The sequence below is a fragment of the Hyla sarda genome, chromosome 4 (genome assembly GCF_029499605.1).
Source record: "Hyla sarda isolate aHylSar1 chromosome 4, aHylSar1.hap1, whole genome shotgun sequence".
NCBI lineage: Eukaryota > Metazoa > Chordata > Amphibia > Anura > Hylidae > Hyla > Hyla sarda.
In genome coordinates, this window is record NC_079192.1 from 398,950,396 (window position 1) to 399,094,574 (window position 144,179).

Sequence of the window (144,179 nt, forward strand, 5' to 3'; positions counted from 1 at the left end):
ACCTTAACTTCAGAAGCTCATAAATACTGAAGGGATTAAGATTTTTTAATAGAAGTAATTTACAAATCTGTTTAACTTTCTGGAGCCAGTTGATATATACAAAAAAGTTTTTTTCCTGGAATACCCCTTTAAACAGATTTGTAAATTACTTCTATTAAAAAAAATCTCAATCCTTCCAATAATTATCAGCTGCTGAAGTTGAGTTGTTCTTTTCTGTCTGACCACAGTGCTCTCTGCTGACTCTGCCTGTCTCGGGAACTGCACAGAGTAGAAGAGGTTTGCTATGAGGATTTGCTTCTACTCTGGACAATTCCCGAGACAGGTGCCATCAGAGAGCACTTAGACAGAAAAGAACAACTCAACTTCAGCAGCTCATAAGTACTGAAAGGATTAAGATTTTTTAATAGAAGTAATTTACAAATCTGTTTACCTTTCTGGAGCCAATATATATATATATATATATATATATATATATATATTATATGTTTTTTCCTGGATAACCCCTTTAATATAGATATAATTGTGTAGTAAAAAAAAAAAAAAGATGTGTCAGGAGACCATAAGTGACCATGAACAAAGAATTTTGGCTTTTATGTTCCAGACATAGAACATTTTGTACAGTTTCTAGCCTTTTTTTGCTGTGTTAGGCCGCCCTTAATAGTGCCTATAGTTCACAACTTGGAAAGGGGAAAGTGCAGAAGTGGACAGTACATGTGCCAAAATGCTACCCCCCTTGATGTCCAGTAAGCAAACCAGCTGCACCCCTTGTCTACAACAATCAGTGATATTCATAATTACCAAAGCTGACATTTTTTATGCTATAATTGGACATTTTAGGCCTCACATATAAAAAATGTTGCCGACGAAGAGCAGAGGTGTTACGAAACAGATTAAAGGTGTCATGTTTGCATTGTGGGTTAAAATAATTGATCTCTTCAAAGGACGGTGGATAAAATATTGAAGGTACCAGATATAGACCTATATTAATATAAAAAAAGTCAGCAAAGTGTGTGAAGAACGGGGATGAATACATTATGTACGTAATCGATATACCTCTACTAGTGTACTAATATGTGATGTTCTGGGAGCAAATGTACTAATGCTTATTGAGTAGATGGATGACGTGCATGATATGATTGACAGGACATGGGGGAGGGGGGGGGGGTAACCAATATAACAATCTACATTCACATTTCCAGATTCTAGGGCAAACATTGGTCAACCAACAACTTGATGACAACATTGGTGGTTTGGATAAAAGACATCACAAAAACAATGAAAAAACTTAACGTAAGGCTTAACATATTAGTGTTTGCCTTTACGAATTTATTGAAGTTTGATACCTCAGGCCAGAAAGGTCCCCAGCCCAGTCCTCAAGGCCTACTAACAGGCCAGCATTTCAATTCCCCCCCTGTCCTCTTCCAGTGTAGTAAATGGAAAAAACCTGGAATGTTGGTGCTCTTTGAGGACTTGATTGGGGACCACTGCCTTAGACCATTGGTCCCTGACGTGTGGGTCATTATGAGTGTTAGGGAACTCCAACCATACCCTAACACCACAGGCCACAAATCGTAGACTGCTGCCAGTATTAAAGGGGCACTCTGGTGGAAAACTTTTTTTTTTATCAACTGGTGCCAGAAAGTTAAACAGATTTGTAAGTTAGGCAAAAGAATATGGATACCGCTCTCACCAGCGCTGGACACCTCTCACACCTGTGCAGCGGACTGCCGGCACCGCCTCCGGCAACTCCTTATGCTAGAAAAGAACTCCGTACGGCACCAAAGTATGGGGTAAAAGGCTTGTCTTTATTTATTCCACAGCAGGATACATACAGATCAAGATGTCTGACGCGTTTCGCCCTTTACAGGGCTTAATCGTAGACTGATGTCTACGATTAAGCCCTGTAAAGGGCGAAACGCGTCAGCCATCTTGATCTGTATGTATCCTGCTGTGGAATAAATAAAGACAAGCCTTTTACCCCATACTTTGGTGCCAGACGGAGTTCTTTTCTAGATTTGTAAGTTACTTCTATAAAAAAAATATTAATCCTTCCAGTACTTATTAGCTGCTGAATACTACAGAGGAAATTATTTTCTTTTTCGAACACAATGCTCTCTGCTGACATCTCTGTCCATTTTAAGAACTGCCCAGAGCAGCATATGTTTGCTATTGGGGATTTTCTCCCACTCTGGACAGTTCCTAAAATGGACAGAAATGTCAGCAGAGAGCACTGTGGTCATGATGTCAGTAGAGAGCTCTGTGTTCCAAAAAGGAAAACATTTCCTCTGTAGTATTCAGCAGCTAATAAATACTGGAAGGATTAAGATTTTTTAATAGAAGTAATTTAGAAATCTGTTGAACTTTCTGGCACCAGTTGATTTAAAATAAAAAATAAAAAGTTTTCCACCAGAGTACCCCTTTAAGAAAATAATTACTCAATATATCAGATAATATTTTTAGATATCTTTGTTTTAGTTTTCCCAACATTTATTGGGTGGTCCTCATATAGACATAGCTGGCTTGGCTGCACCATCCAGGAGAATATTCTGGAAATAATTTACAACAACTGAAGGGGAGAGAGCTTATATTTTATCACATTCATTTACTATTTCTTGTTTTTTTTTTTGTTTTTTTGCTTCTTACTGGCCCATATTCATTCAGTGCATCTTGGTGTATATTTTGCTTGACATATAAGCCGGTTATAGAAGTTGTGTATGACCAACATGCATTTATATTTTAGTGTCTTTAGTAACAAAACTATATACACAGTAAGGCTTGGTTCATACAGGGTTAGGATCAGATCCCATCAGAGCAATGTAAGAAATCCTTTATAAAAGTTTTGGTTTTTTTCGGCCCCTGATGGGGAGATAAAACACATGGTAAATTTCTCTTAGCTGATGGTTGTTTGCAAAGTTGTTAAATCAACTTTTACTTTCAAGCCCAAGAGTAACTGAGGCAGAGCTAAGCTGCAGCATGCACACCTCCTTCCTCCCCCTCCCTTATATGATTGATGTACAGGGTTCGGCTTCCAGCACTGAGCCTTGTGCATCAGTTATGCAGAGGAAGAGTGGGGGAGGAAGAAGGCATGCATGCAGTAGCTCAGCACTGCTTCTATGACTCTTGAGCTTAAATAATACAAGAGAACACAGGGTGCGCTCCCCTGGATGGAACCTGGTAAATGAGGTGATGGAAAGCCAAATCAAAATGCACTCACCTGTGTGCGTTGTGCGGTACTGGCTGCTGCAGCTCCCAGCGTCCAAGCGCAAATATGAGTTAGAGGAGATCCAAGAAAAGGGAGACAGATCGTGCTGCCACAAAACTTAAGTATAAAGGTAAGTAATTTATTGCACAAATAGGGATCTACGCAACACGTTTCAAAGCCACTCCGGCTTTTTCGTCAGGCGAGCCTGACGAAAAAGCCTGAGCGGCTTTGAAACGCGTTGCCTGGATCCCTATTTGTGCAATAAATTACTTACCTTTATACTTAAGTTTTGTGGCAGCTCTATCTATCTCCCTTTTTTGGGATCTCCTCTAACTCATTCTTGAGCTTAAATGTAAAACTTGATTATTTTAACTTTACAGCCATCTGCTAAGATACAGGCATCACTTGTTTCATCTTCTTTTCATCTGTCTGCCTATGTCTGAAGCTCTAAGCATGATTCATATAATGTTCTGGTCACTGAGTTGTATATATTGGTTTAAAGGGTTTTCTTTGCTCCAAGACCAAAGCCACTTCCTCCAGGCTCTATATTGTCCAGTAAAGTTCCCCATGATGTCCCTATACGTTCTGTAGCCAATCACTGACCTCAAAATTTACATGCACCTGCACCGCTGAAGCCAGTATTTGGCCGCAGTTGGCCATGCTGAGTATATGGAGATGCCATTTGGCAATCTGAAGTGCCTGTGGATCAAGACTTGATGCTAATGGAGTCGTTTTTTTCCCATGCTCTTGCCTGCCCTCGAACAATGTGGTCAAAGAGAACTCCTTTTAGGTGGCTGTCAACCGTCTGCTATGATACCCTCATACACAAACATTTTTAGTTCAGCCAAATGCGCAGGTATCTTCAATAGGAGGAGGAGAGTAAGCTGTTGCCAAACATCTTTGGCAGTGGCTTTTAACCTATGCAAAATGACCTGGCATGTTAAAATTTAACCTACCTGATGCTTTTTTGCTCAACAATTAACATAGTACATGAACACCTATTGCACATTAGATTGCCGCATCATGTTGCCAAATTGGCAGGTTCAGCAGATTTTAGTTTAATGTGTATGGCCACCTTTATTGTGATTGTTTCCATATAATCCATACTAGTAGTGCAAAAACTGTCCATCATCCAGTCTCTGTACATATTAGAAAAAAGTCGTCCAAACCACTGATTTTGGCAGGACTTGACGAACATCTTATATGTATGAGGGCCTCCCAAATCTCATGCTACAGATAATCAGGGTAGAGAAGGATGAGGCATGTTGGATTTCAACTGCCCCATCCTTTTGGTCTTTGAGAGATAATCTACCACGAGATGGATCTGGCCATGAGTTACGTGTCCTCTCCCGTGGCTGAGCCAAACATTCATGTGTATGGAGGGATTAGGAGATATAGCTGTTTGGCCGACAGCCATCATGCGTGTGGTCAGCATTACATTATCATCATCCGACAGTAGGGTAAAAAGTGGGCCATATGGGTCTAAAGTGCTCAATTTGGCACACAGGATGTTCACAACATTTTGGATAATGCTTTATACAATATACAACAAAAATAATCATGTTTAGCAGGTTAACATGCTAAATGTTCAGTGTTGTATTTTTGTGTTCTATTAGTAGACATGCCAACTGAAGACTAAGGGCATATTCACACAGCTAAGTGCTGTATGTTTCCCCCCCGTCAACATTTTCCGCAAATACCATACAGTGTCAGCATCTGAAACCCTGCTTCCATAATCTTAATGGTAGGCAGAGAACTGCAGAGAAAAGAAGTAAAATGTCACTTATTTTCGGAAGCTCCCATTGACTGCTCCATCCCCCTCCACACACGTACTGCCCGCGGATCAGAGAGGGCTGTGGCGCAGATCTGCACATGGGTGTTAGTTATGCCCATGTGCGCAGGCCCTTAGAGGCTGCCATTCTCTTATAGCAAACATGTTTACAGCAGTTGTTTGGAGCTCCTAGGACCCAGTGCAAGATTTCTAATGCCCCCAACCATGACGTGCCATTTGGAGTACTGGTATAACACAAGGCCAGACACCACCTATAATTATGCCCTATCTATTGTTCCCACCCACAATCCACTTTGTCTTGATGAGGGTATTAAGATATAGGGCTAGAAGAAACATATATGGTATATTGTGTCTTCTCACAAACAGACTGTTGAACCATGATCTTTTTTGCTGTATACTTTACTGTATTTTTGCAAACAATTTACGGAAAGATGCAGAAACATCGATCAAAACTAGATACAGTTTAGGATTAAACCATGGTAAGGGGTTCTAATATAACCGATATTTGTTTCAGGCTTCTCAGGTGAATTGCTATAAGTGCCTTCTGAACACTTTAGTATGGACATATGTGAAGATGAAGACGTGTTACTGAAATAAAGGACAGATACCTCTCACCCGTCCTTCAGAAGTCCTTAGGCACCTGCCTTGTTGGACTGGCTGTGTCTCATTGCCACTATGGCACTATGTCTATTGTAAATAAATACAGAACGGTGGTCGACCAATGAAACTACAGCGTAGAACAAGGTTAGAACGGAAATCAATGACCGTCTGGAACTGGCACCACACAAAGTCAAATCAATGGAAATTATTAACATAGAAAAGGCACCAGTTGGCCCCACATAGTGCTCTACAGTATCAATAAATTCTCTTTTGCTACAAGAAACTTTTTTTTGTCCTCGGTACACATCCATTGTTCTCCAAATCTGTGCCCAATGTATTAATCCCCCTTTCGCAGAATCTCAGGAAAAAGTCTTCAAAGTTCCAACGTTCCCAAGCCGCAGTCTTCATTTAGCCCACCCCGTGCTAGCTTCTCCATTTATGTAGGCAAAGCCGGGAAAATGCTGCATGTGGTCATAGTCAGAGTTACGTCTTGTAGCCAGAGATGTGTACATGTCAGTAGAGCTTCCGTATCTGGTAGAGTGCATGGTTGGACTAGAATAACAAGAGTTGCTGGAGGCTACATCTTGCCATCGTGGGGTCACCTGGCTTGGATGGAGTCTTGGAGTACTGGTCATGAGGCAAGGTTCCATCCGTGTCTGGCTGTTGAATGGGTACTGCAATAAAATAAGAGAGAAAAATTAAATTATATGTGGCCATAGACCTGTATGACATGCTGGCAACACGATCATCTAGTTATAAAAAGGATCAGGGCTTTTGCACACTTTTTGAACATGGATTCTATTGTAGATTCTACAGAAATCTGCCTCCAAAGGCTGTCCGGGAATGCTGGGATTTTTTATTTTTTTCGTATTTTATACACATTTTGTTTATTTACATTTCTAAGGGCTACGCTTCTTGCAGACCGGATCTGGATCTCCATAGCCTCATCATAATCCGTGAGCATTGTGAATATGTCACTTGTCTCGGGTGTAAGAGGCCTTAGTCCTCATCGAATTGTGGAAAATAGACAATGTTTTATTTTTCCAGCTTCTCGGGCCACAGCTGCGAAAGTCAGAAGTTTAAAGGACAAGAAACTATGGTCTAAAAATAACACTAAATAATAGTAACTTGTGGCGTATAATAAATGCTATTATGACTGGAAGATGGAAAGTTTTGTCACCGTTGGGTCAACTAATTGAAAATGACTCATTACTTTTCTTGTCGTCTGGCCTCACTGAAGAGACCATTGAAAGACAATGTTTTAAGACCGTGTCACTGGCATGCGTCTGACCAACTCTCCAGTGAACTCTCCATTCAGCCCTTACAAGCCATGCCATCTGCACAGATGTTGGCATGTTGCTGCCTCGGTCACCTCTCACACTGTGCATCCGGTTTCATAAGGCGATATTTAGGCTCTGTGTTCCCAGTGGTCTTTGTTGACCATGAAGGCGATACTTGTGCTATTCTCGACAGGAAATTTCCATTTTTTCTGGTGCAACAAGCTCTAAGCTAGCAAACATTGTTAACCCCTTACTGTGAGCGGAATGTGAGCCAGTGTCAATAGGCTTATAGAAAGAGTTCGCTATGGTTATCCCACCAACCCAGTTACAAAACATTCAGTCAATGATTCCCAAAACATGTCACTTTTTCTGGTCCAGTGGGGTCTGTGCACAAGCAGCTGCACTGCACTAGATTTACCTTTGCCTGGTTACCCCTTTAAGGCATTTATATCCTTAAAGAGTATTCCCAAGGCAAAAAAAAAAAAATGTTTACTGCCAGAAAGTTATACAGATTTGTAAATTAATTCTATTTAAAAAACTTAATCCTTCCAGTACTTATCAGCTGCTGTATGAAGTTGTGTATTTCTTTCCAATCTGACCACAGTGCTCTCTGCTGACACCTCTGTCCATGTCAGGAAGTGACCAGAGCATGCTGGACAGTTCCTGACAGGGATAGAGGTTGCAGCAGAGAACACTGTGGAAAGAACTGCACAATTTTATCCAATATATACAGCAGCTAATAAGTACTAGAAAGCTTAAGATTTTAAATAGAAGTAATTTATAAATCTGTATGACTTTCTGGCAACTTTCTGGGTTGATTAGATTTTTTTCCCCTCTGGAGTACCCCTTTAATAACAGGAAAAGATCACAACACAGGTGTCAACCTGCACCAGGGATAGGGACACTAACTGCATATGTCGTTCCCCCCCCCAAAAGCATATCTCGTGCCACAGGGGGAAAGCTAGCAGTGTTACCACTGCAACCGAAGTTATTTTGGCACAGCATATTTTTATACATTTATACTGCAAAAATACTTATTTTTAAAGGTTCATTGTGTTTAAAAGTCAAACTTTGTGTGATTACACTGCGCATGTACCAACAACAAAACATAATAATATTTCAGCTTTGCCGTGTGGACTGGGACAAATTAGCAGGGGGTTTAATGACAAGATGCTTTAAAGTGCACCTGTCACCTGTTTTGTGGTAGTAAAACTTCTGACAGCCCTAAATAGCCACAATAAAGTGCATACATACCTGTGTTCTCGTTCATGCACTTTGCATGACCGAGAAAACACCATTTTAATGTCATGTTGATATTAATACTATGTCCAGTACTGGTACCAACCTGAGAGGGGCTTCTGTGATATGCTGTATAATGAAGTGGTGTGGTAATCCCAGATTCATGTGGTAGAGATGTATATTGGGATGCTATGGGATGTGGACTCTGGTTGCTGTAGGTTCCATAATTATAACTTCCTGTGTATCTGGAAATAAAATGTTAAAATAATGATTTATATCATAAATTATATGAGAGGCTTTTTTTTTTGTCATCAGTTTTCACATTCTGCTTACCCGTGCTCCTCCCGGTGTGGATAGACAGGTATCCTGTGCGTGACAGATGCGGGCATGTGGGGACTTCTCATACAGGGTAACTGCTGGGTATTCTCTCCTGGTCCATTGGCAGCTGTGGTGACAGTATAGGTCAGTGACCATGTGTATGACTGCATTGCACCTGTAAAAATGTAAGTAACGTTAACCATTCGAAGTAAGCAGGGGCGGGTCTAACTCTTTTGGTGCCCAAAGCAGGGGTTTCAGAATGGTGGTGTTCAGTATGATAGCTGTTAGAGGGACAATTGATCATTAAATAGTAACCTGCGTATCCTCTTTCTCAACAAGGAGATATAGTATTACTTAGCAGATGAATGGCTTTAGGAAAAGGGTTTTACCAGATAACATAAATAGGTCTAAATTGATCGGTAAATTGATAAAAAGGTCTAAATATCCACCATGTACATTCTTTGGTTTTACCCACTTGCCCTTGGTTACGACTAGGGATGTCCTGATACCATATTTTTAAGACCGAGTAAGAATATCAATTTTTTTTCCACATACAGATACCAATTACCCATTCTTTTTTAATCATAATTAGGATATGTCCCCAGTAGTAGTAGAAGCCTGCAGTAGTCAAGTAAGGAATCCTCCCTATTAGGTAGAAGCCCCCAGTAGTTTGGTAGGTAGAGAACTACCTCCTTTTAGGTAGAAGCCCCCAGAAGATAGTTTAGTAGGAAATCCTTCCTATTAGGTAGAAGCCCTCAGTAGGTGGGTAGGTAGGGAACCATCTCCTTTTAGATAGAAGCCCCCAGCAGTTAGGTAGTCAGGTATGTATGGAAGCTCTTATTAGGTAGATGCCCGCATTAAGTAGTTTTCTCCAATAAGTTCCCTCCAAAAGAAAATAATAAAAATTCCACTCACCTTCCCTCCTGCACTGAGACCTCTACTCCATTCTGTTAGTGGTGCAGGACCTTCTCCTTTGCTCTATTATCCAGAGTGGTGCAGGACCTGCCACACCATAAAATGACCTCATCGTGCTCAAACAATGAAGAGGCCTCAGCACAGGAATGGAAGAGAGGGATTTTTATTATTTTTAGGGTCTACAAGTATTGGGATGGATATCGGGGACATGTGCATGAGTACAAGTACACGTGCAATTGTCTGGTATTGTGTCAATACCAATGACACAATAGGGGATCCACTGAGAGGGTCAGGCATGCTCAGTTGAACTGCATATTGCTCTTAGTCTCTACTGTGTAGACAAGCAAGGAGGATTGTGGGAAAGTGTGTGCTCTGTTGACTCACGGGCAGACTTGGAAACTCTGAGCAGCAGGGAACAACATGGTTGGCTGGCACTGGCGGGGGATCGGCAACAGCTTAGTACATCTTATTTTTCCCTTTTCCCCCCACCCTTTAAAGTTTTAATTATAATACCCCTTTAACCAAGTCCATGGTCTACAGCGAGAGGGTCTTACACAGTACGACGTGATGCAACCTCATATTGCCAAAGTGCATGCAGTAAATATCAAATACAGCTACCGTATATACTCGAGTATAAGCCGACCCGAATATAAGCCGAGGCCCCTAATTTAACCCCCAAAAACCCAGGAAAAGTTATTGGCTCGACTATAAGCCTAGGGTGGGAAATACATCATCCCGCCCATGTCATCAACCCCCCCCTGTCATCATCCAGACCCCCGTCATTAACACCCCCATCATCATGACCCTGTCGTCATCACCCCCACCATCATCACCCTGTCATCATCACCCCGTCATCATCCCCCTCGTCATCATCCCCCTCGTCATCATCCCCCACCTTCATCATCACCGCCTTTCAATCCCTTCACCATCATACAGACCCCCCTTTAGTTATCTACTCACCTCCCCTCGGTGGGAAGGAAGGGTGAGCTGGTCCAGGGCCATCTATGCTGCAGGCACAGTCCGGTGTGGAGGGTTAATCGTTCCGGGCTGTCCATTTTCACCGGGAGGCCCTCTTCTCCCCTCCGGGTCGGCCCCGGCCTAGTGACGTTGCCTTGACGACGACACATAGGGACGTTCATGCGCAGAGACATCACGGACGTCTGCTGCTCACGGACATCCCTGTGCGTCGTCGTCAAGGCAACGTCACTAGGCCGGGGCCAGCCTGGAGCAGAGAAGAGGGCCTCCCGGTGAAGATGGACAGCCCGGAACGACGAACCCTCCTCGCCGGACGGTCCCTGCAGCATAGATGGCCCGGACCAGCTCACCCTTCCTTCCCACCGAGGGGAGGTGAGTAGAAAACTAAAGGGGGGTCTGGATGATGACGTAGGCCGCAGTGGTCTTCAACCTGCGGACCTCCAGATGTTTCAAAACTACAACTCCTAGCATGCCCGGACAGCCATCGGCTGTCCGGGCATGCTGGGAGTTGTAGTTTTGCAACATCTGGAGGTTCGCAGGTTGAAGACCACTGAGAAGGGATTGACAGGCGGAGAGTTCACTCGAGTATAAGCCGAGGGGGGCATTTTCAGCACGAAAAATCGTGCTGAAAAACTCGGCTTATACTGGAGTATATACGGTACATTATGACTCTATGGGGATCTAAAATAGTTGACTTTTTTTTGTGATCACAATATCAGCACTAAAAATGACTTATGAGTACATATGAGGCCCAATAATAGCAAAATCGCACAGCAGACATATGCAAAGTAAGATGATAGAGGACAGTTCATGCATGTTCTCATCCTGATTTTCTCCTTTTGTTAGCCTCCTGCGTATGGCTGGTACAAATGATGTGAATACTATATCACTGATCCTACTCTTATTATTTTGTATTTTGGTTAATTGTTAATTGCAAAAAATAAAATATTAAATATATATTTTTTCTTTAAGTCAATGCATGTGGCCATGTTGTAGGGATCCATAACATGGCACATATAGATTGTTATGGATCCATACTTTGTCTTTTTTTTTTCATATAGTAGATCGTGAATATACATTATTTATTTATAGTTACTTATATCTGTAATTTTTAATCTTGCAATTTTTGCGCTCGTTTTGTCCGCACAATGTAAAAATGACTGAGTAGTATCGGGCCACAGTTGAGCATCCACAGTATCAAGTGAAGACTATTGTTCCCTTCAGGAAGGATTTTGCTGTGCAGACCACCCAGCTAGTTTGCTCATTAGTATTTACTTATGTAAATGAGTGGCCAAAAAATGGCAAATGCCTCAAACAATGGGGGCAATAAGAGCAATCATTTGCATTCCTTTAAATACTTATGTATATACAGCCAACCAGAACAATCAGTGACACCGAAGCGCATGATGGATTTCTAATAAACACTTTGGAGGGGGGGGGGGGGGGTGCGGATTGGGTAATGATCGCCACTACTTTCTAATCACAGCTGAAGAAGCCCACAGTTCAACTAGTATGTTCTCTGGAGTTAAGTGAAAGATAATGTAAATCCAAACATGCATTTTTTTTGCACAGATTTAAAAAAAAAAAAAAAAAAAAAAAAAACACTTAATTATGGTAAAAAAACAAACAAAACTAAATTAAAAGGAAAACTTTTTCTTTTATGGTTCTACTTTTCTTCTACACTAGAATACACTAGAATATTTTGGTTTTAGTTGGACAATATCTATCTATGCAATCTCTCTTCTATCTATCTACCTATGTATCTACCTCATATCAATCTATCTATTGTATATCTCCTCCATCTATATATCTATCTCATATCTATCTTTCTATCTATCTATCTCATATCTATCTCATATCTATCTATCTCATATCTATCTATATATCTAAGGAGAAGTATTGCTGCAGCACACAGTAGTAAACTTATAGTGTTTTATTCCATCCAACAAGCAATGTTTCAGCCGCCCGTGCGGCCTTTTTCAAGCTTGAAAAAGGCCGCACGGCCGGCTGAAACGTTGCTTGTTGGATGGAATAAAACACTTTGAGTTTACTACTGTGTGCTGCAGCAATACTTCTCCTTGGGCTTACTGTGGGCCTTGACCAGGCCTTAATGGACTGCGTGCACCTACTTACCTGCGAATACTGAGGTGCTGCTCCACTTGGACATTTTTTCTGTATCTATATCTATCTATCTCATATCTATCTATTTATCTCATATCTATCTATCTATCTATCTCATATCTATCTATCTTATATCGATCTATCTCATATCTATCTATCTATCTCATATCTATCTATCTATCTCATATCTATCTATCTTATATCTATCTATCTATATATCTCATATCTATCTATCTATCTCATATCTATCTCATATCTATCTATCTATCTCATATCTATCTATCTATCTATCTGTCTATCTATCTGTCTCATATTTATCTATCTATCTCATATCTATCTATCTATCTTATATCTATCTATCTATCTCATATCTATCTATCTCATATCTATCTATCTATCTCATATCTATCTATCTTATATCTATCTATCTATCTGTCTCATATTTATATATCTATATACTTCTCTTTGGTGGATTCATCTTAACAGGGAGTGATTTCAGTGTGCACCATGTAATGCTCTATTTCCCCTGCGGTGGCGCTGTATAAATGTGCTGTGCAACTGTTGATCCATGTTTACAGTTGTGGTCAATAGGTCTTCTACATGGTGTATCACCCTCTATTACTTTCTTAATTAACTCTAACAAAAATAATCAATTACTACTATGTGCAGTTTAAGGGGCAGTTCCATAAAATTGACCCTTTGGTGGACTCTGTTTGTCCACGTATTACATGGTTGGCCCCTCTCCTGCGGCTTGTTGGCACGTGTTCCATGCACTGTCTATATGAATGTTGGAGATACCCAAGTACAGCACTTGTGTATCTCCGGATTTCCCATAGAGAATGCAGGTCGACATGCCACTCCAAGGAAAGACAAAGCTTATTTTTATCTTCGCAATCAATTTTTAATTTTTCACAACTATAGAGTTTTATGCCTTTTAATGTATTTGTTGCTTTGGTGTCCATATCTTACAAATTGCAATGTACACTAGCTCTGAGCTGGAGATGATTCTGTCTACAGCATAAGAAATTTTTGGGCCCTCCTCCTCCACTACGCTTTAAGCACCTTTTTAAAATATGCCAGATATAGCACAAAAATACAAAAAAACAAAAAAAAAATCACTTTTGTACGTCACTTTTCTTTTCTTTCTAGAGAAGTTAAAGGGGTACTCCTTTGCTCAGCATTTGGAACAAATTGATCGGAATGCTGGAGCCTGCGTCGGGAGCTCGTGATGTCATAGCCCCGCCCCTCATGACGTCACGTCCCACCCCCTCAATTCAAGTCTATGGAAGGGGGCGTGACAGCCGTCACGCCCCCTTCCATAGACTTGCATTGAGGGGGCAGGGCGTGACATCATGAGGGGGCGAGGCTATGATGTCACGAGCTCCCAGCGCCGGTTCCAGCGTTCGGAACAGTTTGTTCCAAATGCTGAGCAAAGGAGTACCCCTTTAAGGTATTCCCAACTATGACTGTAGAATCAGACTACACAAGATTTGTTTGTAGTCTGTCACCATGGAAATGCATAAGAATTGTGTAAACAAAACAGTATAAGTCACAACCTATCTGCCGAATCTTGATCTCTAAATCCCTGTTTCCACCTGTTTTAGGTCAGAGTTTGAAATAGCTTGAAGGCAATAGATCTTTATATGTTTTTTTTTTTTTTTTTTTACTGTAATCAATCTCTCCAAAATGTATATACTTGTAATCTTTGTGCAATAATCAATATTCTAATCATGTTGATATTTTGCATCCTCAGTTTTAAATTTTAGATATAGTATTATATTAGAATATTATCTAATTATTTTTGTTATTTTGCCTCCAGATGTACGCCCTTTTTTTTATTTTTAGTTAGATTATTACATTAGAATATTATCTCATTATTATTGTTATTTTTATATATATTATATCTGTTACTTTTATATAGATCTACTTGCTTTTATTCCATACTCCCACACAGTGTACACAGCTTTAGCCCCTTTCAAAATCCATTAAGGTACTTAAATACAGATCGTAGATTGAAAGGTTTAACTTTGTCCTTTCAGGTCAGGCCCGGCCTCTTTGCAGTGTTTTTTTTTATTTTTTATAATGTTTGACTGTAGGTCACCACTTCTGAGTCCTTAAACATTTCACTGGAGGGTAAACTTGCCGGGAGTACCCAAACAAATAGCTCCCGAGTGTGAGAATGGCCTAGTGTTTTAGGCCGTAAAGTAAAGGCTCCATTGGAAGCCAGCAAGATAGATGAGCTGAATAGAAGCTGTGCGCATTTGTAATGGGCAACAATGTCCCATCATAAGTTGTAGGCCGGGCATTGACCAGAAAGGCATACATCACAGCTCTATAAACAGCCAACTTAACAATACAGACATCCGTGGAATGTAAAGCAGAATCCTTTTGCCCAAGGGAAAGGATCGGGACAATAAAGGTGGCCTCATACTGGTGAATAGGGGGTTTACATAGTAAATTGTAAAACGTTTAAACTGCATCACTTTACCAGAATCTTACCAGTTGTTCTGGGATTATAGTTATGTTCGCTCAAAGTTTTTATTTTTTTATGTTTGTTAAAGGAAGTGCAGCATTGAGGAATCCCATTGATTTTAATAGAACAGATTGCATAATGAATGACCCCTTTGTCATCCACTTGTATTCAATCCTCTGGAAAATTTCTGTCTTAAAAAAAACAACTGAAGGGTGAAGCCAAATATTTATAGATTGCGACCACATCAAGTCCATAGGGATCACTTGATGCTCTGGAACCACTATGCAAAATTTGTAACAATTATATTGCATTATTCGGTCTCCTCCTATGCCCTCTGGGGCTCCATGGCTGCGTGCTACCTTTACACCCTCTATAGTTACGCCCCTTATGGTGACCTCACTTTCTGTGGCAGCTATATCATGATTTGTCAAGTTTTAAAGTCAGAATATATGTGGGCTCTGAGGGCACACTGGGCATTGATCATGTGTCCATTGGCGGTACATGGCGATTAGGGGAGAAGATGCCTTTATGATCAATGTATTTAGCCACCAACATAAGGTAAGTATTCATCGGTGTCAGTCTTCATCATGATCCCACCAGTCATATGGCTGATTCCATTCAGATAGATCCTCTCATCCAGTGGTCTTTTCCACCATAATCCCAGTAACTCTCAGTAATTTCAAAGTTTCCATTGGAATTGTTGGGTTTTCCATGTAATACATGGTGGCCAAGCTCTTGTAGCAGCTCTCCACTCTGGCTAATAGATGATGGGTTTCCCCTTCATAATCTCTAAATTCTCTAATAGGGTACTTAGAATATTATTTCAACCAGACAACCCCAGTCAACAGCTCTCTCTAGATCCCCCCCGTATACTTCACTTGGCTTGGCCATGCATGCATTCTAAATAGGGAGAAGGGAGAACATAGTTGGTAGACTCGTCTGGCTGTGGCTTATCTCCCAGACAACAAAAGGTTTGGACAATTTAAATCCAACATGCCCAATCCTTCTCTGCTCTCGGGGAAGAGTTGGGAACCACCATTCCCATAGATGGTCATCCAGTCCTGGTGAAATTGATTCCTGACTCTCCCTGCTGGCAGATGTCTGGGAAGAGTGGGGAACCACCATACATATTAGATATTTGGCCAGTCCCACCAACATTCACTGGTTTGGCTAACACTTATCTAGTGTACATGACCATTTGTCATTCTAGTCATAATAAACAAGGAAAAATCACCATACTATAGCGCAGTAAACAATGCAATTGTCTGATGAGTGTCCTACCTGTTGTTACCACCAACGCGCTACTGTCTGGAGAATGGTTGCTCACAGGAGATATTGCAGATGGGAGATCAACGGAGGTCGAAGATGTGTTTGGTGAAAATGGAATTGGAGATGGTGTGGAAATTGCAGGTTCTGCCAGTATAATTTCTTCTGTGTCCTCTGATTAAAAAAAAAAAAAATATATATATATATATATCATTTTTTTCTTCCTAAGATAATTGGCACATATGTACATAGCGGCAAGGTAGAGGAAGCCATCTTGTTTGTAAGTAGTCAAGATAATTATTTGGATCACTAGGCCACAAGACATTACAGGTGGACTACTAGGCCTAATGTGTATCTGTTGTGTAGCTCTCTTTTAGTAGTCATTTGGTAACCAACTTACCACTATGAGCTTCTCCTTTCATTTCCCTCATAAGCTCATTGGCCCGTTCCTGGCAGTGCAACGACTCCAACAAATACAACACATAGTCATCAAACATCAAGTGAATGAGGTGAAAGGAACCTGGGTAAAGGAAGAAAATGGCATATTAAACGTTTACATATCACAAAGCCAATCTCAGTGACCTTCATATTTTAGAGACAGTGTAAAGTGTCATATCATAAAATGTTAATAGTAAAAAAAATAAAACTTTAAAGGTATGTATTTGTTATACTGTATATCGCACTACATAGTATTAGGTCCTATTAGCATTTATCGCCCAATACATGACTAACCGAGAAGCATAGCTATAGCATATGCAGAAGTATTAGTAACACTCCAAGTACAACTTTCACTCCGAATTTTACACAAAATGTAGAATATCAAACATACCAAAACTTGGTGCACTATGTAGTGTCATGTCCCGAATGACTCTTGTGCCAAAACAAGACCAGATTAAGAGGAACTGCTGTGCCACCCTCTTTAATGAGCCTGTTTTTTTCGATGCTACCTGAAATGTAAGACAAGAATTACATCACAAAGGTAACGTTTTTACCACTATAATTTACCATTAGTACCAAGTATTTTTTGTATAAAAGCATCTAAATTACAAAGATATACAGATATTCATTTATTGCAATATTTACAGTTCCTAAACAGAACTGTGTCTCCATGGTAACAGACTACAAATAAACCCTGTGTAGTCTGAACATCCAGTCACGCTCCATTCTTTTGGCTTCTTATTAAAATACATTTGGTAGATTAAGAAGAAGTAAAAAGCAGATTAGAGAGAGAGTAAGGCTAGGTTCATGTGACGGAATATTTGACTGGAAACCTCCACCAATCATTGCAATAAACGAAGGAGAATCATGCTACACTCCACATCTCACATCTTAACACGACTTCCCTATAGACTTATAATTAAGATTGCTGAGATCTACTGCGTGCTTCTCCCAAATCACTCTAATAATTGAGGGGTCTCAGCACTGAGACCTTAACCGACCATATATGTCCCTAATGATGTAATCAGTCTTCTTAAGAAACCATCTTGTACTTACGGAGAGGTCATTTTTTTAGTACAGAGAGATCATGGCATTGTATTTTCACCCATACATCTGTTCTTTTAGAGAGGGCTATTATAGAAATAGAACTGTATAGATCATTTGTACAGTCCTATAACATAAATATACTACATTATAATTGGCATGCATAAACTTACCTTTACAACACATCTGTCCACCATGGAATCCAGCCAATCGATGTAGGATTCAATTGGCGACTGTTCTTCCAATAAGTGGTCAAACTCCTGATATACTGCAGAACCAAAGATTTAGGGTCACAGTTTTACACTTAGTCATTTCATATAAACAGTTTATTTCCTGATGTATCAAAAAAGACTGTATAGAGACGATGGGACACTAACATACAAAATAGGCCCTCCCCCTGGACTTGTGTCAGGTTCCTAATCCAACCAACCCATAGTGCAGAGACAATGATGTCTAAAGTATTATTATGTGTTGTTTTTACAGTATGATTCTACACAAAAAGTTGAGAAACTTTGCAAATACTTTCATGTGTGTATGTTGAGCATTTTGTTGTTTTCTCTAAGCCTATGCAAAGTAACTTTCAAAATGTTCCTGGTTTCCTTGGATACAGACTACAGATGAGTTTCTCTGCTGTCAGACATGACCCTAGGACTCCTTCACACACTATTTGTGCCGCTAATTTTTAACGCTTGCATTTTGAGAGTGTTTTTTTAAACGGATTTTTGGTGTTTTGTTTTTTTTTTGTTTGTTATAAAACTAGATTTTTATTTTATTTTTATTTTTTTTCAAAAACATGCTATACCCAGTAAGGGTTGCATTTTGGGGAAACATTTTACATTTTATTATTTCCTATGCTAGTACACATTACACAGTAACTAACCTTTTTCATCATACATTTTAGATGGATGTTGATCTAGCCCATGATGTGGAAAGGATCCTGTCCAATCGTCTAATGTGTATGAGGGTATGCCTACTATGCTACATTACAACATGCGTGATGCTTTGGAGATAAATTGCCATGAGGACAGAAAAGTCTGGTGGGGGACAGAGGGATCTGGAGTGCGACAGATAAGTCTAGAGGGTGACAGAGGGATCTGAAGGAGCCCGGAGGGGACAGAGTAGTCTGGAGTTTGCAGAGAGGTCTGAAAGAGTCCGGAGGGGACAGAAAAGTCTGGAGTTTACAGAGGGGTCTGGAGGGGAACAGGGGTCAGCAGTGGACAGAGGGGTTTGGAGGAGTCTGAAGGAAGACAAATGGGTCAGGAGTGGACAGAGGGGTCTAGAGGAGTCCGGAGAGGGACAGAGGGATCAAGAGTAAACACAGGGGTCTAGAGAAATGTGGAGGGGGACAGATGGGTCAGAAGTGTACAGAGGGGTCTGTAGGAGTCCGGAAAGAAACAAAAGGGTCAAGAGTGGACAGAAGGGTCTGGAGAAATCGGTAGAGGAACAGAAGTATTTGGAGAATTCAGAGGGGTCAGGAGGGGATAGAGTAGTCTGGAAGAATCCAGAGGGGGGAAGAGAGGTCAGGATGGCAAAGGGGTTTGGACAAGTCGGAGGAACAGAGGAGTCTGTGGGGTTTAGAAGAGTCAGAAGGAGTTAGAGGGGCCAGGAAGAAATAGAGGAGTCTGGAGGACAACAGAGGGGCCTAGAAGTGATAGACCATACACCTTAGACAGATGGTTACTACCCTGTATGCCGTAGATATTTATAATAGAGGTATTCATAATACGAATACCTCTATTATAAATCACTTGTACAATATACAGTACCATAAAATACTTCAATGACACCACTGCACTCTGTATCTCTTACACTGAATAATAAGTTTTCTGTGCTCATCTCTGTAATCTTCTATAGTATAAAGACTTTGTTTGGTAATGCTATTAAGGTCAACATTCCTCCAGTCTTCCAGCATCTGAAATGTGATATCGGCGCTGTGTATCACCGTCCTGGAGGCCTGAAAAATATTACATTAAATGATGAGAATATTATATAAATAGTGTAAGGGGGTCATGTAAAATATAACACACATTGTATAGTATAAGGCCTATATCATGTGGATTCTGAGCCGTGTGTAAAATAGGCCTTTAATAGATGCAGAATTAACTAATATTTGAAGCAAAAATATTAAAACATTAACTTTTTTTTATTATTGATGTGGTTGCAACTAAGTCAATGCCAGTTCCAATGCACCATGATGAACAAGAGAAAAAAAGCCATTGTAGGTTTAGTAAATAGTAACAGACGGGGGCATTGATGGGGGAAGCTGGAATGTTCTTACATTGACTATAAGGCTGGGCTTGCAATAGTTTTTTTGGTTTTAATTTTACAATGTGTAAACCCAGCCTAATGGGACGATAAAGCTTTGTACAACTGTTGATTTCAATAAATGTCATGTAATTCTTCATCTCTCCTGTGGCGGTGCTGTAGGGAAACTAAACATTAGTTGCAGGTTCTTCCAGAGATTACAGCTGATCATTGGGGCAGCTGAGAGACAATCTTTTCTGGTAAAAACTCTTTAACTTGGCACCAAACTTGGGGTCTCCTAGACCTTTTTTCTTTTGTATTACAGTAAGGGGAAATATAGAAAAATACTTACTTGGCATAAGTGGTTTAATGATGTCTGTCGCCGAAGAATTTGGGAAAATCTTTTTGACACTATGAGAAAAAAAATGCTCATTAAAATATTTTATTTCAAAAGTCAGACTGTACTAATCCAGTTCAGCTGAATTATGGAAGATGTGATGAGAATAGAAACTTTTTTTAAAAATATAATAGAAAGGTATTATTTCTATTTCTAAATCAACCTGCTATCTATCTATCTATCATCTCATATCTATCTATTTATTTATTTATGTATCTCATGTCTATCTATCTCTCTATCGTTTTATCTCATATTTATCTATCTATCTATATTTTTATCTTCTATCTATCTATCTATCCATCCTTCCATCCATCCATTTATCTGCACACAGCATATAGGCCTGTTTCTAGTATAATTAATAAACCCTTATTAATTGAAATAAATGCAAAATATATACTATACATTTATTAAAACTTAGTAATTCAGCTTTTTGCAGTTGTTTTTGTCATCTGAATCTTCCCGTATTCCTATAGGAGTATTATGCGGGGGGATTATCTCAGGTACGACATCCTCCCGATTCTTGTTATTGATCGGCAGCTAATCCCTTCTCTTAATGACTTGATGATGCTGAACAGTTTTCCTTAATAGAGAAAGCGTCTCGGCTTTGAAATGAGGAAGGATTTATGTGCAGGTGAAGGACTTCATCCGCCGCCGGATCCTGGAGCACAGTCAGAAAGGGCTGAGCGCCTGCTGAGCCCCGGTCATCTGATAACGTGCGCCTGCACACAGTCATAATAATCTGCCGCTTTTACTCCCAGTATAGATTAAGAGCCTTTTTAACGTGGAGGAAAATCGTATTACTGAAGCCATTGAATGGAAGGGGCCCTAATGAAGGACACTACACATTCATAAAGCCCTCTAAAAAATATTAATTAAGCCGCCACCTACCCAAACATTATGGGAATATTGGAAGATTAAGCGCATTCAATAGACAACATAATCAGGATTATTTAGTAGGGTGAAAGAGAGGGAAGCAGCTGCCAAATGTCATCTACATGGTTAAAAATCTGTATGAAAGAAGAGTGTTCAGCTCTTCTGCCATGGCTCTGTAAGTCAGGGGTGTATGTATGGAGAAGAGGATGTGTTTAAAAAAAAAAAAAATCAAATAATGCCACCACATAGTGACTGAATAATATCACTATATCAATACTAAATAAAAAACACTTTAAACAGATCAATATTCCAATACAAAAGGTAAATACCATCTGTAAGTGATTACAGTGCAGTTACATCTAGTGACCACTGGTGAATTCTTCTCTGATTTAAATGATTCACTTTCATGCTGCAGACAGCCATGGTGCACACAGATCAATATTACCATATACAGTGACCATATATTGGTAAATACCAGTTCTACCAGCTCAGCAGACCATTTAAGTAATTACAGTGCAGTTTTCTGTTATTTTTTTCTAATATTCTTTTTTTTCTGCTATTCTAGCTATATATTCCCCTAGGAAATCTGATGACAAATATGACTGTCATAAGTGCCTACTGAGGTTATTCCAAAATAGCAATCTACCTGGTCACCTGGTCATGCAGCAATAGTGAAAAGTGGTCTATATATCTGCACTACTGGGGGGGGGGAGCTATTTTCTAACCATATTTAGTCAGTTTGAACAAAAAAACAAACAAGAAAATGCTGCGTGTAAATCAAGGCTAACGGAATTTTTACAGAAAAGAAGAATTTATTGGGGATTTTGTTATTTCAAGGGAAATATTTACAGTGGGGCAAAAAAGCATTTAGTCAGCCACCAATTGTGCACGTTCTCCCACTTAAAAAGACGAGAGAGGCCTGTAATTTCCATCATAGGTATACCTCAACTATGAGAGACATAATGAGAAAAAAAAATCCATAAAATCACATTGTCTGATTTTAAAATTGCTAATTTATATTTATTTGCAAATTATGGTGGTAAATAAGTATTTGGTCACCTACAAACAAGCAAGATTTCTGGCTCACAGACCTGTAACTTCTTATTTAAGAGTCTCCTCTGTCCTCCACTTGTTACATGTATTCATGGCTCCTGTTTGAACTTGTTATCAGTATAAAAGACACCTGTCCACAACCTCAAACAGTCACACTCCAAACTCCACTATGGCCGAGACCAAGGAGCTGTCGAAGGACACCAGAAACAAAATTGTAGACCTGCACCAGGCTGGGAAGACTGAATCTGCAATAGGCAAGCAGCTTGGTGTGAAGAAATCAACTATGGGAGGAATTATTAGACAAGTACGCCTGATCCGTGTAAAGGAAAGAATGAATGGGACCATGTATCATGGGATTTTGAGTGAAAACCTCCTTCCATCAGCAAGGGCATTGAAGATGAAACGTGGCTGGGTCTTTCAGCACGACAATGATCCCAAAAACACCGCCCGAGAAAAACAGGAATGGCTTCGTAAGAAGCATTTCAAGGTCCTGGAGTGGCCTAGCCAGTCTCCAGATCTCAACCCCATAGAAAATCTTTGGAGGGAGTTGAAAGTCTGTGTTGCCCAGCGACAGCCCAAAAACATCACTGCTCTAGAGGAGATCTGCATGGAGGAATGGGCCAAAATACCAGCAACAGTGTGTGAAAACCTTGTGAAGACTTACAGAAAATGTTTGACCTCTGTCATTGCCAAGAAAGGATATATAACAAAGTATTCAGATGAACTTTTATTATTGACCAAATACTTATTTTCCACCATCATTTGCAAATACATTCTTTAAAAATCAGACAATGTGATTTTATGGATTATGTCTCTCATAGTTGAGGTATACCTATGATGAAAATTACAGGCCTCTCTAATCTTTTTAAGTGGGAGAACTTGCACAATTGGGGGCTGACTAAATCCCTTTTTACCCCACTGTAGTTTACGTTATACTCTATTACACACTTAACACAAAAGATCACAAACAGAATCAATACCTACGCTCAAATTTGATATTTCGTAAATTCTCAGGAAGGTCGTGAAGAGCAACCTTCAGCCATTCGTCCAGTTGTTTTGCAAATTTTCGGATAACTTGCGTTAAACTTGAAGAAGTAAAACAAAAAAAAAATGGTTACTATTGTCATCATATATAGAGGAAGTTCAAATGTGGAAAGTAGGCCTCATACAATGCCAGGGTTTCCATGACCTGACTTATAAAGGGAGCAGGTTCACTTAATGTGCTCCCAAATTTTAGGGTGAACAATTACTGATTAGAAATAGGTTCTCATAGGATTTACTTGGATAAAGGTAAACACTGTGCCTCTTGGTTTGATTGGCTGGGGGTATGTCTTACTCTAAAGGTGCCCATACACGTAAGAGTGAGAGAAGGATCAGGCATGTCAGATTTCTGAAGGACCCCCATACATATTAGAGAAAAGTTGGCCAAACCCAACAATGTCAGTGGTAGGATCAGGCATGTTGAATTTCAAATGATTGATCTTTTTGTTGTCGGGGAGATAAGCCACCGCCAATCGAGCAGAGCATTCATGTGCATAGAGGGGTTGGCCAAACCAAACAATCCCAGTGGGACCACTCAATTGTCTAAAGTGTATAGTGGCCTGCCAATTGCTTGATGAGGCTAGTCCATCCACCCGTAGCTGTGGATAGTATGATTATGGTGAGTAATTTGTATGTAAATGTCAAAGCCAATCTGTGTACCACTAGGCAAACCAAAAGGACCTAAGACCCCAAATGATGGGTAGGTGAGGAAAACCTATGGTGCAGGCTCTAATAGGAGATCACCCAGGATGAACAAAATGAGGTGTTTCATGGAGAGGTTTTACTGTTATAAGGTGAAAACAGGGTCTATAGTTGCCCCAAATGATAAATGGGAGCACCCCAGGAGCGGGATAAGGGCAATGCTAGGATAATGTCATGTTTTTCATAATGACTGCTGGACCCGATGGACGCCTAATTGGTGATTTCTCTTATATTGGCGAGAAAAGAATTAGGCATGTTGCATTTCTAATGGCCGATCCTTTTGTTCTCCGGGAGATAAGCCACCGCCAGATGACCAGGTTATTCATGTGTATAGAGGGTTTGGCCAAACCAAACAATTTCAGTGAGACCACCAAATTGTCTAAAGTGTATAGAGTGTTCTATTCAGCCGCAGGATATTTATGGCACAAGATGATAGACATAGACACCACACCAACCTGTCAGGCAATGCTTGTAGTACGGTTGGCATCAAGACACCAGAGATTGCTTTATACAGTATGGAATCACACACTCCAACTATGTTGACCACTGTAGATGAGCCTAGGACTGGCAGCATGTGGGGGGGCATGCCTTGCCAAAAGTGCAGAAGAAAACTTTGAACCTGTAAAAATAAAGATGATGATATGGTGGGTGAATGCGATACATCACAACTGTGCACATGAATTGTAGCAACATTTATTTCCACCGTACCTCGTCAAAGTTGGCTCGTATTACAGTGTCCAGAATCCTTTGGCAGTGCGTTCGATACATCATTATAAATGTTGAGATCTGAAGTCCATGTAAAAGAAGTAAACATTTGTCATCAAAGTGATTGGCTTTCAGCCTTACATAAGAAGGGTGCCCTATAGCATATAACTCAATGGGCCTCCAATTATGGTGCCAACTAGGAAACAATTAGTGCTTATGGCTTTGATGCCACCATGAGCACCACCATCCCAGTTGTGCTGACACTTATCTACTACTACCCAGGTCCTGTTTATTTCTCCTTCATGCCCCTTATATGATTCTTGGGCCCCATCTCCTTTCTATGAATCTAACAATGCAGTTCCCCTTCGGAGGGGAGTCCTGCACAGGACAACAGGACTGGGACCCCCAAACACAAGGGTCATGATGTGGAATGTACCCCCTTGATCCTGGGTCTGCTTTGTGTTGGGGGTTTTTCTCCCCTCTCTTGCCATTTCTAGTGATAGATCTAGATGAATAGACAAGAGGCTCGGGGGAACTAATTTGGCTTTATAGATACCTTTTCTTCTGGGATGCTGGCTGGCAGATTTAGATCTTTGACATTTGGGAATTCAGGCAGTAATGTTCCAAGCTTGGATCGTGGTGAATACGCCACTGTCTGTTTGGTGACTTCTTTTTTCCCTGTCTCATTCACCCACGCTGCTCCTTTTTTGGAGTACATAACGTCATAGTACTGGGAGCTTTCTTTGACAGCAATGCCATAATAATGATACCTAAGGGAAAACAAGGTCATTGCATCTTATAATATTCATTAGAGGTTTCTTTAAGAGGGCAGCACAAGTAGGTGCAGCACAATGGCATTAAACCTGCACATTTTTTAGGTATGAAAGTAGAAAATTTTGACTGCTTTATTACAGATATATCACCACTCTGGTTCACAGGATGTGTCTGGTATTGCAACTCTGCTTCCCCTGTACACAGAATAGGGGATAAGTGTCAGATGGCGTAGGGTACAAGTGCGCTACCACCACTCTCTACCATCTGATCTGTAAAATGGCACCAGACTCTTTCCACTGAGCCCTCTGTCCCCCACCTTCCAAGAGGAGCTGCAGTCTCAGCCTTGATGGCCCGCTCAGCCAATCACTGACTAAAGCGGGACACCTCTGTGGCCCGTGATTGACTAAGCGTCCGGTCACTGCCTAGACAATTTCCTCTTAGAATGTGGGGGACCGGAGCTCTTAGCGTCAAGAATCTTGCACCATTCTGGAGAATCCGGGGGTCCCAGTCGGTGAGACCCCCCTCCCCCACGGTCAGATACTTATCCCCTAGCTTGTGAATTGGGGATACATTTAAAAAATCTGGATAAGCCCTTTAACTTGAATGGAGCTAAGCACTATGGCTCATGGACAAGTGTGGCACTGTATATTGAAAAAAGCAAATACATTTCTGGGACCCCCCTGATCACAAGAATGGGGATCCTGTGTGTTCCATTTGAATGTAGCCATGTTCACACGAGTATTCTGTCTAGGCAACTGACTGAGATAACCGAATATTGGCCCTCATTTACTAAGCTAAAACCTACTAGTTTTTGCCGGTTTATTTGGCGCACAGTGTCTGCGGCATGTCTGTGCCCAACTGTGCCAGTGTGTGCCAGGAAAATCCGACAAACCCGACATTGCACTGTGAAAAAAACAAAAAGGGGCGTGGTCTGCTGCAAAGGGGAGTGGTCTGTCTGAAAAGGGGCGTGGTTTTACAACCTGACCTATTTACTATTGAAATCACTGAAAATCATGTGAATAAATAGCTGGAAATTTTCACCTAGAAATAGTTGGTCAGAAAATGTTCCCGACTTGTAAATCTATGAATCCCCATAGTAAATAGAGAGGAATCCTGCAAGTCGGAAACAACATCTCACACTAATAAAAACCCAACACTCTTAGTAAATGAGGCCCATTGTGTTTAGCTATCTCTATCCATTCCATAGACAGTAAATAGAGTAGTCGGTGTTTGGGTGACTGCTGCTCCATTCAAACAGGAGACTCCGGACCCCCGTTTTTGTGTTCAGAGGGGGTTCCTTTGGTTTGACCCCCAGACAACATACATTTATCACCTATCCTCTTGAGTGGGGCGCCAACAAGCTACTCAGCCTTGGCCAGGGTATATAGATACAAGACTAGGATATTTAGGTTAAAAAGATAAATGACTAAAATGTTTCCCCAAGTGAACGAAATACCAACTATTCCTTTGGTCTGGAAAAGCCCCATGGGGTAGCAGCCATATTGTTTACCACCCAGTTTTGGAGAAAAAAAACAAAAAAACAAAACAAAACAAATATAACTGAAACAGAAAAACAGCAGAAATAACCCAACGTTACTAACGCACCATCACTCAAAGATTGAAAACATCTTGAAACAAGTAATAATAGTATTATTATAATAATAAATAGTTTTAGTTTAGTTTTTATGTCCACGGAGATGTAAATGACCGAATTGTGTGAAATGCCCTTTGACTTGGGGTCGAACACAAAGCCCCTTTTCTGGACTGACTTTGTACTCACTTTGATTGTCCCCTGGTCCCGAGTCTCCTTGTGGTTAATTGTGGGAACTGCTGTCTAATTATCTGCAAGAAATAAAATATATTACCGCAGGAACAGGAACGGGTTCAAGGTCACAACCTTTTGTTCAATGCCAAACCTAAAAAGCTTTGCTTCCAAAAATAAGTAAAAGATACAAAAAATGCACACCATTTTATTTGACTCTAATGTATATATCTTATGTGTGATTACATTTAGTAATTCCCAACAGCAGATTATTTCTACTTGATAACCCCAGAGAATGTTATAATGTCCAAGGATGAGATTCAGGTCTTTGACATGGAGGCCATAACCTCTTCTAGGTCTTTTAGTTTTTCCTGGGAGTTTTCCACAGAATTTGTTGTCCCCTGGCCTCTTCCTCCCTCCCCTCTTCCTTCTTTTTACCCTTTTTTATTTCCTTCTTGACATTTTGTTTAGTATTTTAGTTTTTTTACAATACCCATACATTGTCAGCCTACAACAATTATTTCCCCATTCCTCCATACACATGCAAGATTGGATCAGTCGAGAGGGCACCAAACACATTAAAGGGTTACTCCAGCGGAAAACTTTTTTTTTTAAATCAACTGGTGCCAAAAATGTAAACAGATTTGTAAATTACTTCTATTAACAATCTTAATCCTTCCAGTACTTCTTAGCTGCTGTATAATACAGAGGAAATTCTTTTCTTTTTGGATTTCTTTTCTGTCTGTGCACAGTGCTCTCTGCTGGCACCTCTGTCCATGTCAGGAACTGTCCAGAGCAGAGAAAATCCCCAGAGGAAATATATGCTGCTCTGGACAGTTCCTAAAATGGACAGAGGTGTCAGCCGAGAGCACTGTGGACAGACAGAAAAGAAATCCAAAAAGAAAAGAATTTCCTCTGTATTATAGAATTTACTCTATAGCATACAGCAGCTAATAAGTACTGGAAGGATTAAGATTTATTTTTTATAAGAAGTAATTTACAAATCTGTTTAACTTTTTGGCACCAGTTGATTTAAAAAAAATTCCTCTGGAGTACGCCTTTAACCCCTTAAGGACCGGGTTTTTTTTCCGTTTTTGCATTTTCGTTTTTTGCTCCTTGCCTTTAAAAAATCATAACTCTTTCAATTTTGCACCTAAAAATCCATATGATGGCTTATTTTTTGCGCCACCAATTCTACTTTGTAATGGCGTCAGTCATTTTGCCCAAAAATCTACGGTGAAACGGAAAAAAAATCATTGTGCGACAAAATTGAAAAAAACCCGCCGTTTTGTAACTTTTGGGGGCTTCCGTTTCTACGTAGTACATTTTTCGGTAAAAATGACACCTTATCTTTATTCTGTAGGTCCATGCGATTAAAATGATACCCTACTTATATAGGTTGGATTTTGTCGGACTTCTGGAAAAAATCATAACTACATGCAGGAAAATTAATACGTTTAAAATTGTCATCTTCTGACCCCTATAACTTTTTTATTTTTCCGTGTATGGGGCGGTATGAGGGCTCATTTTTTTGCGCCGTGATCTGAAGTTTTTAACGGTACCATTTTTGCATTGATAGGACTTATTGATCTCTTTTTATTCATTTTTAAATGATATAAAAAGTGACCAAAAATGCACTGTTTTGGACTTTGGAATTTTTTTGCGCGCACGCCATTGACCGAGCGGTTTAATTAATGATATATTTTTATAATTCGGACATTTCCGCACGCGGTGATACCATATATGTTTATTTTTATTTTTATTTACACTGTGTTTTTTTTTTATTGGAAAAGGGGGGTGATTCAAACTTTTAATAGGGGAGGAGTTAAATGATCTTTATTCACTTTTTTTTTTCACTTTTTTTTTGCAGTGTTATAGGTCCCATAGGGACCTATAACACTGCACACACTGATCTTCATCATTGATCACTGGTTTCTCATAAGAAACCAGTGATCAACGATTCTGCCGCATGACTGCTCATGCCTGGATCTCAGGCACTGAGCAGTCATTCGGCGATTGGACAGCGAGGAGGCAGGTAGGGGCCCTCCCGCTGTCCTGTCAGCTGTTCGGGATGGCGCGATCCCCGTGGTGTACCCAACGCTCCTGACGTCTTCTTCCACGGGATCCACGCTCTCCGTCGCCGTCATCACGTCGCTACGCACTCCGCTCCTATAGGATGACGGGACGGCGTGCGCGACGACGTGATGACGTCGAAGGAGAGCGCCGACCATGCAGGGGATCCCGGCACGGAGCAGACACCGAGGAGGCAGGTAAGGTCCCTCCCGGTGTCCTGTAAGCTGTTCGGGACGTCGCGATTTCACCCCGGCGGTTCCGAACAGCCCGACTGAGCAGCCGGGTTAGTGTCACTTTCGCTTCAGACGCGGCTTTGACCGCCGCGTCTGAAGGGTTAATACAGGGCATCACTGCAATCGGTGATGTCCTGTATTAGCCGCGGGTCCCGGCCGTTGATGGCCGCAGGGACCGACCCGATAGGGGTGTATTCACCGTATAAGACGCACCAACTCCCCCCCCCCCCCCCCCCCAGTTTTGGGGAAGAAAAAGTGCGTCTTATACGGCGAAAAATACGGTACATGAAAAAAATTTATCAACAGGCTGGAAGCAGTTGATAAATTAGTCGCACATAAGCAAAAAAAATTGTAAGAAAAAAATAACTAAAAAAAGGAATACATAAGCAAACATTGATAAATGTCCCCCATAGGGCCCATTTGGTTATGGTTGGATGTGAAACCATGGAGGCGTAAGACAGCCCAGCTAAGTTGGACACCACAACACCTATATGGTCAATACAAAATAATACAAGAACCCTTCTCCCTACAATTACTACAATAGTAATAAAAAGTGAAGTACTTATGGTGCCATAGTCCATCACCAGTAGGAGGGTCCTATTTTGAGTCACCATTTTTTAAAATCTTTTTAGGACCTTAGCTACAAAATCTACTTGTATCCTTACAAGTATACTACAAGATTTTTGGCTTATTTATATTTTGACAATTTAGCAGCTTTCCTAGGCTGGATAAGATATGTCTGTAACCACGATCATCCGTTCTAGGAACTTAAACACAAGTCTACAATCACTCTTCATTGGCCTCCATTGACATCATAGTCCTTTACAGACTATATAAAGATCCACGAAGAAGTGACAGGTCAACGAAATTCAGGAAACAATTCCCTTTAAAATTTAGCAAAATTTGGAGCTTACAAAAAATTGTCAAAATACAGTGAAACCTCTCCAAAAGGTCATCTCCCGGGGGAGATCACCCCCTTGTCCTTCTTGTCTAGACCTTGTCAATACTTGTGACCCATTTTTTGGTTTCACCATAGATTATGCATTCTGGTCATCTTCTTTATAAACAAAAAAAAAGACCACCCACCTAGAAGACCACTTTTTTTTCTTGTGCAGTTTTGGTTGGTCATCTCAAAGAGTTTTTAATGTAATTTGGAGACTCGGCAAAGATTACCAACTATAAGACTTCTTTTGTTACATTTTTTTCTTTTGGTGATACCTTCAAGTAAATGGTCTATACTTTTTTAACAAGTGTCCGATACACCAAAACATTTAACCAACCAGAACCTCTCTCAATTGAATTTAGTTTTAGCCCTTGACACGATGAAGGTGTCTGTACTACTCTGTAGGGTTAAAATCTGTGTATTATCCCAAAGAACAGACCCTTTCTGAACATCTTTTAGGGTCTTACATTTTCTCTATAGAAATAGTTGGCCTGAAGATCACTGGTAAAATGATGTTTTCCTGATTTCGGTCATGTAAAGTGTGAATACATAAACCTAATGCCGAAGGAAAAAAAAAAAAAACTTTATTGCACAACATTTGTGTATTTGCCAAACAGATGGCCGCGGACGCATTCAGCTGTTAATATCAGCACAGAAAGGAGGTGTAAACTTGATGAATTTCCAAGATGTTTCTCTATCCATTGTATCCGAGGGTTTATTTTATTAAAAGCCATTCAGGGGTAGAATGTATCACCTTAAGATCACAGGTTTCCAATAGCTTTACCCTTATTTACACATCTGCCCTAAGCCTTAGCGTTTCTGGATTCCCTTCTCGTTGGTTTTATTTTTTGGAGCAGAACTTCAGCAAACGTTACCGAAATTTTTTTTTTTTTTTAAGAAAAGAGAGAAACTTTGTGAAGAGGCGCAGAACCTTGATAAATGAGCAGACTGGCCGGGCAGTTGTCTTTCTGCTATTTTTTGTATAGACTCAATGAAGCTTGCCATAAGAACACCCCATGCTGTTCCAGCTACTGATCTAACATTCCTCGACTCAATGGCCAAATTCATTTAACCCTTTCCGAAGGGGTTGATGGAGGAAAATCCCTATGGGGGGGTGTTCAGTCATGGAGCGTAGGGGTTAAGCCATTGAAGGCCAGTTAAAGGCAGCACAGAATAGGAAAAGCAAGTGTTTGTAACACGGAAAGTGAAAGTTTTTGCTTTCTTGGGTGCTAAACTTTGCAGCGTGTTAAAGATGAAGACAAAGGGAGCTTTGTTTCCTATTGAAGGGACGACGTCCTTGGCCCAACATTTTCTTTCTTATATTATTAGACATTGAATTTTGACACGGATGAAATTTTTTTACTAAATGCTATTTTTTGTACAATTTGGTATGTTTAGTTCATTTACTTGGCAAACTATTTATTTGATTGCTCACAGACACAGAAGTCGGCACTCCAACCCAATGTAAACTGAAAAATCGAATGCAGTGGAGATAGCGGCAGCAAAAACCCAAATGCGGGGCGCGTATTCAAGAGGTACAGTTCAGATAAATCCAATGGAAAAGAAGAGAAATCGCACTCACTGCTCCGGTATGGACAAAAGCCGGTTTATTTCACATATTCATGGACAAGGTGCAAACATGGACATGACATGGATTCTTTGAGTAGATGGGTGACAGCTGTTGCGTGTGCGCACAAGCACGCTTCCTCAGACCCTGGGTCTGAGGAAGCGTGCTTATGCGCACGCGCAACAACTGTCACCCATCTACTGAAAGAAGCCATGTCATGTCCATGTTTGCACCTTGTCCATGAATATGTGAAATAAACCGGCATTTGTCCATACCGGAGCGGTGAGTGCGATTTCTTTTCTTTTCCATTGGATTTACTCGGCAAACTACTCATACGGTAAAAAGCAATAATTTTTAACCAATGTCTACAACAGAAATATGCCCAGATTCCTTTGGCCCACATAAGAGATGACTGGGATCTAGAATCTTATTGATTGGTACCTGCAACGTCCCCTATCCAGGCTTCAACATATCTCCCAATAACCTAAAACCATCAAGATGTAATTTTTAAAAGACTGAAAATTTCTTGGGGGAAATAAAATCTGCTTTCTAGAACCCTGTTTCTAATGCTGAGAGTAACACAGTCATGCTGCCAAATCTGCATGTTTTACACGCAAACGGCATAGGCCGCCATTTTAATGAATCATCTTTTTTCCAGAGTAACACAGTAACATACTTTAGTTTGTATGCCTGAAAAATGATGTATGAAGTTCCACAAGTTCAGACCATTATGCCGCAACATTCCCTAACTCCAAATCTGAATATATCCCAGGATCAATGACCCTTCTTCAGAATCCAGTAACTAGAAATACTTTCAAGGCACTTTCCAGACTCTTTTATTGAGTTCACAATGACCACTTCCTCTGGCAGAGAATTCCATAGTTTTACTGCTTTTACAGTAAAGAACCCCCTTCTATATTGAATTATTAACCTTCTTTCTTGTAGACGTTGAGCATGTTCCTTTGTTGTTATTACAGTTTTAAAGTGTCCATACACCGTTGACAAAAGTTGGCCAAACCCTTTGACTTTGTGGTGGCCTCCTGACTCTCCATCGAGAGATACTGGTGGAGAGAAGCATCTGGTGTGTTTGATTTCTATCTCCCTGACCGTATTGTTCTGGAAGAGATAAGCCTCACCAGAGCTGTCTGTCCTGCCCCTCCCCTCGGTCATGCCGAATGTTCATATGGGGGGATCAGGAGAGATAACAGCTGAATGAACATTCAGTCAACAGTTATTGAAAATGTATGCCCACCTTTAGGTATAAGTAAAACACAGGAAAGACCCTTTATATTGATTTTAGGTATATTTATACATAGTTATTAGGTCGCCCCTCAGCCGTCTTTTTACTAAACTAAATAATCGTAATTAGAATCCTATGATCCATCCATTAGACATGCAAGGACAAGGACTATTTTATGTTGAACCAATCAGGAACAAATTTCTAATCAGTGAAACTCTGTAAATGATTTGTACGTGTGCGGGATTTATTAATACTTTAAACTTCCAAAAATATTAATTTATTCCTTAAAATTAACATAAGCATTGATTCCTCCAATATATCGAGGAGACAGGTATACATTTTAAGGGGAATTGGGGATAAATATTGTTGGGAATTTTGCTGCAAATTCGCTGCAAATCTACAATGATTCTACAACCAAATCTGAATGTGTTACACGCAAATGTTGTCTCTGATTTGGCAGATTTTATACAGGACATTGCTGTGAAAATCTGCAACTTTTCTGCACAAGAACGAGCACACTGCTCATTCTTGTGGTGCCAAAATTATGGCAGATTTGCATCAAAGAAACCAGAACACAAATCTGCTTAATCTGGACTGGGCCTAAGAATTTCCGACAAGCAGCGCACACGGCATAGCCCGCCATTTTCATGAGCATCGGCTTTCTATGTATAATCTGTGTCTAAGGAAGCTCTGTATGTGTAATACTGAAACATAACACTGTGGACTGTAAAACTTTAAAAAAAAATAACCCTACTTGAAAAATATTTACAAGGGTCAGAGTTCTAACTTTACTTACAGCCTAATAATCCTGGGCATAGTTAAAGGGGTACTCCGGTGGAAAACAATAATTTTTTTAATCAACTGGGGCCAGAACATTAAACAGATTTGTAAATTACTTAAATTTAAAAATCTTAATCCTTCCAGTACTTATCAGCTGCTGTATACTACAGAGGAAGTTCTTTTCTTTTTGAATTTCCTTTCTGTCTGTCCACAGTGCTCTCTGCTGAGTACCCCTTTAAACACTTCAATTGTAAATCTGGTAAGTAACAAGCCTACCTTGCCAAAACTGGCGGCGTTCACCGGTTGTGTGTCATTTTTCTCACAGAAGTCCAAGTAATGCATATAGAGGGCACTTCGGGGGATGCAGACACCCTCTGCAATTTCATAGTTTTCTTCCAACCTTCATAGAAATGGAAAATCCACATAAGAAAATATATTGGGAATGTTTTTAAAGAATTCTGGGTATTCCAGCCCCATACAAACTGTGAGAAAACAAATAAAAAATAAAGCATACTCACCTGCTCCAATCCCCCAACCCCCCCCGCTATCATTACAAAATCTCAGCCCACGCCGCTGGTTCCAGTGACCTGACAAACCTACAGGAACTGTCCATTCAGTCAATCAGTGGCCAAGGTGGGTCGTCGTTGTGGTCGGTGATTGGCTTAGCGAGCAGTTCCTGTGGGGTCGACCTGTCATATGGTCCAGGAAGCAGCAGTATGAGGCAGGAACCAGGAGCTGTCGGAAAGGCAGCAATGGGCAATCATGGCAGGTGATTACGCTCTCTTTTTTAGGTGTATATGATGTATACATGTATGTACAGTATGTAAGGTGCACATGTGTATAATGCAGGGGTGTATGCAAGGGGGCTGTTTAAAGGTTTTAACCGCCCCTCCCTTGAGCCCCAGTCAACTTCAATGGGATTCTCAGGACGCCCATACTGTTATATACTGCGGTAGATGTGGGAGAGCAGTGCTTTTAACTGTAAGCTTATCCTAATATGATTACCACTATATGGCCAGTGTATTGGGAAGGGTTATTGCTCTGTGACATCCCCCACCACCACCACCACCACCACCACCACCACCAATGTCCCTGGAGGTTATATCAATACTGGAGCATTATCAGTCCCATATGATAGAAACAGCAAAAGGGTTATATCCAGCTCACCCTTGGGATTGCGCTCGGACTGGACTAGTCTACTTAGCACATAGAAAGAAGAGAATGTCCAGCGCCAGACTCGTGCAAGGAACTTCTTTATTAGGTTGCCATGGGAAACGACAGGAACTGAAGTAATGTGATGCGTTTCGGCCCACAGGGCCTTAGGCATGACTAAGGCCCTGTGGGCCGAAACGCATCACATTGCTTGAGTTCCTGTCGTTTCCCATGGCAACCTAATAAAGAAGTTCCTTGCACGAGTCTGGCGCTGGACATTCTCTTCTTTCTAGTCACATATGATGTAATGTTTTTGGGGGTGATATCAGTACTAGAGCATTATAAGAGGGGCGGCTGATATCAGTCACATATGATGTAATGTCTCTGGGGGTTATATCAGTGCTGGAGTATTATAAGAGAAGCAGCTAATATCAGTCACCTGTGGGGTGTTGTACACCTAGCAAAGTCTATGATATCATGGTAGCTTTGTGGATCTGGCACAGGATTCCCTTGCTTTATTTGGTCCAGGCACTTAGTTATGGAACTGGAATACTGGAAGTCAAACTGGTAGCTTATAGCATTGACATATGACTTAATGGAATCGGTAAGCCATGGGTGGTGCTACTATGGAGCCAATGGAGGTTCCTCTCCTTTTTCCTTAAAAGGGTATTCCGGGCAAAAACATTTTATCCCTTATCCAAAGGATAGGGGATAAGATGTCTGATCGTGGGGGGCCGGCTGCTGAGACCCTCCGCGATCTCCCTGCAGCACCCGCATTCTATGCGGGTGCTGAATCTCCAGTTTTGGAAACCTCCGGGTTTCCAGGACTGGGGATGTGACGTCACGCCACGCCCTCTCCATTCATGTCTATGGGAGGGGGCGTGACGGTCGTCACGCCCCCTCCCATAGACATGAATGGAGGGGGCGTGACGTCACGTCCCCAGTCCCGGAAACCCGGAGGTTTCCGAAACTAGAGACGCAGTCTCCGCATAGAATGTGAGTGCTGCAGGGAGATCATGGGGGGTCTCAGCAGCGGGCCCCCCGGATAAAATGTTTTTGCCCGGAATACCCCTTTAAGGTGAATTTGTCTTTCCATTTCCAATGTAAGTGACCAATGGCCATACCTTTCTTCTTTCCGAGGAACGTATGTGGAGAACAAAGAGGAAATGGCTATTGTGATGGAGCACCAGGAAGACATGGGGGGTGTAATGTTGGAACGTTAGGGGAGCTAGAATATGAGCGCATCTTCCTCCATTCAATATTCTCACGACTGCTCCTCTTCCTCTTTCATTCACTCATTAGGCTGAGATACAAAACACTATTGTACCTGGATTTTTAATGATCACAAACATAAACCCCCAACTCTATTTTCTCGCTTTTATCCATACAATACAATAAGAGGTATGATTGAACGTTACCAAACCTATTCTCCTTCTATGTATACCGTCTCTCTATATTTCTCTCATCTGCCTCGGAAGAACTTCAATTATTCTTTGAAGACAGGAATTTTAATTGACCTAAACTTTAACAGTTTTTCTTATATATACTGATGGGCGGTTGCTAAGTGCGGAGCGGCGAACGTGTTTGGTATGTGCGTATAATTAGATTTAATAGAGACAAGGAGAAGTGATGTCATAGTTCACAGTTTGGGAGATAATAAAGAGACGGTATTTGTTGGTGAACATCTCAACGCTGCCAAAATTTTGGGCATCAATCACATGAGAGTTGGCATGGAAGATGTCTAGATTGACTCTACCGTAAATCCAGTCTTATTTGCATTTGGAAAGGTTATATATGACAAATACTGATGCTTTACATAAATTAAGAAAAAACATAAAAAGCATAAAAAAGTCTAAATACCATTGTAGAGTGGCCGGGGTGGAGTGCGGTTTGGATGCCCTGTTTTCCTTTTCTTCATCTGCTAGAAAATATTAGACAGATACAACAAAATTAACATTTCCATACAGTAATATATATAATAAAAATGGTTACTGACACTTGTTATTATTAGTAGTAGCGGTAGTTTTTTTGTTTTTTTCTTATAAGCTACCTGACCAATACGATTTCTATCTTTCCTCATTCCCCCACCCAGCTCCATCTATCCGCTCTTCTCACATGTACAACATCGGTGCACGCTAATAACCAATAAAGAATTGGTGTCACCTATCAAGACCTGGCGAGTGCTTCATTCCTACTTACCTCTATGTTGTAGTACAATTTCTATCTTTCTTTTCGACTTTAGTCAACAGGGTGACTTTGTTACATAATTTGTGCTGACTCGATTCTGTGCAAGCCCCATTTGTGCAATTTTTTTGACTATTTAGTATTTTAATGTCACTTTTATCACTTTAAAACACAGACAGACAAAATTTGGTAAAAAAAAATTTGGTTAAAATTATGGTGAAAATCTGCACCAGTTCGTAACAGCTGTACATTTCAACTACCGTACTGGCACAATAACAGCCCCAAATATGGCAAATCTAATAAACGGAGTAAACCTTACTTTAGAGGGTTTATATTTAGACTTATTTATCACCCAATTGATTTGTATTCCACTTTGCAACCAACTTTATTTTCGAGCCAGTATTGGGGCACATTCACATTACAGAATGTAGCCCGGGCAGACATTCCATGCACAGCAGGCTCCACTAGACCGCTCGGACATGCAAGCGGATCGGCTGAAAGAATGAAGAGTATTCTGCTGTGTGCACCAAGGTGCAGCAAAATTACACTGGAGACAATGAAATTTCGAAATTCCCAGTGGATGGTCCTTGGTCATCTGGTCATTGAGTTTGCCTATTCCTACCTTTTTAACTCTTCTCTATGTCTACTGTATATACTCGAGTATAAGCAGAGTTTTCCAGCACGATTTTTCGTGCTGAAAATGCCCCCCTCGGCTTATACTCGAGTGAACTCTCCACCTGTCAATCCCTTCATCAGTGGTCTTCAACCTGCGGACCTCAAGATGTTGCAAAAGTACAACTAGTTTTGAAACCTCTGGAGGTCCGCAGGTTGAAGACCACTGCAGCCATCTTCGTCATCATCCAGCCCCCCCCCCCCCCCTTTTATTTTGTACTCACCTCGCCTCGGTGGGAAGGAAGGGTGAGCTAGTCCGGGCCATCTATGCTGCATGGACCATCCGGTGGGGATGGTTAGTCGTTGCGGGCTGTCCATTTTCACCGGGGGGGCTCTTCTCCGCGCTTCGGACCCGGCCCCGGAGTAGTGACGTTGCCTTTACAACGACGGACAGGGACGTTCATGCGTCGTCGTCAAGGCAATGTCACTAGTCAAGGCCCGAAGCGCGGAGAAGAGGCCCCCCCCGGTGAAAATGGACAGCCCGGAATGACTAACCATCCCCACCGGACGGTCCCTGCAGCATAGATGGCCCGGACCAGTTCACCCTAACTTACCGCCGAGGGGAGGTGAGTACAAAACAAAAGGGGGGGGGGGATGATGATGAAGACCGCAGTGGTCTTCAACCTGCGGACCTCCAGAGGTTTCAAAACTACAACACCCAGCATGCCCGGACAGCCGATGGCTGTCCGGGCATGCTGGGAGTTGTAATTTTGCAACATCTGGAGGTCCGCAGGTTGAAGACCACTGATGAAGGGATTGACAGGCGCTGATGATGAAGAGGGGGATGATGACGGGGGTCTGGATGATGACATGGGGGGATGATGTATTTTCCACCCTAGGCTTATAGTCGAGTCAATAACTTTTCCTGGGTTTTTGGGGTAAAATTAGGGGCCTCGGCTTATATTCGGGTCGGCTTATACTCGAGTATATACGGTATATCTCTTTTGTGCCATACAGAGCCCAATTTCAATGTCTAGGACACAAATCTCCATTCAATAAAGACAAAGCTTCCCACAAAAGGTCCAAGACCATGCAGATATTTTACTGACTGTATGGCCAGTTTCATATGGGAGTAATATGGGCCCAACAGAAGGTCTGATCACCTGGACTATCAGAATCATTGAGACCCATTGCTCAGATTTGCACATGTAGTATGGGTACAGAAATGCCCTCATATTATGCATGTGTAAAACTGGGCCGCATTTACCTGTCCGTGGTTGAGAAACGCCGCTTTATAAAAATCGTACAAGAAATACTTACTTTCTTCATTAGAAACGTTGCCCAGGGATGTGTGACTTGAATACCGCTTGTTTTCGCTTTCACTGAGACAACGTTCAATCCAACTTTCTGGAAAAACAAATAAAGCATGAATTACTTTGTTCTGTATGGATTCTTCTATTGTTATATTTATATTTCTGAATTTTGTGCCAGCAACGAGGCCAACCCCAGAGCAATATACGGGGGTTCTGCCTAAGGACCCTGGTCAAATAAGGGGTCTGCTTATTCTTCTCTTACTCCACTTTCTTTCCAGGTAGTCCCAATATCAGTGTCCCACAGGCTTACAGGACACACAGGCTTCTATAAAGGCCACAGGGGTTGCTGTTTATAAGAACCCCACAAAGACTTCCACTAAATCCTGAGAAAACTGACTAGTTTTCTCAGGACTTAGTGTATCCCACAGACAAGGCCTCCCTAAAGACGGCAGCCGTAGACATCTTTACTTCCTATATGTGAATTAATGTCTTGGGTCTTGAGCTTGTGGTGGCCCAGTATGGGATGGTGTTCCCCGTACCTCTCCTGCCCTGTCAGGCAGTGTCCCTTCATGTCCCCCGGGCCCCCCTCCAGTGTTACCCACAGTGTACATATTTTATAAGTGTAATGTTTCTTTAATTGTTATACCATGTGATTGTTACCCAGGAGGCACTAGTGACCAGGTGACCCCCCCCAAGTGACCTATGGGCTCCTTGCACAGTCCCCTATATAACCAGGGGACAGGCTGCAATCTGTCTCTTAGCTCATTGCTATTCCTGCTGAGGTCCAGTGCAGTCGTCTGTGTGTGTGTCCGGAGCATTGGAGGCCTCAAGCCAAAATTCTGCACCCACAAGTCAGCTCAAGTAAGCTACAGTCATCGTCTAGTCAATCGCAAGTCAGTCATCAGTCAAGTCAATTGTCTAGTCACTGTGGCCTGCATTAAAGTGTCTCTACCTACTGCAAGTCCCAGCAAGCCTGAGAGGTCCCCCAGTGTCACTGGTCACCTCCTTGGGATTCTGGCTGTACTGCATAGACTGTGTCACCTGTCTACCCTCAGTAAAGCTGCCGTTTGTCCGTAATTTGGCATCGGTTTCTTCATTGCCCCCATGCCTAGCCCAGGACCAGAGGTATTACTTTCAGGTGGTTAAGGCTAAACCATGCCCTGGCGTCACATTAAGAAGGGGTTAATAACATCTGCCCCTTGGGTTATAACATCTACCCTGCATTGCACCCCACTGGCATCACAAGCCCAACACCTAAAGGTGAGCACACACCCTTATTTTATTAGTTCATATATGCAAGGTGGTCTTACACTAGAGAGTTATTTTTTCTTTTATGTTTGTGTGGTGGCCCAGTACAGGAGTTGTCTTCCTGTATACCTGTCCGTCCTGTGTGGCGGCTTCCCTTTCAGTGTTCTCCTTGGTCCACATCCCTGTTATGGACTCTAAAGTGTTAAAAGTTCTTATGTTATATGCTGGTTAATCTTTTGATGTGTCTGTCTCTTTAAATATTGTTTCTAAGGCCTCTGTAAACAAGGAAGGTGCAAGTGAACAGGTGACTTGTTGGTGACCTATGGGATTCCTCCAAATTGCTCTCATATATACTTGGGAGGAGCTAGCCTAGTCAGTCTTACAGTGAAGTGAAGACCTGAGAAGTTGTCTGGTGTTCCTGAAGGAGACCAAGGCCCAATCAAGCAGCTACTACCAGTAACGCCAGCAGGTGAAAGTCAAAGCCTGGCGGTAAGCACGAATACAGGGGACCAGTCTAGTCAAGATAGTCAAGTCTTTCAAGTCACTCAAGTCAGCGTGGGTTGCATAATTCAGTCCAAATCCACTTCAAGTCCCAGCGAGCCAACAAGCTCCTTAAAGTTCACTGAGCATCTCCTTGGGCCTAAGCTGAGCTGTAAAGACTTTAACATCCTGTCTGCCTCAGTAAAGTGTCGTTGTTCCGTAACCTTGCATCGGTGTGCTTATTTACCCCTTCATCTGGCCCATGAACCAGCGGCCATACCTCGGGTGGTGTAGAGGATAACCACGCCCTGGTGTCACGAACACTTAGGGTTAATAACATCTGCCCTTCCAACACCCTCACCACATTTGCTCTGCAGCTACAAGGTACACCTTCCCTAAGTAGCTAACCGGATGACCTTCAGCGACACAACTTGGACCTTGCTGCAGCCCACCACTCTGGCCATTTCTAAACTGAGGGTCACTGACAGGTGTCGATCGAATGCTGCCGTAATTGCCCACTGGCCCCTGTTTTGCTTATCACGCACAGGTAGGTTTAGCGTTAGGTCCCGCGCCATTTGAGAAACCTTGGCGTTGGTGTGCAGGCTCTGGTGTGTCCTTCATACAAGGATATACTGTCTCAATTTTAACATCAGTGTTGAGGGATTAGCCAATGTCATTGTATACATCCACCACAGTAGTGCACCCATATTCCTGTATTGTATTATTCTAATTGTTACACATCCACACCGTTTATCTGGAGTAGGATTCTATTGTGGCACTTGTAGTCCGCTGCAGGCATCCTCCATTGTATGCATTTTTATGCTGGGGATCGCCCCTAGCAACGGAGTACAAGGGCAGGATCTGCTCCCCCAGTATAAATGCACAACCGCATTTGGGGTTGAGCACCTCCAGCCATTTGAGAGCACGTTTTTTGTTGTTTGTCACTGACAGGTGTCCCTTGTCACTTGACCATCCTTAGTGAGCAAGTCCAGGCCTTCCTTTCCTGACAGGCCACAGCAGGTTCTCCAGGCACCTCATGTGGTTCAACCACACACACTCCTTCAGTCCCCAAAGCCCTAAACTGTTTGGACGCCAAAGAAGCATGGTGGCACTACAGCATACCACGCTTCACCATGCTTTAGTAGGGATCTTCAGTTGTCTGTAGCATCTTCCGGAATAGAATAATATAGCTATCTAAGCGGACTATGCTATTCTGCCCACCGAAACGAAAAATCCAGAGGAAATAGAAAAAAATTGATGCAACCGAAACATTACAGAATCGTTAGAGTTTTGTTTTTTTTTCTAGAAAAAAAATAATGGTTCGGAATAACACAAATGTGAAAATAAGGCTTTATCCTGTCTCATTATGGATTATACCATGTGACATAATGCATTCAGTGATGCATTCACAATCCGGCCATGCGATCAGAAGGACATGTATGCCGCAGACACTGAAGCAGCAGGGAGGATATGAAGGCACGCATTAGCTTGGGATAATGGCAAGATAAGTTAAGCTAAGTCATTCTCAAAGTTAGACAGTGTAATGTCTAAGTGTAAGCCTAACAATAGGCCGTAGATGGCCGGGGGGAGTTGTAGACCAATGGACTGGGAGTTGTAGACCAATGGACTGACTTGTCGAACAGTTGATGAAATGTATTGCTCTTTTTTTAAGAAAAATGCAAAAATATCAACTTTTCAAACCAGTGATAACACAACAGGCAATGTGCTGCCCTTATAACGCCCAATCAGCATGCGCTGAGCCCCTCAGTCAGCGCCAAAGCCGATAATGCCTAATACATAGATTATCTGAGAAAGTATCCTTTGAACTCACTAGGAAACTAACATCCCCACAATCATCCAGGAAACCATTACAAATGCTATTCAAAAGGCTCAAACCCAACAATCTCAGTTTTCTTATAGCCACTGCAGTTTTTAGAAACCAAAAAGATTGAGCACCATGTTAAACACTTAGTGCATCTGTCCCCCCATGAGACGACACCCCCCAAAATCTGCTCCCTTCAATTTAGGATGGGTTTACACCTGCAGTGGCTGCCATAAGAAATACTATACATTTTGTTTGATAAAATACTAAAAAACTTGCCAGAAACCCAATAGACCCCACTTAAAGGGGTACTCCGCCCCTAGACATCTTATCCCCTATTGAAAGGATAGGGGATAAGATGTCAGATCGCCGGGGTCCCGCCGCTGGGGACCCCTGGGATCTCGGCTGCAGCACCCACCTGTTGCGGCTTCCGGCAGCGCTGGAGGCTCTCATCCTAACGCCTCACGACTACGGTGACGGGAGATTGTGACGTCATGACTCCGCCCCCGTGTGACATCATGCCCCGCCCCCTCAATGCAAGTCTATGGGAGGGGGCGTGACGGATGTCACGCCCCCTCCCATAGACTTGCATTGAGGGGCGGGGCGTGACGTCACACGGGGCGGAGTCATGGTGTCACGATCTCCCGTCACCGTGGTCGGGAGCCAAAGCCTCCAGCGCTGACGGAAGCCGCAACTGGTGGGTGCTACAGCCGAGATCCCAGGGGTCCCCAGCGGCGGGACACCCGCGATCTGACATCTTATGCCCTATCCTTTGGATAGGGGATAAGATGTCTAGTTGCAGAGTACCCATTTAAATGGGTACTCCAGTGAAATTTTTTTTTTTTTAAATCAACTTATACCATAAAGTTATACAAATTTGTAAATTACTTCAATTTAAAAATCTTAATCCTCCCAGTACTTATCAGCTTCCGTATGCTCCACAGGAAGTAATTTTCTTTTTGAATTTCTTTTCTGTCGGACCACAGTGCTCTCTGCCGATGCATAGATAAAGAAAGGAAACATAGATCAGCTCACCGAGACCTGATGTATCAACGAGCACTTGGATAATGTGGTCCGGAAGCACGGGTGCGGGGAACCGTTATTCCCCGCTAGGAGAAGACAGATGAAAAAGGAAAAAAGAAAAAATCCAGCTCCCAAGAAATTCAAAATTAAAACTTAACGTTCACTTGATACAAGGTTAAAAAGTCATTCCAATGATGGAAAGTGACATGTCACTCACAAAATCAGGTGTGAAACGCCGACTCGTTTCGAGCATAGGCTCTTATTCATGGCAATGATACCACCGGACTGAGGGGTTTAAATACACAGGTACAAATGAAACCGACCCAAATTCAGATACGCCCATTGGCATCTCAAGCCGGAACTGACGTTGTGCCCTTTCAGACTTCAGGTACGATTCACAGGTGCAGCATAATGGTGACGGACTCACACCCTGCCTCGCGTTCGTCGTCGTAATTGCCGGAGGCCGAATGCGTGATTAGATATATTCATTAAACTATGTGTAAACAATGTGAAAGGAAACCGAATATGTAGTCTAAATACGCCAAAAAAAAACAAAACATGACATCCAAATAACAGACAAACCTAAGAAATGCGCGTGTCACAAACAAGCAAAAAACGAACAAAACCAAAACCGTAGAATACAACAAATAGAATACAACTTTTGAATATTCAGTTCTTTTCATAATGAGATATGCATATTGCTTGCATCAAATGATTCGTACCTATTACGGGAGGACAGATGGAATTTTTCGGTAAACAGTCCTGCGACAGATATATTCAGGTATGTACAATACTGTACCGCCAATACGTGCAAAAAATAACTGGCAATATAAAATGTAATCCCAGAAAAAAGTGCACGACCATTATGTCTATAGGCGACACATCACGTGGAGAATAAACTAGATCTCAATAAATATATCTGTAGACTTGTACTAGATATTCCACAACAAATATATACTTTATAGCGTATATGATAGCCGAAAGCCGTATAACCGCTGGCTGACGCGTGGTGTGAACAACGTCTTAAACCTCGACACATACCGTATTTTTCGCCATATTAGACACTCCGCCATATAGGACGCACCCAATTTTAAAGGAGGAAAATCTAGAAAAAAAAAGATTCTGAACCAAATACAATGTAAAGTATAGGACAGTGATCTTCAACCTGCGGACCTCCAGATGTTGCAAAACTACAACTCCCAGCATGCCCGGACAGCCGGAGTCCGGAGCGGCGGGGACACATGAGTACTACCTCCTATACCAGTGGTCTTCAACCTGCGGACCTCCAGATGTTGCAAAACTACAACTCCCAGCATGCCCGGACAGCCGTTGGCTGTCCGGGCATGCTGGGAGTTGTAGTTTTGCAACATCTGGAGGTCCGCAGGTTGAAGACCACTGGTATAGGAGGTAATACTCACACGTGTCCCCGCCGCTCCGGACCCGTCACCGCTGCCCTGGATGTCGCCCTCCATCTCTATCGCCGCGTCCGCGTGGTGTCCCTGTCTCTCCGGAACGTCTCTGCTGCCCGGGATCCTCGCTCTCCGTCGCCACCATCACGTCGCTACGCACGCCGCTCCTATTGGATGACGGGACGGTGTGCGCGATGACGTGATGACGACGAAGGAGAGCGCCGGCCATGCAGGGGATCCCGGCACGGAGCAGACACCGAGGAGGCAGGTAAGGTCCCTCCCGGTGTCCTGTAACCTGTTCGGGACGCTGCGATTTCATCGCGGCGGTCCAGAACAGTCCGACTGAGAAGACGGGTTAGTGTCACTTTCGCTTCAGACGCGGCGGTCAGCTTTGATCACCGTGTCTGAAGGGTTAATACAGGGCATCACCGCGATCGGTGACGTCCTGTATTAACCGCGGGTCCCGGCCGTTGATGGTCGCAGGGACCGCCGCGATAGGACAGGGTTTTAATGTGTATTTGCCGTATAAGACGCACGAACTTTTCCCCCCCAGTTTTGGGGAAGAAAAAGTGCGTCTTATACGGCGAAAAATACGGTAAATGTTAAGTATATTGCCAGCTTGATAAGGCTGTTTTCACACCACGTTTTCAGGCTACCGTTTGACTCCTGTCGGCTCATTTATGCCCCTTATCTGGTTCGAAAATGAGCCGACCAGAGTCAAACGGTGACTCCAGTCGGCTCATTAAAGTCAATGGATTTCAGCTCCGGCCCGGCTGTGGTACGGGAGCGCACGGTTTCCCCTCCCCCAGCCGGATCAGGCAGCCGTAGGCTGAAAACGTGGTGTGAAAGCACCATAACATATGAAAAACACAAGCAAGTAAAAAGCAAGAAATAAGTATTGAAAAAAATGTTTAGCCGAATCATATAAACAAAGCAATATAAATATATAACTTAAAGGGGTACTCCGGTGGAAAACTTATTATTTTTTTTTTTTTTTATGAACTGGTGCCAGAAAGTTAAACAGATTTGTAAATTACTTCTATTAAAAAAATCTTAATCCTTCCAGTAATTATTAGCTGCTGTATACTACAGAGGAAATTCTTTTCTTTTTGGAACACAGAGCTCTCTGCTGACATCACGAGCACAGTGCTCTCTGCTGACATCTCTGTCCATTTTAGGAACTGTCCAGAGCAGCATATGTTTGCTATGGGAATTTTCTCCTACTCTGGGCAGTTTTTAAAAATGGACAGAGATGTCAGCAGAGAGCACTGTGCTTGTGATGTCAGCAGAGAGCTCTGTGTTCCAAAAAGAAAAGAATTTCCTCTGTAATATTCAGCAGCTCATAAGTACTGGAAGGATTAAGATTTTTTAATAGAAGTAATTTACAAATCTGTTAAACCCCTTCCCGCTATAGGACGTATGCATACGTCCCAGCACCCGACACGTTCGCGCACCGGGACGTATGCATACGTCCTAGCGATCTCCGGCACTGCCGCAGGCAGCACAGAAGATCGGCGGCGGGACCTGGCTGTCAATCACAGCCGGAGTCCCGCCACAGCTGCCGGAGCCACGATCGCGCCGGCCCCGGCAGCATTAACCCTGTAGATGCCGTGATCAATCCTGAGTGCGCTCCCCCTGTTCACCAACGGCGTCACTGTGATACGATCGTGAGTCGCCATTGGTTGCTATGGCAGCAGGAGCTAAGATCATGACCTATGTCTGCTATGGAAGCCTGTGAGATCCAGCCAGAGGCTGTCGTGTGTGCAGCTGATCGGGTCAGACTGTGCTGCAGTACAAATGGATTGCAGCATAGTATAACCTGTAAAAAGTGTAAAAGATAAAACAAAAAGTTCTTCAATAAAAGTAAAAAAATAATAAAAAATTGCCACTTTCCCAATAAAAGCCCTGTATTATCACCAAAAAAGATCAAAAACACAAATCATATACATAATAGGTATTGCCACATCCGTAATGACGTGTACTATAAAACTATAATGTAAATTATCCCGCACGGTGAACGCCGTAAAAAAAAAAAACCCATAAAAAAGCACAAAATTCTCCAATTTTTGTACAAAAGGCAGTGTAGAAAAGATCAAAAGGTAGCATGTATTGCAAAAATGATAACAATAAAAAGTACAGTTCATCCCACAAAAAATAAGCCCTTACTCAATGGCGTCGGACGAAAAATAAAAAAGTTACGGCTGTTGGAAAATGAATGGCAGAAAAAGAATTTTGCTCAGAAAAGAAAAAAGAAGATAGAAAGCGATACAAAATGGGTATCTGTTACGCCGAGCGCTCCGGGTCCCCGCTCCTCCCCGGAGCGCTCGCTACACTTCCCTCACTGCAGCGCCCCGGTCGGTTCCACGGACCCGGGGCGCTGCGTTACCACCTCCGGCCGGGATGCGATTCGCGATGCGGGTAGCGCCCGCTCGCGATGCGCACCCCGGCTCCCGTACCTGACTCGCTCCCCGTCAGTTCTGTCCCGGCGCGCGCGGCCCCGCTCCCTAGGGCGCGCGCGCGCCGGGTCTTTGCGATTTAAAGGGCCACTGCACCGCTGATTGGTGCAGTGGTTCCAATTAGTGTTTACACCTGTGCACTTCCCTATATCACCTCACTTCCCCTTCACTCCCTCGCCGGATCTTGTTGCCCTAGTGCCAGTGAAAGCGTTCCTTGTGTGTTCCTTGCCTGTGATTCCAGACCTTCTGCTGTTGCCCCTGACTACGATCCTTGCTGCCTGCCCCGACCTTCTGCTACGTCCGACCTTGCTTCTGTCTACTCCCTTGTACCGCGCCTTTCTTCAGCAGCCAGAGAGGTTGAGCCGTTGCTAGGGGATACGACCTGGTCACTACCGCCGCAGCAAGACCATCCCGCTTTGCGGCGGGCTCTGGTGAAAACCAGTAGTGACTTAGAACCGATCCTCTAGCACGGTCCACGCCAATCCCTCTCTGGCACAGAGGATCCACCACCTGCCAGCCGGCATCGTGACAGTAGATCCGGCCATGGATCCCGCTGAAGTTCCTCTGCCAGTTGTCGCTGACCTCACCACGGTGGTCGCCCAGCAGTCACAACAGATTGCGCAACAAGGCCAACAGCTGTCTCAACTGACTGTTATGCTACAACAGTTACTACCACAGCTCCAGCAATCATCTCCTCCGCCAGCTCCTGTACCTCCTCCGCAGCGAGTGGCCGCTTCTGGAATACGACTATCCTTGCCGGATAAATTTGATGGGGACTCTAAGTTTTGCCGTGGCTTTCTTTCCCAATGTTCATTACACTTGGAGATGATGTCGGACCAGTTCCCCACCGAAAGGTCTAAAGTGGCTTTCGTAGTCAGCCTGCTGTCTGGAAAAGCCCTGGCTTGGGCCACACCGCTCTGGGACCGCAATGACCCCGTCACTGCCTCTGTACACTCCTTCTTCTTGGAAATTCGAAGTGTCTTTGAGGAACCTGCCCGAGCCTCTTCTGCTGAGACTGCCCTGTTGAACCTGGTCCAGGGTAATTCTTCCGTTGGCGAGTATGCCGTACAGTTCCGTACCCTTGCTTCAGAATTATCCTGGAATAATGAGGCACTCTGCGCGACCTTTAAAAAAGGCCTATCCAGCAACATTAAAGATGTTCTGGCCGCACGAGAAATCCCTGCTAACCTACATGAACTCATCCATCTTGCCACTCGCATTGACATGCGTTTTTCCGAACGGCGTCAGGAGCTCCGCCAGGATATGGACTCTGTTCGCACGAGGCGTTTCTTCTCCCCGGCTCCTCTCTCCTCTGGTCCCCTGCAACCTGTTCCTGTGCCTCCCGCCGTGGAGGCTATGCAGGTCGACCGGTCTCGCCTGACACCCCAAGAGAGGACACGACGCCGCATGGAGAATCTCTGCCTGTACTGTGCTAGTACCGAACACTTCCTGAGGGATTGTCCTATCCGTCCTCCCCGCCTGGAAAGACGTCCGCTGACTCCGCACAAAGGTGAGACAGTCCTTGATGTCTACTCTGCTTCTCCACGTCTTACTGTGCCTGTGCGGATGTCTGCCTCTGCCTTCTCCTTCTCTGCTGTGGCCTTCTTGGACTCTGGATCTGCAGGAAATTTTATCTTGGCCTCTCTCGTCAACAGGTTCAACATCCCGGTGACCAGTCTCGCCAGACCCCTCTACATTAATTGTGTAAACAATGAAAGATTGGACTGTACTATACGTTTCCGCACGGAGCCCCTTCTAATGTGCATCGGATCTCATCATGAGAGGATTGAACTGTTGGTCCTCCCCAATTGCACTTCTGAAATCCTTCTTGGACTTCCCTGGCTTCAACTCCATTCCCCAATCCTGGATTGGTCCACTGGGGAGATCAAGAGTTGGGGGCCCTCTTGTTCCAAGGACTGCTTAAAACCGGTTCCCAGTAAACCTTGCCGTGTCCCTGTGCTTCCTCATGTAACCGGTCTCCCTAAGGCCTATATGGACTTTGCGGACGTTTTTTGCAAAAAACAAGCTGAGACTCTACCTCCTCACAGGCCTTATGATTGTCCCATTGACCTCCTCCCGGGCACTACTCCACCCCGGGGCCGAATCTATCCTCTGTCCGTCCCAGAGACTCTTGCCATGTCTGAATACGTCCAAGAAAATTTAAAAAAGGGCTTTATCCGTAAATCCTCCTCTCCTGCCGGAGCCGGATTTTTCTTTGTGTCCAAAAAAGATGGCTCTCTACGTCCTTGCATTGACTACCGCGGTCTTAATAAAATCACGGTTAAGAACCGCTACCCCCTACCCCTCATCTCTGAACTCTTTGATCGTCTCCAAGGTGCCCATATTTTTACCAAACTGGACTTAAGAGGTGCTTATAATCTCATCCGCATCAGAGAGGGGGATGAATGGAAAACGGCATTTAACACCAGAGATGGACACTTTGAGTATCTGGTCATGCCCTTTGGTCTATGCAACGCCCCTGCCGTCTTCCAAGACTTTGTTAATGAAATTTTTCGTGATCTCCTATACTCCTGTGTTGTTGTATATCTGGACGATATCCTGATTTTTTCTGCCAATCTTGAAGAACACCGCCAGCATGTCCGTATGGTTCTTCAGAGACTTCGTGATAATCAACTCTATGCCAAAATAGAGAAATGTCTGTTTGAATGCCAATCTCTTCCTTTTCTAGGATACTTGGTCTCTGGCCAGGGACTACAAATGGACCCAGATAAACTCTCTGCCGTCTTAGATTGGCCACGCCCCTCCGGACTCCGTGCCATCCAACGTTTTTTGGGGTTCGCCAATTATTACAGGCAATTTATTCCACATTTTTCTACCATTGTGGCTCCTATTGTGGCTTTAACAAAAAAAAATGCCGATCCCAAGTCTTGGCCTCCTCAAGCGGAAGACGCCTTTAAACGACTCAAGTCTGCCTTTTCTTCGGCTCCCGTGCTCTCCAGACCTGACCCATCTAAACCCTTCCTATTGGAGGTTGATGCCTCCTCAGTGGGAGCTGGAGCTGTCCTTCTACAAAAAAACTCTTCCGGGCATGCTGTTACTTGTGGTTTTTTTTCCAGGACCTTCTCTCCGGCGGAGAGGAACTACTCCATCGGGGATCGAGAGCTTCTAGCCATTAAATTAGCACTTGAGGAATGGAGGCATCTGCTGGAGGGATCAAGATTTCCAGTTATTATTTACACCGATCACAAGAACCTCTCCTACCTCCAGTCTGCCCAACGGCTGAATCCTCGTCAGGCCAGGTGGTCTCTGTTCTTTGCCCGATTTAATTTTGAAATTCACTTTCGGCCTGCTGATAAGAACATTAGGGCCGATGCTCTCTCTCGTTCCTCAGATGCCTCTGAAATTGAACTCTCTCCTCAACACATCATTCCTCCTGACTGCCTGATTTCCACTTCTCCAGCCTCCATCAGGCAAACCCCTCCAGGAAAGACCTTTGTTTCTCCACGCCAACGCCTTGGGATCCTCAAATGGGGTCACTCCTCCCATCTCGCAGGTCATGCGGGCATTAAGAAATCTGTGCAACTCATCTCTCGCTTCTATTGGTGGCCGACTCTAGAGACTGATGTGGTGGACTTTGTGCGAGCCTGCACTATCTGTGCCCGGGATAAGACTCCTCGCCAGAAGCCCGCTGGTTTTCTTCATCCTCTACCTGTCCCCGAACAACCTTGGTCTCTGATTGGTATGGATTTTATTACTGACTTACCCCCATCCCATGGCAACACTGTTATTTGGGTGGTCGTTGATCGATTCTCCAAAATGGCACATTTCATCCCTCTTCCTGGTCTTCCTTCAGCGCCTCAGTTGGCTAAACAATTTTTTGTACACATTTTTCGTCTTCACGGGTTGCCTACACAGATCGTCTCGGATAGAGGCGTCCAATTTGTGTCTAAATTCTGGAGGGCTCTCTGTAAACAACTCAAGATTAAATTAAATTTTTCTTCTGCATACCATCCTCAATCCAATGGACAAGTAGAGAGAATTAACCAGATCTTGGGTGACTATTTACGACACTTTGTTTCCTCCCGCCAGGATGACTGGGCAGATCTTCTACCTTGGGCCGAATTCTCGTATAATTTCAGAATCTCTGAATCTTCCTCCAAATCTCCGTTTTTCGTGGTGTACGGCCGTCACCCTCTTCCCCCCCTCCCTACCCCCTTGCCCTCTGGTCTGCCCGCTGTGGATGAAATTTCTCGTGATCTTTCCACCATATGGAAAGAGACCCAAAATTCTCTCTTACAGGCTTCTTCTCGCATGAAGAGATTCGCAGATAAGAAAAGAAGAGCTCCTCCCATTTTTTCCCCTGGAGACAAGGTATGGCTCTCCGCTAAATATGTCCGTTTCCGTGTCCCGAGCTATAAGTTGGGACCACGCTATCTTGGTCCTTTTAAAGTTTTGTGTCAAATTAATCCTGTCTCTTACAAACTTCTTCTTCCTCCTTCTCTTCGTATCCCTAATGCCTTTCACGTCTCTCTTCTTAAACCTCTCATCCTCAACCGTTTTTCTCCTAAATCTGTTCCTCCCACTCCTGTTTCCGGCTCCTCGGACATCTTCTCTGTCAAAGAGATCTTAGCCTCAAAAAAGGTCAGAGGAAAAACTTTTTTTTTAGTGGATTGGGAGGGTTGTGGTCCAGAAGAGAGGTCCTGGGAACCTGAGGACAATATCCTGGACAAAAGTCTGATCCTCAGGTTCTCAGGCCCCAAGAAGAGGGGGAGACCCAAGGGGGGGGGTACTGTTACGCCGAGCGCTCCGGGTCCCCGCTCCTCCCCGGAGCGCTCGCTACACTTCCCTCACTGCAGCGCCCCGGTCGGTTCCACGGACCCGGGGCGCTGCGTTACCACCTCCGGCCGGGATGCGATTCGCGATGCGGGTAGCGCCCGCTCGCGATGCGCACCCCGGCTCCCGTACCTGACTCGCTCCCCGTCAGTTCTGTCCCGGCGCGCGCGGCCCCGCTCCCTAGGGCGCGCGCGCGCCGGGTCTTTGCGATTTAAAGGGCCACTGCACCGCTGATTGGTGCAGTGGTTCCAATTAGTGTTTACACCTGTGCACTTCCCTATATCACCTCACTTCCCCTTCACTCCCTCGCCGGATCTTGTTGCCCTAGTGCCAGTGAAAGCGTTCCTTGTGTGTTCCTTGCCTGTGATTCCAGACCTTCTGCTGTTGCCCCTGACTACGATCCTTGCTGCCTGCCCCGACCTTCTGCTACGTCCGACCTTGCTTCTGTCTACTCCCTTGTACCGCGCCTTTCTTCAGCAGCCAGAGAGGTTGAGCCGTTGCTAGGGGATACGACCTGGTCACTACCGCCGCAGCAAGACCATCCCGCTTTGCGGCGGGCTCTGGTGAAAACCAGTAGTGACTTAGAACCGATCCTCTAGCACGGTCCACGCCAATCCCTCTCTGGCACAGAGGATCCACCACCTGCCAGCCGGCATCGTGACAGTATCGCCATATAAAATGTACTGACCCACAGAATAAATGTAACATCACTTTTACCGCACAGTGTACACCATAAACAAAATTTTCCAGTTTTTCACAATATTTTGGAGTTTTTCACAAAAAATGCTGCATGTGTCAACAAAAATGCACCACAACAAAATGTACAATATGTCACACAAAAAAACAATCTCAGAATCGGTCCGCTCAGTAAAAGCCTTCTAAAGTTATTACCATTTAAAGAGACACAGGTACAGGAGATCCCGGGGGGACCCCCCTCGCGATCTGAAACTTATCCCCTATCCTTAGGATAGGGGATACGTTTTTCACCACTGGATATCTCCTTTAAAGGGGTACTCCGCCCCTAGACATCTTATCCCCTATCGAAAGGAAAGGGGATAAGATGTCAGGGATCTCAGCTGCAGCACCCACCTGTAACTGCTTCCGGCAGCGCTGGAGGCTCTCATCCTAACGTCTCACGACCACGGTGACGGGAGATCTTGACATCACGCCCCCTCCCATAGACTTGCATTGAGGGGCAGGGTGTGACGTCACACGGGGGGGCGGAGTCGTGATGTCACGATCTCCCGTCACCGTGGTTGGGAGCTGAAGCCTCCAGCGTTTCTGGTAGCCGCAACAAGTGAGTGCTGCAGCTGAGATCCCAGGGGTCCCCAGCGGCGTGACCCCCCGCGATCTGACATCTTATCCCCTATCCTTTGGATAGGGGATAAGATGTCTAGGGGCGGAGTACCCCTTTAAGGTAAAAAATGGGTCCATCCTTAAGGGGTTATCTTTCTGGCACCAGTTGATTAAAAAAATAATAATAATAATAATAATTTCCATTGGAGGACCCCTATGTGACACCGTTATATGAAATAACATTTGCTTTTTCTTCCTTATCTTTTGTTTACTGTTCATTATATACGTGCAGTTGGGGAATATGACAAGTGTGTGTGTGGATTTAAGTTATATATTTATATTGCTTTGTTTATATGATTCGGCTAAGCATTTATTCAATACTTATTTCTTTTATGCTTTTTACTTTCTTGCGTTTTTCATATGTTATCAAGCTGGCAAGATACATGACATTTATGCGTCGAGGCTTAAGACGTTCTTCCCACCACGCGTCAGCCGGCGGTTATACGGCTTTCGGCTATCATATACGCTATAAAGCAGTGGTCTTCAACCTGCGGACCTCCAGATGTTTCAAAACTACAACTCCGTTGGCTGTCCGGGCATGCTGGGAGTTGTAGTTTTGCAACATCTGGAGGCCCGCAGGTTGAAGACCACTGCTATAAAGTATATATTTGTTGTGGAATATCTAGTACAAGTCTACAGATATATTTCTCGAGATCTAGTTTATTCTCCACGTGATGTGTCGCCTATAGACATAATGGTCGTGCACTTATATTCTGGGATTACGTTTTATATCGTTAGTTATTTGTTGCACAAATTGGCGGTATTGTACATACCTGAATATATCTCTCGCAGGACTGTCTACTGAAAAATTCCATCTGTCCTCCCGTAATAGGTACGAATCATCTGATACAAGCAATATGCATATCTCATTATGGCTGTCACGCCCCCTCCCATAGACATGAATGGAGGGGGCGTGGCGTGACGTCATGTCCCCAGTCCCGGAAACCCGGAGGTTTCCGAAACTGGAGATTCAGCACCCGCATAGAATGCGGGTGCTACAGGGAGATCACGGGGGGTCTCAGCAGCGGGCCCCTATTGATCAGACATCTTATCCCCTATCCAGTCAGAAAACCAGATACGAGTCCTAAATGAGCCGACTGGAGTCAAACGGTGACTCTGGTCGGCTAATTAAAGTCAAAGGATTTCAGCGCCGGTCTGGCTGGGGTACGGGAGCGCACGGTTCTCCCCTCCCCCGGCCGTAGGCTGAAAACGTGGTGTGAACGCACCCTAACATATGAAAAACGCAAGAAAGTAAAAAGCATATAAGAAAAAAGTATTGAATAAATGCTTAGCCAAATCATATAAAGGTGGTGTCCCGGTACCATATGGTATACCGTACCTTGTATGGTGGTCTCCAAAGTCAGAGTTACTTCGTTCCGGTATTGTCCTCCTGGTGGGATAGCCCCTAGTCACCTCTTCCTTCTTCAATTTTGTGATGTTTGTATATGTATTAAATTGTGTATTTAATTGTGTATATAGTGTCGCAGGACCTTAAGTCATGTGACTAATGTTAATTCTCTTAGGGTATGTTGAAGGACCTTCCTAGGTCACGTGTGTGGTCACATGTCTAGACCATAATTCCTTGTAAAGTGAATGACAGATGGTATGGACCAATGAGCTCAAGGCCAGCCCCTGCCCATATAAGGGAGCTGCCAGCCAATCCTCGCTCTCTTGGGTTCCGGACTAGCAGAGAGTAGAGTTCCGTGCAACTTTCAAAGACAAGACCAGGCCGAAGCCTGATAATACTAAACCATGAGTTATAATACAACTCCCCGCTAAAGTCGGCGTGACTGCTGGACCTAAATTCAACCCCCTAAATCCAGCGGTGATCTTGTGATCAGACATCTTATCCCCAAAAGTTTTTGCCCGGAATACCCCTTTAAGTCGCACACGGTTAAGGATAAAGTACATTTTCTAAATATACTTAAGTTACATTTCTATAAGATGTGTCTCGTTGTCTGGAACTTTTCTAGAAAGCGAGAAGGACTGATACAGTGGAAAGATGTAATGTGATCTAAGAATCTAATAAACACCACCACAACTGTATAGATGACAATAGACATATTATGAGGGTTTTACGTTCCAACTAATGAGAGATTTGTCGGAAACCGACCTGTGGCGCTGATTTTAAAGAGTCTCTGTCGTGTGTTATGAGTTACAGGTATTCAGCGCGGCGCGCACAGCTCTTGCTCTCGACTGCTTGATTGACAGGCAGAGAGCGAAGCGCTTCGCAGAGCTGAGGTCCCACCTGCATTTCCGTACATTTGCCGCTGCAGGACCAGAGAAGAGGACTGCAAGCAGGACCTGAAGGAGGACACATGGTGGACGAACATTTAGGAGTTAATTTAAAGGAATACTGCAGCCTTAGACACTTAGACCCCCCGCGGTCTCTATAAGTTATATATTTATATTGCTTTGTTTATGTGGTAAGCTTGTGGGGGTATAGGGTATATGGGGTGTAGCTGTGCAGTGATGAAAGGGTGCTGGTTTAACCCTTAACTGTCGTGATGCCAGGGTGAGGGCTCATCTGTATAGACTTGTCCTATCGCCACCTGTCCCAAGAGCGATAGGGAGGAATAATAAATGAATGCCCACAACGGGAGGTTTCAGAAAACTCTCGGAACTTTTACTGCAGGTTTTATGCAGAATCAAACAGGAACAGTCTTTGTACAATCAGATTCTATTAGGATCCTGACAGTTGGTTGGGACCTTGTGAGTTTTAAGCTCAGGAGATTGAGATGCGCTGTTCCACTGGATTTAGGGGATTGAGTTTAGGTCCAGCAGTCACACGGACTTTAGCAGGGAGTTGTATTATATAACTCATGGTTTAGTATTTTCAGGCTTCGGCCCGGTCTTGTCTTTGAAAGTTGCACGGAACTCTACTCTCTGCTAGTCCGGAACCCAAGAGAGCGAGGATTGGCTGGCAGCTCCCTTATATGGGCAGGGGCTGGCGTTGAGCTCATTGGTCCATAACATCTGTCAGTCACTTTACACAAGGGATTATGGTCTAAACAGGTGACCACACACGTGACCTAGGAAGGTCCTTCAACATACCCTAAGAGAATTAACATTAGTCACATGACTTAAGGTCCTGCGACACTATATACACAATTAAATACACAATTTAATACATATACAAACATCACAAAATTGAAGAAGGAAGAGGTGACTAGGGGCTGTCCCACCAGGAGGACAATACCGGAACGAAGTAACTCTGACTTTGGAGACCACCATACAAGGTACGGTATACCATATGGTACCGGGACACCACCTTTATATGATTTGGCTAAGCATTTATTCAATACTTTTTTCTTATATGCTTTTTACTTTCTTGCGTTTTTCATATGTTAGGGTGCGTTCCCACCACGTTTTCAGCCTACGGCCGGGGGAGGGGAGAACCGTGCGCTCCCGTACCCCAGCCAGACCGGCGCTGAAATCCTTTGACTTTAATTAGCCGACCAGTGTCACCGTTTGACTCCAGTCGGCTCATTTAGGACTCGTATCTGGTTTTCTGACTGGACCTCCCATACCAGGACCCAGCATTGCTGCGGCTCTGTGCGGCTAATGCGCATGTCGTCGAACTCACTGCACTCCATACAGCACTATGAGAGAGGTGGGGATGCACGAACACTGCATCTCCCACTCTCTAATGGAGATACATGGAGGGGGTGTGTCTGCCACGGCCTCATTCTGAGGCTAACACGCCTCTGCGCGGCAGAGACGGGGCCCCGTACAGGAGAACGCGGGGGGTCCCAGCGTTCGAACCCTTAGGGGATAAGTATAGAAATAAAAAAACACAGGATGCGCTCCGTAGTGTGATACCTTCAGGTAAGACAATACCGCAAAATGTGAACTGCGTTTACCGAAGTGAGTTGTACTCTATCCAAGTACAACTATGGAATATAGCTTAGTAATGATGGGTCTCTGCAGCCACTCCACGCCAACAGGGTAATTTTAAAATAAAATGTCCTCCAACACCAGCAGAGTAAATCAAGCGCTGAGACCAGGATAAAAGTAAGGGAGATTTATTTTTATTTCCCACAATGCAAAGTGTTTCACGGAAGTTCCGCTTCTTCAGGCATGCCGAAACGCGTTGCATTGTGGGAAATAAATATCCCTTACTTTTATCCTGGTCTCAGCACTTGATTTACTCTGCTGGTGTTGGAGGGCATTTTATTTTATCATTAGGGGATACAGTGGGGATCAAAAGTTTGGGCACCCCAGGTAAAAAATGTTATTAATGTGCATAAAGAAGCCAAGGAAAGATGGAAAAATCTCCAAAAGGCATCAAATTACAGATTAGACATTCTTATAATATGTCAACAAAAGTTAGATTTTATTTCCATCATTTACACTTTTAAAATAACAGAAAACAAAAAAATGGCGTCTGTAAAAGTTTGGGCAGCCTGCAGAGTTAATATCTTGTACTGCCCCCTTTGGCAATCTTTCAATTCTTGTTTGAGGTATCTTTGCCCATTCTTCCTTACAAAAGTCTTCCAGTTCTTTGAGATTTCTGGGCTGTCTGTCACGCACTGCTCTTTTAAGGTCTATCCATAGATTTTCAATTATGTTGAGGTCAAGAGATTGTGAAGGCCATGGCAAAACCTTCAGTTTACGCCTCTTGATGTAATCCCCCGTGGATTTCGAGGTGTGTTTAGGATCATTATCCATTTGTAGAAGCTATCCTCTATTTAACTTCAACTTTTTCACAGATGGCACCAAGTTAGCATCCAAAATTTGCTGAAATTTTATTGAATCCATTTTTCCTTCTGCTCGTGAGATGTTCCCTGTGCCACTGGCTGCAATACAACCCCAAAGCATGATTGATCCACCCCCATACTTAACAGTTGGACAGAGGTTCTTTTCATTAAATTCTGTTCCTCTTCTTCTCCAAACGTACCTTTGCTCATTCCGGCCAAAAAGTTCAATTTTAACCTCATCGGTCCACAGAACTTGTTTCCAAAATGCATCAGGCTTGTCTATATGTTCATTTGCAAAGTTCAAACGCTGATTGTTGTGGTGAGGACGTAGAAGAGGTTTTCTTCTGATGACTCTTCCATGAAGACCATATTTGTACAAGTATCTCTTTATAGTGGAATAGTGTACCACAACTCCAGTGTCTGCCAGATCTTTCTCGAGGGATTGTGCAGTCAAACGTGGGTTTTGAATTGTTTTTCTCACAATCCTGCGAGCTGTTCTGTCTGATATTTTCTTGGTCTTCCAGATCTTGCTTTAACTTCCACTGTTCCTGATAACTGCCATTTCTTAATTACATTCCGAACAGAGGATATTGACATCTGAAAACATTTTGCTATCTTCTTATAGCCTTCTCCAGCTTTGTGAGTGTCAACTATTTTCAGCTTCAGATTTCTAGACAACTGCTTAAAAGAACCCATGGTGCTGATTGTTGGGACAAGGTCAGATGAGTCTGGGCATTTAAAACCTTTGAGATTGACATCACCTGGTCTTCCCAGATGATGATTGAGAACAATCCATGACACACCTGCAGGTCTCAGCTTTGCAAAGGGGGCAGTACAAGATATTAACTCTGCAGGGTGCCCAAACTTTTGCAGACACCATTTTTTAGTTTTCTGTTATTTTGAAAGTGTAAATGATGGAAATAAAATCTAACTTTTGTTGACATATTATAAGAATGTCTAATCTGTAATTTGATGCCTTTTGGAGATCTTTCCTTGGCTTTTTTATGCACATTAATAACATTTTTTACCTGGGGTGCCCAAACAAGTTAAAGGGGTACTCTGGTGGAAAACATTATTTATATTTATTTTTAATCAACTGGTGCCACAAAGTTAAAAAGATTTGTTAATTACTTCTGTTTAAGAATCTTAACCCTTCCAGTACTTATCAGCTGCTGTATGCTCCACAGGAAGTTCTTTTCTTTTTGAATTTCCTTTCTGTCTGTCCACAGTGCTCTCTGCTGACACCTCTGTCCATGTCAGGAACTGTCCAGAGTAGGAGAGGTTTCCTATGGGGAATTGTTCCTGCTCTGGACAGTTCCTGACATGGACAGAGGTGTCAGCAGAGAGCACTGTGATCAGACAGAAAGGAAATTCAAAAAGAAAAGAACTTTCTCTGGAGCATACAGCAGCTGATATGTACTGGAAGGATTAAGATTTTTTTTTTATATAGCAGTGATTTACAAATCTTTTTAACTTTCTAAAAATACCCCTTTAGTGACAGGTACACTTTAAATACCCTTTTAATGACAGGTACCCAATTGCTATGTTAGATCGGTGTCCGAGTTTTTTCCGCAGAATTGCCACATTGACTTCAAAGGGGGAGACAAAAATCTGCAATGATTTTGCAGGTGTAGCAGACTTTGTTGCGGATCTGAAGTATATTTAGTTTTCCACTGTGCATATAGGAGCAGGGATGCCTGTGTATCCCCCGACTCCCCGCTTCTGCACAGTACTGAATAGCGATGGACAGAGAACTGTATGCAGTGCCGCTCGCCACTAGACAGAAGGAGGAGGGAATATGCAGCAATTCCACACCAAAATCTTCAGTATTTTCAGGTTTTGCAGATTTTGCTACGAATATGCAGCAAAATCCGCAACTGCCGATTGAAAATACATTTACTTTTTTAACCTATAAAAGGTACTCTACACCGGACTCCCCGCTTCTGCACCATACTGCATGGCAATGGATTGAGAACTGTGTGCAGGGCCGGACTGGCCCACCGGGATACTGGGAAAATTCCCGGTAGGCCACTCACCCTGGGGCCGGCAGTGGCCGGCCTGTGCTCAGTCCCCGACCTGACCCGTTCTTATAAATCGGAGCGCGGTTGGGCCGCCCATGCACACTTGGGGGCCTGATACTAGTATCAGGAGCTTGTATGCAGCCAGGGCCGCCATTAGGGCGGTACAGCCATTACTCCACTAAGGGGCCCAGGCCCCCGCTGCACCCCCTGCAGATGCCGCAGCACAGAAGCAGGGGATCGCTGTATACACAGCGGTCTCCTGCTTCCATGGCCGGTCCAGGACACATTGAACTATAAGCGCGTCTGTATAGTTCAATGCGGCGCTGGGGCTCGGCTGATTGACAGAGCGAAGAGCCATTGGCTCCTCGCCCTGTGTGCATTACCGCTCACTACTTGACAGGAGGACGCAGCAGCAGGTCTGCACAAAAATTTTCAGCATTTCCACCACGTATTGTCGTAGCCTAAAATTACATTTTAAGATGTAAGCAAATAAATAGTCTATGAAAAAAATCCAATATATTGTGTTATGCCTAGTAAAAGGGCTAAATAGGCATTGAATACCTTTGTCATGCTCAACCCATTAGGTCGGTGTTTCTCAACCAGCGTGCCTCCAGCTGTTGCAAAACTACAACTCCCAGTTGTAGTTTTGCAACATTCGGAGTCACCCTAGTTTTCAGACCCTTCACTAGGTCCTGTACTAGGCACAAGCTATCTATTTATAGCCATAATAAACAAAAGAAAATAATAGTAATAGTAGAGAGCGAGGAAGAGGGGTCGTTTAGAAATGGAATTTTCGGGATGGAACATGCGCTGTACTGTGTTTGTATATCAATGACCGGGATCCTCTCAGGTCACCAGATTCAGGCGCGTGAAGAAACATTCTCACAAAACCCAAGTAGGTGAGCAAATGGCTACACGAAAACGTTGAGAGGTTGTCTACCCGGAGACAATGAACTGAATCTGAAGGTTGAGTACCGGTTAATGCGTTCACTATGGAGAAGAGGGCGAGTAATGGGGCAGAATTACTGGTCGGAAAAGAGAAGGCATCAAGTGGAACTCGTATAATTGTGCGTCGATGGAGGACAAGGAAAATACAGCAGGGAACAAGTAAAAAGAATGTAAAAGAGCAACACAACAGAGGTATGCCTAACGTCAATTTTTCGGTGGATTGCTGCTTGGTTCACCAATAGGTATAGAAAGCCTAAATCCTGGGAAAAAAAAGCGTGGAAATTCACCCAAGATTTCCTCCTGCTAATGAGAAAAGTGTTCCTGCTGGGGAAAAGTGCAGGAACTCCATTCCCATGGGCTCCTGCAGGACTTGAGCCCAGGCTACATGTCATGGAGGCATTTAAAGGGGTATTCCAGGAAAAAAATATGTTTTTTTTTGTTTTTTATATCAACTGGCTCCAGAAAGTTAAACAGATTTGTAAATTATTTCTATTAAAAAATCTTCATCCTTTCAGTACTTATGAGCTTCTGAAGTTGAGTTGTTCTTTTCTTTCTAAGTGCTCTCTGATGACACGTGTCTCGGGAACCTCCCAGTTTCGAAGCAAATCCCCATAGCAAACCTCTTCTACTCTGTGCAGTTCCCGAGACAAGCAGAGATGTCAGCAGAGAGCACTGTTGCCAGACAAAAATCTTAATCCTTTCAATAATTATCAGCTGCTGAAGTTGAGTGGTTGTTGTTTTCTGTCTGGCAATAGTGCTCTCTGCCGACACCTCTGCCTGTCTCGGGAACTGCACAGAGTAGAAGAGGTTTGCTATGGGGATTTGCTTCTACTCTGGACGGTTCCCGAGACACGTGTCCTCAGAGAGCACTTAGACAGAAAAGAACAACTCAACTTCAGCAGCTCATAAGTACTGAAGGGATTAAGATTATTTTAATAGAAGTAATTTACAAATCTGTTTAACTTTCTGGAGCCAGTTGATATATAAAAAAAAAAAAAAAGTTTTTTCCTGGATAACCCCTTTAAGGCTTTTTATCGGTGAAAATCTATGGGCTGAGGCCATAGAGCCGTGAACATTACAATGAAAACTCGACTTTTTCCCCACTTACAGTATAAGACTTTGTACTGTATTCTTTCAACTTAAAACGGCCTCAGATTACAATATTTTCAGTCTTTTCTGGTCCATTGTAACTTGAACCCAGACTCAACATACAATGTACAGACAGTCCAGATCTGTGAGACATGTCAATGGCTGGAAGAACTGACCAATCAGAATGGGCATTCACTGGTAAAACCCCTGTATTACTGAAGTGCATGCACTGACTGGTGTCTGGTAGCGCCCTCTACAGTACAGGGAGGTATTACATGTTCTGTACTCTTTACCTATATTACTGAAGTACATGCACTGACTGGTGTCTGGTAGCGCCCCCTACAGTACAGGGAGATATTACATGTTCTGTACTCTTTACCTGTACCAGGGTTAGCTGCTCCTTTGGACACCAGGTAGGGGCGGCTCCATGTTACTTTTTTAGGACATTGTGTACTGTACAGGATTACTTAAATATGTAAGGATTTGCTTTATCTGTATTGGTTATCTACTTATTTTTCTTTAAAGCGTATCCATCAGATCCAACAAAAAAAGGTTTTTTAATATATCATTCAGTACCTACTCCTGACCATGTACATCTAATTTTTATGTGTCTAGCACCTTTTTTTATTTTTTTATTACACTTTTAATTTAGCTCACTAGTCTGAATTCCTCTCAAAGGGAGGGGGCGTGGCCTCACTGTGAAGGTCTCCGCCCCCTCCCTCAGTATGCTGTCTGCTCACATCTCCCCTAGCATTAGCAAAACTACAACTCCCAAATTGTCCTCACTGACAGTATCAGGACACAAGCTGACAGTGGGAGGATTTTTCCCTGCGTTCACAGCTGTCAATCAAGGAAGTGTGTCCATGACATAGGATATGACTCATGGACACAGCAGGACTAGTATGTGTCCAAGCAGGCAGGGGGACTGGCTTCCTCTGTATGAAATACTGAATTTCAAAATTTTCTAATGAAAGCAGTTGCAAAACCTATTGGTTATACATGCTTTACAACATATCAAAAGTTTTTGTATCTGACAGTGCCCATTTCATTCTCACTTTTTCCTATTTTTGGGTGACATTTTGGGGGCTTCAGAACCAATTACCAGGTTTCCTTAGAGTTCTGGTCTCAACATACAATGGTTTCAACATACAATGGTCGTCCTGGAACCAATTAATATTGTAACTTAAGGGATCGCTGTACATGTTTACCGTTGTTCTGTATTGTTATGTCATGTTTGTATTGTGTTACTTTTGTGCCCCCAGAGTCTGTGCACCTATGCTGCAGTTGTGTAAGGCTTGCCGCATGCAACAGTGGCACCATACCCTCTGAGAAGCTGGCATGAAACAAGGCTTGCAGGTGGAGTTGTCAAGTCAGCAAGGGTTAAAAGAGAGAACCCTGGTACAAAGATTTTTATTAAAGTTTTTCAAATATTTTTTTTCTCGTTCAAAGATTTTAATAAAGTTTCAAAAACTTTAATAAAATCTTTCAACAGGAAACACAACTAGGCACAATGTTCAGTGACGCAACGGTAATAGCAACGTTAGTCTCAGGATAATGTTGACGTGACACAAACCCTCAAACAAAAAGTGCTCAAAAGTAGGATTTTAGGCGCTGTTGAAAGAGACTAAAGAGGTGCATGTGGTGACAGAAGGAGACCTGCCCCGAAAATATATGGGGAGGAGGCCTGTGCCTAAGCCAAGGAGGAAGTTGGTGGTGTGAGGGAAGTGTGTAATGTAGAGCCTGAGAGAAGAAGAAAAAAGAAACAAGTCTACCATGTGCCTGGATGATGGATCAATACATTGCATGAGTACCCTGCTCCTGTAAGTGGAACTGTGATGTCCCAGTATGGGATATAGTCCTGTACAGTACTTAGGCCCTGTAAGGTTGAGTCCCTCTGTGTCCTAGGGACCCTCCTGCAGCGTCTCCCCCATAGGAATATATATTACGTATAGTGTTATGTATAAAGGACCTTTAAGGACCTTTGAGATAGTCACATGATAATGTGTTCACATGATGTGTTTGTTACCCAGAGAGCACCAGCTAACCAGGTGACCTACAGCTTGACCTATGGGCTTCTGGCTCAGCCCCCCTTTATAAGAGGAGGAGCCATTACAATCTCTCTCTTATCACTCCTGCTGAGATACAGTAAAGACCGGACGTCTCAGGGTCAGTGTCCAGCACATCTGGAGGCCTCAAGCCTAAATTACAGCCACAAGCCAGTAAGTCAAGTCATCTCTGTCTGCTGTCACTACCTACAGTCAAGTCAAGTCTATAGTCAAGTCTATTATAGTCAGCGTGGCTGTTCTAAAGTCTGTCAAAGTCACTACAAGTCCCAGCAAGCTGCGAGGCCCTTCTGTGTTACTGGTCACCTATCTGGGATCCTGGCCTAGCTGTAAAGACTATTACCATCGGTCTACCTCATTAAAGCTACCGTTAACCCTATCCTGGTCTTGGATTATTATTGCCCTATTGCCCTGCCTAACCTTGGGATAGCGGTACTACCGTTCGGGTGGCTACCGGGAAATCCTCGCCCTGGTGTCACAAACATTTAGGGGTGAATAACACCTTTCCCCTGGGCTACATCATTAGCCCCATACACCTTCACACCCCAAGACATCATAGAACTATGGGAAAGAACGCAATTTACTTGTGGGCTGAGGGAAATGTGTGACGTAGAGTCTGAGAGAAGTTATGCGGGAGAGAAGAAAGACGAAAGGAGTCTACCTGGAAACCAAGACATTAGAAGTCTACCCTCCTCCTGCCGGCTGAGAAGGTGCAAGTGGTACTGTGTAAAGGAACACGTTGGGGGCATTTATCATTGTCTTTAGAGCTGTTTTTTTTGTGTAGATTTGTCTCTATTTAGGCGCAAACGCCTCAGGCTATTTTTTGCGCCTTTTCGATTAACACTTTTTTTTTAAGTGTGTACAGACCAGCTGTTGGGGTTAGTCTTATGCAGTGGTAATGAATTTATCAACCGAGACTTTTTTGTGAAAAGGCGAAAAAATAAAATAAAATAAAAGGCGCAAATCCACTGAAAAGTGTCTAAACTGCAACAGCCCAGACTTAGCGTAGCTATTTGGTGTATGTGAAGAGTGAAATTTCAGAAAATGTGTATCCTCCACAAAATGTATCAAATGCTCTGCAAACATTTATAAAATTTGGCGGAGTCACGCAAAAAAAAACACGCAAAAAAAAAAAAATAAATAAATAAAATTTACTAAATCACACATATCTTAGTAAATGTCCCCCAGAGTTCTTAAAGGGGGACTCATGATACAGTGGCCGGAATAGCTTGACTTCATGGCCCCGCCCCCTCATGATGTCATGCTCCGCCCCCTCAATGCAAGCCTATGAGAGGGGGAGTGGCATCCATCATGCCCCCTCCCATAGAATTGCATTGAGGGGGGCGGAGCGTGACGTCACGAGGGGGCGGAGCCGTGATGTTACGATACTCCGGCCACTGTATCCTGAGTCATCACGCACGGAGCAAACTTAGCTGCAGGAGAGATTGCGGGGGTCCCCAGGGGCGGGTCCCCTGCGATCAGACATCTTATTCTTTATCCTTTGGATTGGGGATAACATGTCTAGGGGCGGAGTCCTCCTTTAATGATAAGTTCAAGTTCATGGGGAGTTTTTGTATTACTGTTTTTTTCTGGTTGCAAGTAAGTGCACGGCGTTCACCTTGTCAAAAAGGAGAGAATCCTGGGAAGAACAACAAGACGGTCACGAGGACCCATTAAGCCACTGGGCAATCCAGACATGTCTGGTACATCCCCATGGGTAACACATAGGTGTGGTAGGCTTTGGCAGGAGTTAGTTCCAGAGAGACCCATAGTGGCCCAAAAGGCTCAGGTAAGGGCCAACAGCCACCTGGGATGCAAGCTGGCCATTTGGGGGACTTATGCCCCAGAAAAGGGACCACTTTAAGAATTTTTTAGCGTTGGTGTTCCTAAACCATTTAAGTGCCACCATGTTTGAGCATCAGTCACAAGGAGTATCTTATCCCCAAAGGATAGGGGATAAGATGTCTGATCGCTCAGGTACTGCTGCTGGGGGCCCCCGCGATCTCCCGCAGCACCCAGCATTCTAATAAAAAGCCAGTGGTTGTGGCATCAAGGCTATGTGACGCCACGCCCCCCTCCATTCATGTCTATGGGAAGGGGCATGTCTGCCGACACGCCCCTTCCCATAGACATGAATGGAGGGGCGTGGCTGTGACATCGCGATCACGGCATCCGGCTCCAAGCGTTCTGAACAAAATGTTCAGAACGCTGGAGCACCGGAGTACCCCTTTAATAGGTTTATGAGGTTTACTGCATATAATACTCAAGTGAGAAATGATCCTATTCCAACAATACAGACCAGTTCTATAAAAATGCTGGAGGGCCCACATCTCTGCTTCTGCTCATTCTGGGTTTAGGAGTCCAATGGGTGGTCCTAATCACCCACTGGACTCCTAAGCCTGAATGAGCAGAGTATTATATCAACAAACTACAAGTTATAGTCATTTTTCCCCACAAAACTACATATATATATATATACACACTCAGTTCCTGATCAATAGCATGATGCCAGATGATTGCATTGTATTTTTAATGCTATGTGTTCCCTTTAAGCTGGCCATACACCTTTAATAATGTGCGGAAGTCAGCCATCTCTCCCCTCTTCATGGGAACGCTCGGCTCAGTTGGGTATTAATGTGTTCTGAATGGAGTGAGGGGGGATCCTTCGGCTGTCCGGACATGCTGGGAGTTGTAGTTTTGCAACAGCTGGAGGCGCACTGGTTGGAAGATACTGCTTTAAAGGGGTTATCCAGGAAAAAACTTTTTTTTTATATATCACCTGGCTCCAGAAAGTTAAACAGATTTGTAAATGACTTCTATTAAAAAATCGTAATCCTTTCAGTACTTATGAGCTTCTGAAGTAAAGGTTGTTCTTTTCTGTCCAAGTGCTCTCTGATGACACGTGTCTCGGGAAACGCCCAGTTTAGAAGCAAATCCCCATAGCAAACCTCTTCTAAACTGGGCAGTTTCCGAGACAGGTGTCATCAGAGAGCACTTGGACAGAAAAGAACAACCTTAACTTCAGAAGCTCATAAGTACTGAAAGGATTAAGATTTTTTTAATAGAAGTAATTTACAAATCTGTAACTTTCTGGAGCCAGTTGATATATATATAAAAAAAATTTTTTTTCCTGGAATACCCCTTTAATACAGTGTACTTAGACAGAAAACAACAACTCAACTTCAGCAGCTCATAAGTACTGAAAGGATTAAGATTTTTTAATAGAAGTAATTTACAAATCTGTAACCTTCTGGAGCCAGTTGATATATATAAAAGTTTTTTCCTGGAATACCCCTTTAATACAGTGTACTTAGACAGAAAAGAACAACTCAACTTCAGCAGCTCATAAGTACTGAAAGGATTAAATTTTTTAATAGAAGTAATTTACAAATCTGCTTAACTTTCTGGAGCCAGTATATATATATATATATATATATATATATATATATATATATATATATAATAGCTTATTCCTGGCTAACCCTTTTAACCTATGACCCCAGTGCTGGAAGAATACATATACACAGGTATAATCTCCATCAGACTTCACATAAGACTTTTGCCAAGAATAGAACCAAACCATAAGGTCGTATCAGTCCATTCATTCCATACGTAGCTGTATACAAGATCTGCTGCATTGTAGACCTCTATACACCAGCGTCTCGTAAAATACCAATACCCATACGGTTTCAATGAGTGCATATAAAATTAACATAAAAAGTAATAAAATGCAGGACTGGAATCAAAGGAATTCTGGGCAATTACAAGATAACAAAGAAAACACTGAAGGGAGGTGATGGGGGAGGAGATGAACTGCCAACAAGGGGGTCACGCAGGGAAGAGGGTGGTCCGATGGGACTAGAACCTCCAGAATGACCACAATAGACACAAAATCCCCTTCAAATTGTTAAATAAGGACTTAAACGTCAGGTCAGACGAGGTAGAAGGAAAAGAAAGAAACCTTCATATAGACACATTGTAGATGACTTCTTAGTAGTAAAGGGTATGTTTATTTAAAGGGGTATTCCAGGAATACTGGGTCCAGAATGTTAAAGAGATTTGTAAATTACTTCTATAAAAAAAAAACTTAATCCTTTCAATAATTATCAGCTGCTGAAGTTGAGTTGTTGTTTTCTGTCTGGCAACAGTGCTCTCTGCTGACATCTCTGCTTGTCTCGGAAACTGCACAGAGTCGAAGATGTTTGCTATAGGACTTTGCTTCGAAACTGGGCGGTTCCCGAGACACGTGTCATCAGAGAGCACTTAGACAGAAAAGAACAACTCAACTTCAGAAGCTCATAAGTACTGAAAGGATGAAGATTTTTTAATAGAAGTAATTTACAAATCTGTTTAACTTTCTGGAGCCAGTTGATATATATATATATAAAAAAAAGTTTTTCCTGGAAAACCCCTTTAATTTGTGGTCTATAGGACCATCATGTCGGACTTACCTCCTGTAGGTTGGTACCACCCACTGAAGTTTTAAGAGGTTTGAGTTTTTTTTTTTTTTAAATCAAAAACAGCGCCACTCAGGTCCACTGGTCATGTCCTGTATTGCAGCGCAGCCTTGTAAACAGGGCTAAGATGCAATACCAGACATGGCCAATAGTAGAATTTAATTATTCAATCATTATTTTTAACTTTATAAATAAAAGAAATATATATATATATATATATATATATATAAAATATATATATATATATATATGGTGTCCCATCACCAAAGGCTGTCCATACATATATATATATATATATATATAAATATATATATATATTCAGACCTGCAGCTCGGGTGTTGGGCCCACTGAGAGACTTCTTGCCACATTAATTATGTTTTGCACTTTACTAATAATTAATATATTTTTATAGTTATTTTTTTTAATTTTTTTAATTTAATTTTATAGTTTTATTTTATTTTATAGTTATGCTTATGTATGTTATAAACTGTTCCGAACACTGGAGTCGGGAGCTCGTGACGTCAAAGCCCTGCCCCTTCATGATGTCATGCCCCGCCCCCTCAATGTAAGTCTATAGGAGGGGGCGTAGCAGCTGCCACGCCCTCTCCCATAGACTTGCATTGAGGGGGCGTGGCGTGACATCACGAACTCGACGGCGCCAGCTCCAGCGTTCAGAACTGTTTGTTCCAAACGCTGAACAGCGGAGTACCCCTTTGAGAGCAGTGTAAACCCCATGTGACCCTGCCTGCCAATGGGAACCCCTAAATTCTAGCCCATATAGTGTCGTGGGGGAGGAGTTGCCCCAGATATGTCTGAGCAGCAGTGCGGTAAAGGTGTAAGGTGTGTTGTGTGCCCTGAGGGAAGGCCCAGATCAAATCTACTTCATCCAGTCATTCTGCAAGGATCACCCGCACGGTGGAAGTTCATGCCCTGGCGGAGGAAGCTACAAGATCTTGACAGAACCTTAACTACCAGGATCAATCATCTATTCTCTCAAGTCAGCATCAATTTATTGGGTGAAAGCACCACAAGTCCCAGCAAGGCAACAGGGCTCCCAAGGGATTACACTGCATCCTCTCTACTCTGCACCATACTGTCTGTATAATACCATCTGCACCCTTCTCAGTAAAGACAGTTATCCATAACATGACATCGGTGTGTTCATTTACTCCCTGTGCCTGGCCCAGGAGAAGCTGTCTCCAACCTCGGACCGTGTATAGGATAACGGTGCCCTGGTGTCACGAAGTGATAAGGTATTTCCTACTCCACCTGTGGCACCACGTCTATTGTTATATATTCATTTACTCCCTGTGCCTGGCCCAGGAGAAGCTGTCTCCAACCTCGGACCGTGTATAGGATAACGGTGCCCTGGCGTCACGAAGTGATAAGGTATTTCCTACTCCACCTGTGGCACCACGTCTATTCTTACATATTCATTTACTCCCTGTGCCTGGCCCAGGAGAAGCTGTCTCCAACCTCGCACCATGTATAGGATAACGGTGCCCTGGCGTCACGAAGTGATAAGGTATTTCCTACTCCACCTGTGGTACCATGTCTATTCTTATATATATATATATATTTACTTTATACATAGGACTTAATCTATCATGATGGTTAATAGCATATATGTGTAAGGATAATGAAGAAAAAGTCATGAGACAGGTGCATTATAAATTTAACTTATATATACAAGCAACGTTTCCGGACAGGACTAGCGCTTGCATTCCTAAATTGCAGGCGGGACCTGGACTTGTCACTTTAAAGCAGTGTTTCGGGACCAGTGTGCCTCCAGCTGTTGCCAAATTACAACTCCCAGCATGCCTCCGGCTGTTCGGGCATGCTGGGAGTTGTAGTTTGGCAACAGCTGGAGGCACACTGGTTGGAGAACACTGGTATAGGCGAATTCTCCTAATGTATATTACCAATGTATGCAAGTATTGTGAAATACATCAGAACAGCTTTAAAGGGGTGTTCCAGGAAAAAACTTTTTTATATATATCAACTGGCTCCAGAAAGTTAAACAGATTTGTAAATTACTTCTATTAGAAAATCTTAATCCTTTCAGTACTTATGAGCTTCTGAAGTTAAGGTTGTTCTTTTCTGTCTAAGTGCTCTCTGATGACACATGTCTCGGGAAACACCCAGTTTAGAAGAGGTTTGCTATGGGGATTTGCTTCTAAACTGGGCGGTTCCCGAGACACGTGTCATCAGAGAGCACTTAGACAGAAAAGAACAACCTTAACTTCAAAAGCTCATATGTACTGAAAGGATTAAGATTTTTTAATAGAAGTAATTTACAAATCTGTTTAACTTTCTGGAGCCAGTTGATATATAGAAAAAAAGTTTTTTTTCCTGGAATACCCCTTTAAAATCTAACCCCTATGGGGGAGATTTATGTGTCGGTGTGAGGTAGAAATCATTTAAACCCTGTCAGTGTTTTCTATTTTTTGAATGTCTGTGCAAAATTTATCTTTACGCGAAATTGTGTATATATATATATATATATATATATATATATATATATATATATATATAAATAAATAAAGTTTTTTCCTGGATAACCCCATAATGCGCCCAGTGGAGCATGCTACAAGTTTGGGTGTCATATTATGGCTACATAAATCGAAAGCTGTATGGGGCCATGTAACGCTAGTGTATGGTAAGGCTTTGAGCCAGTGCTTCCCAACTGGGGTGCCTCCAGCTGTTGCTAAACTACAACTCCCAGCTTGCCCGGACAGCCAAAGGCTGTCCGGGCATGCTGGGAGTTGTAGTTTTGCAACAGCTGGAGGCACCCTGGTTGGGAAGCACTGCTTTAAGCAGTAGCTATTCCAGGTGCGGCCTATAAATATTGGTCAATCCCAAATGGCTAGCCGCTAGCACTTGCAATAAACAAACAATTCGGAGTTGGATCGGGACTTGCCACTTAAAAGCCTCACCTGCATGCAATTCACAGGTCCTTCTCTTTGTCAGGAGGACCTGACGAAGAGGGGTGTCATCCCCTCGAAACGCGTTTTCTGCATTTACTGGCAATAAAGCCCATTTTCTTTACTATTTTCCTGTCCGGCCTTAGGTAACTTATTACCGTCGCCTTCCACCACTACCGCATCTGTTTCCGCTCCTGCACAAGGATCGCCAAATCTTCTATCTGTAATTCAGGTTTACAAGCACTAGATGGGGCCAGTAGCACTGTGTGTAAGGGCCCAATGCACATGGTAATAAGTGGTGAACATACCAATATCGTCTAGTGTATTAGGGCCAGTGATCAGCCTTGTTTGTTGGCTGATCGGGTTTCGGCCTATTAAAAAATTCATCAGCCGCACATCTCCCCGTGAAATAGGGGTTGTGTGGCTGATGGTTAATAAATGAAAAGGGCGTCTAGGTCATTCTGTCCTTCCGACTAAAAGCTCAAGCCTTGTAATAAGGTCTGGAATTGGCGGGCGTGGATTTATGCGATCGGCACACCTTTACAGATGGTCTCGGGCCATTTAATTAAGCCCCAACAGTACCCTAAAGGTGAGCAATGGAGCATTAAAGGGGTATTCCAGGAAAAAAACTTTTTTTTTTTTTTTATCAATGGGCTCCAGAAAGTTAAACAGATTTCTAAATTACTTCTATAAAAAAATCTTAATCCTTCCAATAATTATCAGTTGCTGAAGTTGAGTTGTTCTTTTCTGTCTGACAACAGTGCTCTCTGCTGACACCTCTGTCTGTCTTGGGTACTGCACAGAGTAGAAAAGGTATGCTATGGGGATTTGCTTCTACTCTGGACAGTTCCCGAGACACGTGTCATCAGAGAGCACTTAAACAGAAAAGAACAACTCAACTTCAGAAGCTCATAAGTACTGAAAGGATTAAGATTTTTTTTAATAGAAGTAATTTACAAATCGGTTTAAAGGGGTATTCCAGGCAAAACCTTTTATATATATATATATATATATATATATATATATATATATATATATATATATATATATATCAACTGGCTCTGGAAAGTTAAACATATTTGTAAATTACTTCTATTAAAAAATCTTAATCCTTCCAATAGTTATTAGCTTCTGAAGTTTTCTGTCTAACTGCTCAATGATGATGTCACATCCCGGGAGCTGTGCATGATGGGAGAATATCCCCATAGGAACTGCACAGCTCCCAGGAGTCATCAGAGAGCAGTTAGACAGAAAACATCAACTCAACTTCAGAAGCTAATAACTATTGGAAGGATTAAGATTTTTTAATAGAAGTAATTTACAAATCTGTTTAACTTTCCAGAGCCAGTTGATATATAAAAAAAAGTTTTGGCCTGGAATACCCCTTTAACTTTCTGGAGCCAGTTGATTTATATATATATATATATATATATTTATATATATATATATATAAAGTTTTTTCCTGGATAACCCCTTTAACTTTCTGGAGCCAGTTGATTATATATATATATATATTTATATATATATATAAAGTTTTTTCCTGGATAACCCCTTTAAGGGTACAAAGATCTACATGATTGGAGAGGAACTACTGCTATGTCACCAATCTGTCCAGTACAGGTGGAGTAAGTCTTTGGGGGGCATTGGAATAGAACAGAGAAAAATCCAAATTCTGGACTGGCTGGGACCCCCGCGATCTCTGCTGCGGCACCCAGTCATCCGGTGCATCCAGTCATTCTCTGTGCCGGATGTCTAACGATACATTGCCAGAGGCTCGTGACGCCATGGCCATGCCCCCTCGTGACGTCACAACCATGCCCGCCTCCCATAGACTTGCATTGAGGGGGCGTAGCATGACATCACGAACCTCCGGCGCTACAGCCGGCGTTCTTACCAAAATATATCACAGTATAGGTTCACGTTGTCACCTAACCTGAACTTATACATCACACGTATTCCATCCATATAGAGAGGAGCTGTTATCACAATGGCCCTTCTATAACCACTTACCAACCTTTCTCTGTTTATTCTGTTTATTCCAATGAGGTAACTGGAAAAACCTGGAATGTTGGTGGCTTTGGGGACTAAGTTGCTTAGTAAGTAAGGTTGGGGACCACAGACTTGAAAAATACATAGATGGCAAATGTATCCAGGTCACAGTAGTAAGAAAAGCCCGAGTGGGGAACATGATCGCCTGTTATCTGCTCTCCCGCAGCTTGTTTAAGGGGTATTTCGGCTTTATACATCTTATCCCCTATCCTTTGGATAGGGGAAAAGATGTATGATCGCAGGGGTCCCGCCGCTGGGGACCCCCGCGATCTCGGTGCAGCCCCTGGCTGCACCGAGATCGCGGGGGTCCCCAGCGGCGGGACCTCTGCGATCATACATCACCGGAATGCCCCTTTAAAGGGGTACTCCTCTGGAAAACATTATTTTTTTAAGTCAACTGGTGCCAGAAAGGTAAACAGATTTGTAAATTTCTTCTATTTAAAAATGTTAATCCTTCCAGTACTTATCAGCTGCTATATGTTGCAGAGGAAGTTCTTTCCTTTTTGAATTTCCTTTCTGCCTGACCACAGTGCTCTCTGCTGACACCTCTGTCCATTTTAGGAACTGTGCAGAGCAGGAGAGGTTTACCATGGGGATTTGCTCCTACTCTGGACAGTTCCCAAAATGGACAGAGGTGTCAGCAGAGAGCACTGTGGTCAGACAGAAAGGAAATTCAAAAAGAAAAGAACTTGCTGCGCAACAGATTTTTAAATAGAAGTAATTTACAAATTTGTTTAACTTTCTGGTACCAGTTGATTTAAAAAAAAATGTTTTCCAGTGGAGTACCCCTTTAACTTATGGTACTGGTCTCCTCATCTAGGAAAAAGAGACCTGGGCTCGGATGCAACTGTACCCTCGGCAACCCCTAGTTATGCCCGTCAACCGAACAAGCTTTTGTCTAAGGGCTAAAGTATATGGGCAACTTTTTTATTTTATTTATTTATTTTAAATCAACTGGTGCCTGAAAATTAAACAGATTTTTAAATTACTTCTATTAAAAAATCTTAATAATTCCAGTACTTATTAGCTGCTGAACACTACAGAGGAAATTGTTTTCTTTTTGGAACACAGAGCTCTCTGCTGACAAGAACTGTCCAGAGTAGGAGAAAATCCCCATAGAAAACATATGCTGCTCTGGACAGTTCCTAAAATGGACAGAGATGTCAGCAGAGAGCACTGTGGTCGTGATGTCAGCAGAGAGCTCTGTGTTCCAAAAAGAAAATAATTTCCTCTGTAGTTTTCAGCAGCTATAAGTACTGGAAGGATTAAGATTTTTAAAAGAAGTCATTTACAAATCTGTTACTTTCTGGCACCAATTGATTTAAAAAAAAAAAAGTTTTCCACCGGAGTACCCCTTTAAATTCAGGGCCAGCTCTAGTCAATAGAAACAGTGTCAAAGAAAGTACAATTCCTATCTATAGAGAACGACATAGGAGGGAATTTATCAAAACCTGTCCAGAGGAAAAGGTGCTGAGTTGTCCATAGCAACCAATCAGATCGCTGCTTTCATTTTCCATAGGCCTTTTCAAAAATGAAAGTAGCGATCTGATTGGTTGCTATGGGCATCTCAGCAACTTTTCCTCTGGGCGGATTTTGATGAATCTCCCCAATTGTGCACGGAAAAACATTAGAAGAACATCTCTTGCCCTGGAAAATCCTGCATTACATTGACCGCCCTCTGATTCCAGTCAGAGCTGTGTAATGCTTCATTTTCTCTGTGGTCAGTGACTGATTTTTGGTAAGGAGATCCTAGGGGGAGCCATTTTCACCGATGTTCATTTCCAATGAGTTCCCTTATTTAGAAAACTCAACATCTAGAATTGATATTGAAAAAGTTTACTGTCTAATCTTTTGATAATGTGAACTAATACGCTCATCATTTATCTATCTATCTACATGAAGAAAAATAGCAGCACTCCAGGTTCATATAGAAAAGGTGTAAGGCTTTATTCACCACACATCAGAGTGAGGTTTCGGCCGTCTCACACGGCCATTGGCTTGACAATGGGCTTAACAATGGCCGTGTGAGACGGCCGAAACCTCACTCTGATGTGTGGTGAATAAAGCCTTACACCTTTTCTATATGAACCTGGAGTGCTGCTATTTTTCTTCATGTGGATATTTTGGGGACTGTGACCGAGTCCAACTACACCCTGCACCCCCCAGCAACTACCTTCAAGTGCTGCCCTGTTTCTAGAAGTATCTATCTATCTATCTATTTTATATCTATCTCATATCTATCTATCTACCTCATATCTATCTATCTATCTATCTATCTCATATCTATCTATTTATCTCATATCTATCTATCTATATATCTATCTCATATCTATTTATCTATCTCATATCTATGTCATATCTATCTATCTATCTATCTATCTATCTCATATCCATCTATCTCATATCTATCTATCTCATATCTATCTATCTATCTCATATCTATCTATCTCATCTCTATCTATCTCTATCTATCTATCTCATATCTATCTATCTCATATTTATCCATCTATCTATCTCATATCTATCTATCTATTTAAACTTTGTATTACCTATTATCTACTTTTTCTTTCTTTCATCTATGTATCTATCCATCTATTATCAAAAACTGTGCAGAAAAAGAGTGGTGTAGTTGCCCATGGCAACCAATCAAATTGCTTCTTTCATTTTTAAAGAGACCTGTGAAAAATGAAAGAAGCGATCCAATTGGTTGCCTTGGGGAACTGCACCACTCTTCCTCTACACAGGTTTTGATAAATCTCCCCATATTGACTATAGGATTGGTGTAAGTTCTTTGTATACAGCTCGAGTCTACATGTTCATTATCTGCATTATCTTCAGAAGGAACCTGTCCCGGGAAGGAATTTGGGGCTGAGAACATGGACAGTGTAGCATGTGGGGCCCGACTACCCAATCTCAACTACTATCAGAAACAGGGGCGTAGCTGTAGAGGTAGCAGTCGCACTGGGGCCCTGGTGCCTAAGGAGGGCCCCAAAGCACATCTGCCCCATTAGAGACCTGAAATAAAATTGGCATATGGGGCCCTGTTGCAGATTTTGCATCGGGGCCCAGAAGCTACAAGCTACGTCTCTGAAAGGAGGCTTTGGCTTATGGCCAAGGTGTGCCATAACAATATGATTATGGGGGAGGACCAATGACCCCGAGAACAAGAGCACCGAGGTCCTCACCGAGTGTCACTGTCATTATAAAAATAAATAAAGAAATTGACATATTAGACATACCGTCTATACTCGAGTATAAGCCGAGTTTTTCAGCACAATTTTTCGTGCTGAAAAGGCCCCCCCTCGGCTTATACTCGAGTGAACAAAACAACTTTCTGGCCTGTCAATCCCTTCAGTGGTCTTCAACCTGCGGACCTCCAGATGTTGCAAAACTACAACTCCCAGCATGCCCGGACAGCCATCGGCTGTCCGGGCATGCTGGGAGTTGTAGTTTTGAAACATCTGGAGGTCCGCAGGTTTAAGAGCACTGCCCGGGACTTTGTCATCATCCAGACCCCCCTTTTGTTTTCTACTCACCTCCCCTCGGTGGGAAGGAAGGGTGAGCTGGTCCGGGCCATCTATGCTGCAGGAACCGTCCGGTGTGGAGGGTTAGTCGTTCCGGGCTGTCCATCTTCACCGGGAGGCCCTCTTCTCCACTCCGGCCCCGGACTAGTGACGCTGCATTGACGCCACCGCACAGGGACGTTCATGCGCACGGACGTGACGTGCGCGTCTTCTTCAAGGCAACGTCACTACTCCGGGGCCGGAGCGGAGAAGAGGGCCTCCCGGTGAAGATGGACAGCCCGGAACGACTAACCCTCCCCACCGGACGGTCTCTGCAGCATAGATGGCCCGGACCAGCTCACCCTTCCTACCCACCGAGGGGAGGTGAGTAGAAAACAAAAGGGGGGTCTGGATGATGACAAAGGCCACAGTGGTCTTCAACTTGTCGTTTTGCAACATCTGGAGGTCCACAGGTGATGATGAAGGTGGGGGGATGATGACGGGGGTGTTAATGACGGGGGTCTGGATGATGACAGGCGGTGATGATGACGGGGGTGTTAATGACGGGGGTCTGGATGATGATGGGGGTGTTAATGACGGGGGTCTGGATGATGACAGGCGGTCATGATGACGGGGGTGTTAATGACGGGGTCTGGATGATGACAGACGGTCATGATGACGGGGGTGTTAATGACGGGGGTCTGGATGATGACAGGCGGTCATGATGACGGGGGTGTTAATGCCGGGGGTCTGGATGATGATGGGGGTGTTAATGACGGGGGTCTGGATGATGACAGGGGGGATGATGACAGGGGGGGGATGATGACAGGGGGGGGATGATGACATGGGGTGGATGATGTATTTCCCACCCTAGGCTTATAGTCGAGTCAATAACTTTTCCTGGGTTTTTGGGGTGAAATTAGGGGCCGCGGCTTATATTCGAGAAGGCTTATACTCGAGTATATACGGTATATTAGACATATAGAGACGGCACAAGTTTTGATCGGTCAAGGTCTGGGCGCTGCAGCAGAAGGATCCTATAGAAAGTCCATGGAGCCCATTTCCTACAGTGAGAGGAGAGATCAGGAGAAAAGCGGTCAGCTTCTCCCTGCTTATCTTAGGAATCGGTGGGGGTCTTAGCACCTAGACCCCGACCAAAACCTGTTACATGTCTCTATGACATTTAAACTTTTTCTTTCCAGCAAGGCTCCCCCAATCCACCATGCAAGTAAATGAACAGAATGTCATTTTGCAGGGGGGAAAATTTGAAGGGGTTGCTATGGCCCCTTCAGTCTGAAAATTCATGGGGACTTATCAGTCCAACCCCCATCTATCAAGTAGTGATGGTATATCCTAGCGCTAGGTCACCCCTTCTAATGGGGGAAAACCCCTATAAACGCTAAAAATGTCACAGCCTGACTCTAATCTAAACATTACATTTAAGATACTGGTTTTCAATATGTGGATCTCCAGCTCAGTATGCTGAGAGTTGTAGTTCTGAAACGACCGGAGGTCCACAGGTAGGTTGGAGAGCACTGTTTTAGGACGTACATAGCCAACATTAGTCTCTATGCTATCTATTGCCTTCATAGTCAAGTTTTACAAATGCATCTACAGCTAGAACTTAACACAATAAACCAATTATTCAGAGTCATAATTTACAGAGAAGTTTAAATTTTTTTTTTTTTTTTTTGTATAATAGTAAATTTCGGACAGAACCATATCAAGCAATATGGAGCATTAACAGATTTCACCAAAAACTCTTTTTTTTTAAATAGTAATGAATAGGAAACATTTTCGATGACGAAGAATAAAAAGTTGGCCTGCGGAGGTGGGATCTACTGTAGCTTTCCGAAATATGATTTTTTACTAATTTTTTTTTAACCTTTTTGTGGACATTAAGAAGAGTTGACTTTTCAATGTCTACGTAAACATAAAATAGGAATTTTATTTTTGAAATTTGTATCCAACTTCACAAAAAAGTTTAGTAGTCAACAAGACCACTAAAAAAACATGAGTTTTATTTATTTTTTGTAGCTGTGCAAGAAAAATAGATAGATATGAGATAGATAGATATGAGATAGATAGATATGAGATAGATAGATATGAGATAGATAGATAGATATGAGATAGATAGATAGATAGATAGATAGATAGATAGGAGATAGATAGATATGAGATAGATAGATATGAGATAGATAGATAGATAGATAGATATGAAATAGATATGAGATAGATAGATATGAGATAGATAGATATGAGATATATATATATGAGATAGATAGATAGATATATAGATATGAGAGATAGATAGATATGAAATAGATAAATATGAGATAGATAGATAGATATTAGATAGATAGATATGAGATAGATAGAATGAGATAGATAGATAGATATGAGATAGATAGATATGAGTTTGATAGATAGATAGATAGATATGAGATAGGTATGAGATAGATAGATATGAGATAGATAGGAGATAGATAAACAGATGGTTGATAGATTTGAGATAGATAGGTAGGAGATAGATAGATATGAGATAGATAGATAGATATATATATAGATAGATAAATAGATGGTAGATAGATAGAAGATAGATAGATATGAGATAGATAGATAGGAGATAGATAGATAGATAGGAGATAGATAGATAGATATGAGAGATAGATAGATAGATAGGAGATAGATATATAGATAAATAGATGGTAGATAGATATGAGATACATGTGAGAAAGAAAGAAAATCAAATGATAGAAAATACAAAGATTAGATATAGATAAAAAGATAGATGGACATACAAAAAGATAAAGGTTAGGTAAATAATATAAAGATGGATAGATTTAAGTAGATAGATAGATAGATGAAAGAAAGAAAAAGAAAGATGATAGATAATACAAAGATTACATAGAAATAGTTAGATAGAAAGATTAAGGTTAGGTAAATAATAGATGGATAGATACATAGATGAAAGAAAGAAAGTAGGTGATAGATAATACAAAATTTAAATAGATAGATAGATAAATGATGAGCGTATTAGTTCACATTATCAAAAGATAACAAAAGATGACAGTAAACTTTTTCAATATCAATTCTAGATGTTGAGTTTTCTAAATAAGGGAACTTATTAGTAAAGTGAATTGATGCATTTATGTTATAGTTATGTTATCAGGGAGCAGTATAATAGAATGTTCCTTTAGAAACTGATAGAATATATTAAATAATAAATAGATATGAGATAGATAGGTAGATAGATAGAGATAGATAGATATGAGATAGATAGATAGATATGAGATAGATAGATAGATAGATAGATAGATATGAGATAGATGATAGATATGAGATAAATAGATATGATAGATATGAGATAGATAGATAGATAGATAGATGGATAGATAGATATGAGATAGATAGATATGAGATAGATAGATATGAGATATGTGATAGATAGATATGAGATAGCTAGATAGATATGAGAGATATATAGATAGATATGGAATAGATAGAGATAGATAGATGGATGAATAGATAAATATGGGATGGATAGATAGATATGAGATAGATAGATATGAGATAGATAGATAGATAGATAGATATGAGATAGATAGATATGAGATAGATAGATAGATAGATAGATATGAGATAGATAGAGATAGATAGATAGGAGATAGATAGATATGAGATAGATAGATAGATATGAGATAGATAGATAGGAGATAGATATGAGATAGATAGATAGATATGAGATAGATAGATAGATAGGAGATAGATAGATAGATAGATATGCGATAGATAGATATGAGATAGATGGATAGGAGATAGATAGATAGATGTGAATTAGATAGATATGAGATAGATAGATATGAGATAGATAGATGGGTATGAGATAGATAGATATGAGATAGATAGATAGATGGATATGAGATAGATAGATATGAGATAGATAAAAGTGAGTTGTGAGACCATACGAGTAGATGGCACAGGGATTGCTGGGATGACTGCAGTCACTGAGGGTGATGTGTGTTCAGTATTATACAGACTCCTGTGTGCGGCAGGGATCGGCATTATGTGATGACACGCATGCTCAATCCAATCCCGCTGCCTCAACACTCAATCCCTTTTGTTGTTTTTTTTGATTTCTCAAAGAAGCGGCTCGCCTGGTGTTCCTCAGCACAGAACTGCTAACTCATAATATTTTGCTGTCGCGGATCTCTTTCCTCCACAGTGGTGTCCATGACAACGGGCCGAGGGACAATTACCATGGTAACCCCGGCCCCGGCAAACTTTACCCACTGCTTCCAAAAGTAACTTCTCACAAATGCCTCCTTACCAACACCCAGCATTCCTGGATTATAGATAGAAAGCCAGATCACCCATTTGATTTCATTTAGATTTTTTCGATAATTTTCTTTATTTTATTTTTTGTATCTTAAAAATATATAAAATAAATGTTCATAAATAAAAAAATAAAGTAAAACAAGTCATAAAAGTCTTAAAATATTTGTCAAAAATTTTGCCTACAATTTAATTTATTTATCTTTACCTGCTATTTTATTATTATTATTATTTTATTATATATTTTCTTTCCTTTTTTCTTATTGTACATTTTAAGTTATTATACTTAAATATAGTTTCTAACAATAAATGCTTTGATGGGATGACTTTGTGAAAAACTTTTTTTGTAAGGGGTGAAGTCACCGCTTCGGTGGTATTAACATTGGACTGAATAATCAGATCAGACGGGAAAAGAATGAGCCATACAATGAAATATGGTGATCTGAAGAAAGTCATTAAACAGAGTATAGTGATGGCCGCCTACTGTGCCCCATTACAGAGGGAGAACAAGCACACCTAACACTTGTTGCTTCCAGTATACGTGCTTTATGACAGTGCCAAAAAGTGATACCCAAAAATAATGTTCATATGAAAACATGAATGTAATCAATAATAATCAGGCAACATGAATTCATATATTAAGGTAGAATAATATCATATATATTGATGTCAACTAACTTCTTACGGAAGTTACTAAAGTATGGAAATTAAAAAAAAAAATATAAAACAAAAATGTTTTTAAATGTTTTAAATTTCAAATCTAATTCCTAATTTTGATTATGGTTCCGAATCATGTTTATCATAAGAATTTAATCAAATTATTTCTTTTTATATACAACTATACATGGAGTCACCCAATCTGATATAAAAAAAATTGATTTTATGTAGATAAATCTTTAAAAAGTTCTGTATTTGTTCAAATTACGACCCCACCCCAAGGAGAAAAAAACAAAAAACAAAACAAAACAAAAAACCTTTATTCCTCTTTTAGATTCCAATTATGTATTTTCAATATTAGTTTTTTTTTAAAAACTTTGCAGCAATGGAGTGAAATGAATCGATCTTAAAAAAAATCGTATTTAATAGGGTGGAGTTGACTTTATGGTAAAACTTTATAGGCAGGGGATGGTGAATTGCATCCATCTTCAGAAGTCTTTGGGGGTTTTAGTATAAATAGGATTGGTTCCTTTAAAAAGTGTAAAATTTGGAAACTTCTAAAGAATTGTTAGAAATTGTAATGTTTTATATGTTCCTGATTTATATGTTGTAATCAAACTAATACTATAAGGGGTTAAACAAAAAAAATGACAAAAAAATGTATAAATAGTGCCCTTATAATTTAAGTTGATGGTGTAGCTAACTACGGTATATCTTATCTAACATATAATAGTAAAATCAAATACATTTTCTTATTTTCTTTTCTTAGCTGTTTCTACAGTATATAGCTTTTTTATTTTATTTCTTTTTTAGTTTTTATAGTATTAATATGCTAGTGTTACAGTATGTCCCCATACTATATGTATCATCAGAATCCAGGCAACAGGTGTATTTAGAGGAAAGACTTATGGAAGTTTCTACTGAAAAGCACACAAAATACAAATTAAAAATAAAACATAAAACCAAAAAGTTAACTTTTTTTTTTTTTTACTTGTATATACAAGGATCAAAAAAAGTTTACAGGCATTATTATAGAAATAAATTGACAGTATACCAGACCATCTGATCTGCATCAAAAGATAAAAATATAATAAAATATTTAAAAGAAAAAAAAAAGATGTTATATATATATATATATATTTTTTTTTTCTATAGACTTTCTAGTCTATTTATATATAAACGATATAAAAGTTTCACAGAATAAAAAAAAAAAAAAAAAAAAAGAAATTCTGAGGAGCTTCAGGACTGAACTGGTTAAAAGAAAGTAGTTGCTTTAGCCAATATAAAGTTAAACTAACCTGTGGAATCCATGTCTGGTTCCTCCAATATCCCACAATGCATGATCTTCCCATGGGCAGAACAGGAGACCAAAATTCTAGGGGTTGTGAGACCCCCTATCTCAGTGGAAGGGAGCAAAAGGAAGGCAAATGGACACTTGGTAAATCCAGCAGGGCAGAGACAGACCAGTCACAATGTTTGCTGATGTTGCATGGGAAAAAGCATCATTTTATAAGAGCCCTGATGGGAGACATGTCATTGATAGGCCAGGCTGCCTGATGAATGGCTGGTAGTCAGATGGGGATGTGGCAAGGCTCTCTGTGAAGCCCATTGTGGTGCTGTTTTGAATAATAAAGACTTTCCTCTAAAAAGGGGGGCTTAAATCTACGCAATCCCTGCACTTCAACCCCCCCTTTCTATTATAAAACCCTCTTTTTTTATTACTTTTATACTTCCCCAGGCTTGTCCTCCCTTCCTTACATAAACTGATGTTTTTGCTCCACACAAATCAACATTATGGATTGTACGACCCGAAAAAGAAAAAACAACAACAACAACAAAAACGTATCACCGGATGCCATTAAGATGACACCGCTCTTTCTAATAAACGTAATAATTCACACATGTTGCTAACTAGTCGCACCTCATGTGTTATGCATTACACAGTGAAAAACTAAATATCATTGTAAAGAAAAAATATATATATAAAAAAAAAATGGAAAAGTTTTGAAATTTTTACAAACTTTTTATTTTGTGCAAAGTGTTAAGATTTAGGTTCCTTGATCTTGTAGCAGGTGATGGCAGATTTTTAATGGTTGCAGAGTTTTTATGAGTCGGAATTGGATGTTAAAAGTGAAAAGCCAGGGCTTTGGGGCGATGATAAAGTGGCTTTTTTTTTTTTTTTTTTTTTTTAGGAAGGAAAATCTGTGATTAGAATATGAATAGAACTCCAACAGGGAAAGAGAAAAGAGATTACAGATGAATTGCTTTCACCGTGTATACGGGCACTGCTCCCTCCTCCGCAAACAGCAAACTATACCAGTGCTGCACAGGAAACAAGGCAGCTCTTACTAAATCACTTTCCCTTACCACAGAATTCCACGTCCAATTTACTAGTCACTATTAATAAGAAAGTTCTCCTCTGACCCAATGTTGTAGCTCTGGGTGTATGCCGACTATTTGAACTGCAGAAAATTAGATAGAAATGTCCCTCTTTTAGGCACTGCTTCTCCCAACGAAGTCAATGAGACAGGTATTCATTAGAAAGTTTATTGTAAAACCAATGACGCGTTTCGGGTTGAAAAACCCTTCCTCAGATAGGCATCTGAGGAAGGGTTTTCAACCTGAAACGCGTCATTGGTTTTACAATAAAATCTTTCTAATGAATACCTGTCTCATTGACTTTGTTGGGAGAAGCAGCGCCTAAAAGAGGGACATTTCTATCTAATTTTCTGCATATTTTGTGGGCAGTCCTGCACCTGTTCCCATGTCCCTACGTCATCGCAGCACTCCCGGATAAACATCACAAAACCCCGTACTTAAATCGTCGGGGTGATAAGCGCATTTCTATTGCGCTCAAGGTGAGCACAATACCTACCTGTATTGTTTAGAATTTTACATGTTGAGGATAATGCACTAGGCACCTTGTGTGGTTGTTTTTGTCTCCTGTTTCGACTATTTGAACCGTCATTTAATTTGCAAATGTGTAATTTTTATTTGCATTATATCTAAGGCCGGGGCAAGATGGCAACTTTTGCTACAGTAAGATGCATGCACATGGAAGTGTACAACAAGGGTTGTAAATACAACCCCATAGTCTGCTATCAGCCAATACAATTGGAAGTAATCCCTAGAAGCAACAGCGGCAGCATAGAGCAGCAGGCGAGGTCAAAATATGGCATTGCTGTGTGCATGATTCTTGATCCAAGATACAGATGATGAAAATTGAAGGCTATTTGTAATGTTTTCCCATTGGTGTTCCTGAGCCTCTCATGCAAAATCAGGAATGGGGCCCTCAACCTTCACGTTTTTTTGGTAGTCCTGCTGAGATACAATGGTTGGAAAGGTACAAGAGTTAGGTGCCAATGCAACCTTTGCACCCCTTATAGTTACTTCTTTTGCCTCCTAATTTTTTTTTCTCCAGACAGTCAAATGCCTACATTGGTCCCCGGTCACCACAAATAGTCACAAAAAGTTGCAATCTACTGTGGTGGGTATTGTCATATTGTCATTGTCTCGTGGTCAGAAATTATGGGACAATGTATATCTATTAATGTGATCTTTTTTAGGACCATGTTGAGGAACTTACAGCAGGAGGCAACAAAAAAGGGGGGTGACCGTTTCAACATCGTAGACTCCATGCATGCCACGTCACAGGTATGGCCTTCGACCCCAACGCCTCATTTGTAAAGATTTCCTCCAATAATTTATCATGAAAATGATCATTTTGTCCATTGCACAAGTGAACTTCCTCACTGTTCCAATTGTAGATATTAATTTGCAGAGATTTTACCAAAATATATGCCTGAAGCCCAATTTCACTAACTCCGAAGACTCAGTACCAAAACACATAGAGATATACCTGTCAGCCTCAAACCTTTAGGTCTTAGAACCCCTTAGAAACTTTTTGCCTCCTATAGACACACCCTCTATCAAAACTTTTATCGACTTGGTACAACAGGAGTTTAACGTCTTTCGTACCACCATCCCAGGAACCTGAGTCAGACTGCCATTCAGGCACTAGAGGCTTTTCGTTCTGATGAGAGTTTAGTGATAAAACCAGCAGATAAAGGGGACACCATTGTCATCCAGGACAAAACAGATTACCTGGCAGAGATATTTTCTCAACCATCCAAAACACTGGTATATAGACAATTACATGGCGACCCCTCTTCCTGCATCTTCAAGAATATTTCAGAGACCATAGGGGGGGGCTATTGACAATAAGACCCACAAATTTCTGACAGAATCCAACCTTCATTAGACCCATTATGGCTTCCACAAATTCCAATGTGGCCCCTTTATATCCAGACATTTACTTGTCTCAATTTGAACTTATTCCAAGCGCCAGATCCCTTGAGGTAGTCAGTCTCGAACTTAGTTACACCCATGCTCTGATCTGCCGGTTCCGCCCCCGGCTGTACAATCAGAGAACAAAGAAAGGGATATCCAGCATCCAGGTGAATTCCAACAGGGTATAACTTTATTTGGAGACTTGCAAATACACGCCAAACACTCTGACGCATTTTGCGCTAAGCGCGAAAGCGCGAAATGCGTCAGAGTGTTTGACGGGGCGGAACCGGCAGATCCGAGCACGGGTGTAACTAAGTTCAAGACTGACTACCTCAAGGGATCTGGCGCTTGGAATAAGTTCCGTTTTTGTTTTTTCTGCTGCCTATACCAATACCGGACCAGACGCTGCCTGGGATCGGGGGAATCAAGCTGCAGGATCCCACTCTATGATATATGCGATACCAGATGTTGTGCTCTGAGCGCAACACCACAGGGTGAGTGTTATTACCAGCATCTCCCTACTTGTGCCTAACGTACTTCACCAGGGGCGCTATTGTGTTCCTTTTTCTCTTCTTTTTTTCTCTTTGTGTCAATTTGAGGAAAGCTTTGTGTATAGTAACAATTTTTTTTGTACATACTTTCAAGGTGCGTTCGCCGAGCCACCCAGCTTTCCCAGTCTCTTGAAGCCCCAGCAGTTATAAGCTGCTCTTCCTCCCTGCGCTTCCCACTTCTGTAGTGCAGGGAGGACAATGCTGTACAGTACCCAGGGATATCCCCCCAGGGTGAAGATGGGTATCAGAAGCTCCCAATGAAGATTATATGGCAGCACTCACCAGATCCAGCAGGCTCTTCTTTATTGCAAAGTATAATACTCACATCCAGTATAGGGGGAGACACAATCTGATGGCAGTTTACAGTTACGAGACAACAGCCGTTTCGCACTCGCTAGTGCTTCATTGAGGCCCCATCGGGTATCGGTTTAACAAGGTCAACACAGCAACAGGTGAAACAACCAGCAAGAAGGATTTCTCTGCGTACAGGCTATTGATTCGAGAAACTGAATAGAATAGGAAACTGTAGGCGATTATTCCATCAGTATGCGAAAATTTTGAGGGGGAGTCTTCTATTTATTTGTTATCATTGTCTAGGCGGTCTAAGCAGGAAGACCGGGGAATTCTGGGTACTTAGCCAATATACAATGAAAAGTAAAACAGTCCACTCACCAGTTTTTGGAAAACCGTATTAACAGTTCGTAGGTGGGGAGCTTCCAGATAAAATCCTGTATTAGAAAATCATTAAAAGCTTGAGGAAAAAAAGAAAAAGCATGAAAAAAATTAACAAAAATAAAACACAAACGAAATGCCAATGCATTTCGATCAGTTAACTGATCGTAAGTCATGATTAAAGGAGAACTGTGGTGAAACATTTTTAATTTCCCTTGTGCCCGGGCTGCAAAAACTGAAACAACTAACTTTAACTCACCATCCTATGTTCCCCCGTTGCTACGATATCAACATCCCAGTCCTCTGGTGCTGGTCTTCTTCCTTCTTATGGTGACTCATACTGCGCTTAGCGTATCACTGTCCGCATCGATTTCCCGCCTCGGCCAGTGATAGGCTGAGTGTAGTGTCATGTAAGGAGCCAGGGCAGCACATGACAGTGCTCTCAGCCGGAAGCAGGAAGAAGACCAGCACAGGAGGACCGGGACGCCGATATCGGCGCAACGTAGGATGGTGAGTTAAAATTAGTTTTTTTTTGTTTTTGCAGCCCGGGCACAGGGGAAATGAAAAATGCTTCACCACAGTTCTCCTTTAAGATCAGATTCTTTATAGAAGTAGATAGAAGAGGCACTCACTGTGTCTGTGATGTACGGATCTTTATTCCTTTAAGTGCATAAAATACAGCGGACCAGGTAGGACGCCACAGAACAGAACTGTAGTGACAGCAGCTGTTTCACATCAACGGATGCTTCATCAGACTAACAAAACCACCTCTGTGAGGAAGTATATAAAGCTCTCAACCCATGTGACTTCAGGTGGGTTGTACAAAAATGCTAAACATTAACGTCACGCCATGCCCCCTACATTCATGTCTATGGGAGGGGGCATGACGGCTGTCATGCCCCCTCCCCATAGACATGAATGGAGGGCGCGTGGCGCGATGTCCCCAGTCCCGGAAACTCGGAGGTTTCCGAAACTGGAGATGCAGCACCCGCATAGAATGCGGGTGCTGCAGGGAGATCGCGGGGGGGTCTCAGCAGCAGGCCCCCCTTGATCAGACATCTTATCCCCTATACTTTGGATATGGGATTAGATGTTTTTGACTGGAATACCGCTTTAATCTTGGGGCACCTTTGCCCGTTTTCAGGGAATACAAGGATCGGATTGTGCATCCAATGTAAAAACATCCACATGGACACACGATCGCATACACTGGCCCTTTAGTGCGGCAGCATATGCAATCGCGTGTCTCAATCAATGTTGGAACCCAGTGGAATAGGTGGGCAAAATGTGGATTTCACTCCACCCCTGAAATTTTGAACTGTAATATGGCTTTCAAAATCATCCCCAACAGATCCATTAAATCATATAAACATTCTATTTCTGCTGGTGTGGTGTTGCGCATTGCACAAAAACATTTCTTGTGAAATTTGCAAGTTTCTGACTACTTATAAAATGTGTTCAATGTGCTGCCCATTGTGTTGGATTGTCAATGCAACCCTCTTCTCCCACTCTTCACACACTGATAGCAACACCGCAGGAGAAATGCTAGCACAGGCTTCCAGTATCCGTATAAACTGCTATATACTACTATATACACCGCAGGAGAAATGCTAGCACAGGCTTCCAGTATCCGTATACACTGCTATACACTACTATATACACCGCAGGAGAAATGCTAGCACAGGCGTCCAGTATCCGTATACACTGCTATATACTACTATATACACCGCAGGAGAAATGCTAGCACAGGCTTCCAGTATCCGTATACACTGCTATACACTACTATATACACCGCAGGAGAAATGCTAGCACAGGCTTCCAGTATCCGTATACACTGCTATATACTACTATATACACTGCAGGAGAAATGCTAGCACAGGCTTCCAGTATCCGTATACACTGCTATACACTACTATATACACTGCAGGAGAAATTCTAGCACAGGCTTCCAGTATCCGTAGTTTCAGGTGCTGCAGAATGGGCAAAACAAAAATTGGAACAGGACCCTCAGTTTACGCAGAAGATTTTGTTCAGTAATGAGGAAACTTTTATGTGAATGGTGAAGTTAACAAACAAAACCACCGCTATTGGTCTGACACCAACCCACATTGGATAGATCCCTCCAAGACTGTTGGAACACAAAAATTGATGGTATTGTGTGGTATATGGGGTACAAAGATAGTGGGGCCATTCTTCATCAATGGAAACCTCAAGGCCACTGGATGTGTGAAATTGTTACATGATGATGTGTTTCCCTCTTTATGCACTGAAGCTGCACGTTCCCTGAGTTTTTCAAGCAAGATGGTGACCACCACATTATGGGTGTCAGGTCCGAGCATTCCTAGATGAACAGTTTCCTGGAAAGTGGATTGGTCGTCGTGGGCCAGTTGAATGGCCCCCAAGGTCTCCCGATCTGACCCCCTTAGACTTTTATCTTTGGGGTCATCTGAAGGCAATTGTCTATGCTGTGAAGATACGAGATGTGCAGCACCTGAATCTATGGATACTGGAAGCCTGTGCTAGCATTTCTCCTGCGGTGTATATAGTAGTATATAGCAGTGTATACGGATACTGGAAGCCTGTGCTAGCATTTCTCCTGCGGTGTATATAGTAGTATATAGCAGTGTATACAGATACTGGAAGCCTGTGATAGCATTTCTCCTGCTGTGTATATAGTAGAATATAGCAGTGTATACGGATACTGGAAGCCTGTGCTAGCATTTCTCCTGCGGTGTATATAGTAGTATATAGCAGTGTATAGGATACTGGAAGCCTGTGCTAGCATTTCTCCTGCGGTGTATATAGTAGTATACAGCAGTGTATACGGATACTGGAAGCCTGTGCTAGCATTTCTCCTGCTGTGTATATAGTAGTATATAGCAGTATATAGAGAAGAGGGTTGCATTGACAATCCAACACAATGGGCAGCACATTGAACACATTTTATAAGTGGTCAGAAACTTGTAAAATAACTCATGAAAGAATAAAATTACCTTAAAACCAAGCACATCATTGTTTTTCTTGTGAAATTCCCAATAAGTTTTATGTGTCACATGACCCTCTTCCTATTGAAAAAACAAAAGTTGGATTTAAAATGGCCAACTTCAAAATGGCGGCCATGGTCATCACCCATCTTGAAAAGTTTCCCACCTCACATATACTAATGTGCCACAAACAGGAAGTTAATATCACCAACCATTCCCATTTTATTAAGGTGCATCCATATAAATGGCCCACCCTGTAGAATGTCTATATGATTTAATGATCTGTTGGGCAACAAAGTCATGGAGGATGACCCTGAAAGCCATATTACGGTTAAAAATTTCAGTGAAATCCACGTTTTGCAGGCTTTGGTTTACCCAAAAGATCCCCCTAATTTGTCAATAGAAGAACGTCGTGCACTGGATAAACTCAAAGGTAACGACAAAATTGTAATGAAAAATTTGACAAAGGGGAAATATTGTGGCATTAACCAAAGCCTACTATATGCAGGAAGCTATGCGTTGATTAACACGGAAATATAGGAAATTACCTGGTAATCCCATTCCTAAACTGACTGAAAAACTAAGATCTCACCTAATAATTTACATGGAAAAAGGCATCATCTCAGAAAAAATAGCCACACAACTGCTCCCACCCACTCCGAAAACCCCTCAGTAGTACTTTTTGCTTAAAGGGGTTTTCCACCATAAGGTGATTTTAGTACGTACCTGGCAGACAGTAATGGACATGCTTAGGAAGGATCTGTGCTTATCTTGGGGATAAATGGCTATGTTGTGAGATTACCATAACACTGTGGCTAGCTTTTTGTGAACTTGTATTTCCTGTTTCAGTTTTCTTTTTTTTTTTTTACTACAAATCCCACAATTCCATTTTCCTCCCTCCCACACATCAGCCACCCCACCCATTGAAACATAAATGAGCTGCATCCATTCAAAAGACCTGTGGTTTTCAATCAGGGTGCCATCAGCTGTTGCATTAGTTGCAGATTGATCTCTCTCCCACCAAGCGATCGCTCCACCCATTGAAGCAGACAGACTCCCTGCCATCAGCTGACTAGTGAGTCAGGTCTCGGCCGCATTGCAACCTGGGAAAAATCTGAGACAACAGTCATTTTGTATGCTGATAAAAATAAATAGTGGGGTGAAAATCACAGAAGAATTTTGAGAAAACTGTCACACACAGGTACAGACACTAAATTATGAACTACACTAACTTTACAGCCCCTGTAGCATAGTCAAATAAAAAAAATTCCTGGAATACCCATCGTGTCCGGGATAGGATCGGTCACCGAGCCGCTGTCGAGGTTTGTGGACTGGGTCTTGAGACCACTGGTAAAAGAAATCCTCACTTTGGCACAAGATACAAGTGATTTTTTTCTACGTACATTGGAACAAGTGACCTGGCCAGAACACTTTATTTTTGCCTCTGTTGACGTGGAGCCCCTCTACACAAGCATCCCCCACAATCTGGAGGTTGCTTGTACGGAGGAGCTCCTGGTCGACATGGCGAAAAAGTAGAAAGTTTATAAATTTTTTGTTAGAAGGATTGCATGTAATAACACGCATCAAAAGAGTGCAGGTTTATCACGCACCACCCATACTCCTGAAGTGCCTTATAATATTTACTATTTATTAATGTGGAATACATGCACATTCCACCTTTATTCGTTTGTGCCTCAAAATGACATGAAATTTTCCCCAGATGTTGGTAACAACTCAAGTAATCCATATGTACCAAGAAACCAAAACAAATAAGCTCAGAAATGAGTTATGTGTAATAATGTGAAATGACACAGGGAAAAGGTATTAAAAACATAAAGAAAGGGAGGTGCAAAAAGGCATGGAAAGCCAAGACAACAGCTGAAATCTGTCGATAATTAAAAAGCAATCCAGACCCTTGTCAGTGCAAATTATCATCAGGTGGTTCAGTCCCAACTGATGCCCTACAAAAATGTCTTATTGCCAAGGTGTCACACAAGACACATCTCATGATGGGTGAAAGCAATAGTGATGAGTGGCAGGGGCCATATTCGAATTTGCGATATTTCGCGAATATATTGATGATTATTTGTCCTATGTTCGCAAAATTCGCTATGTTCGTTCACTTTTTTTTTCATGCAAAAATTTGCATGAAAAATTTGCATAAACAATTTGCATGTGAAAAAATAACAAAAATCATTTAACCATACATTTACCTCAGTCAGGTCCTTCTCACAAGATGTCTGACAGAAGAGTGAGAAGAAGAATCGGAAGAGTTGTCCAAGAACCAAGGACACTTGTGGGGAGGTTTAAAAAGATCTGGAATTAGCAGGTATTGTTGTCTCAAAGAAACAGTAAGTAATGCATTCCACCGCCATCGCCTGTATGCTGAATACAAAACATGTCGAAGCTTTTTCACAATTAAATAAGCAGTCTGGTTGCTATGGGCAACTGCCCCACTTGACTAAACTGAACTGTTTGGATGCCATAATACACAACCTGTTTGGAGGAGAAATGGCGCTGCAGATCACCCTAAAAACACCATACCAATAGTAAAGTTTGTAGGTGGGAATATCATGGTGTGGGGCGGCTTCTCCGCAAATGGTACTGGCAAACTTCACATAATTGATGGAAGGATGAATGGGCAAATTTACCGAGACATTATTGACAAAAATCTATTGCCATCTACCAGGATGAAGATGAAACGAGGGTGGACAATTCAGCAAGACAATTGGGTGAGATTTATCAAAACCTGTGCCGAGGAAAACTTGCCCATAGTAACCAATCAGCTTGCTTCTTTTATCTTCAGGAAGCCCTGTAAAAAATGAAAGAAGCGATCTGATTGGTTGCTATAGGCAACTGGAAAACTTTTCCTCTGCACCGGTTTTGATAAATCTCCCCCATAGACTTCTTCAATGATCCCAAACACACAGCCAAGGAAACTCTCAAATTGTTTCAAAGAAAGAAAATAGAGCTGACTTATAGCCCGTTGAAAATCTAAGAAAACAACTGAAGTTCATGATTCATAGAAGAGGCCCACAGAACCTTCAGGATTTGAAGACTGCGTGGCCAAAACCCCACCAGAGCAATGCATGCCACTAGTTTCTCCATACAAGAGGTGTCGGGAAGCCGTCATTACCAACAAAGGCTTTTGTACAAAGTATTAAATAAATATCAGTAAGCGTGTTCAATACTTTTTCCCCTGTATCATTTCACACTATTACACATAACTTAGTTTCCGAGCGTATTTGTTTTGCTTTCTTTCATGCCAGTAGCACCTGTGGAAATATACTTAGTGAGAAAAATGCTGACGTGTTCAATACTTATTTACTCGCTGTATATATATATATATATATATATATATATATATATATATATATATAGTTATCTGCAACAAGGTTTAATCGTGTTGTCAAGGTATCACATAGTAGGAGTCTCCAGCTGTTAACAGATACTACACCTGTCATGGAAGTGATGGATAAGTTAGGGTCTAGTCACACGCCAAAATATCCACTTGCTGAATTCCGCCTCATATTAAAGCACATAGACTTCTATGGAATTCCGCGTTCCCATTCACACTTCTGAATTTCCGCAAGCGAAAATTCAAAAGTGTGAATAGGAATGCAGAATCCCATAGAAGTCAATGGGGGAGATTTATCAAAACCTGTGCAGAGGAAAAGTTGCCCAGTTGTCCATAGCAACCAATCAGATCGCTTCTTTCATTTTACAGAGGCCTTGTAAACCCCTTAAGGACTCAGCGTTTTTCCATTTTCATTTTTTCCTCATCACCTTCTAAAAATCATAACGCTTTCAATTTTGCACATAAAATTCCATATTATGGCTTATTTTTTGCGCCACCAATTCTACTTTGCAGTGACATTCATTATTTTACCAAAAAATCCTCGGCGAAACAAAAAAAAAAAATCATTGTGCGACAAAATTGAAGAAAAAATATCACTTTGTAACATTTGGGGGCTTCCGTTTCTATGCAGTACTTTTTTCGGTAAAAGTGGCACCTTATCATTATTCTGTAGGTCCATACGGTTAAAATGATACCCTACTTATATAGGTTGGATTTTGTCGTACTTCGGAAAAGAATCCTAACTACATGCAGGAAAATTTATACGATAAAAATTCTCATCTTCTAACCCCTATAACTTTTTTATTTTTCCACGTACAGGCCGGTATGAGGACTCATTTTTTGCGCCGTGATCTGACGTTTTTAGCGGTACCATTTTATATTGATCAGACTTTTTGATCGCTTTTTATTAATTTTTTCATGATATAAAAAGTGACCAAAAATACGCTATTTTACACTTTGGAATTTTTTTGCGCGTACGCCATTGACCGTGCGGTTTAATTAATGATATATTTTTTTAGTTCGGACATTTACGCGCGCGGCGATACCATATATGTTTATTTTTATTTACAAGTTTTTTTTATGGGAAAAGGGGGGTGATTCAAACTTTTATTAGGGAAGGGGTTAAATGACTTTTTTTTGCAGTGTTATAGCTCCCATAGAGACCTATAACACTGCACACACTGATCTTTTACATTGATCACTGCAAAATCATAGCTTTGCATGGATCAGCATTATAGGGGGTTGATTGCTCAAGCCTGTAGCTCAGGCTTGGAGCAATCAAACACCGATCGGACGCGACGGAGCAAGGTAAGGAGGCCTCTGCTCGCGTCCTAGCTGATCGGGACATCGCGATATCCCGATCAGCCCGACTGAGCTGCCGGGAAGCTTTTACTTTTGTTTCAGACACGGTGATCAACTTTGATCACAGCGTCTGAAGGGTTAATAGCGCGCGGCACAACGATCTGTGCCGCATGCTATTAGCCCAGGGTCCCGGCTATCATAAGCCACCGGGACCAACCCGGTGACCCCGACGGCGTGAACCCGTTTTAGATACCGGGACCGGGTGCAGGGCGTCTTTAAGAGGTTAAAAATGAAAGAAGCGATCTGATTGGTTGCTATGGGCAACTTGGCAACTTTTCCTCTGCACAGGTTTAGATACATCTCCCCCTTATGGGCTTTAATTAGAGGCAGAAATCCACTAGGGGAAATTGAATAGACCCTTAGGGAGGTTTGAAGATTCCATCGGTGGTCCCAGCTGGGAGGGAAACTCTTTGACGGATTCTCTTTACAGGACTAATTTATGTGACATTTGGCTCATACTGTACATACCTATTACCCAAATATGCGTCAGAGACATTTATTCCTCACAGGCGGACATCAGTAATCCATATTTCATTTTCATTTTTAAGAATTACAAACCCAATGGTTTATGCTACACCGCAGGGCCTTCCAAACTGGGTGGCGCGACACATTAGTGTATTGGTGACAGTCCCGGCCCGAGGCAGCAGATGCCCCTGGGTATGTGAGAATCCAATGGCACAACGGGGGATCAAGGGGGGGGGGGGTAATCATGTGGCACGGGGGGGGGGGGGGGGGGATGAAATGGCACAGGGGAGGATGAAGGGGTGGAAATGAAAGGGCTCGGGGTGATAAAGAGGGGATCAAGGGGGAAAGATGTGGCAAAAGAGTGGGGATCAAAAGGGGGCAAGGATGTGGCACAGAGGGGGGAAATTGATGAGATGGCACAGGGGGGGATGAAATGGCACTGGGGGATCGAGGGGGGAATAAAGTGGCACTGGGTGGGGGGGGGGGCACAGGGTTTTTTGGGCAAAATTCCACAGGGGTTGGCAAGGGGGGAATTAAATTGCACAGGGGTTGATAAAGGGGTACATGAAATGGCACAGGGGGGGAAATATGTGCCAAAAGAGTGGGGATCAAAAGGGGGCGAGGATGTGGCACAGAGGGGGAAATTGATGAGATGGCACAGGGGGGATGAAATGGCACTGGGGGATCGAGGGGGGAATAAAGTGGCACTGGGTGGGGGGGGCACAGGGTTTTTTGGGCAAAATTCCACAGGGGTTGGCAAGGGGGGAATTAAATTGCACAGGGGTTGATAAAGGGGTACATGAAATGGCACAGGGGGGGAAATATGTGCCAAAAGAGTGGGGATCAAAAGGGGGCGAGGATGTGGCACAGAGGGGGAAATTGATGAGATGGCACAGGGGGGATGAAATGGCACTGGGGGATCGAGGGGGGAATAAAGTGGCACTGGGTGGGGGGGGCACAGGGTTTTTTGGGCAAAATTCCACAGGGGTTGGCAAGGGGGGAATTAAATTGCACAGGGGTTGATAAAGGGGTACATGAAATGGCACAGGGGGGGAAATATGTGCCAAAAGAGTGGGGATCAAAAGGGGGCGAGGATGTGGCACAGAGGGGGAAATTGATGAGATGGCACAGGGGGGATGAAATGGCACTGGGGGATCGAGGGAGGAATAAAGTGGCACTGGGTGGGCACAGGGTTTTTTGGGCAAAATTCCACAGGGGTTGTCAAGGGGGGAATTAAATTGCACAGGGGTTGATGAAGGGGTACATGAAATGGCACAGGGGAGGATCAAGGGGGGAAATATGTGGCACTAAGGGGGGGTGGGGGGGGGGGGTTGGCCCCAGGGTTTGTGGGCAAAATTCCACAGGGGTTGTTAAGGGGGGAATTTAATTGCACAGGGGGTGATAAAGGGGGGGGGGGGATGAAATGGCACAGAAGGGTAGCACAGCCACATTTGTAATGCTAATACTGAACACTGGTATCACATCATGTTGCAGGAATGTATGGAATGTAGTGGATGTCCGGGCATGCTGGAAGTTGTAGTAGTTGTTGTTTTGCAACAGCTGGAGGCACACTGGTTGGGAAACACTGCACTAGATTCAGGTGAAGGGTTTGCTTATTAACAAATCTGTACGGATTTGGGCTTTTCTTCTGGATCAACACTGCAGGAAATAACTTGGCCCGGATGGACATAGGTCTATTTTCGCTTATATGTAGCCTGCAGCATATATGGGTTACATAACTTTATAATATTTGTTATAAAAAGGCGGTAATATAACACATCCCCATTTTTGTATTGAACAGACAAGTGACCAGTGGTGGCATGAAGTGCCCTTATTATCACTGGTCGTAAAGTGATGGCACCGCCCGGGGCTCATTAGGATCTCATTAGAGCTGACAGGTGCAGGCGCGGAGCTGACCTCCAGGGCACCGGCTCAGCCCTTTCTCTTTCGACATTACTGTAGGTGATGTCCAAACCTTTAAGCCAATTACTGCAGATAAAGCAGAGGCGGTGGGGCTAGATCTGAGCGGCCTTCACTACACTGGAGTCAATGAATGGAAGAGACCTTTCTTTTATTAGAGAGCAACAAAGAAACAATAAGAAACAACATATCACTGCCCATTATACCCGGGGTCCAGGGAGGGTCATAATATATTAATTTATCCCAATTATACAATAGTCTGAAGAATTAAAATAGGAATATTGTTTCCACTAGTATCAGTTCATCATTTATCTGTGAGTCTACACATCTATTTATCTATATATTCCATATCAATCTACCTATTTTCCTACCCATCTTTCTCATATCTATCTATCTCTCATATCTATCTATCTATCTATATCATATATATCTATCTCATATCTATCTATCTATCTCTCATAACTATCTATTTATCTATCTACCTCATATCTATCTCATATCTATCTATCTCATATCTATCTATTTATCTATCTACCTCATATCTATCAACTCATATCTATCTATCTGTCATATCTATCTATCTCATATCTATCTATTTATCTATCTACCTCATATCTATCTATCTATCTATCTCATATCTATCTATCTATCTGTCATATCTATCTATCTGTCATACAGATGATACAGGAAGAACACCGATATAGTGAAAAACAAATGTGACGTTTATTCACCCAAAGTCGGCCGAAACGTCGCAAGACTTTGGGTGAATAAACTTCACATTTGTTTTTCACTATACTGGTGTGCTGCTGGAGTTTCTTATTTTTGGATATCTATGTGTCATAGCTATCTATCTATCTCACATCTATCTATGTCATATCTATCTATCTAGACAAAGAATAAGTCAGCCAGCACTTGATACCAAACTATTATATGGACCTGGCCTACAGGTGCACGCTACTAGGCTAGATATACAGCAACAGAAGAATGCAGCAGCACACTGCCAGCACAAGGATATAGGTGAAACATGAACATGCAGATAAAACATGGAGAGCTCTACAGCTATGGTGTAATAGATGCAAATGTGAAACTATGAAATAGTGAGGCACTTAGCTCGCAAATTTGTCTCCGCTGGTGTGTATATAAGGTGTCTTGGATGTTCCAGATCCTGCCATGCTTACTGAACTGTTCACACAGAGGCATATTCACAGTGTAGGGTCCGTCCCAATGAGGCCACCTTATCGCGGTGGGACGGTCCAAATTTGCGAGCTAAGTGCCTCACTATTTCATAGTTTCACATTTGCATCTATTACACCATAGCTGTATAGCTCTCCATGTTTTATCTGCATGTTCATGTTTCACCTGTATCCTTGTGCTGGCAGTGTGCTGCTGCATTCTTCTGTTGCTGTATATTTATTTATCTCATATCTATCATCTATCTATCTGTTCAGGAACCCCCCCTAATATGTCACTTACTCAGGGGGGCCCCCACCCATATCAGTTGCTCAGGAGAACCCCCCCCCCCCCTAATATCAGTTGTTAATTATTTATTAAGGCCCCCCATATGCCCCAGCTCATTCAGGCCCACATTATGTATCATAACCCCAAACACACACGCAAACACACACACATGGACACACTTACCTGGCCTGGGCAGCACTTCTCCTCTCCGCCGGCGGCCTGACGAGGGACGTCATTGACGTCCTCCTGTGCTGGTCTGCGGAGGTACGTCAATTGCGCGACGTCCCTCGTCAGACCCGGGTCGGCCAGCAGGCTCACTGTCTAAAGTGCCCGCGCCGCATAAAAGCTGCTTTAGCGCAGCTACTCACGCGTGGGTCCTCACACGCCGGGCCCCTGTGCAGCTGAACCGGATGCACAGGCTATATGTCCGCCCCTGTATCTATATATAAATTATATATATTATAATAAAATAAATAAAGAAAAACATCAGGGCAATTCATCTCCAAGTTCCCTTTAAGATGAACCACTGAAGTGTTGTATAAGACTTTGCTTTGGTCAGTGGGGATGGTTTCTGCAGCAGCAAGCTTCCTCCCAGCCCGACATAAAGCAGCAGAAGTCTTATCTCTTTCCTAAATTATTCTGTTTGGATAACAGAATCAGCACAAAATGATTCTAATGGTATTTTAGTGATACTTTAAAGGGGTACTCCCGTGGAAAACTTTTTTTTTTTTTTTTTAAATCAACTGGTGCCAGAAAGTTAAACAGATTTGTAAATGACTTCTATTAAAAAATCTTAATCCTTCCAGTACTTTTTAGGGGCTGTATACTAAAGAGGAATCCAAAAAAAGAAATGCATTTCCTCTGATGTCATGACCACAGTGCTCTCTGCTGACCTCTGCTGTCCATTTTAGGAACTGTTTAGGAACAGGAGAAAATCCCCATAGCAAACATATGCTGCTCTGGACAGTTCCTAAAATGGACAGCAGAGGTCATCAGAGAGCACTGTGGTCAGGACATCAGAGAAATCTAAAAATATAAGCATTTCCTTTGTAGTAAACAGCCCCTAAAAAGTACTGGAAGGATTAAGATTTTTTTTTAATAGAAGTGATTTACAAATCTGTTTAACTTTCTGGAACCGGTTGATTTTAAAAAAGCAGTTTCTTCCAACCAGCGCGCCTCCAGCTGTTGCAAAACTACAACTCCCAGCATGTCCGGACAGCCTTCGGCTGTCCGGGCATGCTGGGAGTTGTAGTTTTGCAACAGCTGGAGGTGCACTGGTTGGAAGACACTGCTTTAATACAGTGTACACATGAGCCCCAGTGTTTTGTGTTACAGTCCCTTTTATTCCCCCCCCCCCCCCCCCCGGTGCATCTGGGGGTAGGCGAATCTACTGTAGAGGTTACTTAGCCCCCTCTGTGTATTCTGCTGCTTAACCAGACCAGATTGTGCGCACACTGTGAGTCTACACATCCCTGCCGAGATCTGCTCCTGGGCTTTGACAAATAATGTACCATAACTGGGACTGTCACCTCCTTCTCCGAGAGGTCATGCGGACTGCTGGGACATCAACAACACTGCCCAGCGAGAGGGATCCCTATATATTACCTCACTATTATGCCTGGTAATAGCCCTAAAGTATAGATTAACAAAGCTAATATATTATCTCACAGGGATGGGATTAGTTTCATCTCGTAACGTTTAAAAAAAAAAATATTTTTATTTTTTTACAGCAATGTGGTATTGTTTACCATCTCTACAATAACCCTTTCCTTAAATAAGCACTTTAATAAATGTATTTATTTAATTTATTTATTATTATTTTGTTTTGTTTGCTTCTATAGTGCAGCCTAGACTATCATTAGAGAATAATGTAGAGGTTCTTGTATATGCCTTTTGCTTACCTCTTTTGGCTGATGTGGCCTGCACGGGATAAGCTCCATTTGGGTTTACAACTACACAATGATGTGAGTTCAGTGATGCAGCCTGCATTTTCCATGAATCCTCTGGCTGAGGGTGTGGCGTTTGATCACTGCACCTGGTCATCGCCCATCGAGAGGGATCCCTATATATTACATCACTATTATGCCTGGTAATAGCCCTAAAGTATAGATTAACAAAGCCACAGGGATGGGATTAGTTTTGTCTCGTAACTTTTATATTTTATTTTTTTTATTTTTTTTTTTTACAGCAATGTGGTATTGTTTACCATCTCTACAATAATCCTTTCCTTAAATAAGCACTTTAATAAATGTATTTATTTATTTTATTTAATTCATTTATTTTTATTTATTTTTTTGCTTCTATAGTGCAGCCTAGACTATCATTAGAGAATAATGTAGAGGTTCATGTATATGCCTTTTGCTTACCTCTTTTGGCTGATGTGGCCTGCACAGGATAAGCTCCATTTGGGATTACAAATACACAGTGATGTAATGCAGCCTACATTTCCCATGAATCCTCTGACTGAGGGTGTGGTGTTTGATCACTGCACCTGGTCATCTCTGGCATCTGGTCACTGCCCAGCGAGAGGGATCCCTATCTATTACATCACTATTATGCCTGGTAATAGCCCTAAAGTATAGATTAAAGGGGTATTCCAGGCAAAAACTTTTTTTTATATATATCAACTGGCGATGGAAAGTTAAACAGATTTGTAAATTACTTCTATTAAAAAATCTTAATCCTTCCAATAGTTATTAGCTTCTGAAGTTTTCTGTCTAACTGCTCAATGATGATGTCACGTCCCGGGAGATGTGCATGATGGGAGAATATCCCCATAGGTGCTGGACAGCTCCCGGGACGTGAGTCATCAGAAAGCAGTTAGACAGAAAACAGCAACTCAACTTCAGAAGCTAATAACTATTGGAAGGATTAAGATTTTTTAATAGAAGTCATTTACAAATCTGTTTAACTTTCCGGAGCCAGTTGATACATAAAAAAAAAAAGTTTTGGCCTGGAATACCCCTTTAACAAAGCTAATATATTATCTCACAGGGATGGGATTAGTTTTATCTTGTAACTTTTATTTTTTTTTACAGCAATGTGGTATTGTTTACCATCTCTACAATAACCCTTTCCTTTAAGAATCACTTTAATAAAAGTATTTATTTAATGTATTTGTTTGTTTAATTAATATATTAATTTATTTAATTAATTAACTAATGAATTACTTTATTTATGTTTGCTTCGATATAGTATAGAGCAGTGGTCTTCAACCTGCGGACCTCCAGATGTTGCAAAACTACAACTCCCAGCATGCCCGGACAGCCGTTGGCTGTCCGGGCATGCTGGGAGTTGTAGTTTTGCAACATCTGGAGGTCCGCAGGTTGGAGACCACTGGTATATAGTATAGGCTGTTAGAGCATTATGTAGAGCTTTTTCTATATGCCTTTTGCATACCTCTTTGTGCTCATGTGGCATGCTTGGGATAAGCTCTATTTTTAGTTTACCAATGCAGAATGATGCGAGTTGTGTAATTCTCTGGCTGAGGGTGTGGAGTTTGATCACAGCACCCGGTCATCTCATTGGGTTGCTAGAGCTGGAGATTACCTAGGTGAACTCATTAGACTCATAAGTGGGTTGGGGTCAGTTCACACTACATGCAGTTTTCCTGCATCTTATGCAAAGGTCCAGATTTACTAACATGATCCCGACTCTTTTTATCGGGTTATGGGACACAATTCGCGTCGCACGTCCTCTGCAACACATTTTACTGGTAAAAAACCAACAGTTTTTTTTTAACCCCACTAAAGGGGCGTGGTTTGCATAATTAGGGGCGTGTTCCCGACATTTTTCTGAAAACTCGACAGTTGAGTTTGAAAAATCCACCAGAAAAATAGTGAAATACTGAACTTGAAAACCCGACTGCCTTGAGGTGCGGGGAATCTGTTAAAAAGTGTGGGGGTTTTTCGGAAATCCTGTTACTTTGTCCCCTTAGTAGCTTTTTATATTAAATTTTTATTTTTTATTTTTTTGGGGGGGGGAATTTTTCTTTTCTTTTTCTTATTTATTTATTTTTTTTAATCTTGGCTTTCATTTCCTTTTTTTTCTCTTTATTACTTTTTGTTTGTTAACCCATTAACGACCATGAATGTAAAGTTACGTCATGGTGCAGAGTTACTTTGCTTTATTTATTTTTGCTTTATGTTTTATTTATTTGCTTTACGCTTTATTTTTCCTGTGCAACACTTCCCTCCCCCGTACGACAGAATTTAATGGGGTATTCCAGGAAAAAAAATGTTTTTATATATATATCAACTGGCTCCAGAAAGTTAAACAGATTTGTAAATTACTTCTATTTAAAAATCTTAATTCTTTCATTACTTATGAGCTTCTGAAGTTAAGGCTGTTCTTTTCTGTCTAAACCCTCTCTGATGACACGTGTCTCGGGAACCGCCCAGTTTAGAAGCAAATCCCGATAGCAAACCTCTTCTAAACTGGGCGTTTCCCGAGACAGGTGTCATCAGAGAGGATTTAGACAGAAAAGAACAACCTTAACTTCCGAAGCTCATAAGTACTGAAAGGATTAAAAAATTTTAATAGAAGTAATTTACAAATCTGTTTAACTTTCTGGAGCCAGTTGATATATATAAAAAAGTTTTTTCCTGGAATACCCCTTTAATATCATGTGACAGAATTTTCCCGACATGTGCGAATTATTGAGAAATACGTGTGAAAAAAAGTAGCTGGGGGGGGGGGTAACCCAAAAAAAAAACCACTGAAAATAACCTGACACTCTTAGTAAATCAGGGCCAAAGTAAATTTTTTTATAGCCACATTTTTGTAGCCATATTTTAGGAGAAAGTGATTTGACCTAATAAGGTGTTTTATAAAGATTTGGCATATTTAGGCTGTGTTCACACAACTTTATTCGCAGTGATTTTCTAAAATTGTGGTAACCATTATACCAGATTTTGCATAACTACGGTACAGTACCTTAATTTTTGCAATGATTTGGAAAAAATCACAGCAAAATGAAAAAAAAAAAAAATAAATCAGCAAGGAACACCTCAGGGGAGGAAAAGGCAGCAGTATACAGATCTGGGAGGGGTGGGGAGGGGTCTGGGAGCTGGTGGGAGGGATCTGGAAGGTGATGATGTCATCCTATAGTGCACAAGAAGTCAGAAACCAGGTCTGACATTCTGTCACTCACCTTAACACAGTAACAGTCAGACTTGTGATCACATGACCCAGTTCCAGTAATAAAACGCATAGATGCATGTGCTGGAATAAAACAGATGGCAGCTGTATATGGGCAAACAAGAAACCTTGGAGTGCTTCTTTAACTAGATAGATACAACGTTGGGAAACATTTTTAGGCTTCCAGTCTTTATTCCCGGGCTTGTCTAGTAAACAAAAAATGGGGTGTCTCCCCATTGCAGATATGTATGGCGAAATGTCTGACAGATTCTACAATCTATGAGGAAACCTGACAGTAAAGTGTTGAATTTCCCTGCAGCGCCACCACAGGGGAAACTAAGCATTACACTGAGTCCATTCAAATCAATAAGTTGTCTGTGTAATGCAGGACAGGACTGGTCCTCCAGAGCGAGAGACACTCTTTGTAGGAGAACAAAGAAGCATAGTCCTTGGATAGCTCCTTAAAGGGGTACTCCGCCCCTAGACATCTTATCCCTTATCCACAGCATAGGGGATAAGATGTCTGATTGAGGGGGTTCCGCCCCTGCTGCACCTGTGTTCGTTTAGAGCGTCGGGTGCAGCGCCAGAGGCTCGTGACGTCATGACCACGCCCCCTCAATGCAAGTCTATGGGAGGGGGCGTGACGGACGTCACGCCCCCTCCCATAGACTTGCATTGAGGGGGCGTGGCCGTGACATAAGGAGCCTCCGCCCCGAATCGCCAGTCATTCGGCACAGAGCGAAGTTCGCTACGTGCATCGGCTGTCTGAGGTGCCGCAGCCGAGATCGCGTGGGTCCCCAGCGATCAGACATCTTATCCCCTATCTTTTGCATGGGGGATAAAACGTCCAGGGGCGGAGTACCCATTTAAATTCCACACTTTTTATTTAATGACAATTAAAACGCGTACAGATAGCAATTCTTAGGTTCAGAGACTGACGGGTTTCTAGCAAGGGATGCTCCTAATCATCGTCTTAATCACAGACACGCTTTGTAGCTGTTATTCTCTTTGTCAAGAGATGAGGATTGTGAACACATCAATTTGCTTAAAAAGGGTCTACGGAAATGGTTCTTCTAAACTTTCCGTGTGCAAAACTACAACTCCCAGCAAGCCTTTGGCTGTTCGGGAATGCTGGGAGTTGTAATTTTTGCAACAGCTGGAAGAACCCTAGTTGGAAAACACTGTCCTAACCCCCTGGCTGGTTATGACAGAGGCCTTCACGCAGGGTTTCGGGGTCAGATCCAGCTGTCACAATATTGAAATGTTAATATTGAATAAGCTGTAGGCCGCTATTCATAAAAAGAACAGAGATTTACTCCGCAGGCGAATCACAGGCCGCGGAATCGTCTCTGACTCCCACTGAGGCAATCTCGCAAGTTCAGAGGAATATTAAGAACATGTTCGGCGAGTGCTGCAGACACGTATGGCTGACTGTGCACCGGTCCTGGGAAAAGTGATTACACAGTCACTGGGAAGATTAGAAGACTCTGTGCCCATTGTTACCCTTCATACTCCACAACCAAAGAACTGGGGGGGGGGGGGGGGGATCACTGCACGGGGGGCTCACAAAGATGTCCTCTGTCCATCACTGAGATCCATGAGATGATAATGTTGAACCTTATGAGATCTGTCTATGGGTATGTTCACATGTACTGTACATGCTGCGGATTTTATGCTTTGCTAAACCATTTATTTCTATCGGTTGACACAGCATAAAACTGTGTGTGCAGCGTATACAGTATGTTTGCAGCATGTACTGTGTGTGTGCAGTGTATACAGTATGTTTGCAGCGTGTACTGTGTGTGTGCAGCATATATAGTATGTTTGCAGCGTGTACTGTGTGTGCAGCGTATACAGTATGTTTGCAGCGTGTACTGTGTGTGTGCAGCATATACAGTATGTTTGCAGCATGCACTGTGTGTGCAGCATATACAGTATGTTTGCAGCATGTACTGTGTGTGTAAAGCATATACAGTATGTTTGAAGCGTGTACTGTGTGTGCAGCATATACAGTATGTTTGCAGCGTGTACTGTGTGTGTGCAGCATATATAGTATGTTTGCAGCGTGTACTGTGTGTGCAGCGTATACAGTATGTTTGCAGCGTGTACTGTGTGTGTGCAGCATATACAGTATGTTTGCAGCATGCACTGTGTGTGCAGCATATACAGTATGTTTGCAGCATGTACTGTGTGTGTAAAGCATATACAGTATGTTTGAAGCGTGTACTGTGTGTGCAGCGTATACAGTATGTTTGCAGCGTGTACTGTGTGTGTGCAGCATATATAGTATGTTTGCAGCGTGTACTGTGTGTGCAGCGTATACAGTATGTTTGCAGCATGTACTGTGTGTGTGCAGCATATACAGTATGTTTGAAGCATGTACTGTGTGTGTGCAGCATATACAGTATGTTTGCAGCGTGTACTGTGTGTGCAGCGTATACAGTATGTTTGCAGCGTGTACTGTGTGTGCAGCGTATACAGTATGTTTGCAGCGTGTACTGTGTGCAGCGTATACAGTATGTTTGCAGCGTGTACTGTGTGTGCAGCGTATACAGTATGTTTGCAGCGTGTACTGTGTGTGTGCAGCGTATACAGTATGTTTGCAGCATGTACTGTGTGTGTGCAGCGTATACAGTATGTTTGCAGCATGTACTGTGTGTGCAGCATATACAGTATGTTTGCAGCGTGTACTGTGTTTGCAGCGTATACAGTATGCAGCATATACAGTATGTTTGCAGCGTGTACTGTGTGTATGCAGCGTATGCAGTATGTGTGAAAATAAGGGTTATTATGGATGAAGCAAACCTACAATTACAGCAGCGGGTACAAAAATGATCCAATGATAATTAGAATACTAGTCAGCGACCAAAAGTCTTCTGCGTGTAGTGACCTCTGCTGGTTATAAGAAGGAATTGCACTCCATCGTAAATTTTTATTACAATTGTTAATCGGATGGAGATCGCATCCGTTTTCACTAGGACCGTTCAGACATGCGCCGTCTCAGTAGACGACAGACAATGTATTTCTGAATGGATTCCGCCGAGAGAACGAACATGATCATTCTTACGATGGAGTATGGAATTTGAAATTGTGTAGTGTGAATGCTCCCTTATGAAGATGTTGGTGGATATTATAGGTTAGATATGATTATGGGTTATTTAATTCTACTTCAGGCCCTATAGCAGTACTATGGTCTGTCTCATCACGGAACCTAGATTTACATCACTTAAAAGGGTATTCCGCTGCCCCAGCATTCAGAACATTTTGTTCCGAACGCTTGGAGCGGGCCGCGGGGGTTGTGACGTCACAGCCATGCCCCCCCCATAGACTTGCATTGAGGGGGCGTTGTTGTGACATCACAACCCCCGTTTAGAACGCCGGGTGCTGCACAGAGATTGCGGGGATCCCAGCAGCGGGCCCCTCGCGATCAGACATCTTATCCCCTCTCCTTTGGATAGGGGCGGAGTACCCCTTTAAGTCCAAGGTTGTGTTCACATGACACTTCCCGATCGTCCTGCAGGCAGTACATGAAATATCCTGTGCTACCTTTGGACTCCAGGAAATAAAAATTTTGGTAAGCAAATTTATTAATTTATTTTTCTGAGGCAGACCCTTGAAACTCTGCCGTGGATCCGCCAGCTTTCCTAAATCCATCTCAATAAGTTACTTGTCAAATAAATTCACACCATTTGGACATTTTTTCACTCAAATCAATGTGAGGAGGATTATTAAGGCATTGCACATAGTTTTTGGCGCTAAATGCTCACCAGATTCACCAGATTCTACAAGAAAATCTGTCTTGTGAACCTATCCTAAGTTTTATTTATTTATTTATTTATTTATTTTAAACTAACAACACCAGCTCTTGTTTTGTACCTGTTTCTAATTTTCTGCTGTCCCCCATACACACATCACAAACAGAAGAGTCTTAAAAATATATTTCTAGAAACAGCGCCACTTGTGTAAATGGACTGTGCCAGGTATTGCAGCACAGCCTTATTAACTTGAATGGAACTAAGCTGCAATATCTAACACAGCCTGTGTACAAAGTCAGAACTGATTCTGAGAAAAAAATAAAATAAACAGACCCTGTAAGGTGTGCCTGTATTTTCAAGTAACTTTTCAGAATAAGCTGGCAGTTGTATACATGAAGGTTAGCACTATTTCTGTTCTATTTTTCACCAGTTTTCCCATCTGCAGGCTCCATCTCTAAGTTTTCAATTGTCCCTGTTCCTAGTATAGACTAGCTGTGATGACTTCTTCTACACACAGAAGAGAGGATCCTGTTCTCCTGTCTCTTTGAAAAGCAGCAGAGGCATGGATGACATTATAGAGCAGTACTGAGCAGTGTAACCTGTAACTTTGCACTCACCACAAGCTGCTGCAGCCTCTCTCTCTACTAGCCAACCCCCTTATCTCTCCATAAACTGCTATGAGCAGTTGTAACCTGATCCCTCTGTAAGCTAATCAGTCTCAAGATGGAATTGCTGAAAAGGAGCTTGATAAGTAAAGAAAGACGCTTTTTTCTCTGGTAAGATAAGTTAGAAGGTTTCTTACATTATTATTTCTATCTTTACATAGAGAGCCAATTTAACTGGCTGCAATATGTCAGCAATACCCAAATGTGAACAGCTTCATTACATCCATTATGATCTAGAATAGTGTTTCCCAAACAGAGTGCTTCCATCTGTTACATAACTACAACTCCCAGCAATGGCTGTCCAGGCATGCTGGGAGTTATAGTTTTGCAACAGCTGGAGGCACACTAGTTGGAAAACACTAAATGACAAGAACACTAACAAAATCTACACAGGCTTCTTTTTTAAAACTGAAGGGAAGGCCTCGTTGCCCATAGCAACCAATTACAGCACAGCTTTCATTTTCCAAAGTGGTTTGAGATAAGGAAGCTGAGCTGTGATTGGTTGTCCAGGCATGCTGGGAGTTGTAGTTTTGCAACAGGTGGAGGCCCACTGGTTGGGAGACACTAAATTACAAGTAGACTAAAAAATAATCTACACAGGCTTCTGTGTAGAAGGGAAGGCCTCGTCACCCATAGCAACCAATCACAGCACAGCTTTCATTTTCCAAACCAGTTTGAGATAAGGAAACTGAGCTGTGATTGGCTGTCCAGGCATGCTGGGAGTTGTAGTTTTGCAACAGGTGGAGGCACCCTGGTTGGGAAACACTAAATTACAAGTACACTAACAAATAATCTACACAGGCTTCTGTGTAGAAGGGAAGGCCTCGTCACCCATAGCAACCAATTACAGCACAGCTTTCATTTTCCAAACCAGTTTGAGATAAGGAAGCTGAGCTGTGATTGGCTGTCCAGGCATGCTGGGAGTTGTAGTTTTGCAACAGGTGGAGGCCCACTGGTTGGGAAACACTGATCTAGAAATAACATGGCTTTATTCTTTCAGAAATAGCACCACACAGTTCCTTCAATGTGGCCGAGATGCAATACCCCCCACTGCACTACAACCCACGGACAGGTGTGGCGCTGTTTCTGAAATAAAGCAGCCATGTTAACTCCTGCACATTTAAGCAGAAGCCATTGTCCCCGGCCATAAATCCATCACTGGTCATTGGGAGCGCACACATTGGGCATTCTTCGCTGTTTGCTCACTCACGTCCACTTTGACTGATCCTTATTAAACTTGAAACACTACAATAAATATCTTTAATGGCAGCTGCCTTTCCCAGGAATCTTACAACCCTCGGAGGGAGAGACTGTAGCTTTAAATTAAGTGACTGATTTAAGGTCTTGTTAAGTGAACTGCGAGCCACATGTGGTAGAACCTGATAAGTCTCCTGTTCACAGGGATAAGGGGGTAAATCAGGGCTGTAAAGAACGTTCTACGGCAACAAATGGCGTACGGATGGGGCTACAGCCCAGATCTTTACTAAATCCCCCCCCAATGAACAGCACATTTCTCCACCGCAGCTGTCGCCGGACACCTGGAGGCATTATTCTCCTTTCATTACCAATGTATAATGACCGTCTACAGGGAGCTATTACTGTTCTGAGTCAGGACGGAACCCACGTGTGTCCCTAAAATTTACATTTATAGCATTGCTTATCTAGCAATTCCACAATATTAATGACGCCTATGAAGGGGGTTATCCAGGATTAGAAAAACAGAAGTAATTTCTTTTTAAAAAAACAGCGCCACCCTTGTATTCAGTTTGTTTGCGGTATTGCAGCTCAGTTTTACTGAGGTGAGGGGAGTTGCTAATTGAGCCTTGTTTACCTAGTAATTCCACAATAAAAATAAAAAGGGATTGTTCCGATAAAAAAATAAAATTAAATAAACCAGAATTAATTTCTGTTAAAAACAGTGCCACCCCTGTCCTCAGGTTGTGTGTGGTATTGCAGCTCAGTTCCATTGAAGTGAATGGAACCAAGTTGCAATGCCTTACTTAACCTGAAGCCAGGTTTGGCATTGTTTGTTGCCTGTACTGGACCACAGGTCCATTCTCTGATAATAGAGATCAGTACAGGGGCAGTAAATGGCAGGTCAGTGACTAAACGTTGTGGGAACCAGGAGAGGGCGAGTATAGTGTGGAATAGGGGGCATTGTGGCTAGAAAACTTTGCATTCACCTGGTTCTGGATCAGATGCTTGGGTTTAAGCAAGCCCCATTCAGATGGATAGGAGATCAACAGACTTTTGCGACAAATCTGCGGTGTTGTGAATTTACACCTAAGCTTTTTACGTTCTGAACCCGGTAATGACGGTGGTCGTGGTGGAGCGAGACTTTCCTTCTAAGGGTACGTTCAGACGAGCGGATTAACAGCGTAAAGGACCTCTGTATACTGCCTTTACATGTGTCTGCTCAGAGCAGCAATACGCCGCTACGTGCAGACACACTGAAGCGATGTGCGAGTCGCTGCGCGTGCGCGGTGTACTCGCACACATCGCGGCCCCTCCCCCTGCTCTATGAGCTAGGCCGAGAGCTGCCACGATGTGCGAGTATACTGCGAATGCGCGCGGCGACTCTCACATCGCAGTGTGTCTGCTTGTAGCGGCGTATTGCCACTCCGAGCAGGCACATGTAAAGGCAGCTTACAGAGGTCATTCAGCCGTGGATCCGCAGCAAAATACTCACGAAAAATCCGCTCGTCTGAACGTACCCTTAGCCAGTGTTTAAAAACAGTGTGCCTCCAGCTGTTGCAAAATTACAACTCTCAGCATGCTCAGACCAGCTTTGGCTGTCCGGGTATAATGGGAGTTGTAGTTTTGAAACAGCTGGAGGCACAATGTTTGCAAAATACTTGTAAGTGCAAGGTAATGGGGACGTTTCATGTTTGACTGTATGACATATAAGTGCTCAACACTGACATCTGGTGGGGACAAAGGGCTATACAATAAATGGGAAGCGGCAATTTTTAGTGTAGAAGCAGCTAAATGTTGTAGCTCCAAAGGATAGGGGATAAGATGTCAGATCGCTGGGGTCCCGCTGCTGGGGACCCCGGGGATCGCCGCTGCGGCACCCACGCTGTCATTACTGCACAGAGAGAGTTCGCTCTGCACGTAATGACGGGCAATACAGGGGCCGGAGCATCGTTACGTCACGGCTCCGCCCCTCGTGACATCACAGCCCACCCCCTCAATACGAGTCATGGGGAGGGGGCGTGACGGTCGTTGCATTAAGGGGGTGGGCCGTGATGTCACGAGGGGCGGAGCCATGATGTCACGCTGCTCCGTCCCCTGTATCACCTGCCATTACGCACAGAGTGAACTCGCTCTGTGCAGTAATGACAGCGGGGTGCCGCAGTGGCGATCCCCGGGGTCCCCAGCAGCGGGACCCCGGCGATCTGACATCTTATCCCCTATCCTTTGTCCGGTGGAAAACTTTTTTTTTTTTTTTAAATGAACTGATGCCAGAAAGTTAAACAGATTTGTAAATGACTTCTATTAAAACATCTTAATCCTTCCAGTACTTTTTAGCAGCTGTATGCTACAGAGGAAATTCTTTACTTTTTTAATTTCTTTTTTGTCTTGTCCACAGTGCTCTCTGCTGACACCTCTGTCCGTGTCAGGAACTGTCCTCAGCAGCATAGGTTTGCTATGGGGATTTTCTCCTCCTCTGGACAGTTCCCGATACGGGCATCAGGTGTCAGCAGAGAGCACTGTGGACAAGACAAAATAGAAATTCAAAAAAAAGATTTTCCTCTGTAGCAAACAGCTGATAAAAAGTACTGTAAGGATTAAGATTTTTTTAATAGAAGTAATTTACAAATCTGTTTAACTTTCTGGCAGCAGTTCATTTAAAAAAAAAAAAAAAAAAGTTTTCCACCGGAGTACCCCTTTAACTAATTTTTTTTCTTCTTCTCAAGGCAAATACCTACCTAAAATACTACAGGACAGAGGGCGAGTAGTGGCTTCTAGTTTTTTTTTTTTTTCTGATGCGTTATATAGCGCCAACATATAACATCTTATTTCTCTAGTTCTAGACATCAGTGGAACAAGTGCTGATAAGTAACACTGGGATGTCCTTAGTCCTAAGTAGGACTTATCCGATTCCCCAGCGACTCTAGTTTGGGGCAGACACACAATCACGGGCAACGTTACCAGGTTCAATTGCTTGTTAACACAATTCGCTAATCAGCCAATCAGATGGCAGCAATTCAATGCATTTAGGCATGTAGACGTGGTCAAGACAACTTTCTGAAGTTCAAACTGAGCATCAGAATTGGGAAGGAAGGAGATTTAAGTGACAACCAATGCGTCATGGTTGTTGGTGCCGGATGGGCTGGTCTCAGTATTTCACAAACTACTGATCTACTGTGAACCATCTCTAGAGTTTACAGAGAATGGTCGGAAAAAGAGAGAATATCCAGTGAGCGGCTGTTGCATGGACAAAAATGCCTTTTCAATCCTACCCTTAGGTTACGTTCACACGGGCGAATTTGCGGGTTTTCCCGCTGCGTATTTGAAAGTGGGTGGGCTCTTCTCGGCTATCCGCAGCAGATTTTCCGTGGTGGAATTTACTCTGAGGAAAATCCACCGCAAGCCCCATTGAAGTCAGTAGAGCCCGCGGCAGATTTTCCGCAGCATAAATTCCACCGCGGAAAATCTGCTACGGACAGCCGAGAAGAGCCGCCCACTTTCAAATACCCATTGGGAAACCCGCAAATAAATTGGCCCGTGTGAACGCACCCTTAGGCTGGATCTCTACAGTGTTTTTTGACTGTTAAAAAAAAAAAACAAAAAAAAAAAACGCTGTCACTGCATATAACTTTGAAGTCTATAATACAATATAATAATAATAATAATTTTATTTATATAGCGCTAACAGATTCCGCAGCACTTAACAATTTTAGAAAAGTCAATAGATAACCATTGTTTATGTATAGGACTTTTCTACATTGTACTTATCGAAAACTTTTTTTCGGCACATTTAGTGATGGCATTACAGCATAAGTGTGGCGCAAATGGCGTTCCCCACTATTTAACAAAGTGTGCCGCAAAACACACAAAAAAGTGCTAAATCTTTTCACTATCTTTCCTAAAATGTATATTTCATGAGAAATACAGACAGGTCAGGAGAACATGTCAAAAACATCAAGTCCCGTGATAGTATGGAGACAATTAACTGAACGCCACAGAAACTAACATGGCGGGCATTACCACTCGATACAGAAAGCCACACAGCTTTACCGAAGTAGTAATGAAGAGGACCTAATACTTAAAGGGGTACTCCCGTGGAAAACTTTTTTTTTTTAAATGAACTGGTGCCAGAAAGTTAAACAGATTTGTAAATCACTTCTATTAAAAAATCTTAATCCTTCCAGTACTTTTTAGGGGCTGTATACTAAAGAGAAATCCAAAAAAGAAATGCATTTCCTCTGATGTCATGACCACAGTGCTCTCTGCTGACCTCTGCTGTCCATTTTAGGAACTGTCCAGCGCAGCATATGTTTGCTATGGGGATTTTCTCCTGCTCTGGACAGTTCCTAAAATGGACAGCAGAGGTCAGCAGAGAGCACTGGGGCAGTTTTGTTGTCTATATTAGGGGCAAAATTTTGCAATTCGGCACCTTTTCCCCTGGTGTAGTTATACGTGCTTTTGTATAAAGTAATGTTGTAGAATGATCTCCCTGTTTAGCTTTGCAGTGGTCATGTATTTATGAAATGCGTATTTCCACATAAAATTGCGAAAAATTGCGCAAAATATAAAATTTATATGCAAACTTAGGGCCACTCAAAGACTTGTCCGCACCTAAAATACTTTGTTATTCATGAAGAATGTGCTGGGGAAGTACACATGATGTACGCCCAGGCAAACAGGGGGGTAAAAATAACTTTATTTACACAGACAATGATAAATCCCCCCCCCAGCTATCATACATCCCAGTCATGAAAACTGAAAGTGTTGCCCATAGCAACCAATCACAGCTCAGCTTCCTTATCTCACACCCCTTTGGAAAATGAAAGCTGTGCTGTGACTGGTTACTATGGGCGATGAGGCCTTCCCTTTAGTTTAGAAAAATTAAGCCTGTGTAGATTATTTCTAGTGTTCCTGTAATTTAGGGTTTCCCAGCCGGTGTGCCTCCAGCTATTGCAAAACTAAAACTCCCAGCATGCCCGGACAGCCGTTGGCTGTCCGGGCATGCTGGGAGTTGTAGTTTTGCAACAGCTGGAGGCACACTGGCTGGGAAACACCGATGTAATTGAAAAAATAAAACCTAAGCATAGAGCCATGAAATAAACCAAATTTTCACATTTTATTAATGTTCAGCACAGGCGAGGAACGTAAATAATCTACAAAACATCTCCTCACATCCATGGGTCTCAATGTTCTCCGAACGTCTATCATTTTTACAAATAAAATACAAAAAAAAAAAAAAAAGCGCCACGAGACGTACAACTCGTCCATCCCGAAATCCAGATATCCGCGCCCGCCTGTACCTGTGGCACACAGCCAGCCCCGCAGAAACACCGGGCGCCCCATAAATAAATCAGCGTCTGCCACACGGCGTCTCTATCCTAATCCTTACTTCTCCCTGGTTTATTCATTTTTAACAAGGTGGTCACTCGTTGTATCTTGACAGCTTAAGCCTGGGTATGATATTCATCGACTGTAGTTCTTGGAACAGGAGTTTGCAGGCGTAGGGGATCCGCAAGGAAGATACGTGGCAGGATGATTTGCAGTAATGGCACCTAATGAAATACATACACAGAGATTAGGGATAAGATCGGAAAATAATGATGATGATGAGGATTATGGCGACAGTGATTTATGGTGGTGGCGGAGAGCGATGATACTGGTTGATGGCGGTGGGTGATCAGTCACTTGTGTTGACAGCATTTGTGTCCCTGTCACGCTGTTGACTCTTACACTCACCAACATCACTATTGTCACTATCATTATCCTAACATCACTCATAACCATGTAATACACTGCTGACACACACTCTTACCAACATCAGAACGATGAGGCAGAGAGAGTGAAGCTAAAGGAGGTTAGAGTGATGATGATGACGATGGTGGCGAGAGTGATGATGATGACGATGATGGTGGTGAGAGTGATCATGGTGGTGAGAATTATGATGTTGGACATGAGAGTAAATACTGTGGTAGTAGGAGAGTGATGAGGATGATGGTAGTGGGAGGGATGACTATGGTGGTTCAAAGTAATGATGATTATTATGGTGGTGATGGTGGGAATAATGATGATGGTAGTGAGAGTGATGACGATGGTGGTGAAAGTAATAATGATTATGGTGGTAGGAATGATGATGATGATGGTACCAAGAGTGATGATGATGGTGGTGGTGAAAGTAATGATGATGATTATGGTGGTGAGGAGGATGATGGAAGTGAGGGTGATGATGATGGTGGTAAAATAAATGATTATGGTGGTGGTAAGGATGAGGATAGTAGTGAGAGTAATGGTGGTGAGAGAAATGATGATGATGGTACTGAGAGTGATGACGATGGTGGTAAAAGTAATGATGATGATTATGGTGGTGGTTGGAATAATGATGATGGTAGTAAGAGTGATGATGATGGTGGTGAAAGTAATAATGATAATGGTGGTAGGAATGATAATGATGATGGTACCAAGAGTGATGATGATGGTGGTGGTGAAAGTAATGATGATGATTATGGTGGTGAGGAGGATGATGGAAGTGAGGGTGATGATGATGGTGGTAAAAGAAATGATTATGGTGGTGGTAAGGATGAGGATAGTAGTGAGAGTAATGGTGGTGAGAGAAATGATGATGATGGTACTGAGAGTGATGACGATGGTGGTAAAATGGTAAAAAGTAATGATGATGATTATGGTGGTGAGGATGATGATGGAAGTGAGGGTGATGATGATGGTGGTAAAAGTAATGATTATGGTGGTGGTAAGGATGAGGATAGTAGTGAGAGTGATGGTGGTGAGAGAAATGATGATGATGGTACTGAGTGATGACGATGGTGGTAAAAGTAATGATGATGATGATTATGGTGGTGGTTGGAATAATGATGATGGTAGTAAGAGTGATGATGATGATGGTGGTAAAAGTAATGATGATGATTATGGTTGGAATAATGATGATGGTACCGAGAGTGATGATAATGGTGGTGAGGATGATGATGGTAGAGTGAGGACGGTGGTGGTGAAAAAAATTATGAGGATTATGATGGTGGTGAGGATGATGATGATAGTGAGAGTGATAGTAATGATGGTGGGGGGGGGGGGGGTGGTGAGAGTAAGAATGGCCGTGAGAATGACAAGGGTGGTGGTGAAAGTGAGGATGATTGTAGTGGTGGTGAGAGTGATGACGATGGTGACAGTAATGGTAGCAGTGAGAGTGATGACAATGGTAAGAGTGATGATGAAAGTGAGAATGGTAATAATTGTTAGTGGTGAATATGATGATGGTGGACAAGGTGACAGTGATGATGATGGTGGGGGTGACAGTGATGATGATGGTGGGGGTGACAGTGATGATGATGGTGGGGGTGACAATGGTGATCGTGATGATCATGGTGGTGAGTGAGAATGACAAGGATGGTGGTAATAATGATGGTGGTGATGATGCTGAGAAAGGTGGTGAGAGTAATGAGGACATTGAGAATGATGAGGATGGTGGTGGTGGGGAGAGAGTTAACAATGGCGGTTCAAGTGACGGGCAGCATCTGTTGCAATCTACAGTCATGATATGCTGACGACTTAGTCATGTTCTCTTTATAATCACACTTCGTAAATATGGTTGTGGCAAGAGTCATGCTGGTGGTGGTAATTATAGTAATGATGATGGTTATGACAATGATAATAATGGTGACAATACTTTAATAGCAGATTACATTATTAAGCTTCATATTCATAGATTACACCAGAGGATATGCCACTTCCCTATATATACTTCTGTATGTGCAGGACAGAGGGTATGAGAACTTTTATCACGTGTCACCTAGACACATCAGAAAGTATAACCAGCAGGGGGCTGGGATCCCACCATAGATGGATCACTGAAAGGAAGACTGAGACTCCTTCCAACTGAAGGCCTTAGAGTTACATTGATGGCGCTCCTATTGAAATCAGTGTAATATGCATAAATGTGATTCACAATTTAACACGAATAAAATAGTCCAAGGAGGGTAAATACATATTATATATATATATATATATATATATATATATATATATATATATATATATACCCGGACAGACTTACCAGCCAGAATAACCAAGTAATCCGCACTGTCCACAAACATCCACCTCAAAGGCGTCGCTGGAAATCATCAGCCTCTCCAGGAGCAGCATGCTGGCACCATAGCCGATCAAACAGTCACGTTCCATCTCTCCAAGACGCAATCCACCATCACGGGATCGTCCTTCAGTGGGCTGCCTGGAGAAAGTAGAGAAAAACTATGGCCAAAGATCCAGACTGTGGCATCCAATGTTCCCATCTGGGATGGTGCCGAATCCCTTTGTATACGTGAACCCAGCTTTAAAGGGGTACTCTGCTGCTCAGCATTTGGAATAAACTGTTCTGAACGCTGGAGTCGGGAGCGATTGACGTCATAGTCCCGCCCCCACATGAAGTCACGCCCCGCCCACTCAATGCAAGTCTATGGGAGGGGGCTTGACGCTGTGGAGAACTTTCTGCTGCCTGCAACATCCTCCAGCATGACCGGTTTGGCGGTGGGTCAGTAATGGTGTGGGATGGCATTTCTTTGGGGGGCCGCACAGCCCTCCATGTGCTTGCCAGAGGTAGCCTGACTGCCATTAGGTACCAAGATGAGATCCTCAGACCCCTTGTGAGATCATATGCTGGTGCGGTTGGGCCTGGGTTCCTCCTAATGCAAGACAATGCTAGACCTCATGTGGCTGGAGTGTGTCAGCAGTTCCTGCAAGAGGAAGGCATTGGTGCTATGGACTGGCCGCCCGTTCCCCAGACCTGAATCCGATTGAGCACATCTGGGACATCATGTCTCGCTCCATCCACCAACGCCACGTTGCACCACAGACTGTCCAGGAGTTGGCGGATGCTTTAGTCCAGGTCTGGGAGGACATCCCTCAGGAGACCATCCGCCACCTCATCAGGAGCATGCCCAGGCATTGTAGGGAGGTCATACGGACACGTGGAGGCCACACACACTACTGAGCCTCATTGTGTCTTGTTTTAACCCCTTAAGGACTCAGGGTTTTTCCACTTTCGTTTTTTCCTCCTCACCTTTTAAAAATCATAACCCTCTCAATTTTCCACCTAAAAATCCATATTATGGCTTATTTTTTGGGTCACCAATTCTACTTTCCAGTGACATTAGTCATTTTACCCAAAAATTCACGGCGAAAGGGAAAAAAAAATAATTGTGCAACAAAATCGAAGAAAAAACGCCATTTTGTAACTTTTGGGGGCTTCCGTTTCTACGCAGTGTATATTTTGGTAAAAATGACACCTTATTATTCTGTAGGTCCATACGGTTAAAATGATCCCCTACTTATATAGGTTTGATTTTGTCGCACTTCTGGAAAAAATCATAACTACATGCAGGAAAATTTATACGTTTAAAAATGTCATCTTCTGACCCCTATAACTTTTTAATTTTTCCACGTACAGGGCGGTATGAGGGCTAATTTTTTGTGCCGTGATCTGAAGTTTTTAATTTTTGTTTTGATCGGACTTTTTGATCACTTTTTATTCATTTTTTAAAGGTATAAAAAGTGACCAAAATACGCTTTTTGGGAATTTGGAATTTTTTTGCACATACGCCATTGACCATGCGGTTTCATTAATGATATATTTTTATAGTTCGGACATTTACGCCCACGGCGATACCACATTTTTTTAATTTTTTTTTTAATTTACACTGTTTTATTTTTTTTTTATGGGAAAAGGGGGGTGATTCAAACTTTTATTAGAGAAGGGGTTAAATGACCTTTATTAACACTTTTTTTTTAACTTTTTTTTTTTTTGCAGTGTTATAGGTCCCATAGGGGACGGAGCAGTCATTCGTCGATCAGACACCGAGGAGGCAGGTAAGGGCCCTCCCGGTGTCCTGTAAGCTGTTCGGGACGCAGCGATTTCACTGCGGCAGTCCCGAACAGCCCGACTGAATAGCCGGGATACTTTCATTTTCGCTTTAGAAGCGGCAGTCAGCTTTGACCGCCGCTTCTCAAGGGTTAATACCGCACATTGCCGCGATGTGTGGTATTAGCCGCGGGTCCCGGCCGTTGATGAGCGCCGGGACCGATGCGATGTGGTGGCTTCATATCGAGGGAGCCGGCGCAGGACGTAAATATACGTCCTGCTTCGTTAAGGGGTTAAGGACATTACATAAAGTTGGATCAGCCTGTACTGGGGTTTTCCACTGTGATTTTGAGTGTGACTCCATATCCAGACCTCCATGGGTTGATACATTTGATTTGCATTGATAATTTTTGTGTGATTTTGTTGTCAGCGCATTCAACTATGTAAAGAGGAAAGTATTTCATACGATTAGTTCATTCATTCAGATCTAGAATGTGGCATCTTAGTGTTCCCTTAATTTTTTGGAGCAGTGTATATATTGTGAGCATGTATGTGTTCTTTATCTATGCACATAACACTTAGAGGCATACCAATGCCATTCACACAATTCGCTTACAGTAAAGAAAAATTATATTTGATCCCTCTGCTGATTTTGTACATTTGCCCACTGACAAAGAAAATGATCGGTCTATTATTTTAATGGTCGGCTTATTTAAACAGTGAGAGACAGAAAAGCAACAAAAATACAGAAAAAAGCATTTCAAATAAGCTATGAAATTATTTGTTTTCTACTTTTTTTTTACAAAGTATTTGATGCCATATGAATCAGCAAGATTCCTGTTTCCCATGTGTCTTTCATATAGGTAACAAGTTGAGATTAGAAGCACTCTCCTAAAGGGAGGGCTCGTAATCTCAGCTTGTTACCTGTATAAAAGACACCTGTCCACAGAAGCAATGAGATTCCAAACTCTCCACCATGGCCAAGACCAAAGAGCCGTCCAAGGATGTCAGGGACAAGTTGTAGACCTACACAACGCTGGAATGGGCTACAAGACCATCGCCAAGGAGCTGGGGGAGAAGTTTACAACAGTTGGTGCAATTATTCGCAGATTGGGGAAACACAAACTAGCTGTCAATCTTTCTCGGTCGGGGCCTTTATGCAAGATCTCACCCGGTGGAGTTTCAATGATCATGAGAATGGTGAGGAATCAGCCCAGAACTACACGGGAAGATCTTGTCAATGATCTCAAGGCAGCTGGGACCATAGTCATCAAGAAAGCACATGAACAGGCCCGTCTGAAGTTTACCAATGATCATCTGAATGATTTAGATATTTTAAATATGTATTTCACTAAGTAAAATGCAAATCAATTCATAACTAATTTGAAATGTGTTTTTCTAGTTTTTTGTTGTTGTGGTGGTTATTCTCTCTCTCTCGCTGTTCAAATAAACCGACCAATAAAAATATAGACGGATCAGTTTTTTGTCAGGGGGCAAATGTACAAAAAAAAGCAGGGGATTAAATAATTTGTTACTGTGGTGTCCCAGTACGGGATATGGTCCTTCTGTCCTGTCAGGTTGAGTACCTGTCTATCCCTGGGGCTCTCCTGCAGTATCTCCCCCTGTGTGTGTATATAGGTTTCCCCATAAAGAGTTTTCACATAATGAGTAAAGGACCTTTATTGTTAGTCACATGATTATGTTTAAGTCACTTGTTTAAGTCATATGATTGTTACCCAGAAAACCCAGTGACCTCTCTAGTGACCTATGGGCTCCTTGCACAGCCCCCTATATAAGATGGGGAGGAGCTGCAATCACTTTTTCTCTTAGGCTGCATTCACACCACGTTTTGTACATACGGGTGCCGGATCCGGCGGGGCAAACCGGGTGCTTCCGTACCCCAGCCGGACCAGCGCTGAACTCCATTTACTTTAATGAGCCAACCGGAGTGAAACGGTGACTCCGGTTGGCTCAGTTTTGACCCGTATGCAGTTTTGTGACCGGACCTAAAGCCGTAGTATACTACCGTTTTAGGTCCGGTCCAAAACCTCATACGGGTCAAAACTGAGCCGACCGGAGTCACCGTTTGACTCCGGTCGGCTCATTAAAGTAAATGGAGTCACGGGCTGATCCGGCCGGGGTACTGGAGCACCCGGTTTGCCCCTCCCCCCGCCAGAGCCGGCACCCGTATGTACAAAACGTAGTGTGAATGCAGCCTAAGATCATTGCTACTTCTGCTGAGGTCAAGTCCAGTCCAGTGTTCCAGTATCCGTGTCCAGAGCATTGGAGGCCTCAAGCCTAAAGTCTGAAGCCACCTATTAATTGCAAGTAAGCTTAAGTCATCAAATTGTCAGTCTTCAAGTCAGTCAAGTCTACTGTCTATTCACCGTGGCCTGCAGTATAGTCTGTCAAGTCACTGCAACTCCCACAAAGCTGTGAGGTCCCCCTGTGTCACTGGCCACCTCTCTGGGATATTGGCTGAACTGCATAGACTGTACAACCTGTCTAACCTCAGTAAAAGCTACCGTTACCCTTAACCTGGCTTTGGACTCTTTATTGCCCCTGCCTGACCTAGAACTAGCGGTGCTACTGATAAGGATGACCATTATGATTTTGATTACTGATCTATATATATTTATATATATATATATATATATATATATATATATATATATATATATATATTACAAAATAGATATATATGCTAATATGCTGCAGAAAAACATTTTCCTTAGGAGACATATCAGCTTGCTATTTGCTTGTAACTAAGATGAAGACCTTGGGACGAGGCCAAACGACGCAAGATAAAGAAGAAGTTGGAAGTTAGAGACAAGACATCTGAAGAAAGATAGACTGTGCAGAAGGATGAAGACATCAGGAATTTTCTGGTAGAATAGGGAGAAGGCAACATAAGTGACCTATGGTTAAGAAACAAATGGATGCTTAGAATGCTAATATATACAGACGCAATACTCAAGTAACTAATCAAAATATAACAAGATCATTTTGATGTGATGATGAACCTCCCCTTTTTTGTCAACTGTAAAAAACAATGTACTTCCGTATAATAAACAGAACTCCTTGGGACAGCTCTTTAGCCAGTATGCTGAGAAGGAGATTATACCAACTTTTTGTCTGGTGTTTATTTCTTTGTGTCGACACTAAGCAATATACAGCGGCAGTAACTCACATTTTAAAGGTCTAACCAGCAGTCAACCTTAACACTACCTTCAGGTGGTTATACAGGAAAACCACGCCCTGGCTTCACGAACACGAAGGGGTTAATACCATCTACCCCTTGGGCACTAACATCTACCCCACTACACCCGTGGCTCACCACATTCCCTTTACTGTAAACAATATATTGGGGTCACTCACACTCACATCCCTTGCATGACTCACAAAGTAACACACAGTTACGACACCTGTACACTACTCGCCAGCATCACCTCCTCCATTTTTTTTTTTACACTAGTTCTGTATGACCAAAACACATCCATGCCTCACAAGTCCTTGGTAAGCTGGATGGGGTTACACTGATGACTTTCATGACACTTTCACACTTGCAATGACATGAAACTGTTTGACGACCGTTGAATAACTTGCACCCGCACTTGTGTATCTCTTGCGGATGCTAATGTCACACTCATGACAATACAATTGCCTACGGCTGTCATGGCATGCTGGGCGTTGTAGTTTGGCAACAGCTGGAGAGCCACAGGTTGGGGATGACAAAGGTATGAAATAAAAAGGAACTAAAGAAAACCCAGTGCTGGTATTTGCTTTGGAAAACATCCACAGCAATAGCTCAAAGCAAAGCACAGCCCACTGAGTACACACGGGAGACGTGGTCACAGCTTTTACTGACAGCGGCTCAGTCCAGACATGTCTGGAACAGATGCCGTCAGGTCACCTCTCCACACACTGAGGACTGAGCAATCACTCACATCAAGCCTCATAGACTGCATTGCAATACATATCCATATTTAGTAGAAACCAGACAGGATCCCAACATATCTTAAAGGAGTATAGGGATCGACCGATATCGATTTTTTTTAGGGCCGATACCAATAATCTGCGACCTTTCAGGCCGATAGCCGATAACTTGTATAGGTTATCGGCTATTACCCTCCCCCCCCCACCCGGAAAAATGATTTAAAGCGGGCGTTTTAAATCAATCAACTGCAGTGGCTTTTGCGGAGCAATAGACCGCCGCCGCCGCCACCCGCTTCTCTCCCCCTGTCCGTCCTGGGGTCCTACCTAGTCCAACCACCACCACCGCTGCCCCATTGCCTTCCCCATCCCCGGTTTTATAATTACCTGTTCCCGGGGTCCGTACTACTTCTGGCTTCGGCGGTGTCCTGAGCTGTCACTGTGCGCGGTGACGTTCCGTTGAGGATGTCCCCCGTCATTGCGCTGCGCAGAGCGCAGGAGCCAGAAGTAGCGCGGACCCCAGGCCCCGGGAACAGGTAATTATAAAACCGGGGATGGGGGAGGCAATGGGGCGGTGGTCCCTGGCCGGGGAGGCAGGGGGGTGCGGGTATGGGCTGGGCATTATCGGTATATCGGCAAGGTAATTGCCGATACCGATAATGTCCAAAATCGTGAATATCAGCCAATAATATTGGCCAAACTGATAATCGGTCGATCCCTAAAGGAGTACTCCAGAGAAATTAAACTTACCCCCTATCCACAGGACAGGGAAAAGTTTTAGATCATGGGGGTCCAACCGTTGGGATCCCTGCATTTTCCAGCACAGGACCCCGGCAGTCCCCAGGAAGAGGAGTGTGCTGTCTCCTGAACGAAGCGGTGGCCGACACACCTCCTTCATGTATCTCCTAGATAAATTGAGAGGACGTGTCGGCCGCGGCTTCTGCCAAGGGTAGGCACACCCCCTTCCTGAAGGCTGCCGTGCAGGAGATCGCAGGTGCACCCAGCGGTCGCAACCCAGCAACACGTAAGCTCAGACATCGCTCTCTTCACCGTCTTGACAACATTCAGAAGCCCGGGACCCCGCCTTTGACTGGAATGTGAGGGGGGGGGGGGGGGGTCACATGCTCTCTCCCCCCCCCCCCCCCCCCATTAGAATGAAATAGCAGTAGCGTTTAATACAATTTTAGAAAAATTCGCTCATCGCTGGTCCCTTGCTTGGGACCCTTGATGTTCGCGCACACCGGGAGCCCAATGCACCTTTAATATATTAATTTATTTAATTAATTAACTAATTAATTACTTTATTTATGTTTGCTTCGATATAGTATAGAGCAGTGGTCTTCAACCTGCGGACCTCCAGCTGTTGCAAAACTACAACTCCCAGCATGCCCGGACAGCCGTTGGCTGTCCGGGCATGCTAGGAGTTGTAGTTTTGCAACAGCTGGCGGCACCCTGGTTGGAGTGCATGACTCTTCTTACCTGCATCTTTCTATATATGATACCACATGAAGTTACCTTGTAAGAACAGCTCTGGGTCCTCTTGCTCGGGCATGCATCTTATCTAGCACCATGTGCTTCAGCTTCTGGTAGTACACAGGGCCAAAGTAAATATAAGCCTCCAAAGGTTCTCTAAAAGGGAGGACAGATACATAAATATTATTTGTTACATCTCTATATCATACTGCACACACAGTATTTGTTACACCTCTATATCATACCGCACACACAGTATTTGTTACACCTCTATATCATACTGCACACACAGTATTTGTTACACCTCTATATCATACCGCACACACAGTATTTGTTACACCTTTATATCATACTGCACACACAGTATATGTTACACCTCTATATCATACTGCACACAGTATATGTTACACCTCTATATCATACTGCACACAGTATTTGTTACACCTCTATATCATACTGCACACACAGTATTTGTTACCACATCTATATCATACTGCACACACAGTATTTGTTACACCTCTATCATACTGCACACACAGTATTTGTTACACCTTTATATCATACTGCACACACAGTATTTGTTACACCTCTATATCATACTGCACACACAGTATTTGTTACACCTCTATATCATACTGCACACACAGTATTTGTTACACCTCTATATCATGCTGCACACAGTATTTGTTACACCTCTATATCATGCTGCACACAGTATTTGTTACACCTCTATATCATACTGCACACACAGTATTTGTTACACCTCTATATCATACTGCACACACAGTATTTGTTACACCTCTATATCATACTGCACACACAGTATTTGTTACACCTCTATATCATACTGCACACACAGTATATGTTACACCTCTATATCATACTGCACACACAGTATTTGTTACACCTCTATATCATGCTGCACACAGTATTTGTTACACCTCTATATCATGCTGCACACAGTATTTGTTACACCTCTATATCATACTGCACACACAGTATTTGTTACACCTCTATATCATACTGCACACACAGTATTTGTTACCACATCTATATCATACTGCACACACAGTATTTGTTACACCTCTATATCATACTGCACACACAGTATTTGTTACACCTCTATATCATACTGCACACACAGTATTTGTTACACCTCTATATCATACTGCACACACAGAATTTGTTACACCTCTATATCATACTGCACACACACAGTATATGTTACACCTCTATATCATACTGCACACACAGTATTTGTTACACCTCTATATCATACTGCACACACAGTATTTGTTACACCTCTATATCATACTGCACACACAGTATTTGTTACACCTCTATCATACTGCACACACAGTATTTGTTACACCTTTATATCATACTGCACACACAGTATTTGTTACACCTCTATATCATACTGCACACACAGTATTTGTTACACCTCTATATCATACTGCACACACAGTATTTGTTACACCTCTATATCATACTGCACACACAGTATTTGTTACCACCTCTATATCATACTGCACACACAGTATATGTTACACCTCTATATCATACTGCACACACAGTATTTGTTACACCTCTATATCATACTGCACACACAGTATTTGTTACACCTCTATATCATACTGCACACACAGTATTTGTTACACCTCTATATCATACTGCACACACAGTATATGTTACACCTCTATATCATACTGCACACACAGTATTTGTTACACCTCTATATCATACTGCACACACAGTATTTGTTACACCTCTATATCATACTGCACACACAGTATTTGTTACACCTCTATATCATACTGCACACACAGTATTTGTTACACCTCTATATCATACTGCACACACAGTATTTGTTACACCTCTATATCATACTGCACACACAGTATATGTTACACCTCTATATCATACTGCACACACAGTATTTGTTACACCTCTATATCATACTGCACACACAGTATTTGTTACACCTCTATATCATACTACGCACACAGTATTTGTTACACCTCTATTTCATACTGCACACACGGTATTTGTTACCACCTCTATATCATACTGCACACACGGTATTTGTTACACTTCTATATCATACTACACACACAGTATTTGTTACACCTCTATATCATACTGCACACACAGTATTTGTTACACCTCTATATTATACTGCCCACACAGTATTTGTTACACCTCTATATCATACTACGCACACAGTATTTGTTACACCTTTAGAAGATAATGCAATGATACTCTGTTTCTTCTTTATATTGCATTGTACTCAGTCTCAACGTCTGCATTTTAGCCACCTCAAATAGCAACACTATTGTCCATGGGCAGTGTCAGGTATTAAAGCTTAAAGGGGTACTCCGATGGAAAACAAATCAGCTGATGCCAGAAAGTTTTCTTTTTACAGATTTTTAAAATAAATTACTTCTATTTAAGAATCTTAAATAGAATTTTTTTTTTAAATCAACAGATTTATAAGTTACTTCTATTAAGAAATCTTTACCCTTCCAGTACTTTTTAGCAGCTGTATGCTACAGAGGAAATTCTTTTCTTTTTGAATTTCTTTTTTGTCTTGTCCACAGTGCTCTCTGCTGACACCTCTGTCCATATCAGGAACTATCCAGAGCAGCATAGGTTTGCAATGGAGATTTTTCTCCTGCTCTGGACAGTTCCTGAAACAGGCATCAGGTGTAAGCAGAGAGCACTGTGGACAAGACAAAAAAGAAATTCAAAAAGAAAAGAATTTCCTCTGTAACATACAGCTGCTAAAAAGTACTGGAAGGGTAAAGATTTTTTAATAGAAGTCATTTACAAATCTGTTTCACTTTCTGGCACCAGTTGATTTAAAAAATAAATAAAAATGTTTTCCACTGGAGTACCCCTTTAAAGGAGTAGTCCAGTGGTGATTCAGTGGTGAGCAACTTATCCCCTATCCTAAGGATAGGGGATAAGTTGCAGATCGCGGGGGGTCCGACCGCTGGGGCCCCCTGCGATCTCCTGTACGGAGCCCCGACAGCCCGCGGGAAGGGGGCGTGTCGACCTCCGCACGAGGCGGCGGCCGACACGCCCCCTCAATACAACTCTATGGCAGAGCCGAAGCGCTGCCTTCGGCAATCTCCGGCTCTGCCATAGAGATGTATTGAGGGGGCGTGTCGGCCGCCGCCTCGTGCGGGGGTCGACACCCGCTATCTCGGCGGAGAGCCGGGGCCCCGTACAGAGAGATCGCAGGGGGCCCCAGCGGTCGGACCCCCCGCGATCTCAAACTTATCCCCTATCCTTAGGATAGGGGATAAGTTTTTCACCACTGGACTACCCCTTTAAGCCTTTTAGTACCTTTAAGAGTAGGAGCAAATCCCCAAAGCAAACCTCTCCTGCTCTGGACAGTTCCTGACACAGACAGAGGTGTCAGCAGAGAGCATTGTGGTCAGACTGGAAAGGACTACACAGCTTCCTCTGTAGTATTCAGCAGCTCATAAGTACTGGAAGGATTAAGATTTTTAAAGAGAAGTAATTTACAAATCTGTTTAACTTTCTGGATTCATTTGATCTGAAAACATTTCATTTTCACCGGAGTACCCCTTGGAGTATGGCTGTGCAGGCGTAGTCCACACCATTCATTTCGGGGACAGTTGTGTCCCCGCTCTAAGTTTGGCAGGGGCCCCAGAGAACAGATTCTCACCAGTCTGCTTGTCATCTCCTACAATGGATAACTTTATGAGATTGTGAAAATTCATTGAATCTATGTGTATGTGAGCCTTAAAGGGGTACTCTGGTGGACTTCTACAGTACTTGAAAATCTTAAGCCTTCAGAACATTCCCAGAAAGAACATCCGTACTTTGCCCGGTGTAACGGATCATGTGTGGCCAGAATAACTTCTAGTATACAAATAAAGACCAACATGAGTCTGTCGCAGAAATATCTGAAACAAATGTGCCACATGTGATCAAACCCTTACGAAAGGAATTCTTACCCAGTTATCCCAGAGGTTACATAATCTTTCCCCAAGTAATTATAACCGTATCGTATCAGGTCTTCACACACATCCTTTACTTTGCTGCCCCCAAAGGCTGTTCCATAGTGAAATCTGCCATCCAAGACCCCGGCCTTTCCGGCCAAGAGTTCGATCAGCTTCCCAACCTGCCGAAAGACAATAAGGGATATGCACTGCATTAATTTATAAAATAATTAAAATAAAAAAATACAAATTTAAGCAACAACACAGCAAACAGTCTTTACTAAGAATTATCCTTCAGCTTTGTATCTACAGCTCCTGTGTAGAGCTGTGTGTTTCCATAGTTACAGCGCACTCTTTACCCCACTCTTTTTAACCGACTAGCTGATTACCCGGCGTTGCCCAGTCTTCCTACCTAAACGTTGTGGGAAAGGAAAAGCAACACTCTTCTACTGCATGCCACCCAGCTTTCCCAGTGTCCTGAAGCCCCGGCAGTAATAGACTCCTCGTCCTCCCTGCACTCCTCACTACAGTGCTGCCATGCCCTCTCCCTGCCCCCGTGCCAATGTATTCTGTCCCCCTCTTACTCTTCTCTCAGCCCGCAGTAAATCTTCTCTCCCCTGCCAGCCCTGTCCCCTCTTCCTGCCCCTGCACTAACTATTCTACGGCCCTGCCTGCCAGATAGTTAAATCATACTTTACCATGAGGCTGGTCTAGCGACAGGATGTTTATAACTGGGGGAAATGTTTGCAGCCCGAGAGTAACACAATCAGGAGATGTAACTAAAGTCTCATAGACTTGCATAGACACTCTTCTACTGCGTGCCACCCAGCTTTTCCAGCCTCTTGAAGTCCCTGCAGTGATAGGCTACTTGTCCTCCCTGCAGCGCTGCCATGTCCTCTCCCTGCCCCCATGCCAATGACTTCAGAGACATTTTACAAATTTTCCTTAAGTGTTTTTATAGTCACTGGAACAATAAAAAAAAAAATGCATGTAAAACGTCTGCAAAACTTTCGAGGCAGAGTCCTGGACAGTCAGAGGTACAGTCAATGCTGTTTAGTGGACGCCGATGCACCAACTAACTTTGTTTTTGTTGTATTTTATAGTTGTGTTACAGTGTTTAGGGTTAACATCCCAGCCTTTTAATAACCACACTAAATGGCAGCCTGATCTCATAATAATTGCGCCCACCACAATCCTAAACACCGTGACAAATAACATTGCACTGGATTACTCCTCATCTTTCTTACAGGGGGAACTGAAATCACTTCCCCAATCACATTGTCTCTACGGTCGACATTACAAGCAGCTGGAGGTTTATTGGTTTCGCGTCCATATAAAACCATTAACAGGATTCTGCCCTATTAAACGTAGATTGTTCCAAAAAACCTCATGTGCTTGGTATTCACCCAGTGCCTGTCAGACCTTGGAAAACTATTGTAAAGTATCCCTAATATTTTAAAAGTTAAAGGCTCCAATGTTCTAGCTTCACTAGATCCCATGTTTGTATGTTCATATCAAAAGCCTAGTGCTTATGAATCTGGCCCTGCTGTAAAGGAGGCCATATATCTTTAAAGGGGTACTCCACTGCTAGACATCTTATCCCCTATTCAAAGGATAACATGTCTGATCACGGGGGTCCCGTTGCTGGGGAACCCCTCGATCTCCTGCAGCACCCGGCGTTCTAAACAAATGTGGGGTTCCGGTGGCAGTGGTCGTAACTTCCCGATATGCCCCCCTCCCATAGACATGAATAGAAGAGGTTTGGTATGATGGGGTGTGGTCGTGACATCACTATCACGGCAACCCGCTCCAAGCGTTCTGAACAATAAGTTCAGAATGCTGGGGCACAGGAGTACCACTTTAATAGCTAGTCCTAATTCCCCCAAACAGATGCACGCTCAGCTGGGCAGAAGGTGCAAGTGTTTTCAATGGAGAGATGATTAAAAAAAATGGGTTTCAGCCTCTTCTGGCATCGGTTGCTTGTCTCTAAGGCAGTGCTTCCCCAACCAGGGTGCCTCCAGCTGTTGCAAAACTACCTTTAAGTGTCTGGCGTAAATTATAATAATTCTGTCGGGATGCTGGCGGTCCAGCCCCCCTCTTGTTAAGTCACACACAATTTTTTTTTTTCTAAATGTTGTGTGTGGCACAAAAAATTATAAAAACCACGGAAAGCTCAGCATAGAATTTAGTGTAAAAAAAAAACAACAAAAAAAAAAAGTTCACCAAAATTCCACAGACGCCTGATAAAAACAGGGGCGTGCACCACATCCACTCTTGGAAAGGGGTTAATTGTAATTTATTTATATATTATATATATATATATATATATATATATATATATATATATATATAAATAAATATGTTTATATAAAAAAAAAAAAAAAATAGACTAAAGATTTATGTAAAAAAATTACATCAAAATTGTGACACCAACCGTCATACGGGAAGGGTAACCATGAGGATTCATGATGATATCGGGGCAAATCCCTGTATCAGCAAACGGCATATCTTCTTGCTGAACTATCAAACCGCATACACCTGGGAAAAAAAGAAATAAAACGTATAATGTCATTTTATTTTATTTATTTATGACATTTTTTTTTGTTTTGCTTTCAGAAAGTATCATAAATTGGTCCTGTTGTTCATTGGTCTAAAGATAGATATTCCAACTTTAATGGGGGTTTTCGGGTCGCCTAATTGATGGTCTATCCTCAGGAATAGGTCATATATATATATCTGCCAATCAGTTTTTTGACTTGTGTGGGACTGCGGCCAACTGAAGTAAATAGGAACTGAGCCGCAGTAACCATGTACGGCCACTACACAATGTATGGAGCTGTCTACTTCTGTCTTAGTTTCCTATGCATATGGACACCGAGGCACACAGCTGATCGGGAAGTGGTGGTCAGATGTTGATAGCCCCACTGATCAGATATTGATGGCCTGATTTAGTAGAACCTCAAAAGGGAACAGTTGTGGCCATAACACACTAAAAAGGGTCTATACTAAAGATGTAACCCCAACTTTAAAATCTATCCTTTGGCCACAGGATTGGGGATAACAAGCTGATTGGTGCGGGTCCAAATGTTTGGACCTTCACCAATCCTGAGAATGGAGTGCTGCGAGTGTGCGTGGCCACTTCCACATTCATTTTCTATGAGGCTTTGGAATATTGCCAAGCTCAATACAGCGTGTATGTGCGCCAAACACTCCATTGATTCAGGGGGACTGTTTTCCTCTGTTCTCGAGATCAGTGGGGTCCTGGCAGTGATCTTGGTATCCCTGTATCCTGTGGATAGGGGATAACTTTAGGTGTTGTGTTTCTGAAAGAAAACACCGTAGACCTCTCTACCCCTTAATGCTCATTCTGAAAAACAAATAATGCTCTGTTCAAAATTAAATTATATTTGATCGTAATAGAGCAGCACGTAGCAATATTCTACCCATTAATACAACAGACACCATGATAGAAACCTCATTATTAGGCCAATGATGTCTCTTGGGCCCTTTTATGTTCCTATGACAGCAGTTCTCAAACAGGGTTCCTCCAGCTGTTGCAAAACTACAACTCCCAGCATGCCCAGACAGCCTTCGGCTGTCTGGGCATGCTGAGAGTTGTAGTTTTGCAACAGCTGGAGGCACACTGGTTGGGAAACACTGCTATGACCAAAGAGAAAATTGAATTGACTCTGTAAATGTGAACAGAAAAAGCACAACGGTCTCAAAAATTTGTGCAAGAGTTTTTCATGTGTTTTATCCATTGACTTTAGTATGAGACAGTCAAAAAATGTATATTCTTATACGCTTTTAGATTTACTCGAAATGCATATTTAACCATAGAAAACCCTCCCAGATACTCCCCCCTCGCAGTCACCCAGACTCACCCCAAACTTGTGTTACAATAAAAAAAAAATTACATTAAATAAAATAAACACACTCTAAAATGAAATAAAGGGTCTGGCTAACAGCTGATCTGGAAGTGGTGGTCAGATGGTGATAGCCCCATGGATCAGATATTGAGGACCTGATTTAGTAGAACTTCAAGGAGAACAGTTGTGGCCATAAAACACTTAAAAGTGTCTATGCTTAAATGGGCAACGTCAGATTCAAAAACTTTTGATATGTTGTATATGTTGGCAAAAACATTAACTTTTCTAATATTAATAAGACATTTTTATTTCCTTTTTTATAGAAATCATATCTTATAAAATCATTGCTTTGTCCAAGCTGAAGCACAGACATGGATAAAGTCCACTAAGTGAGAGTGGGCTAGCACTCCTCTGTGATAGGACAGGAGAGAGCACAGAGGAGTGCCATCAGACAGGAGAGAGCACAGAGGAGTGCCATCAGACAGGAGAGAGCACAGAGGAGTGCCATCAGACAGGAGAGAGCACAGAGGAGTGCCATCAGACAGGAGAGAGCACAGAGGAGTGCCATCAGACAGGAGAGAGCACAGAGGAGTGCCATCAGACAGGAGAGGGCACAGAGGAGTGCCATCAGACAGGAGAGAGCACAGAGGAGTGCCATCAGACAGGAGAGCGCACAGAGGAGTGCCATCAGACAGGAGAGCGCACAGAGGAGTGCCATCAGACAGGAGAGCGCACAGAGGAGTGCCATCAGACAGGAGAGCGCACAGAGGAGTGCTATCAGACAGGAGAGCGCACAGAGGAGTGCTATCAGATGGAGAGCACACAGAGGAATGCTATGAGACGGAGAGCGCACAGAGGAGTGCTATCAGACAGGAGAGAGCACAGAGGAGTGCTATCAGACAGGAGAGAGCACAGAGGAGTGCTATCAGACGGAGAGCGCACAGAGGAGTGCTATCAGACGGAGAGCGCACAGAGGAGTCCTATCAGACAGGAGAGAGCACAGAGGAGTTCTATCAGACAGGAGAGACCACAGAGGAGTGCTATCAGACAGGAGAGACCACAGAGGAGTGCTATCAGACAGGAGAGACCACAGAGGAGTGCTATCAGACAGGAGAGCGCACAGAGGAGTGCTATCAGACAGGAGCGAGCACACAGAGGAGTGCTATGAGACGGAGAGCGCACAGAGGAGTGCTATCAGATGGAGAGCGCACAGAGGAGTGCTATCAGACGGAGAGCGCACAGAGGAGTGCTATTAGACGGAGAGCGCACAGAGGAGTGCTACCAGACAGGAGAGAGCACAGAGGAGTGCTATCAGACGGAGAGCGCACAGAGGAGTCCTATCAGACAGCAGAGAGCACAGAGGAGTGCTATCAGAAAGGAGAGAGCACAGAGGAGTCCTATCAGACAGGAGAGAGCACAGAGGAGTGCTACCCCACCCTCACTTACTGGACTTTGTTCATACCTGTGCTTCAGCTTGGATAAAGTCATAATTTTAGAAGCGATGATTCTATAAAAAGGAAATAACATTTTCTTATGAAGTATATTAGAAAGGTTCATGTTTTGCCAAGATATACAACGTATAAAGTTTTTGTATTTGACAGTGCCCATTTAAGAAGTAACCCCAATTTTAAAGGGGTACTCCGCTGCTCAGCGTTTGGAACAAACTGTTCCGAACGCTGGGGGCGGTGCCGGGAGCTCGTGACATCATAGCCCCACCCCCTCATGTAATCCGTAACGCCCCCTCCCATAGACTTGCATTGAGGGGGCGGGGCTATGATGCCCCCTCCCATGGACTTGCACTGAGGGAGCGGGGCATGATGTCATGAGGGGGTGGGGCTATGATGTCATGAGCTCCCGGCGCCGGCTCCAGCATTCGGAACAGTTGAGCAGCGGAGTACCCATTTAAAAGCTATCCTCTGTCCACAGGGTTGGGGTAACAAGCTGACTGGTGTTGGTCCAAATGCTGGGATCTCCACCAATCCGGGAGTGCATGGAATGTGCGTGACCACCTCTACATTCATTTTCTATAAGGTTTTGGAATATTGCCAAGCTCAATACAGCATGTGAGGGCTAAACACTCTTGATTTGTGAACAGGAAAAGCACAACTGTATCAAAAAACTGTGCTAGAGTTTTTCTTGCGTTCTGTCCATGGACTTAGTGGGAGACGGTCACAAAAAATGCACGTGTACATGCGCTTTTTGATTTGCTCGAAATGAATAGTTAATCGTAGAAGACTCTCCCAAGTGCATCACTGTCACCCAGACTCGCCAAAAATTTGTGTTAGGATAAAAAAAAAAAAAAAATTACATTATATTAAAATTAAATAAATAAAAAGAAAACACTATAAAATGAAATAAAGGGTCTTGCTAACATGTCTACATATATACATACAACGATCTAAAAAAGAAGAAAAAAATGAGGTAGCTACAAAGCCCTACTACATAACACTGCTAAGCAGAACCTAAACTGAAGGTGCCGTCGAATGCGCCAAACCCCTGAGAACCCCTTTTATGTGCCAAAGCGGTTCCCATAGCAGACAGTTGCTGTGTTGTTTGTTTTGTGTGAAAGTGAGTGATAAAAGAAGCATGAAATCGACACAGAAAAGCAAAACAGCAGAAAGAAGTGGGGACTCTCCATCATAGCGGCTCCTACCCTCTGCTGACTCGTGTAACAATGGGATCTACACATCCATCCGCAGATCTAACACAGCTGTGCATTTCATTAGATCAAGAGGCCGAGTGACACAAGTAAATAATTAACTTATTCTGCTCCGCTGACTGTGCCGGCAACACCAGTCATAGCTGACGGCCCCCCCGATACCGGGGCGCACAAAGGCCGTAATGAGCTTAGAATAAGTTATAGTTGGAAAGTAATGAATACTTACCGGGACAATATTAAAATTAAGAGCGTTTACTGCCTCGTATGAGAGGAGAAAATCTGCTCAGCTGAACCTACAAAGTGATTTTTTTTGTTAAAATAATTTATAATTAAACTGTAGTTTATAATTAATGGCTAAATACAGATTTTATGTATTTATATATACTATATTTTTTTTCATTATTATATAAATATATGTACCGTATGTTTATTTTTAAGATGCAAAATCATAGAATGTTGCATAATCTTGTAATCCTTTTTATCAGACTAACAGTACTATATTATATATATATATATATATATATATATATATATATATATATATACACATATACACACACATTTTCCATAAAAAAAAGGGGGGGGCAAGTACACACATATATATACATCTATCTATCCCTCTCTCTGTGTATATATATATATATATATATATATATATATATATATATATATATATATGTATATATATTTAGTACATTTTAATATAAAAAATGAAAAAACATTATTTTTATTACTATTGTTTTAAAAAATCATCCTCAAGCCCACTCCACATTATTTTTTATTGGTGAATCAAGAGTTTTTGGTGGTGGTATTCCAAAACAATAGGGAGAGGTTAAAAAACTGTTTAATGCAAATGTCGACTAAACTAATTATTATGAGGCTAATATTGCTGTGTGACAGGGAGAGCGATCAGCGAATGAGCCAACACTTGTTCGTCGGCTGATTTTTTTTGGTATACATTTTTATTAAGGTTTTAACATTAAAGACAACACAATTATGCAAAAATCTGATACAGTAACATACAAAAAAAATAAATACAAAAAAAAAACAAAAAAATAAAAAAAATAACAGGCATGCTGGGAGTTATAGTTTTGCAACTGGTTGGAAAACACTGGTCTAATAACTTGCGCGCCACACCATTTTTTGATTCAAGTCATGCCAAATATCTATGCCGCCGGTGTGTTTTCCTACATGCATTCCTGCCAATGCAAATCATGTGATTCATCGATCATGTGATTCAAGGATTCCTCTTCAAAATGTTAAAGGGGTTATCCAGGAAAAAACTTTTTTCTATATATCAACTGGCTCCAGAAAGTTAAACAGGTTTGTAAATTACTTCTATTTAAAAATCTTAATCCTTCCAGTACTTATGAGTTGTTCTTTTCTGTCTCTCTGATTACACCTGTCTCTGGAACTGTCCAGAGTAGAAGCAAATCCCAGTAGCAAATCTCTTCTACTGCAATTCCCGAGACAAGCAGAGATGTCAGTAGAGAGCACTGTTGCCAGACAGAAAAGAACAACTCAACTTCAGCAGCTGATAATTATTGGAAGGATTAAGATTTTTTTAATAGAAGTAATTTACAAACCTGTTTAACTTTATGGAGCCAATTGATATTAGAAAAAAAAAATTTCTGGAATACCCCTTTAAAGAACAAAAATCACAAAAAAAAACTTAAACAAAAATATTTACAGACTTTAAAAAAACAAAACAAAAAAAATTTTTGTAAAGCATTTTACATTTTTAACATAACTTTCACATTACAGCTAACATCTGACTGCAATTTTAGCCAAAAAATAAAGAATATTGGTTAAAGAAAAATATTTTTAGAATAAAACCAGTTGTAGACATCAAAGACATGATTTTAGATGTAAAACCATTACAAAAGGTACAGTGAATGGTAAAGATAAGATAAAGATACAAATCTAAAAATAAAAGTATTTATGGAGTGCAAAATATGTACAACCTGCATATATATTTATTAATACTTTGAATAATATTTTTTTTTACTATATATATATATATATATATATATATATATATATTACTTGTTATTTTTTATTAATAATAAAAATAATTATATATATATAATATAATATATATATTATAATATAATATATAATATAATATAATATAATATATATATATATATATATATATATATATATATATATATATATATATATAAATACATTTTTTTAAATAAAGACTGCCAATATAAATATTTATATATTTCTGCAAGGCAATGTTCAAACGATGTGGATCCTCCGCGAATCAGTTGCACCTAATTGACGCACCATAAATAAATACATTTAAAATCTGTGACAGAAAATCTGCATCGTGTAAACATACCCTAAAAGCGAGACACTGTGCAGTGCCAAAAAAATTAAATAAAAAAGACAAAAACCCACAACACTCCGCGGTTTTCAGTACATATTACTGTGTACGCTTTTCCTAGTTAAACAGGAGAGTGAAATTATATTAGCCTTCTACTTAAAACTTGCGAAGACGACAATGGATTTGTTCCCAGAAGCCCCTGAAAGCCTCGGCGTAATCCATTTGCATAGTGGTAGGAACACAAAGGAGCCGATTAATTGAAAACCTCACAATGCTTCGGCTCCCTATTATAAAGCCACCACAGGAACTTGACAAAACACACATACCGCAATAGAGAAGAAGGAAAATAAAAAAAAACTACAAAAAAATTATTGTCTTAACAATGTGAGCTTAGGGGAAAACTGTCAGGAGGACACAACTGTAATTTTATTCTGTGCCATAAACCGAGAGAAAGAGAACCAGCAACACTCTCCGAACAATGTGCAGGGGGGTCGGGAGTCACCCAAAGGGTCAGGGGAGGGCTAATATTTGCTAACCTCCAAATGAGCATTTAATAGGGAATTCATAGATGCAACTGGTGACATGGATAAGACCCTAGAGCAGTGTTTCCCCACCAGCGTGCCTCCAGCTGTTGCAAAACTACAACTCCCAGCATGCCCGGACAGCCAACGGCTGTCCGGGCATGCTGGGAGTTGTAGTTTTGTAACAGCTGGAGGCACGCTGGTGGGGAAACCCTAAATTACAGGAAAACTAGAAATCTACACAGGCTTCATTTTTCAAAACTAAAGTGTAGGCCTCATCGCCCATAGCAACCAGTCAAAGCACAGCTTTCATTTTCCAAAGCGGTGTGAGATAAGGAAGCTGAGCTGTGATTGGTTGCTATGGGCAACACTTTCAGTTTTTATGACTGGGATGTATGATAATGGGGGGGGGGGGGGGGGGGGGGAATTTATCATTGTCTGTGTAAATAAAGTTATTTTTACCCCCCTGTTTGCCTGGGCGTACATCATGTGTACTTCCCCGGCACACCCTTCATAAATAAAGTATTTTAGGTGTAGACAAGTTTTTGAGTGAATAAATTTTATATTTTGCGCAATTTTTCGCAACAAAATGTGGAAATACGCATTTCATAAATACATGACCACTGCAAAGCTAAACAGGGAGATCATTCTACAACATTACTTTATACAAAAGTACGTATAACTACACCAGGGGAAAAGGTGCTGAATTGCAAAAATGTGCCCCTAATATAGACAACCAAAAGTGCTCCACTGCTAATGATACATTTCCCCCAATATTTTTTAAGTTCCTCCCTTCTTAAAGGGGTACTCCCATGCTGGGAGTTGTAGTTTTGCAACAGCTGGTAGCACGCTGGTGTGGAAACCCTAAATTACAGGAAAACTATAAATAATCTACACAGGCTTCATTTTTCAAAACTAAAGTGAAGGCCTCATTGCCCATAGCAACCAGTCACAGCACAGCTTTCATTTTCCAAAGCGGTGTGAGATAAGGAAGCTGAGCTGTGATTGGTTGCTATGGGCAACACTTTCAGTTTTGAGGCCTGTGTGTTTTCCATGACTGGGATATACAGTATTATAATGGGGAGAATTTATCACTACCTGTGTAAATAAGATACACATTTTTTTTTTTTATTGCATTTTTTTTGCACTGAAGACACTTTGTGCGCTGCGTTTTTTTTCGATTTTTATCTGTGTAAATAGTTTTTTTTTTTACCTCCCGTTTGCCTAGGTGTACTTGCCCCCCACATTCTCCATAAATAGCAAAGTATCTAAGATGTAGACAAGTTGGAGGCACCCTGGTGGGGAAACACTGACATAAGGGGCATAGGTTTGTTAAAAGGGCAGATATCAGAGCTGAGGCATTGTTTTGTCTATTACGTGATTGTGTGTTAGACAGCAAGCAGAGATCTTGGAAAAAATAAAAAATAAATTAAAAGAAGAGAGGAACTGATCTAAAAAAAAAAGTATCTTGGAACACTGATCTTCAGTTGTTCCTCTAGCTTCTAAGGGTAATTCAGAATTATAAAAGAGATAATTTCTTCCAAAAATACCACCACACCTGTCCTCAGTTTGTGTGCGGTATTACAACTTGGCTCCATCTAGTTCAATGGAACTGAGCTGCAATACCACAAACAATCTGAGGACAGGGATGGCGCTGTTTTGAATAAATCGGCAGTGTTTATCTAATAATGGATAACCCCATTAATGAGGTTTTATAGACTGTTAGTACTAGATACCCATGGAATGTTAGTATTCCATACTTAGGTACCCATGAACTGTTTGTACGCCATCCCTGGGCACCCATAGACTGTTAGTACGTTATACCTGGGCATCACAGGACTCTTAGTACTCTATAACTAAGCAGCCATGGACTGTTAGTACTCCATCAATGGGCACCCATGGGCTGTTAGTACGTCCTACCTGGGCACCCATAGACTGTTAGTACGTCATATCTGGGCACAATAGGACTGTTAGTACTCTATAACTAAGCAGCCATGGACTGTTAGTCCTCCAACAATGTGCACCCATGGGCTTTTAGTATGTCATACCTGGGCACCCATGGACTGTTAGTATGTCATACCTGGGCACCCATGGACTGTTAGTATGTCATACCTGGGCACCCATGGACTGTTAGTATGTCATACCTGGGCACCCATGGACTGTTAGTATGTCATACCTGGGCACCCATGGACTGTTAGTATGTCATACCTGGGCACCCATGGACTGTTAGTATGTCATACCTGGGCACCCATGGACTGTTAGTATGTCATACCTGGGCACCCATGGACTGTTAGTATGTCATACCTGGGCACCCATGGACTGTTAGTATGTCATACCTGGGCACCCATGGACTGTTAGTATGTCATACCTGGGCACCCATGGACTGTTAGTATGTCATACCTGGGCACCCATGGACTGTTAGTATGTCATACCTGGGCACAATAGGACTGTTAGTATGTCATACCTGGGCACCTATAGACTGTTAGTATGTCATACCTGGGCACCGATAGACTGTTAGTATGTCATACCTGGGCACAATAGGACTGTTAGTATGTCATACCTGGGCACCCATGGACTGTTAGTATGTCATACCTGGGCACCCATGGACTGTTAGTATGTCATACCTGGGCACCGATAGACTGTTAGTATGTCATACCTGGGCAACCTGGGCACCTATAGACTGTTAGTATGTCATACCTGGGCACAATAGGACTGTTAGTATGTCATACCTGGGCACCTATAGACTGTTAGTATGTCATACCTGGGCACCGATAGACTGTTAGTATGTCATACCTGGGCACAATAGGACTGTTAGTATGTCATACCTGGGCACCCATGGACTGTTAGTATGTCATACCTGGGCACCGATAGACTGTTAGTATGTCATACCTGGGCACCTATAGACTGTTAGTATGTCATACCTGGGCACCGATAGACTGTTAGTATGTCATACCTGGGCACAATAGGACTGTTAGTATGTCATACCTGGGCACCTATAGACTGTTAGTATGTCATACCTGGGCACCGATAGACTGTTAGTATGTCATACCTGGGCACAATAGGACTGTTAGTATGTCATACATGGGCACCTATAGACTGTTAGTATGTCATACCTGGGCACAATAGGACTGTTAGTACTCCATAACTAAGCAGCCATGGACTGTTAGTACTCCATCAATGTGCACCCATGGGCTGTTAGTACTCTGTACCGGGCACCCATGTACTATTTGGGTAGGTTCACATTGAGGAATGTGAACGGAATCTATGCTTGTAGAATTCCACAAGCAGAGATTCCATCTGATAGCCGCCGTGGAAATGCTTTGGCGGTAGGACCGTGCTGCCCTGTGCCATCCTTATTGATAGCAATTCAGGGCTCGCGCACTTCCGCGCACTTCCGCGCAAAGACTAAAGTCGAACTTTCTTTGCGCGGATAAATTTCAGTAGCAGAATTGTCCGCCGCTAAAATTCCTCAGTGTAAACGGGTCCGCGGAAGACTCATTCACACTAGTGTTAGAGGTGCACACCATGGAATTGGGTGGGCAAAATTGCGCACCAATTCCTCAATGTGAACATACCCTTAGTACTCTGTACCTGGGCACCCATGGACCAATGAACAATGCATCTCTGGCTCTCCCATAGAGATACATAGAGGGGCGTGTGGGCCACCGTTCTGTTCCGTGGTCAACAATAATCCGTGCATGGAGCAGAGGTCACTAGGTGCATGGAGAGAACCGGGGGGTCCCAACCTCCAGACACTTATCCCCTATCCTGTGAATAGGGGACAGGATGTTCTATACCAGAGTTCCCCTTTAACTAACCAGTGCTGCTACTTGGTTCTACAATTCTAACATACCGTAACAGGGCAGATTTATCAAAACTATCTGAAAGAAAGAAAGAAAAAAAAAACTGCCCTGGTTACCCAACCAATCAGAGGGCAGCTTTTATTTTTAAACTGCTCAGATAAAATAATAACTGCACTGTGATTGGCTGCTTCAAAGACAGTTTCCATAAACAAGGCTTAGTATGGCGCCTTGCACAACATTTATTATTTTTTAACACTTTTGCGCTTTGCTCGAGGGTGTGGCTTAACTAGAAAGGGGCATTGTTTTTCTAGAAAGGTGCATGGCTTGAATATCAATTTATGCACCCATTAACCCCTTAAGGACTGAGCGATTTCACATTTTCCACTTACGTTTTTCCTCCTTGCCTTTAAAAAATCATAACCCTTTCAATTTTGCACCTAAAAATCTGTATTATGGCTTATTTTATGTGCCACCAATTCTTCTTTACAGTGACATTCATTTTACTGAAAAATCCACGGCGAAACGGCAAAAAAATTAATTGTGCGACAAACTTGAAGAAAAAATGCCATTTTGTAAATTTTGGGGGCTTCCGTTTCTACGCAGTACATTTTTTGGTAAAAATTACACCTTATCTTTATTCTGTAGGTCCATACATTTAAAATGATACCCTACTTGTATAGGTTTGATTTTGTATCACTTCAGAAAAAAAAATCATGAATACATGCAGGAAAATTTATACGTTTAAAATTGTCATTGTTTCTGAGCCATATAACTTTTTTATTTTTCTGTGTTCAGGGCACTGTGAGGGCTATTTTTTTGCGCCATGATCTGAAGTTTCTAGTGGTACCATTTTTGTTCTGATCAGACTTTTTGATCACCATTTTTTGTGGTATAAAAAGTGATAAAAAATGCGCTATTTTGAATTTTTTTGCGCGTATGCCATTGAACGTGTTGTTTTAAAAGCGGTATATTTTTATAATTCGGACATTTCCGCATGCGGTGATACCACATGTGTTTATTTTTATTTACACTGTTTTATTTTGTTACTAGGAAATGCCGGGTGATTTAAACTTTTAATTCAGAAGGAATACCTGAAAGGGTTAATTTTTTTTTAAAAACACTTTTTTTTGCAAGCTCATAGCTTCTATAGGTACCTATGAGCTTGCAATGGCTGATTGCATACACAGATTGTTGCCTTGCCGTTGCATGGCAACAAGCTGTGTAATCAGCGGTTGATTGCTCCAGCCTGTAACTCAGGCATGGAGCAATCAATCAGAGCCGGGATGCCGACA

General features: G+C 42.3%; 2 protein-coding genes and 1 long non-coding RNA gene across 7 annotated transcripts in view; 1 reads left to right on the plus strand and 2 right to left on the minus strand.

Moving 5' to 3' along the window:
* Positions 1-3,494: 3,494 nt before the first annotated feature.
* RFX4 (regulatory factor X4) lies at positions 3,495-88,241 on the minus strand. Of its 5 annotated transcripts, none has more exons than XM_056517310.1 (18): positions 87,769-88,241; positions 39,319-39,405; positions 37,063-37,123; positions 34,327-34,450; positions 27,233-27,294; positions 25,235-25,448; positions 24,682-24,759; positions 24,429-24,592; positions 23,215-23,315; positions 20,260-20,318; positions 19,473-19,617; positions 17,837-17,931; positions 17,011-17,128; positions 16,582-16,701; positions 16,197-16,355; positions 8,447-8,606; positions 8,220-8,358; positions 3,495-6,268 (listed from the first exon to the last, which is right to left on the minus strand). In XM_056517310.1, the coding sequence occupies exons 4-18, from the start codon at positions 34,390-34,392 to the stop codon at positions 5,999-6,001; spliced, it is 1,950 nt and encodes a 649-aa protein (XP_056373285.1). In that variant the 5' UTR covers positions 34,393-34,450; positions 37,063-37,123; positions 39,319-39,405; positions 87,769-88,241; the 3' UTR covers positions 3,495-5,998. The 5 variants fall into 5 exon arrangements, with proteins under 5 accessions (XP_056373285.1, XP_056373282.1, XP_056373283.1 ...); XM_056517307.1 differs by lacking the exon at positions 87,769-88,241 and adding an exon at positions 83,944-84,201 and having other exon boundaries at positions 37,063-37,120; XM_056517308.1 differs by lacking the exon at positions 87,769-88,241 and adding an exon at positions 83,944-84,201 and having other exon boundaries at positions 8,447-8,558.
* On the plus strand, positions 85,406-87,758 carry LOC130267460 (uncharacterized). Its single transcript, XR_008843199.1, has 5 exons — positions 85,406-85,503; positions 86,067-86,132; positions 86,212-86,299; positions 87,338-87,429; positions 87,581-87,758. It is a non-coding gene; the product is annotated as an uncharacterized LOC130267460 (long non-coding RNA).
* A 27,324-nt stretch (positions 88,242-115,565) lies between the features above and the next one.
* Positions 115,566-144,179, minus strand: part of POLR3B (RNA polymerase III subunit B) — a 129,620-nt gene continuing 101,006 nt past the window's right edge. Inside the window, exons 22-26 of the mRNA XM_056569913.1 lie at positions 132,135-132,238; positions 129,716-129,882; positions 125,769-125,882; positions 118,521-118,694; positions 115,566-116,010 (exon numbers count right to left, since the gene is read on the minus strand). Of these exons, the coding sequence (XP_056425888.1) occupies positions 115,881-116,010; positions 118,521-118,694; positions 125,769-125,882; positions 129,716-129,882; positions 132,135-132,238 (689 nt within the window). The 3' untranslated portion in view covers positions 115,566-115,880. The remainder of the gene's footprint in view (positions 116,011-118,520; positions 118,695-125,768; positions 125,883-129,715; positions 129,883-132,134; positions 132,239-144,179) is intronic.

Excerpts from the sequence above, each read along its gene's own strand:
- RFX4 (XM_056517306.1), bottom strand. The coding sequence starts at position 83,986 with ATGCATTGTGGGATATTGGAGGAACCAGACATGGATTCCACAG. Across the intron at positions 24,593-24,681 it reads TACGAGCCAACTTTGACGAG|GTTCAAAGTTTTCTTCTGCA; the intron begins GTACGGTGGAAA and ends TTATTTTTACAG. Across the intron at positions 8,359-8,446 it reads CCACACCGGGAGGAGCACGG|ATACACAGGAAGTTATAATT; the intron begins GTAAGCAGAATG and ends TTTTATTTCCAG.